A 126,232-nucleotide genomic window follows, 5' to 3' on the forward strand; every position below is an offset into this window, starting at 1 on the left:
AATTCAAAAATGGTGTTGCATGATAGGAATTTAGGTTTAGTTAGTTTTCCCTACGCATGGGTAGTCCGATTACCTGTCACTGCAAGAGCAATATAAAAGTCCTATAGTAAATGTATATACCTATTTAGAGTTATTTCCTCTCAGAACGATAGGTCATTCTTTTGAAGAAACAACCCGGACGATACCAAGTTTCAACAAAAAGTGCTTAAAGGCATAAAATAGATGACTTGTGTCATGATTCATTTTTATATACCTTGTGATATATATACAAGTCTAAATACTTTTTGACTCATTTGGTCTTTTGGAAAATGTTGTTTGTGCTGTATTTAGACCCCTCTACCAAGAAATTTGTTTTGCATGCACACGTATAAAAATTGCGGTTTTTATCCAACGCAATCATAGGTTTGAACGTTGTTTTCAATTTAGACTTGTTTATATATATATACATATTTATGAAGCGAACCCCTTTAAAAACTTAGCTAATATTGTCCATTGATAGATAAATGAATTAAATTCTTGGTGTACTTGGATATGGTGAATCTAACCGTGTATTTAGATTTTGGATATTGGACCCATAATAGGTAAACGTCCAATTTCAAAGTTTTCAGTTCTTTGACCACATTCATTCTGTGTCTGAAACATATGATGTGTCAAATATTTAATCACAATCCGAATTCAGAGCTGTATCAAACTGCGGCCAGCGGTGCATTTAATTGTATATTATGAGGAGACTTAAATGCATCTGATAATTATCACATATTTGTTACGAAAACATTGTATACAGATTGACAATAAGGGAGCTTCCATTTGATTTTTATGGGGGGGGGGGGGGGGGGGGGGGGGGGGGGGGCTAGGATGAAAAATTGTGTTTTGCATTTTTTTTAGTTGTAATCTCTGTCCTGTCCTGCCTTTTTATTTTTCCCTCTATTCGGTCCTGCCATTTTTTTTATTAGTTTATCCTGACTTTTTTTATATAAATTGTCATCCTGCCTTTTTTGTTGCCAAGTTGCTCATCCTGTCTTTTTTTTTACTCAAAACTCCTGTCCTGCCTTTTTTCTTTAATTTCATCCTAGCCCCCCACCCCCCTAAAAATCAAATGGTAGCTCCCTAAAAGATACATCGCCATATTCAAAAATCTTTTCAGTTGTAATAAACGGATCTTTTTTCTTATCAGCTGACAAATGAGAGTGTGGCTAACCATCGAATTAGAAATCTAGTTCGATTTAGAGTTAAAGTTCGAGCAAAAAATTTGAATTAGAGTTCAAGATATACTTCGAATTCAAATATTAGTTCGAGTAAGAGTTCGATTTAAAGTTTGAGTTACACTTCGAGTTAAACTTTTGAGTTAAGAGTACAATTCTAGTAAGAGTTAAAATTTCGAGATCCAATCAAATTTAGAGTAAGATTGCAGTTTCTATCAAGTTCCGCTCGTCTATTCGTTTTTTCATTTAATGATTATTCGTTCATCACATGTCTTTTTTTCCTCAGTATACTAGTATACATTTCATTTGCCAATGATGATCAATGGTTAGTAAACTACTAGAAGTAATTTGAAAAGATTGATTGATTGTGTATGTTGTATTCGAGTTTCAGCACTCTCTGCTATACCATAGTGGCCACTTTTTATTGATGAAGGAATTGAGTTATCTAGAGAACCTTTGTATTTGTAAAATGGTTATCCGTGTTAGTTAAGATCGGAATCCGACAACCTCCCAACGTCAGTGTTGACAGGCATGTGATCACACTGATTGATCGAAATATGTACCTACATCTAAACTATTTATTTTGTTTTCTCGTTGTTTTCTTAAACCCATCGATTGATTGGTTTCTGCCAAACTTTTAGTGGCAAAAATTACATGAATATCAGCACGAAAACATTTTTCTATGATTTGAATACTATTTCACAAGACGGTCTTCTAATGTTATGGTTACAGTTTAGCAGTACTCCGGAAGACATGTTATTCTACATAATACTTGTGTGTGTTTAATATTCGTCTTGTCGGAAACTTCTAAAGGTTGATATTCAGTATGGGATGTTCTCGTTGTTGAAGGCAGTACGGTCCCCTGTAGTAGCTGACATCAACGATAGTTGGTCTCTGGTGGATAGTTAACAATTGTACCACATCTTCTAATATTTTTAAAGATTTTTATCAAGTTTATTTTAAAAGATGGTAAATTTCCATCCCCATCTATTCTGATACGATCGTAAACCTCTTTTTCTCTTTTCTTGAAAACAGATTGTGATGTCCCATTTATACAAAAATAAGGATATGTGATATGATTGCCAATGAAACAACTATCCATCGAAGTTCAAATGAAGTGAATGTAAGCAATTATAGACAACAGTACGACCTTCAACAAAGAAACAACTATAATAATATATATTTGGCCATAAAAGGCCCGACATGAAAAATATGAAACAATTCAATTGAGAAACTAAGGCCTAATTTATAACAAAACAATTTACGAAAAATAAATATGACAGATATTAACCAACGAGAATCATAGAACTACAGGCTCCTGACTTGGGACAGGCTCATGTAGAATGTGGCGGGGTTAAACTAGTTTGCTGGCTCTAAACCCTCAACCTGGGAAAGTGGTGTAACATTACATAAAAACAAACTATAAAAATCAGTTGAAAAAGGCTTAACTCAACAGATCAATACGAAGCAGAAAACATCTAATGAAAACACAGACCGGACGTGGCAGCGTATCTATATATCCTACAACAACAAAAACACTAAGTAAAGATCTGAGAGTACTCGCAGTTACTGACAACTACATGTAGTTCAAAGCCAATAGCAACTAATACAAAAATCAATCAGTACACATCCAACATCCTATGGATTTAGTGTAAAGACGTCATTAACAGTCAGAGAAAAACATGACCTTGTGCAATGCCAAAATAAAGGTATCGACAGACTAAAAAGTTCATTTTTACTTCCAGTAATACCTTTTTGTACACACATTTATATTGAAAACTTGAAGAATGTGCTTTAAGGTCAAATCAATTTTAAAATATTGTTCATGTTCGCATTCAAAAAATCTATAAAATCTATATTAAATGTACAGAGAGTAATTAAGACCTGTATACTATTTGTTCAATGAAAAAATAAATAGCCTTTTCATTACATATATTTTTTGTCATCGGTATGCTTCGACATTGTTATCAATCAATTACATAATTATGTAACTGTAATTTGTACATCTTTTCTTTTGAGCGGGCCGCCATTTTAGAAATCGGCGACCTTTACGACGGACTCAATAGGCGCAACGTCATAATACGACACGATAGCGGCGCCTAGCCTGGCATCCGGCCCAATCTAGCTTCGTGTTGCACAGACAAGTTGAGCCATGTTATAGCGACGCCGAGAGCGATGCGTATAAACAATAGCGTGATTTCCTTTTAATAAAAGGGCTTACGATACAGTTTTGATCCAACGGTGAATTTTTGACAAAAATTTGCATACAAGCTATTGTTCATCCATACTATTCAAATATGTAATAAAAATTATACCTTCATGTGCTACTTTTAGAGATAAATGGGGTCGAAATTTTAGACATTTACTAAAATTGTTTCTTGGACAATTCTATCCTTTGGACAGACATACCCAACTCTTTTGTTTCAAAAGGTAAACACAAGCGGATTTTTGTAAAAACATTATGAATATCTTCTTTACATTAATATGTTCTAAATTTGCGTAACAATTCTTTTGATAAAATTAATTTTTATTAAATTTTCGTGATTTTAGAAAAAAAACGGCATTTTTTGCTGTATATTTATATAATTTAAAAAAATTCCACCGGTGATTTGTTCATAAAAATTGGTACAAATACTCTTCATACATAATCAAGTCAAATACCATTTTTAAAAAGAGTGATCCATGTACTCGTTTTCAAGCTAATGATTAAAATATGTCGAAAAATTCATCTTTATCCGATATGTGATAGTTTGACGTCGCGAAAAAATAACATTTTACGTTAGCAACTTCATTACCTCCCCTGTAACTGTATCATATGCCCTAAGCAACGTCAAACTCGCTTAACACTTGGATGGGTGACCGCCTAGGAATACCGAATGTTGTAGACATTTATTTCTTTTTTTTACTTATAAATTTTTCACACCATCAGATAAGTGAAAAGTCTAAAGATTTGATTACTTAAAAAATCTTATAGCAAGGTTCAAAACAGCAGCAAAGTGAGTCAAACTAAGTGTTCTCCCCTTGCTACTGTTCTGTAAAAGAGTGTCATAGCGACGGCTTCTGAAACTGAGGCTGTACAATGGATTTCGCCCGTCAGGACAGGTAAGTGATTTTATCCTTTACTTTCAAAACTGCTCTACCGGTTATGCCATTTTTGACACGTTTCTGTAATTAATGCGAAACAATTTTTCCCATGCAGAGTAGTTCTGTCTGCATTATTTACCCGTAAATTTCGTTTAACGCCAAATTTCGGCGGACCCAGCCCCGCTGTTCAGTTTGTTCATTTGTGCAGTTTTTTTTCTTTTGAAATATTTATGTTGTTTTTTTTTCTTTTTTGTACCTGTTCTGTTAATAAATGCTATTTCGTGTATATCAACAGCAAATATTTCCCTATTCAAGCAAATGGTCAATAAAATTATAATATATTGTTTACCATAATCCAGTAATTTCTGCATAATTCTACAACGGCTATAAAAACAATGAGAGGTGGTATAATTGCGAATGAGACAACTATTCGGCAAAGACCAAAGAAGGAAGATGTAAATAACTTATTCAGTGTTGAAATCATTTTAGAATGTGAACACAGTAAGAAATTAATCAGATGCCAAAAAAAATCATATACATAGCTTTTGCATTTCAGAAATCTTTTTAATTTGAAGTTTCCTTTAAATCAGATATACATATACCAGTACAAAAAGTCATACTTAAAATAAAACATTTTTTAAATCCAGTTGAATTCTTTTGAGATAATTTAGGCAATGAAATGTTGTACGCCAGACGCACGTTTCGTCTACAAAACATTCACCAGTGACGCTCGAATCAAAAAAGTTAAAAGGCCAAATAAAGTACGAAGTTGAATTGCTTCGTGGACCTAAAATTCCGAAAGGTTTTACCAAATAAAGCTAAGATAATCTATTCTTTCTATATGTTTTTCTATACCTATATCTATACTTACGTTTGGAGAAATATATATATGATTCAAAATTCCCTTTCATGAATTCTGAAAAACGAATCTTAGCTTTATATGGTACCAAATAAAGAAGGAAACCTTCCAAGGATTTTACAACAGTATATATATATATCTTAATATTACTATTCTATACGCTGAGTTTCAACTTTTATTTCAGAAATAAAATAACAGCAATCAACGTTCAATTAACAAACAATCACACTTCTCATAACCTGAGTAGAAATGACATCATTCATTGGATAAATAGTATCTTAAATACCGACTACCACAGGATCGAAGAGCTTTGTACAGGTATTAAAGTTTTTACAGTTGCTTCAAACAGTAGTTGTAAGTTCAGGGTTGTTTATCCTTGAAGTTTTATACGTATTTAGACATTTAAATAGATACCAACATATAGACAGTCGGGCAAAAACATAAATATAAGATGAAAAATAACACCATCATTGTAAAACAAGGACGAAGCCATACGAAACGGTCCATATGTATCCTTTTCTAGTTTTCTTTAACGACCTTATTTGACTGTGACATAGTAAAGACAGGAAAGGATTTAGTTGAACGACTAGTACATATGGACCTTTTCCTACGTCTTTGTCCTTTTTTGTGGTGATGGTGTACATGTTGTTTGCTCATCTTACTATAGATTTAAGTGTTTAACTGCCCGTTTGTGTCTAATTAAATGTCTAGTCACATCCAAAGAAGGTCTTACAAAAAGTGAAGTACTCAGTATACTCTGACAGTAATGTCAATCATAAGATCATTCTTAAAATTCAAATGAGTTTCTAGTTTTTATATAGATTAGACCGTTGGGTTTCCTGTTTGAATTGTTTTACACTAGTCATTTCGGGGTCCTTAATAGCTTGCTGTTCGGTGTGAGCCAAGGCTCCGTGTTGAAAGCCTTACTTTGACCTATAATTGTTAACTTTTTATACATTGTGACTTGGAAGGAGAGTTGTCTAATTGACACTCATACCACATCTTCTTTCTTATTTATATTATAGCTTTCCTTTTATTAGAGTTATCAAATTTTTGCAACAATATTAAAATTTATTTCTACGCCAAACACCATGCACTATAATTTCTTATTCTATAAATCAAGAAATCTTTTTTCCTTGCAATCAAATAGTTTTTGTTTTATAAGAATACCCATTAATAAATAAAACATCAAGCAAAACCTTAAAATCTAAAATTTTGGTTTTGTCAATATTTTAAAAAAAAAAACTTTTATCGATATCCCTGTGAACTTTATGATTTCTCGGAGACAAACCAATTCTAATTTAAAACTGAAAACTAACATCTATGAAAGATACGATGATTTTAATTTTCAACCGATTTTCAATTTGTAACAATACCATCTTCCACAGTCTATATCATCGATAGTTATTTTCCCACTAAGCACCAGGATGAATGACTAAAAATAACACTTCACAATCCAACCTGGTAATCTCACATTGTAACCAATTTTGGCTGGTTCCTGGCTTTGACACTACTGGGTCTGACTTAAATCACGTGACGGGGTAACGCAATGTTTTCCTTGTCAACGTTATACTCCGTTCCGATTCCGATTGTTTTTTTACATTCATGAGGGTGTGGATGGGTGTTTACAGAATAAAGAATAATGGGCATAAAATATAAAGAATAGAGAATAATGGGCAAAAAGTATAAAGAATAGAGAAAAATGGCCTAAAAAATTCATTTTGTCTAATTTAATAAAGGAATAATGAGATATAAACTATACCTTGTAAGATTAAAAAAGCCTTATAGTGGTAATACCATACATGTATTATAATATTGAAATGTAAATCGCCAACAAGTCTATTAAAATTGCTTTATTCAATATCGACTAGGAAAAATTTAATTCAAAAGAAATTGCTGAAAGAAATAAAAAGTAAAAATTAAAAAGTGACAAGGAGACGATAAAGATGTCGCAATCGAGTTGAGAAACGTAGATACTGTAACCTTGGTGATCAACCAACCAATCAATACATTGATGGCGACTGAGAAACTTATCCGCATAACCTTGGTGGCAGGCGTCTCATATCTCTAGGAATAAAACAGGTCAAATAAGAGTGAAATCAAACGAATATGGGTTAATGACAAGCAGATTTTTAGTATTGTTTTGTTAAACATTTGCAAGTGGAATCACACTTGCATTATAAATCCCACTGTTTGTGATAATATCAAGAAAAGTGTTGACTAGTTCATGGTGCAAAGCACTTTAAAAAAGAAATTGAGGTTATAAAATGTTGCTTTGATTGAAATCCAAGGTACACCAAAATGGAAATATCTAACTAACTTAAAGATGAAAGGAAATAATAAAAAAAAAAACAATTAGGTAGACAAAAAAAGGACAGGTAATTTGGGAGACTAAATTTAAATTTCTATTTCCCCAAGGAAAAGGTTGCAAGAAAAATTGAAAGTTTTACAATCGTGAACGTATTTTGCTACATATTTGTTTTCATCAAACTTAGTACAAATGAATGCAATACACATTTATAAGTGATCGATTCGTTACAGTTTTCTATTTCTTTACATAAAGAGAAATATAGGTACTCCGAGAGTTGAAATCTGAAATTCTTGCATTTATTTTTGTATATACTAAACTTGAAAGAACATCTTGTCATACAAAACGCACAAATTGTAAGTAATTATGAAATTTATATTATCTTCCAGGTGCTGCTTATTGTCAAGCTGTTGATAAACTGTTTCCTGGTACGTATACTGAAGAGTACTATACAAAACTCTTCGCATACTTGAAAAAAAACTATGGTTACAGCTAAAATATACATATTCGAGTTGATAAAACACAAAACACGATAGAGTCTCTCAGTCTTTACAAAATCAATTATTAAAAATTTAATCAAAGAATCAGGTGTCAAGCAAGGTTGGCAAAGTAAGGAAAGTGACTGAACGAAAGTTTTTGTTTAAGAAAACCAAACAAGATTTAGTAAATAAATCGAGGAATCAAATTGAAATCAGTGATAATCATTATTCTTTTAAGCTTTGTTTCTGTGAAAAAATAATTAAGTTGATTAAACCATGATACAACTGACAGTCATAAAAAATGTTTAATCTAATGTTTCTAGCTATTCATATTTGTTTGTACATTTGTGTATATAGGTAAAGTCCAACTTCGGAGAGTCAAAGTGCAGACCAAACTCGAGCATGAATTTATAAATAACTTCAAATTATTACAGGATGCCTTCAATAAGACTGAAACAGACAAGGTATTGAGCTTATAGTTTTTTAAGGTTGAATAGAAGTTTGAATGGCTTCGTAATATGGATTCTATAACTTTGAAGCATGGAAGCGTTTCACAATACGTTTTATGTAAATCCATATTTTAATTTTTAAAACTTTAAATGATTAGCTTAAGTTTAAAACTTTTTGTGATTTCATATAAACCCGTTGTCTATAATTATTTAAACATTTATACATATATTTGATCATAGAACCCTGGAAAATAAATTCACGCATTTAATGCTTTGCACTTTAGATAATTCCAGTCGAACGCTTGGTAAAGGGAAGGTTTCAAGATAATATCGAATTTGCTCAATGGTTCAAACTGTACTTTGATGCAAACGGTAGAGGAATGAAATTCAGCCAACCAAAAAATAGACCACAATCTGTCATTACTAGACGACCAAAGAGATCACGTAAGTATATTTAAGGGGTTACAGAACACTTAAGGAAGTTAACCTTTTAAAAATCAGCTTAACGTTTAAATCACATACTTTAAGTAAAAATCAAGCTTATCAATGATCAAAATTAGTGTTTGTCAAACTGCTATATAATATATATCCAATGTAATTTTTCATGTAAATTGTTTTGTATTTTTTTTTTATAATTTTGGCAACAGGTCTAAGTAAATATTTTGTCAAAATTTTATGAAAATTAAACGATCGAAATCTATTTTAGTCAAAGTGTTGGGTACACCCTTGAGAAAGTCGAATGCAAACAGAAAGACTACCTTTTTTCTTCTTCGTTGAATTCAGTTTTTGTCGTTGGTATATAAAAGATATAGTGTTGAATATAGTATTATTATAGGATTAAACACATTTTTTCTAGAGGTTATTGATGTGTAAACCGGGGCGATTAACTCACAAACTGAATAAAAGTCCGCAGGACTTTTATGTTAAGTTTGTGGGTAAGAGCCCCGGTTTACACATCAATAACCTCTAGAAAAAATGTGTTTAATCCTCATAATTCTTCAGTCAAACATTCGCTATTTTTAGTTAAGATTTTTTGTTTGATGGCTACTACCATCAAATGCACATGTCTTAACTAAGGAGTTAGCCGCCATATTGAATTTCTAAAATCCGTAAATGTTCGATAAATGCAACAGAATCTAAAATGAAATAGCACCTACCTCAAAAACTGCATTTTAATGAGATATTATCCGAATTTGAAGCGTACAAGTAACGAAATAATCTTTCGCTTGAAAGTTTTCATTTGTATGACGTCGTGTTTTGCCATGACGTAAATGCGCTAAATCATTCATGACATTTCGCGGAATTTTTCATGAATTTTAATTTTATGCATTTTCAAAGCTTTAATGCAATATTTTGTTTTGTTAACATTAAAATAGAAAAAAACTGTTATGTTTTTGTTTTTCAATCTCAATTTGCTGAAAATCCCGGACTCCCTGCATATGCATGTGTATCGCGCATGAATAGATGGTACGAAAGTAGTTTCGGAAACATGGTTTATCGAAGTGTAAACCAAGGTAAAAAATTCTAATTGACCAATCCGTTTCAAGTATTTATAGATATGCAAATCATATAAGAAATAATAAAACCCCGTTTACCCTAGCAAAACAGATCGATCTTTCCTGAGATCGTTCTTAAAAAGATCGATCTTTCCCGATATTGTTCTTAGAAATATCGATCTTTCCCGATATCGTTCTTACAAAGATCGATATTTTGTCTTATGTAAATGGGAAAGATCGATCTTCAATTGGATTTTAAAAGTCCACTCCCAGTGGTGGTTTTAAAAAGATCGATTTTTTATGAATAGATCCTTCAAGTCTAAACACTTAGATCGATCGCGATCGATTTTTCTAAAAGTGAAATTGCTATATTTAGATATGAAAATAAATCTGCGAATGGTCAATTTAGTATATCCGTATAAATCTCTGCCTCTCGGGGTTTCATCCAAATTTTCCAATAATTTTACAGAACGTCAAGATAAGACAAGTGAAGAAATATATTCCGACGTGCTTGCGTCATTCTTCTGAATAGATAAATCCTATTTATTTGCTGTAAATTCATCCTCTTCAAACTAAATGACCTTTCCCTTATAAGTGATAGCCTTCTCACATTTCTTTGTTAAATGACTTGTGACATGTAAATCATTAAGATAATAAATAACTGCATAAGTAATTCTAATGAACAAACTATTTCCTGAAATACAGCATATTTACGATTTTTACGAAATGTAAGGTAATTAGGTCACACAAATTCTTTTTATATTGCAGTGTAAACGCTCTAGGTTTAAAACATCGATCGCGATCGATTTTGTCGATTCAATTTCGAGCAAGTGTAATCGTTGTCTAAGAGTTAATTATTCTGAAATCGTACATGTATCATTTTACATCTATAAGATAAAAGTATAACTTAAATGGTATCTATGTGGTTTGTTATCATTAACTTTAAGCTATTAAACAGAACAGGCTTATTGGGTACATCTGAAGCTACATCAGAAGAAAAGTATTCAAGAACCATGTCAACACCCTTGGAAAAGAAAAGATTGTTTTTTATAGATTTATACTAAAGGACGAGTTTATGATTTATAATGACACATCATATGTCATCAAAGTTGACTTAAGATGAATTTTTGTATGTAGCTTTTGTTCATATAGCTCATATTATTTCTTCTTACTGATAAATCCCTGGCTTTCAAATATTTTGGTTTTAGCGTTTCAGGTGAAGGTAAACCAAGAATAGTTCTTCCGACACACGAACTTAAGTGTTAATGTCATGAATGGCATTTGTAGCAATTTTTTTCAACCTGTAAAATTATTTTGGAACCGGCCTGCTAGATAAAAACAAACAACATTATAGTGAATCATGTTGCTTTGTATATCTATAAAAAAAGAAAACAACACTTTATAAATTTTATGCGTTCGAAGTGCTTTTCTGGATTCACAAAGGCAAATATTTGAAAGTCAAGGATGTATAAGAATCGAAATAGAGGAAGAGCTATATGACCAATGCTAATATTTGAAAGCCAAGGAAGTATAAGAATAGAAAGAGAGTAAGAGCTATATGACAAAAAAGGTTTCAAAATAATAGCCAAATATGCAAATCTATCAAAGTTATGACAATTATATTGACACAATTGGATGTTGTATTTAGGCCAGTGTAATGCAGAAGTGTCATTTTTGATGTCACTGTGTCATCATAAGCATAATCGACAAATTTGACAAAAAAAACTTTCTAATTATATACTTCTGTGACATTGAATTTGAGCATAAACGTTGTACACAAACAACAATTTTACTCGCACGAACAGATCTGTTTTTGAAAATGTTTGCTTTTTCTAAAAAAAAAAAAAAATCGTCCTGAACATGCATGAAATATTTGCCACTGGACGCTATGCAAACATCATTCAATCAATCTTAAATGAGTTTTTACTTTTTAACATATTACATAATCATATATGACTAAAATGTTCTCAATTACTAGTATACAGTTTAATATAGACTTAGGAAACGGTTCTCACAAAATGTATAAACAGGACCATCTTAACCGAGCCTCCTCATGGGGTTTTTGATTATGTGATTACTTGGACACCCCCATGAGGGGCCTCTTAACCAAAACGAACATTCTACTGGAAGAAAAAATTCTGTATTGTGTTTAAGACGCTTAAGGGACGACAATTTGATATCTAGGGGAGGAGACCAGGCGATTTTTTGAAGATAGAATATTTATTTTCATTTTTCATGCATTTTGTGTTGCAGTATATTCATTTCCATCCTATCTTATGGAAGGTTACTTATTTTCAGATTTTATCAGGCCAGGATATTCATTTTCAGACTCATCCTGTCCCTACCCCCAACCCCAAGAAATCAAATGATAGTTATCTTATCATTGGATCTTGTATAAAGATGTCCTTTGATGCAAAATTTTGCCAAAAAAACAGTAACAATTTACAATATCATATAAAAAAAGTCTATTCAGCAGCAGTAAGTTACGGAAGCGTATTAGCGCCACACAATTATTTTTTTATAATTTTCTTCCTATCTTTGCGATATAACGCAAACCTTTGCGTTATAACGCAAACATCTTGATTTCAATTATTCATTAAGTTTTGTATATATGTCCGTCTGTCATTAAATTCCTGTTGTGATTTAGTTAGGAAAAGAACCATAAATACAAGGCAAAGTCATTATAATAAATATGCATAGGAATCAGAAAAGTATATAATTTAACAAGAAAATTGAAATGTTATAGGCATATTTCATTTGAAAGGCCAACATTTTTAAAATTTTGATTAAGTAGATAAGAGCAAAAATAATGTCATACAATTGTAAAACTGTCAAGTCAAATAGAAAAAATGATCTTTCTGCTGTAAAATGAATTATTAAGAAAGATTTTTTTTTTTTAATTTTGATGTAAGAAATCGTTTTTTAAAATCTCAGAATATGATAAAGATTCTTTGATAAAAAGTCATGAAATTTTCAATCTAGTGTGGTAACTTGGTACAATGTAGCAATTTAAATGGAGAGAACATAATTTTGTTAATAAAACATCTTCATTTTATTCATTTATTGCAAAAGGGTAGTTAACCAACCTTTCACAATCCTCAAACGAGAGCTTACTTTGGAAGTATATTTATATTCGGCTATAGCTATATTAGCAGGGTTGTTTTTTTTTTCTTCGGTATAACTTTAATTTACTCAATTTTCATTGTAATATATGTACCTGTATTATCATGTAAATGGGGGGGGGGGGCACTTTATAGTGTGATGTTCGGTGTGAGCCAATGCTCCGTGTTGAAGACCGTACTTTGACCTATAATGGTTTACTTTTACCAATTATGACTTAGATGGAGAGTTTTCTCATCGGCACTCATACCACATCTTCTTATATCTATTATCCTGCTCATTATTAGTTAAATAGTAAAGCATTTTACTTTGCAATGAGTACAAAGAAGATAAATTTTAATATATGCAGCCTCCTCCATTAATAACTCCTGCTTCCTTTGAATCTTAAATAAGAAATAAGATAAAACAAATGTTTGCGTTATATCGCAAAGGTTTGCGTTATAACGCAAATGTTTGCGTTATAACGCAAAAGGTTTGCGTTATAACGCAAAGGTTTGCGTTATTTCGCAAAGGTTTGCGTTATAACGCAAACATGGGAAGAAATATTAAAAAAAAAAAATTGTGTGGCGCTAATACGCTTCCGTAGTAAGTAACGCTTTTTTATATCTTTATTCTCAATAATCCATATACATAGGTATAGAGAAGACATTTATGTACAGTATTTACAATAAGACAGAACAAACAAGACAATTGATAAGACAATGTATGAAATAAATTTTAGCTAGGAGCACATATACCTGTGTTGATAATCTTTATAAATTTACAAAGTTTAATCAGTTTTGATTTGTGTTTTGAAGACATAATCTGCTTGTATTTTACAATATTTGCATTTTTAAAATAATAATGTGACATACAATGTTTCCTGTTTTCTTCAAAGTATTTACATTCTAATATGTAATGAAATTCATCACCAATGTCATTTTTATTACATAGAAGACACAGTCTATTATTTCTAACTATATTGTTCCATCTACCCTGTTCAATAGGGAGCTTGTGATTTGTGGTCCTAAATCTACACAAATCAATAGATAGTTTGTTCCCAAGAATTTCAAAATAATCTTCTTTTCCAAAAAAATCTTTAAAAAGTTTATAATTAAGTGCTTTTGGTGAGTTTTCAAGCAGAGAATGCCAGACTTGTACAAACTGATCTTTAAGTCTGAGCTTGATGAATGAAACTAACCATTTGCAATTTATAAATGATTGTGTTTCCCATACATTTGGGATACCACATTCATTTAAAATAGTCTTTACCCTGTTTAACCATGAAAAATTCACATTGTCATTAATAGACATGTGATAACACAATTTATATAAAGTATATGATAGTTTCGTCACTTTACCAGAATTTAATTTCCCCCAAAATGAGATCAATCTAGTTTTTATGTCCAAGTCTATAGGATATTTTCCAAGCTCCCCATAAATCATGTAAGAGGGTGTTGATGTTTTCAGACCTAATAATAATTTACAAAATTTCAGTTGTACCCTTTCAATTATGTCATTATTTCCAATACCCCATACTTCACAACCGTACAGTAATATTGGTTTCACCATTTTATCAAATAAGTCCAACTGACTACATATAGAAAGATTATGAAGACGACCTAGTCTTAACACTTCGTAAAGAGCCTTAGTGGCCTTTTCTACGTTAAATTGTTTTGTTTTATTAAAATTGCCTGAATAGCATTTTATCATATTGACAAATGCAAATGGATGAAAAATGTTCTACAAATATTATATATTATAATTCAAATTCTAGTACGTATGTTAAATCTACAGTGACTGTTAGACACTGCGAGTTAAACAAACGCTCAGGAAATTAACTCTTCGTCTTTATTTGCCCAATTAAAAGAAGTTTGCAGACGTATTTTTGTCATATTTCATACAAACTCCTACCAAAATACGCTTATAAATAGTTTTCTTATGGAATTATTTAAAATGTTGTAGCAAGAAATTCAACTAAGAGCTCAGCATCGTCCACATATGGATTGGAATCTGGAGGTCAGTATAGCAGTGAATTAGATGTAGAAATTGAAGAACTTAGGAAGAAGGTACGCATTGTTTAATTCATAGCAACAAATAACTGAAGTAAATTTACTTGTATAATTTTTGTTGTGGTAATCTACAGTTAGAACAGATAAGAACATTACAGGGATGAATCCTTTCCTAAGCTTGCTGTAGATGGTTTCGATGATTCGTTGTAAGCTTATTTGGCTAAAACATTTGCATCAATAAAACTTTTAGAACTGATCCATCGTGATTAGAAAACCCTTCAGAACATTTGCATCAATTAAAGTTTTAAAACTGATCCATCGTGATTTAGAAAGAATGATTTGATGAAAAAATATTGGTATGATTTCAGTACATACAACATTGTACGTGTTTCCGAAATAACATCTGTACTAAAATGTTTTAATATAGATATCATTAACAAGGGTCTGGATGGGGGTCCTTCATTTCTGTATTTTTAAGGCCATTTTTCTCTATTCTTTATACTTTTTGCCAAGTATTCTCTATTCTTTATATTTTAGCACCTCAGTATTCTCTATTCTTTATATTTTTTGCCCATTATTTTCTATTCTGTAAACCCCCATCCACACCCTCATTAACGGTACTAATTTTACTGCACCAGATACGGATTTCGACAATTAATGCATCTTCAGTGATGCTCGGGACATGGAATATTTGAAAATCAAAAACCTAATTCAAACAAAGAGATATTAAAACCAAATAGGACCAAAGGTATAACCAAACTCAGACAACGATTTACAGCTATACATGAGGGAGATACATTTTTTAATTTAAAATAATTTCCAAAATTTAATAACAGAAACTTTTATAAAGCCAAAATATCTGTATTTTCATGCCAGTATCCAAGAACTGGCTACTGAGCTGGTAAAACCCTCAAGTACTAGTACTGACCGTTCACCATCAGATGTTTCGTTGTAATAACATTAACGATACCAAGCATTTCGACAATTAATGTCTATCGATATCTATTCGGTAATGCTTGAGGCCAAAAGGTTTAAAAATCCAGAACCTAATGCAAGGTTAAAGAGCTGATCAAGCTTTTGAGAGCACCAAAACCAACCCAAAAAGAAGTCAAAACGCACTTAGACGACCAACTAACAACTTAAGTTTAAGCATAAATCGTGCCTTATATAATACATTACCTTGAGTTAGAGTGTTTCATTTAACCAGGTTATGCGTTTTAAAATGGATAAGGAATCATTAGAAAAAGAAAGAGACTTCTACTTCGGCAAGTTATGTCAAATTGAAGTATTGTGCCAATCTGAAGATTATGAAGATGAGCCGATGACAAAGCATGTAATAGACGTGTTATGTGCTTATGAGGTAAAATTATATGGAATTATTTTAAAATAATTTGATTTTGTGTGTAACACGTCTTCCGATTGGCCGAAAGTTGTTTGTCTATAACCTCATAGACATAATTTGGTCATGTGACCGTGACGTCATTAACGTTTTTTCATGATTTACTCCTTATAATGGAATGCTGATACGCGAGTTATTCAGTGTGCACCACATTTTTTATGTTATTTCGAATAGACAAAAACTATTACAGCCATTCCTAATGTATAAAATACTTTTGTGTTTTAATGACTATTCAGGAATATACAAAACAGACATGAGTGATTAGATAGGACTAGACTTTTAACAATTTGTGCATTCGGAATGCAATTTCTCGGATGTCTCTTATCCATCGTGTTTTGATAATTTTCTACATTATAAATAATGTAATTTAAATTGCAATTCTATTTTACAAAAGATTCAGCCAAAATATCTGAACTATGTTTTGTTCATTATTTCGTATATATCTTTCATTTCAATTTTCACCAAATTGATATTAGCATGGTTTTTGTAGAAGTACCGGCAAATAACCTTAAAACTGTTTGTTTTCGAATATCCATACTGTACTTATTGAATTATAAGTGTTTTCGATCAAACACTTTATATTTGTCTACATCACTTCTTTAAATTACAATGATATTCTTAAAAAAAAAAACCAGTTTACTAGTTTTTATAATGTTTGTCCGATTTTTTTGAATATGTGTAAACTTTTTGGCTGGACCAACCATGATAAAACGATTTGTTCGTATAACGTTGAAGATCCGACAATACTTGTATTACAGGAATAATAAATAATCGAAGTTCGAAAGGTTCAATGTATTACATAACATATCGTCTTAATCTACTTCTGTCATTTTGTTTCCTGTCTTTTGTTTCGTTTTTAAAGTAAAACGACGACGAAATGCGACGAAAACCGAGTTGAATCAGTATACATACCACTGTGAATAAAATATGCTCATTGCGCCAACCCAACACCAAAGCAAAACAAATGAAAGACCGAAAGAAGTTCTTTACTTTCTTCAATAATGGTGCCGAAGTGTCGAACGCATATGTATAGATCTAAATCGTTTCTAGCTTAGACTGACAAGGTTTGAATCGTTTCTAGCTCAGACTGACATGGTTTGAATCGTTTCTAGCTTAGACAAGGTTTGAATCGTTTCTAGCTTAGACTGACAAGGTTTGAATCGTTTCGAGCTTAGACTGACAAGGTTTCAGACTTTAAACAGACACATTGATACATGTATATAAGGTAGCATAATTAATATTTAGAAGTAGATAACCCTTTCTTATGTTGACCAGACTGAGAGATATGGAAAAAAACCCAATAGTTTAATGCAAATTAACTTTACTCAATATTATCAGTATCAGACATGATTGTCAAAACAGCTACAAGTAACAACTACATAAAATCATACCGTATCAAAGAATTATCTCAGTTTTAAAAAGCTAGCTCAAAGTTACTTATCTGCACGCGTACGCTTATACTGTCGTGTCCAATTAATCAAATAAATGAATTAACAATTAAAATGTATTTTGCTTCAGGATGGCTCCAAACCACCAGTGGAGGAAAATAAAAAACACTGACACGTGTCATTACACAAAGGAATCAGATAGTTATCCGAAGGACTTTTAATAAATTTCTTTGTAAAAACAATAGATGTCGTTTATTTTTATGTCTTTTTTCAATGTTTCATGGAAGTGGTTCATTTTCACTTAAAAACTAGTCACTGCGATTCCATATAGTATCGAGAGAAAAAAAAATGATAATACATAAAAAGGACAAGCAGGAATGAATACCACACAGTACAAAAGAACACATCTACCACAATACCCGACTCTTGAAAAAAGACATACCAATTCAAATATCCAGTTCTGATGTATCGGATGCGATTTAGACTAATATCTATGGTGAACATATTTCCGATACAAAGCAACGTCGAAAAACTGAAACAAAAGAAAAGACGACACGTGTTAGCCTAACATGTAAATACAGTTGGTTATGAACCGAACCTTGATTTCTAAATTAATACCTAAATTTCATTTATTTCAAATTTCCAATAAAAAAATAGAAGTATTTAATGCTATTCCTATGCCTTCTTCCCTGTCCATTGCTTTTTTTAAATAAAGAGGAAAATCTTTAACCCCCCCCCCCCCCCCAATGTTCGATTCATGACATGTCCAGTGCGTTGGATAATGTTGTTTTTCAACAATCAGCAAGCACATTCTAATGATACAAACTGCTGTAAACTCATTGTCTAATAGGAAGCGGTAAGCAGCAAACCAGGACTGAATGGCTAAATTTTTCCAGGAACCGATAAGAAGCCATCCAGATAACTTAATTTCAAAATCCATTGCAAAGGTGCTATCACGTCCATTCATTTCATATTCTTGTATAAAGAAAAATTCTCACAACAGATAATTCCAGTTTTCTTGACGTTTGTTGAACGTATTTATATACATCTTTGAAAAAGTTATACTTGCTTTGCACGATGGGAAATGTCAAAGAGGCAGGTTGAAAAGGAGATTGAATTTATATATATAATTTGGGTTATAATTTCTCATGATCAATAGACATGCTTAATCAACATTACCAACACACTTGTGTGCTAAAACATGATATGACATACATGTTTCTGGGCTAATCTTCATCAGGTTCACTCATGATCAAAAACATAAAAGCTTGGAAAGCAAAAAATAACTAACGATTGAGAGCACAAACACCAAAGGACGCATACACAAAATCCAAAACTGTCTCAAAAACGTTATGAATTGCACGATCACAAACAGGACGTAAAGGTAAAACCTTCTATCAAAACATTGGGTATTGCAAATAAATTAGCTTTTATATAATTCGCCGTTTCAGAATATAATGTATTCTGGGTAATATTTCCAAAAGCGTACACCAAAACCATGTGATTGGTTTACAACGTCCCATGCAGTTTTAATTCAACCAATGACGTGACGATGTTTTTATTTAAGTGTATTATTATCATAATTATTATTATTATTATTAATACACTCAGGCACCATTGTGTGCAACAAGAGCAACATAATATAGTATACAAAATAATGAATTGGTCAATAAATATTACAAATAAAAAATAACGCAACCCTTTTATCACTACGGGTGTAAGAACAATGAAATTACCCATGGTCTTTTAGATTCCAAAACAGCGATTTACATAACATTATAAACTGGAAATTCACCAACGAAATGCAACATTCTTAATCAGGCAAAATAATGAATCACTTGCTCCGGTTACCATCGGGGACTGATAGTCCTCCAGCAGCGGTAACCATGCTAGCAAAAGAGAGGCGAAAGATACCAAAGGGACATCCAAACTCATAAGTTGAAAATAAACTGCAAAATAACATACAAATTTTATAAACTTAAAATTGGCAGATAGCACTTTTCATTTGTTAAATCATGTCTATACCTAAGCACTGCCTCCTGGGCATGCGTACGTACATGGTGCCCTTGTGTACCCGATAGTCTTCTTGACAGTGGAACTGACCAATAAATTCTTAAGAAATTATATCGGTTTGGGTATTACACTTTGATAATAAATTTGAAATCTAAAAATTTCAAGTATTGTAACTCATTCATAATAAAGTTAAATTGTATTACATTTTCAAATTATATATGTCGTATGCTAAAATATTGGATAAAAGCAGGAAATGAAGATTATTTCCATAAACTGTATAAGATTTTTTTAATATATATAATCATGGTCTTTCTTAACTAATCAAATTTTATTAAAATTCAATTAAATAAAGAGTTACAATCATAAAGTGAAACTTCCTCAGTTTGTATAAACGTCATTTGGTTTCACAGTCTGTTCGATTGCTAACTGAGCACATGTCTTACCCGTAATCTATTGATGATTGTATGAACTGTATTAATATTTACGCACGATTCCATGTTCGTACCTTTTAAGAAGAAATGTATTAGTTTTGTTTATCAATCAGTGCCCATGTATGCTATTTAAAGCAGCTACCATCACCTACTTTCATGTTTTCTGGAGAATTTTTTCAAGTTGACAAAAAAAACCTGTAATCGCACTAGTAAATTTCTACAAATGAAAATTAAACCTAGATCAAAATGAAATATGATAGATTTACACGGACCATCTAATACATTATATTAAACTATCCTTTTTCTAGTGCCATACAGTTGCTGTAGTTTCCTTAGTATATGCGTTGATGCACTTTGACATGATTAAAAAAATTTGTTTAAAAGACTCAAGATAGTTCTCCGTGATCAGTTTACAGACAGCATGAATTAATAATAAGAAGGATGGCTGCTACAAGACTAAGACCACCAGAGGCTACATCTAATCCAAATGACCAGCTAAGTGTGGATGCAGCTGTGTAATAATCCATCCACTTTACTCCGTAAACAGTTGCTCCGGCAATAATTGCTCCAACTGAAATATTTAAAAGTAAGGCATCAAAGAAGTTTAGCATATGAACAGATATTGAAAGGTTTCGATATGACGTAATTTGAGTGTGAGTTATTTCCCTTGGTCGCCATTTTGGAGGTCTAATTAAATAGTTGATTTTCTTATTTTACTAACAAAATTGGAACAAGTCTGAAAAGATATCCTAACTAGATCGTAGTGATGAATCAAGCAAGGCTAAAAGAAATGAACATTGTTCAGGAAACTATCTTAATTTTTTAAAATTTAGAGGTCGGTATAACAAGTTGAATTTGGCTGATTTATGAAGGAATATGTATAAAAGAAGAAGATGTGGTATGATTTCCAATGAGACAACTCTCCACAAGAGACCAAATGACACAGAAATTAGTGTGTTTCATATACCTCAAAAATAGCAACACAAGGGAAGTAACTTTTGCTCAAATTGTGTCAACCTATACTTATCTATCGAGTAAAATCAATATGACAGAAAATAAAATACTTACAAAAACACCTAAAGGTCAACATGTGGACTTCAAGTACAGTACAGTCAAGCTTTAATCTCCCATAAGTTGTATATATGAAACTATTTATCGGAATATGCATGAAATATTTGCCACTTGGTGTTAAAGTTGTCAATAGTCAATAAACTATTCATGTAAACTATGTATGCATGCAGATATCAGAAACAAAGATGAATTTTCTTCGGATAAATTGGAAGTTTGAATTGGAATCGTCTTCTATAAAATTTAAGATATTAAATTCTCCGAATTTTCCAACTTTTATCATATTTATCCGTTAACATTGATGTCCGGAAAATAAAATAGTCCTAATGTAAATTGCAGAAGATGTTCAACTGCCGTTTGAAAATGATTCTATATTGGGTTTTTCTGATAATAAAATTACAGCATTCTAACCACAATTTCATAAGCATCAAATAATCTAATAAGGTCAAATAGTTTCGCTTTTGATTTATAATGTTCAAATGGGAAATGACAAACGAATCTAGAGACGACAAAAAATCGCATTTCTTCATATGTATTCATATCACATGAACCACATCGTAATGACGCATGCATAATTAACTTTGGTATATTGAAGTATAATGTTTGAAAGCTCTTCATCCGTATATTCTCAAATGTTCTATATACCATTCAAGAGATAATAAATGTAATTTAAATAATATATAATTTCAATTTAAATATAAAATTATTGTCAATTTAAATATAAAATTATTGTCAATGTAAATATAAAATTATTGTCAATTTATACTGTGTCCTTAAGTTTGAAGGGTGTCCGTCCTCTGGTACTGATTGTAAAAGAAATGCTCGCGTGCAAGTCCTTTGTGCAATTGTTGGCAGATGAGTACTGAGAGGAAATATAAAGTCATGTAGCAATTGAGAACCAATGTTGCATTTGTAGAATTGTTTTTGGGGGTTTACTGTGTGACTGATACATGTTGGTTCAGGCGTCATATCTACTTGAACGAATTAACTGCGTTATCTATCTTACCAGGACTTTGATTTGATATGATATTTTGCAGTCAATGGAAACAACTAAACAAGAATATGAACCTATTGTGTAACCTTTAAATAAAACTCACTCCAAGCTGGAGCACCCCATAAAATAACAAAAATAGGAAAGCTAAAGCAAACAATGGCCAACGATACTTAACATATAGATATTCAGAAGTACTTACATGCAAAAAGTAAAAAGCCAATTATGACATAAGCTAAATATTTGTTGGATAAACAGCAGCTGTATACCGAAAATAAAACTACGGCAACAATTAGGGCAACCAAGCCCGACATCTGTAGAGACAAGTTGATCAGGAAATCATCATAAAAATCTGAAACACAAAGAGGCTTTATTGAAGAATGCATTATGTAACAGTTAAAGCATAAGTCTGGAGATAAGAATAATAAAGTTAGAAAAAAAAACAATTTGCAAGCAACTTTACTCAATAGTTTATACGTCCTCTGGTTTTTTTTACCAATGCTTGAAAACTGTTTGTTCAGCAAACCCTATATACTTCTCAATACTTTTTAAAATGCAGTGGCTATACTAATAAACAAGCCAGCCGGAAATTATTTTTTTTAAATGATTCTCGGCGGTCCGAACTAGTTTATTCTTCCAGAAAATAACTTTCCTGTGATGTTATGCTATCATTCCGGCAATACATGAAATGAAACGAAAATATAAAATAGACTTCTTACAAGATATGTCCTAAGTACTGTTAATTCTTATTACGTTTTACTACCTTTAACATACATTCATACGAAAAATCAAAAGACTCCCAGTGTTTGCCGCTAAAAATTATATTTTGTTTCTGAAAAAGCTTGTACATCTCTTTTATGAAATTCAGTATCAATTAAACATGGAATGTGTTAATGAATTACAACATCGAACGTTCTTAAGATAACAAAATTGTGGAAGAAAGTGTCTACAAATGTCTGTTTAATTTACTGTACTGAAAACGTAAAATTTGGAAACAAGTTTTTTTAATTAATTTATATACTTTTAATTTCTATCTAATTCTTTTTGAAAAATAGTGGCAAAGAAGTCATTTTTACATTGCTAATGCGCAAGCACATATTTTTTTTCTTTTGATATATGTTTTGTTCTGACATATACATCAACATACTGTACAAGGAAAATGGGAGGAGTTTTAAACTGCTTTCTGTAAACAAATAAAACACTATAAATATAACCTAACATTTTAAAAATTCTTACTGCGTAAAAGTGACACTTGAATATTCTATTTACATATATTTTGAGTTGTTTTATAAACTTTAATTACAATGTAAATAATAAATGTAAACCAAAAAGTCTTGGTTAGATATACAATATAAGTTTACTAGAAGTTAATATTTTTTCAACTGTCGAACAGTTAAACCTTATCTACAAAGAAAATAAGGTGCGACATCTTAGATATAAGTAATTCCCATATCACGTGATCTTAACTTAACAGCAAATATATAGTGTAATCGGCAAGAACTGAAGACATGGCCGATAGTTGCTAATTTTGATTGAAAAACATTTCGTGACTTGTATTTGTTTCATAGTTTTAAGATTTATATTAAATAAATAATAATTATCTCCTTGTCTATATATACTGTATCAAGATTATCGTTTTAACAATTATTGACAAATGTGTACATATAATTTCACACGACTTTGTATGCCTTTCTCAATTTTACTTAATGGTAATGCCCTCAAATGTAACTCACCGTCTTCATAATACTTTTCATGACACCCTTTTCACATCTAAGTCATTACGTAAAATGACTTTCATTTTGACTTTTTAAAGTATTGTGATTCGTTTAAAATTTTTAACAGAGACGGAGTTTATCATTTATCAGTGATTTTGCCTCGCCTGCATGCATATTTTTGTCTCGCCTGCTGAACGAGAATCCAAAGCCATTACAGGTCTATTTAACTTGTGGGAGTCTGGATCCTAGTTTTAGTACACTGATATGATTTATATAAAGTTTAACATGAAATTTACAGACTTTATTGACAAATTAACATCAATATCTCATGAAATAAAAGCTACTATAATTATCTTGCTGTTGGTTACTGTTTGTGTTATTTCCCTTTCGATATCATATATTAAATATCCAGTTGTAAAATACATTTGAAAATGAAATAAAATTTATTTAGTCGTTTGATCTCATTTAAAAAGGCTTCATATATCAACTTTAATGTGACAAAGTTGACTAGATTTTGATATTAAAGTTATTCTGAAAGATATACATATGTATAGATGTGTATACATTCTTGGTTATGAAAAGAATAATTTTCATACAGTAACATTCTTTTGAATTTAAATATAATCCTTGACTTACATTTGAAAATGAACCTCATTCAAAACACAGAATTTTTTACTCGAGGACAAAACAAAAAAAATCTAACTTAAACGGACGAATGAATTCTTTCAAGGAACTCAAACGTATTAATGAGTGATTTATCGGTCATAGAATCACCACGTATCTCGTATTTTGTTTGTTTTGATTAGAGGCTAAATTATCATCGCATATCTAAATAGCTTTTAAATGGTAGTTGGCTAGTTTTACATGAATTCCAAAGTTATTTTTTTCTCTGTGCTTGATGGTAGGTTTTCTATGTTCTGAGATCACATACGAAAACACAAACAACAACATATAAATAACACATAGCTGAGAGGGTGATAGAGCAGATTGTTAAACCCGAGAAAACATTGTCAACTGAGGCGAAGCCAAGGTTGACAATGTTTTTCCGAGGGGTAACAATCTGCTCTATCACCCTCTCAGATATGTGTTATTTAATTTATTATACTGGATGTTCTGTTATTGCTGTCGATTAAATTTCAAATTCAAAGTAATAAACTATGACGTCTTGTACATAACAACCATCCGTATTTAATAAAGCGCACACTTGATCAAGCATCTCCGTGAAGGGTAATAGAGTATTTGCCATAGGATAGAGTCGTATTTAATAAAGCGCACACTTGATCAAGAGTCTCCGTGAAGGGTAATAGAGTATTTACCATGGAATAGAGTAAATTTCTCCCTCGTATTAACCAATCAAAATCTGGCATTTTGACATGAAGAATAATAAATTTAAAATATCATTTGAATATCAAAAAGTGTTGTTTAGTTTGTTTTTCTTCCTGGCTGGTAGGTTTGGAAATTTAACTTGTAGTCGAGGCAAAACATTTATATATAAAAAAAACAAAAAACAAAAACAAAAACAGGCTGTTAACTTCTATGTCATTTGGTCTCTGGTGGAGTGTTGTCTCATTGGCAATTATACCACATCTTCTCATTTGTATATTCATGGCTTAGGTGAAAAAATTATGACAACTTACCTGTTCCTTTATATGCATTGAGAACATTTGATATCGAGAAACAGTTACTTATATCGTCTTTACACTGTGAAAACAGTCCAGCAAAGTCTACATCAGGATTATTATCCTGCTCGTTCCAGTACGGAGTGAAAATGGCAACCAGACCACATATGAGAGCCACCCATGTAACAATATATGACACCCAGGATATAGGCGTTGAATCACAGCAACATCCGCCACATGCCATCTTCTGGTATTTTGGTTTATCTTAACACTGTAAATTACTTAACTCGAGCAATCCAATCCCTTATCGTCTCCGATTCTCTCCGCCTTAAGAGGTAACGGTTCTCAACACGTTTCTACGTTCAATAACTTGGCGATTTCTATCTTTTGACTGAAACTTTTTCCTTTCTAAACCTCAAGTCCCACTACAGTGACTTAATATAAGTGATATACCTCAAGTATTTATTACTTAAATAAATATTTTCAAAAGGAAAATATGACAGTTTAAATATATCGGATCTATACGTTTATTATTACTTCTCGTGAAATCCTAATTCACTTATATATATAACGTGGGGTTATAATTTAAATGGAATTCGTGACATTGATTTTAAGGTTATGAGCTACCTGTATATTAAAATAAGAAATATAAGTATTTTTGACGTAGATAACTAGTTTTGTTAGAAAATCACTAAGATATAAAGAAAACATACTAGCTCGCGCCATAGGATTGTCAAATCTAATTGGTAATATTTGAACAAAGTTAAAAAGGAACTAAAACGTGTATATCGTCATAATTTATAGATATAAAGAGTACGTTATTTATTGTTCGTGATTCATTAAAAAACCACACTCGTCATGAATAAAGTTCAATGTATTTTTATGATTTTCAAACATGTTCAAAACATCTTGTGTATTTGAAGGAATTGTTTCATTTAATTCTAATTTTTAGTGATTTATACATTTGTTTTTTTTCATATTTGACCGCATTTTGTTTTTCATATTCAATTTGATAAAAAGTCATTGGGGTGAAAACAAGATTTATATCATTTAAAACATAAAAATTTCATATATACATATATTTTTGCCGCCTGCCCTCCTCCTTCCCCCTCCCCAAACCCTCAACCTGTCGTACCAGGGACATTTTTTTTTCATATCTAACTGCATTTTGTCAAATATATTGATAAAAAGTTTTTGGGATGAAAAAAAGATTTTTATCATTTAGAACATCAAAACTTTCATATATACATGTAATTTGCCAGCCTCCATCCTCCAACCCTCACCCTGTCGTAACACATCGGGAACATAGAAATACAAAGAACTATAATCGTGCGTGCGTGCACCCATCTGTCAGTTCTTGTAAGGGGTCTTACACCTACATATCTTTTAAGATTGTTTTAAAATTTTTATCAAAAGTGTAAATTTGCAATGTCTCAGTCGAGTTCAAAAAGCAGTGCCGTTAGACTATTTTCACAAGTCTTATAACCTTGGAAAGTGAAAACAATATAGAAAAAGTGAGGCGAAAGATACCAGAGGGACATTCAAACTCATAAGTCGAAAACAAACCGACAACGCCATGGCTAAAAAAATAAAAAGACAAACAGACAAACAAATGCATTGTAAGCGCTCGCATTCCTTATTTCCTATCCGTTTTTTCTGAAATTTGTATCAAATGTTTATATCAAAAATGTCTCGATCAAGTTTGAAAGTCAGCATCGATCAACTATTTTTACGCGATGTATGCCCCTTCCATCTGTAAATTATATGAAAATTGCATTAGAAGTCCTCTCTATCACGCCTTCATTTCTTAATTAATTACTACATGTACAGGAATTAAGCCCCATGGAAATAAAACAATATGGAAATTTGCATTGTCAGCGCTTTCACTCTTCATTTCATGTCCAAGTTGTGTCAAATGTTTGTATAAGTAAATTGAATGGCTTGGACGGTTAGTTCAAAAATCAATGCCGATCAGCAATCTTTACACACATTTGCGAAAAAGGCAAATCATAAGCTTAAGCAATCGTGTGCTTTCTCTAAGTTTAGACTTAAAACATATCGCATACTTCCAACTATTGAAATTGACAATATTGTATCTTTAATATATTTACATTCAGCAGTTAAGCGATATTGATTTTTACAAGTAAGATGTCCGCTAAGACCATCAATATTTAATAATTCGTTTATGATAGAAATATTTTATGCATTTCGAATGAGTAACTCGTTTGAATGAGAAGGTTGATACTAGGTGGTCATTTATTAAGGAATTGTAAGGTAAAAATTGTAAGAAAAATTAATTACCCAAAAATTAAATAACTTAAGGATTGATTCTGGCGAGGTGACAATTTAGTTAGTCTAAGAGTACATTTCTTCCCTGAGTAGTGATTTTGCCGTTCTTGTCTGTACAAATGTAAGTAAATTATTTTATTTTTTTAAATTACCAAAGTTTAATGAATAAACACAAAGTAAGATATAAAAATCGATAAAAAAGAATTAGATTATGTTCATCAATAAAAAAAAAAAAAAACAATGAAATACATTGAACAATTTTTCACAATAAAAAGAATTATTATATAATGTATAGTACCTAGCAAGATTTTGTTAGGTGGACGAATCGGGCCTTAAAATGGTCAAATTGACTTTTTATGTACAAAAATAGGCAGAACGGTTATATTTTGACTTCATTAACTCACTGATTTCGTTTGGGTTAAATTGAAATGATAATAGCTTAATAAGCCTGAGAAATGCCATTTTCTGTTACATTTGTAAGATGCACAAGCTTAAAACTTTGCGTAGACATGGGTATGATTATGATATTGAAATATTGCAACGTTTCTTTTCAAAGTAATAATTAAAGAATGAAAACGCATGATCTTGAAGGTTCTCAAATTTCTGAAGAATGCGCTATTTTAATTGTTAAAATTCTTTGTGTTACGAAAATTTGGTGGAAAAGTACATGTAAGATCTGGCATCTTGTAGTAGTCATATAATATTCCACAAACATTTAAGAGTAATTTTATAGTTTCCTTAAAGAATATTTAACTTCAGATCTAGAATTTTTTTTAGAGATCTTTATAAACAATATTATTGTTACATAAGAACATTTCACATTCTGACATAATTCACGAAGGACAAATTTCAAGGTTAATAGGCAAAGGTGAAACAATAAATAATTCATCCAATAACTCAATAACAATGACCAGTCCATATCAAAATAAGTGTTAGGGGTCAATTGGGTAGGGAGAAAATAACGGAATTTGAAGACAAATTTTCTTGTAACTACTGAAACACGAGAATACCCCATTTTTTTTGCTAGTATTCCAAAAACTATATGTCTGTATTAGCATAGTTTAGATCACTCATAATCGTATTTATAGCATTAGAAAGTGTTGGGGTTATTTGGGTAGAGAGAAAATAACGGATTTTTAAGACAAGTTTTTCTTGTAACTACTGCAACACCAGAATCTCCCCAAATTTTTTATAGTACACATGTATTTCAAAAAACCTGTGTGTTTGAATTGGCATAGCTTTCGATCTCTCATAACCGTATTTATAGCATTAAAACGTGTTAGGGGTTAATTGGGTAGGGGAAAAATAACGGATTTTTAAGAAAAACATTTCTTGTATCTACTGCAACACCATAATCGCCCAAAATTTTTGATAGTATTTCAAAAACCTATATAATAATATGTTTTTATTGGCATAGCTTTCGACCTCTCTTTATCGTATTTTATCATTAGAAAGATTTGACTTCAAAAGCATTTCTGACTTTATACAGAAAATTCGCCTGATTAAAGCCTTAATTTATTAACTCTTTATTCACGGATGATTTATATTTCTTAAAATACTGCAAATAATCATGTTGATTAAAACAGTGGGATTGTCAAAAAGTGAGTTTAAGTGAACTCCGGTAAAGCAAACATCCAATTCCCTCATAAGATCCTATCACACACGTTTTATTTCAGAGGATAAATGTTAATGCAATATAAATAGCGGGCAATGTTCCAATGTATTTACTTAGTAATTGCCTTGGAATTGGAGAAACATCAGGTTAAACAATACCCCCTCCCCAACCCTTAATCAGGCGAAATAAAAAAGTCATTGGTATCTTGAAATTAAATGCTTCATAAGTATATTTCGTACCTTGAAATTGTCGTATATCTGTATTTTATGTCTTATTATTTTTATATCACTTATTGTAACTTGTTTGTTTGTTTATTTATTTTTGCTTAATCAAAAAAGTGTTTCTCTCCGAAGGTAATGTTCCATCGCGATTGCTTACAACATTGCTGACCCTATAGTACTAATTCTAGTTTCACAATGAGATACGGTTGAACCGATTTATTTGTCAACAATTGAAAGATCCAACATATACAAATAGCTGACGGCTGTACTTTGTACATGTATTATCACCTGAAAATAAAACATACAATGAAGTCTATACCATTGGAGAGTTAAATAGCATACATTTTAATTTTAAACGAAAACCACACGAATTAAAATTTGCTAGACCGTAAAACTTCTCTTTATTATCATTTGAATTGTATTGTTAAAGTTTTGTGTAAACATTCTTACATTTTATTAAATGTGTATTGCAATGAGCTTGTGTACATTATTTTGAAACTAGTGTAAAATAACTGCAAACGAAAACTCTGCGTCAGCTACATATAGGTTTTACTTAAAACGAACAAATGCCGAAATCTTCGAAGGTAAGTTATCGTTTAATATTTGTATGTGTATAATTTATGTAAATAATGTGTTTATATACAGACTCTAACCGTATTCGTCTTTACGTTTCCACGGAATACTGAATCACATATATATGTTTCGACTACCGGAAATCGTAGATAAACTAATCATAGCTATCAGGTTAAGTTCGATCGTCGTCTTACTCGATTAAGAGATCAAAGGTCAAATCCTGTACTTTGTTATTTCTTCATTAAGCACAAGACTTGTATACACGGAAGAGGCAATATATGTCGGCTCTTTATCAAAATTTAAGTTTATAGTTAAGACAAGATGTTTCCCTAGAGACTGCTTCCTTGCAAGCTGATGCTAACAAATCAAGAATTATAAGCAATCTGGTTTTTAAGACATCGAAACACATCTTAACGGGACAATTTAATTCCTAAATTCTCTAAATCCCCAAATTTTATTCAAGGAGCCTATCTAACGTGGCGATTTTGAGCAATTGAAATCAGAATATCATTTATGATGCTTCGATTGCACGTAAAGATGTTCTCATTTAGTAGATTATAAATGAAAAACTTTTATTACAAAAAACCGATTGGGGATATACGTCAGTGAGACAGCAACCCAGCGATACAAGTAAGACTTCAACTGGTCAACAAACAGTCAAACTATATAATTTGTCGAGCTCTGAATCGTCTCGAGTAAATAAAGTTATGACTTAAGTCATAAAAGATACTACCAAAGATCCACCATCAATGCCAAATTTTCTCAAAAACCAAACCAAAAACTGTTAAGGTATCACCACATTAGTCAACTGAGGACGAGGTTCCGCATGAACATGTTAAGAGGTAAAACTAGGTTTTGAGATCTTTTTTTACTAATTTTCGTTCGATCTCCGACCGGGACATATTCATTCTATTCTCTGCCTCGCCCGTAAGAGCGCGGTATTGAGCAGTAAGTGAATATACTGGTCGACTCAAAGACAGAATAATGTGTCCGCGTAGGATGACATCGCTTCCTGTGATTTTTACCATATAAATGTACCGGTCTAGTAAAACAGGGTTTGCATACATAAACATCAATACTTGTTTTCGCCCTGCTTGTAATATTTTCCACTGGACGTCAAACCATTCAACAATTGCTGTGAAACTTCAAATGAAGATCATTCGGTCTCTATTTTAAAAATTCAAAACAAAAGAACGGCAATTTATCACACCTTCGCTGTATGAGTACATATGGAAAATAAAAAGATGTGGAATGATGAAAAATGAGAAACCTCTCCACCAGAGACCAAATGACGTGGCAGTCAATTATAAGTCACCATACGACCTTCAACAATGAGAAAAATCCATACCGTATAGCAAGCTATAAAAGGCCCCGAACTTACAAATACAAAACGTTTTAGACCAGAAAACGAACGGCCTTATGTACATAACAATAAACGAAAAACAAAATGATATACAGCAACATACGAATATCACTGAATTACAGACTCCTAACTTTAGACAGGCACAAACAACATGTGGCAGGATTAAACAATTTTGTGAGCACCCAACCCTCCCCTAACCTGCATCAGTGGTGTCAGTACAACACGTACAACATAATAGCAAACTACAAAAATCAGTTGGAAAGAACTTAACTCTTATATTTTCATTTAAAATTGAATTGAATTTGTGCATGTAGTTATAAAAATTACCAAAGTAATATGTATCAATTTGAAAGTATCTTCGCAAAATCAAATTATAGAAAAAAACAAAAAACAAAAACAGATAAAAAAAATAAATAAAACAAAGCAAACTCAAGTAACCAACAAACACAAATTACCAAACAAACAAAATAAAACAACACCAAATACTTAAAATTAATAATAAGGATTTTATAGAGTTGCATTTCTTTGAGCAAACAAGAAAGGATGTGTGTCATAATTCATTTGCAAATATAAACTTACATTTTCAACATAAAACAAATAAAATATCAATACATTGTTGACATATAGAGTATTTCAAACAAAATGCTTTGAAGATATTTTTCAACCTTTCATACAAAACAATGATGAAACGAGGATGTTTATAATTCATTTTTATGATCGGTACATATTGAACTATACAGATGATGGTTGGACAACACTATAAAAATGAAAATACAAAGGCGAAAATAAAACAATAATGGGGTTAAGAAGAATAAACCGTTTGGCAACACCAGGGTTAAAGGAAAATACGAAGAAGAGAATAAAACAATCGTAGGTTTAAGAAAGATAAACAACACCAGGGCAAAAAGGATAAATACAAAGGAGAGATTAACACAATCATGGGTTTGAGGATTCATAACACAAGCAAAACTGATAGATACAAAGAAGTCAGAGAATAAAATAATCATGGGTTTTAGAAGGATACACAACATCAGGCAAAACTGATAGATGTAAAGAAGAAAATAAAACAATCATGGGTTTAAGAAGGAAAAACAACACCAGGGTATAAAAGGATAAAAACACAAAAGAGAATAAAACAATCATTGGTTTAAGAAGGATAAACAACACCAGGGCAAAAACAAAAAAAAAACACACAAAAGACCATCATAATCCACAAAGCATCACACAGCAAAGTACAGACCAAGCAACAAAAACCACAATAACATTAGTATAGAAATAAGCAGATGTGGTTTGATTGCCTGGAGACAAATATCCATAAAAAAAATAAGCGGTTTCACTTCACTATTTGTTACGGCCGTTTTTTACTAGACCAACAGTGAATGCCGAATTACATATTTCATTATATGCCAACTCACACCATAACATTCAGCCGTTTCAATTTTTCTGACTCGACCCCAACCTGATTGTGTTTTTATACTTTGATATACTGTTGAAGGGATTCTGTTGTTTGATTGTTACTAAATAGACGTTTGCTCCATGTATTTCTTTTTTTTACAGAATGAAATAAATTTCATAGCATGAATTATACATGCACCAAATACCGTTTTCAGGTTAACATATATCAATCTATAACCTGAGTATATTTAAAAAAAAAAGCTGATATCAGTTTTTTTCAATGAAAATAATAAGAGTCGTTTGTGCCAAATCAAAAGATGCATGAATGATTAGTTTATATTTTACGTTTATAAAACAAATATAATTTACATAAATAAAGTAACGAGGGTCTGGATGGGGATCTTCGTCTCTGTATTATTTAATTTTTAGCCATTTTTCTCTTTACTTTGTTTTTTTTTACAACTGTTCTCTATTTTTTATGTTTCAGCTCCAATTATTCTCTATTCTTTATTTTGGTAGCCAGTTTTCTTTATTCCTATTTGTTCACCCATTATTCTCTGCAAACCCAATACACACACTTCGTAATGAACTTCTAGCCAAAGTAAATACTTAATTTAAGTAATTAGAGTTATCTGAATAGTGACTGATACAGATTGGTTGCTGGTTTGTGATTTATTTGAATTACTGAATGTATTATAGGCAAGAGTGCACCTATTTCTTTTCTATGAAATTAACAAAAACAATATACTCTTTGTATATGAATAATGACTAATACTTCTTAAATTAAAATTGTAATGATGAATTTGGCAATACTTTAGGTCCTTTTTGGACGTATAGCTCTCCAACTGTTTAGGTTCTTATACATCCTTGGCTTTCAAATAATCGGCTTTAATTGAGCGTTTGTGATGAAGGCGAATCCAGAAGAGTGCTTCGGACGCATACATGTACAATTTATAAAGTGTTGTTTATTTTGTAAGTGTTCAAGTCATTTCATTATTATATATGTAAACAGCTTTGGACGACAGCTTATATAGAGAGTAATAATTTGAAACAAGGAACTCCTATATTTTATATCAAATTCTTGATAGCTATAAGAATATGAAGAACTATGTTTTATGACTTCGAATAATAAATAATGATAAATAAATAATAGATGCTGTTGTGTCTTCATTATATATTTGTAATACCAATAGAAGTTACTTGTAGCAATAAATAAATTAAACACAGTGTAAAAGAAATGTGTTGTGCATGAACTAACTTTGGAAAATTCATTATGCAAATTATGGCATTTATTTGATTCTTTGTGGATTATCGATATTTATTCTGCTTTTTGAAATGTTTAAAAGTTTATTAGATAGACAATTTTAATGTCACTAAGCTGATTCTACAATGTTACTTCGGAAAGTTGAATCTTCTCAACTGAAAAACTGTCTCACTGTTAGAGTAAATGTACTGAAATTGTGCGAAGCCTATATTGGCATTTCACATTTGGGATTGCTTTGATATGCCAAGATTACCATTATACAGTATTGTTTGCGAATCCTATATTGTTATTTCTATTTTATAATTGTTTTACTATGTCTAGATTACCATTGTACAGGATAGTGTGCGAAGCCTACATTGGTATTTCTATTTTATCATTGCTTTACTATGTCTAGATTACCATTGTACAGGATAGTGTGCGAAGCCTACATTGGTATTTCTATTTTATCATTGCTTTACTATGTCTAGATTACCATTGTACAGGATAGTGTGCGAAGCCTACATTGGTATTTCACATTTGGGATTGCTTTAAAATATGTCAAGATTACCATTGAAGTATTACGTAAATGAAGTTCCGAAAGTCTGAATCTTTGAAGATAATACACTATGATATATGATTCCTTAATGATAGTTGTTACTGCAGGTAACTAGTTTGCTACTCTGGTTCTCGCTGTTAGAGTCGTACAGATTAAAGGACAGCAGACAAGTATAACCAGTTTGCGTACTGGTTGAAAAAGGATATAAATTACAAAATTTGCATTCAATTTTGGTAACGGGAAAATTAACTCAAGTATTTTTCAATAAATCGAAATCAAAGAAAATTAATATGTTATGTACAATGTACATGTCGCAACTGAAAGGAACTTAGGAAAACTTGACTGAATTAAATGAATTAAGCAAAACGCATGGTATATTTTGTTTTAATTGTAAACCGACAATATTGTGCCATCAATGTCAGTGCGTGCCATGGAATTAAAGGAAGGACTTGTGTTCAACATAAAGCCATCTCAACGGCCGGTACCAGTCGTGTTCAATTATATCCTTATGCGACAAAAGTTATCACTATAGAAATTGCGCGTGCTGCAGTTACAACTTATGATTTGCAAAGATAAATGTTTGATATAGTGAAAGTCGTGAGATAAATATTTCACAAGTATATACAACTGAAATGAATCCTGAAGTATTTGTAAGTGTTAGTACTTTATGCGTTTTAAGCAAACTAAGGCACATTACTATTACATTACTTGAACGTTTGTGTCAACCATATTCAGTAAAATGTTATAAGCATCTTATATTTAGTAACACTGATTCTTTTTCACATGAATGTTTAAGAAGCATTTGACGAAACTGTGTTTTACAAACGCATTATTGATTTAAAGAATTATCTCACTAAACCAGGGTCTAACCCCGGCCCGAAAGTAAAGAAGGGAGATAAAGAGGCAATCAGAAATCTAAAGATACTTAAAGGATCATAAGCGCATTAGCCAAACAAATATAAAATAACCCCGAACAAGAAAAATTGTCCATAGGCAACCATACCCCGCTCACACTATATGTGTCACATTTCTATGGCCAGTGAACCACTAATTCTGGATCAAAACCCTAATTTGGCATATATTTTGAACCGTTTACATCAGAATGAGCATGTGTACTAAGATTCAAATTTATGTTACCAAAAAGTAAAAAAAAAATACCTTAAACCAAAAATGTAATCCTACAGGGGATGGACGGACGTATGGACAAACGGAAGGACGCGATGATCTGAAAACATAATGACCCATACTATTGAAGCGGGCTAAACATGTATGGTATAGACATTTTCCACCGTAAAGTTATAATTGATTATCGAGAGACCTAATCAAAATGGGCGTAAAATCACATGCTCAGGGAGAGCAAGTGTTTTAAGTACAAGCAAAACAGCTAATCACAATAGTTAAAAAAAAAAGGTATGGTATTTGAACAAAAGAACCTTCAATCGAAAAACAAACATATTTTTCATGTCGGGGCCTTTTATAACCGACTATACGGTATGGGTTTTTCTCACTGTTGAAGGCCTTTCGGTTGCCTATAATTGCTTACATCCACTTTATTTGAACTTTGGTTGATAGTTGTCTCGTTGTCAATCATACCACATCTCCTTATTTTTATATATTCAAACTTAGACGATAGTACAAGTAGAAATTTGAATTGCATGTATGTAGTAATAAGTTAAAAAAACTTCGACTCAGTTTGTAGGTTTAGTAAAACGAATGTGTGAACGTGCTGATTTTGCATGTAATATTTGCTACTAGACCCTAAGCAGCAACTAATACACCAATAAATTCATATTGGCCTCATTTTCTTTTCAAAAAAGCACATTGAATTCATGAATGCAAAAGAAAGAGATCTGAAAATAATGCAATTTCAAAATATTTGTATTGATCAAAACGATGCCGTGTTCAAGTAGAATAATTCTCCGCCACAAGTCGAGATCACTTGCCATAAACTAATATATTGGGTCGAATTATGTATTTATGCTGATCTAACATGTACATATTTTATATATCCGTTGTCATTAGAGATGTGTCACAGAAGACAATCATCGATTTTTACTACTTAACGAGAAAGAAAAAAATGACAGGATATGTACGAGAGGCTTTCAGCTATACATAAAAAGAAGAATGACATATCGCATTACCATTTTGTCAATGTCAGTGCTTTGTTTTGTACTGAATACAAGTTTGCATAATTCACCACAGTTTGAAGGAAACCAAGTGCAAATCAAGAACCCGCGAAAATGCGTTATGAAGCTTGGCTAAATATAAGTTTCTCCTCCATTTTGACGATTTTCACTTTGGTCGTACCATAATTTTAAGGGTTAAATTCGAGAAATATTATTTGTTTTGCGCTTATAAAATGTATAAGTTCATATTGATCATAATTTGATTAGAATTTCACATTCACGTACATGTAAATAAGTTATGTGATACTAAAAAAAAGTAAACACGTGTTCAGTTTATATAGTACGAAATGGTATACATGTAGCTTGCCCATAGGGTACGAAAAGTCTACGTATGGTAGGAATGATAAATTTATTGTACAAAATTGTAATTTGGGGTACGAAATGACAATGGGGCGAAATAGTTATAGTACGAAATTACTACATCTTCTGTGATTTCATCAGCATTTACCATAATTTATGAGGTTAAGCTTTCAGTGGACATATACTATTTCGAAGGGTCCCTGCTGTCGCTTTTAAGTTAAATTAAAACTGTAAATATTTTTCAAAACTGCAATTTCAAAGCTGATATACGCATTCATTTACATGTCAACTCGTATGAGTCCTGTAATATAGATTTTTATAATTTATTATGTTCCTTTCAAAAATCACCATGACTATCGTACACATGTCTATATTTGTATAAATTGTGGCTTTCGTAGACACAGTTACACATGCATATTCTCCTTGATTATAGTGTGACTCAAGACCTGTTAAAATTATGCAATGTAAATTGTACACCGGGTATTAGTAACGCCGTCCTCCATAAATACTCTACTACTAAATGTGGGAATACAAATGTGCGTCTACTGTTTTTTTCTGGTATGGTTTACCATAAACTTAGACTAGTAATTTCCGCATCCCAAATCTGGGCATATGAACGTATCCAACGGAGTTGTTTACAGAAACATGCGCTGGTGAAAGGTGTATTGATCCGGGTAAAACTATGATACCAATTTCGCTGCCTCTGGTGCGCATGTCAGGAGTTTATACATATTTGGTACCACCAGAAAATAAAGCCAAAGAGGGATTAATGCATGCAGATCTATGCAACCAGATTGAGAATTGGTTTTGACTGAATACCGGTCACCTTTTTCAAGGGAATCGCTAAAATGTACAAATTTAATCAGCTGAGAATTTATATATAAAAAACATATATGCAATCAAAGTTACGCTTTTAAATTTCGATTTTGTATCAGTGAATACAATTTTGGAACAAAATCACACACTTACATTAATTCTGCTTTTTTTCCAATTCTTAATTGTGTATTTATTTTTATTTTTTCTTTCAATGGCTTTTGGTACCAATTGTTTTCTTTATGTTTCTGTTGGTTTGTTTTGTTTGAATGTTTATTTTCTATTTCACTTCATATATCTCAGTCGATAGTTTTTTTACCATCTCAAATTTTGTCATATTTCATATATTTTTTTAACTACTGTGCTCAACCGGCATTAATCCAGCAAGATGTTTCACAAGTTAATTACTTAATTGCGTGTTTGTGATATTACCAGCAAATTGATCCGTGGAATTTCATACAACACTGAGCAATATTGCATCCTCTACAGGAATGCTGCTCGTCAAATCATTTGCTAAATTATTCAACACTTTTGCTATTTTAGGTAATGTTTTAACGATAAATTTTTAAAAACACCTATTAAATATGCCTTCTAATTGATTTTTCCCATCACCGTTGATGTTATTGTAGAAACACATAAATTTTTTTGAATTATAATTACAACAAAACTAAACAACCTACCTACAAATATAGATTTATTCTTATTCTTTTTTGTAAATAACTTAACTATAAATGCAGCATCTGTTACATTTACCTGAATGAAAAAGTTATTTACAGTGGTAAACTGTAACATTCAATATGACTGATTAAAAGTGTAACAATAACCGTGTTGTATTGTAAAGTTCACGATCCTCTCAGGAAAAGATATTATATGTTGTAAATACAATATAATAAATGTGTTGTAGGATCGGAAATCGGGAAGAACAGACAATGATGAAATAAAACCTGTCGATGATCTTACTTCCAAAAATGTGCAGGGGAAGCCGGAATCAAAATATGACGAAGAAAAAGACCCTACTATTTTAACATTGTGGAAGAAAGCAAAGATAAGGAATGCAGAGGTTCAAGCTAAGAGAAACGAAATGACAGATATAAATAGAAAACGGCAAAATGAAAAGGTGCATATGCACTCATCTGGATCTCGTGAGAAAATTCAGCAGCAGAAGCCACGCGCACAACGCGACAGTAGAGACAGACGATCGAAAAACGCTACTGATAATGCAAAACAAGCAGAACTGAAACATATCAATGGGTTGTCACAGATGTCGTCTGATAGATTCCCGCCACAACCTAACACTACGCAGCGCGTGGTATACTTTCAAAATCGATTTATCATTCTTGATGCAGCTGATCATCAAACAGGGCCATCTAATTCGACAATTAACGAACATAATAATGACAATGATACTAGTGGAATAAAATCAAACAAAATGGATTCTATGGAAACATCATTTTCAAAAATAAACAGCACGACAGACTCAAAAAATAAAACCAATCGGAAAGAAATTGAAATGGATGCTACATCGGTGACAATGGATGCTAGAGGAATTGATATAATTTTAACGGATCCTGATAATAGTTCTAAACAAATAAAAAATATGGATAGTTTTAATACTGACGAGGCGAAAGAACGAAATACAATTTGGAGAAAAATTAACCGTGTTCTTTTAGATGATAGAGTTAAAGCCAGCAATGGTCAAATAGTTCTAGGAAACAGACACCCAGAGGAATATAGGATTTTAAAGAAAGTCCTGAATATATTGTTTCTGACAATCGGAATAACCTTATTTGTTTCTGTGATCATTGTGGTGATATACGCTTTCATTGGTAAGTATGTTACTTGTATAAATATAAACAAACAAACAATATTCCTTTATAGCTATATATAGAGACATCAATACGTAATCTGTGTATCAGTTTTATAGCCATTATTGGATTAATTTGTAATTGCTTTTTTCCAACCCTGATCACTTATTTACATTAACTAAAGCATTATCAAGAACCTTTTATATAATAAGATGTATTAGCCCACTTGTTTGATCACCATTAAATAACAATGAATTGATAAATATCACAGAGACAGTGTGTGTTTTGCGTTAAATTAAGGTGATTCTTAATGGTACATCTTTGCTTAAAGCAAAGGCCAACATAGTTTACTGATGTTCAAAACTATAGCAAATGCATTTTGAATAAACAAATCTAGAGAAAACCAAAAGGAATTGCATAAAGTCACTACTGAATGAAACCCGGTGTGTCGACATGGAAAGCGGCTCTTGCTCTGCGTGAAGCCTCTATTCATAAAACACTTTATTAACTTAGTAATTATGCATCTCTTATTTGTTCGAAACAAGTTACTACGGCATTATTTATTTGTATTATGCCTGGTAACTAAAAATGTTGTCCTGTTTTTCTAAATTTTGCTTTTTATTTGTACCTCAGATCATACATTGATGTTAATATAATACTTCGACTATCAGATTAAAAACAATGGATCTGAAAAAAGCTACTACTTTTGCAGATATGCTTTGATGGAGACCAAGTAAAACTATGTTTTCGCACATAAGTGATAAAGCGTTGTTATGAAACATGTCATTATCTTTCTTAATTTATTATTGATAAGTAGATCCATAAACAATGTTTTATTTTTTGTCAACACAATCTATCGTTCAATTAAGTTTTATTAACATTGATTCCAAGGCAAGCAAGTCAGTGCTGTATGTTGGTAGACTTTCTTTGCGATACGTAAGTCAATGAATATAACTAATGTGTTTTAAATCAATGAAGTATATAAAGCCTTATAGAGATCATTTTGAATTTAAGCAAAATTCTGTCATTTATTTTAACTTGTAATTGGTTTATGCATAACCCTAAAATACGTTGGGTTGTCAAACTTCACAAAGGGTCGATATTCCATTCGGTATAATAATTTTTTCATCAAAATAGAGAAATTTATCGATAATTTTTTCAAATCTGTTACAAATGTAAGAGACACTGATTTCTGGTTGTTTAATCAAATAAATGTAGATTTGACTAGAAGACCCAAATTCACCCAAAGTTACCCCAAAACACACCGGTCCAAAACACCGAAAAACACCAAAAAGCACCTAAAACATACTAAATTTAGTAAAAATATAGTTAGGAAGATGTGGGACAGGCACATAGAATTTGAAAAAAAATGTGGCGGGGAAAACCATGTTTGAAGGCGCGATCCCTCCTCCTAACCTGGGACAGGGGTGTAACGACACAGCACCAGAACAAACCTTGCAAAGCAATAAGCGAAAAACAAATATACGTAACAGTAAAAGACGACAATCACTCAATTACAGGCTCCCGACTTGAGACAGGCACATATAGAATGTGGCGGGGTTATGTATGTACGAAGGCACTATCCCTCAGTGGTGTAACAGTACAACATAACAAAAAAATATATATATACAAACTATAAAAATCATTTCAAACTGTTTATGAGTTTGTCCGCGTTGTTTCTGAACAGTTTGATCATGAAGTGGTTGGAATTTTTATAAATTTGATATTTTGTTGTGTTTTTCTAAATGTTGGTTAAATTAAACTTTTGAAAATATAAGGTCTGCGGAAGTGGTATATATGTTCTTTTGTTCGTTTGATCAATTAACGCCCAGTTTGCCCTACATGGTTAATACCACATTTCGGTGTCTGGAATCTGGAACGGGTTCGTCATTTCTGGCATTGCACGGGAATATTTGTGGATATCCACATGCTTTTTTGTTGAACAACCTAGCTGCAGAGGCAATGCCTCCTTTAACACAATTGTGAAATGTTCTTAATTTTGCAGGTAAATTTCGATTAACGGCAGTTGTATTTATATTATGAATGCGTTTTTTTTTTTTAAATACGTGGACATTTTTTTTGTTGTAATTTTTCCGTTTCTTAATTTCAGTGATATTTTTTGTATGAAAATAAATAAATAAATGAGGCCAAAAGTCAATTGGGATCAAAATTACGGAATGAGTAAACAAAAGGTAGTGCGTGCTGTGGAAGAAATTCTAATAAAACTGTAGTTAACAGGCCCGAGAACATAGTTATTGCTTGATCGATACCTCTACTGGTGGACTTTTAGTACCCGAGAGTATCATCATTCAAGTAGCCAATACCGAAAATACGGATATTGTTTAATTAAAATTTGCTGGTATACATTTTTTGAAATTGTTCTAAATCAAGGAATATATCTCCCTGATGCAAAGCTATGATTCTTTGTCCGGATTTGGCCATTCTTTAGGTCATTTTTGGTTTGATCCGCTCTTCAACATTTGTATTAGATTTCGGATATTTAAATATTTTGGTCTCGAGCATCGCTGAAGAGACATTAATTGTCGAAATGCTCATCTGGTGCATTGAAATTGGTACCGTTTATGTTATTTTTCCTTAATGCTACGTTGATTTTAGAAATTTTCAATATGAGTTGATCTTGGATGGATCTAGCTATTCTTTTTAGATACCTTTCGTCATATAGCTTGATGTTTGCTACGAGCCATTGCTCCGTGTTGAAGGCTATACTTTGACCTATAATTTCTTTTTACACATTGTGACTTGGATGGAGAGTTGTCTCATTGACACTCATACCACATCTTCTTATTTCTATTTAAAGTATACAAAGTATATAGACCGTTGGTTTTCCCGTTTGAATGGTTTTACACTAGTAATTTTGGGGGCCCTTTATAGCTTACTGTTCGGTGTGAGCCAAGGCTCCGTGTTGAAGACCGTTCTGTGACCTATAATGGTTTACTTTTATAAATTTTGACTTGGATGGAGAGTTGTCTCATTGGCACTCATACCACATCTTCTTATATCTAAGTATTTATACATTGATAGCTTTCAAGATTTTAGGTTTGACCGTTCTGATAAAGGTACATTGAGCGCCTCGGACGACCCAAGTTAAGTTTATCAAGTTTTATTTCTTACTTTCTTTTTCATCCAAACCTCAACTATTGCCTTAAAAGGTGGTAAAAAAGGGGGGTGTGAATGGCAATGCTTTATTAGAAAAGACCCCTAAATCGTTCTCTTTCTCTTTTATTCACAAGTATATACTTATTAATCCATTACTGCAAGTTAAAAGTTTTTCAAGCTGAGGAATAAACCATAGCATGCACCAGCCTTATCTTGTTAAAACATTCATTCATTTATGAGTTTAAGGTTATAGAAAAGTTATAATTCCCATTTATTCATTTTTTTACTTTAAATATTTTATTATCAATTCGAAAGAAAGCTTTACTGATTATTTTTACTATGGGATAAATACTGTCTTATGTACATTTTCCATAATTATTCAGTAAACACAAAAACTTTTCATGCAGATAGAGCGAATACAAATAGAGTCAAGATCAAGCATCTCCAATGGCGCTAAGTTATCCAATGGACATCTCATCAAGCTTAAAATGACAGTTTCACATTTCTGAAGTTCGACATCTCAATTTAACTTCGCGTCAAAATTAAAATGTTAATTTTCGATGGCACTTTTTTTAGTAAGAATTATTCAGTTTATATCATGTCAAGATCATTATAGTTCCAAAGGGCGCTGGGTTGAACATTGTTTGTTTACATCGCGTTAAGATCAAAATGTCCATTTCAGTTGTGTTAAATTGGACACCTTAGGTGAACACCGCGTCAAGAACAGAATGTCTATTTCAAATGGCGTTTAAAAAGAATTATTCAGTTAAGAGCACGTCAAGAACACGTAATTCCAAAGGACACATCAAGTAAAGATCAAAATGTCATTTAGGCTGTGTGAAGTTAGACATTAAGGTTAATAAACATAAAAGGTACCAATGTAACTATACCATTTCCGCATGTCAACAATTACTGTCTCTTCAGTGATGCTCGAAGCCAAAATATTTAAAAAAAACAAACCCTTTTACAAATGGTCAAGAGCTAATAAAACCAAAAAGGACCAAAAAGAAAAGCCGAATCCGGTCAAGGAAGCATAGCTATGCATAAGAGAGATGATTCCTTAATTTAAACTTAAAAAAAACTTATACAAATGTTGACATCTAGTAACAATCGCGATCAGCTCGGTATAAATTGTATCTTAAAGATAGACGAAAGATACCAAAGGGATATTCAAACTCATAAGTCGAAAATAAACTGACAACGCCATGGCTAAAAAAGAAAGAAATAAGACCAACAGACAAACAATAGTACACAAAACACAACAAAGAAAACTAAAGACTGAGCATCACGAACCCAACCAAAACTGGTTGTGATCCCAGGTGCTCCGGAAGGGTAAGCAGATCCTGCTCCACATGCAGTGCAGATACATATATTATAATATTCGTCAGTAGCTACGCTAGTCTGTATATTTTGGAAGTGTTCACATAAAAATCGTATATGATCATTTTACATAATAGTATGAATAAACATGAAATCTCAACGACATACAATAAGCATAAAAGGCATTTGGAAGCAAACAAAAGTACATGTCACGTGATGTGTTTACAATTTACATACGATATGTCAATCTCTAAACATACTTATTCTAACAAAATATGTATATAAACTTAGGAGAGACTACAAATCAATCTATTTTACTCTTACAAAGCTGTGTCAACGATATACATATATATATTTATATTGAATATTTACATTTGTGTGTTAAACAGCTGTTACTTTATATCATAACAAGTCGATTAGAAGCACTTGCTCTTCATATGTAGCTCAATTTTACTATTTATCTATCTATTAAAAGTTTATTATTATCATTGTAATCATTACTTTGTTAACATAATTTTGGTTTCTGTATAATACTTGTACTCAAAAAGCTTAATTTGAGGTATTCAACCAGTTTAATATATTACGGTATAATATAATAAATGCATACATGTACAGTTGTATATAATCAGTTGATACGATTAAACTAAATAAGGATAGTTCAGATACTGTCGGGAATAGGTCAGAATTGGTCTCCTTTTTCTGTTCTTTTTACTTTTGGTTAGAATGTTTAACTGACAAATACAATTATAGCAAGATGTCTGGTTAATCTTCATTTTAAAAGTACAAGCAACTTTATAAATAATGAAAAAAATGAAACTGAAATACAAGCTTTATATTAGTTTTCTCGGGTTGCAGTTAATGATTTCAGTCTTATAAATTAGTGAAACAAATACATTCATAATGAATTCAATCTTGTAATAACGGATCAATTCGTTACGATTATCAGTAAAAACCACATTCCGGTTGACTTGTATAGCTATTCAAATAGCATTGTTCATATTTAATTCTATATAGTACTTGTTTTATTTTTAATAGCTTTTAAGCACCTCCATAAACCATATCCTGACTTGGAAGCGTTAAAACCGTTGTCATGGAGTGTGTCATCCTCCCTTAATTTATTATTGATAAGTAGAGCCGAAAAACATCACTTCATTTTCTGTCAACATCATATTCTACCGTTCAATTTAGATTTAATTACTATCTGATACCAAGGGTAACCTAGCAGTCTGTATACTGTTACACTTCTTTGCCATAGTTTCAGTCATGAAGGCCAAACACTATAATAGATATGTTGTACATATCGTTATGATAGATATATTTTATCAAAGAAGTATTTTTTATAGCATTTTAATTGAACCTCGAATAGGTTTACAAGTTTATATTTAACTGAAATGTTTATAGTGTGTCAACTCGAGTGTAAATGAAGATGTTCTAGCTAAAAATATAACCTGCATTTCTTTGACCATAAATGGATATAAAGTTGGAATTGTGCACTTTTTACTTAAATTACTGTTTTCCCCAATATAATTATATAATGTATCAATATGTCCTTTTAGTAACATGAGAGTATCGTATCAATAGTAGTAATTATGTTATAAATGTATTATATTATCACGTACACTCCTATGTTTCATTGATTGACTAATTATGGTAATATCATATAGTTATTATCTTTGGATCAATTGTAAAAACAATCATATTAACATTTAGTACATTTATGACAGTCAAAACAACACAATGTAAACATATTCAATGCATCTATCTGCAGAGCCGTGTTCAATTTCCCTATTGAATGTTAAATTTCAACTTGCTTTTGCTCTGGGGTTTCAGACGATATGAGGGTTTCGTCTCAACAAACTTATTTTTTGACCAGATACTAGAGGATAGGGCGTATTGGCATTTTCGTGTTCGCAAATTGTGAAACCTTAAACACAATTTAACAAATGAACATCATTTGTAAAAGCACGTTTTGCAAAGTATTAAATCATATCAATCCTATTGTATAGAATGGAAATATTGATTTGTACGCTTCTCATGGAAAAATAAATATTTGATACACGTTTGAATTAGACTAGATGATATGATGTTTCAAGCAAGTTAACAATTAATGGATGAATACTATTATGTTTAGCGAAGTGACTGATGAACGAACCTTGTACCATCTTCATTGCAAAAGTGATGAGAAGAAGTAAACATATATATCAAAAATGATTTCAGACTGAGGAGGCCATTTTGATTTAAACATCTCTGAAATCTGAAAACACTTAAATAAACAAGTTATCAGTCAAGAATTATACATTTCTACAATGCATTACTCGCTGTTCAGATACTTATTTGGCGTCATTTAGGTTAACAAAGATGTTTATTTTCAATCTATCAGATAGTATTGAACTCTTTGTTATTAAACTAACGATTAAGAACTTCCCACTATAGCTCTTTCATTCTGTCAAAATATCACATTTGATAACATTATTTCAAGAAAAACTGTGATCTATTGGATTCATTATTGTTTTGGGCCAATATTTTCGATGCTGCAAATTTTGTCTGTTTATTGTGGATCTACACTGTTGGTGATACATGCTTAGAAGGAGACGATTACACTGCCGACGGACCCGGTCTCGTACACTGCCGACGCACCCGGTCTCGTACACTGCCGACGCACCCGGTATCGTACACTGCCAACGGACCCGGTCTCGTACACTGCCGACGCACCCGGTCTCGTACACTGCCGACGCACCCGGTCTCGACTTTTTGAAGTTCAAGTAATATCTTCAGGTTTTTTCACCTTGATTTGTATCTCTAAAATGGATTTATGAGATTTTAACATCGGTGATCTACTATTCATTCGAATTCATATGGCTGAGTAAAACAAAACAAAACAGTTCACTGTCTGAAAATTGATTGATACTATCTTAATTAGTAATGTTAGAGCAAAGACAAGGTTGAGAATTACAATAAAAACTACAAATCATTATGTCATCATATGGTGCTTTCTATTTAAGCGAGATAGTTAAAACCCTTTATTATCTTTATTTAGAATTTCAGGACATCGTGCGGGGAGGACACCAGACACAAAAATCATATATTAAGAATTTTAAAGATTGATTTAGCTGAACACTAAGGACATTATCTTATGATTTTCCTTAAGGTCTAAGTCCTATAGCACATCTTATAGTAACTGTAAATCTGTAAGCGTAGAGTTAGCACCGAATTCTTTCCTCTGGTTATAAAAATACATCTTTTAATTGAAATTTAACTTTTCATTTGATTTTGGTTAACACCTACACAGCTGGGAATTATGTAGAATGGAAGCAAGACTATATTATCTTAAGCTGAACACTATCCCTCCGAATGTGGTTCACCACACTATGTACCTAGAGGGACTACAATATATATTAATATATAATACTTCCTACTATTGAGATTGTTGTTTTATGTTTACCCACTTGTTCCCCTTCCTTTCCAAACAATACTTGAAGCATGTGTAAATACAGAAAATCACATACTCAGTTCGTGGTAATTTTGTACAAATATGAATTCGTATAATTGCAAATTGAATCCTGTTATTAACACAAAAAAGTATGGTAAGCATAATCATGAACTTAGTATTTCTAAGTCAATTTAAATAAAACATTGCACATACGGACAAGATGAGGTTTTAATATTCATTTATATATGTTATTTTTCTTGCAGTCGGAGATGAAAAGAATGAACATAGTCTATTTATAACGACCACAACTGTTCCTCCTTGAAAGCGGTCGATCGGTAACGTTTGGTAAGTATTTTCATTTGTTTGTGTGGCGTGGGCGAGGGTAGCAGTGAACAATTCTGATTTTATGTGAATGCAATCAAACGAAAGATTGTGCTTCTCATCCGAATCACCTGCAATCAAATCCGGTTTCAATTAGAATTTTATGTTCTTCTGTTTTTGCTGGCCCATGGATTGTGCATATCCTTTTTCAATGTCTCGTTTGTATTTTGTTATTTTTCGATTTTCTGATTTTTCTTTTAAAAAAAATACTTCGTATTTACTATCATGCAATTGTATGTTTCATATAACATGTTTATAAAGGAAACGACATTTGTTGACTCTGATTGGTTACAACATTACATTTTTATAAAAGAAAGGCGAAAGGTACCAAAGGGACATTCAAAGTCGAAAACAAACTGACAATGCCATGGCAAAAAACGATAAACGATAAACAACAGTACGCAAAACACAACATAGAAAACCAAAGACTGAGCAACACAAACCCCATCAAAAACCGGGGGTGATCTCAGGTGCTCTGCAAGGATAGGCAGGTCTTACTTCTCATGTGGCACCCGTCGGTTTGCTCATGTAAGTACAAAATCGTCGATAAGTCTGCATAACCTGTGTTGTTTTCTATTTGAAGCATTGGATAATGTAAATTTTCTTTAAGGATGTTCGCTACTCTGTTTCAAAATAACAAGCTTTTTAAAAGACTGTTATAAAATGATAGTATATAAATAAAGGAACTAAAAAAGCAGAAAAAAATGAAGGGTCCGTGTGCTTATTTTCGAGATATAAGCCACTGAAAATTTGGCGGGAAATAATTCTCTCTAGACTTTTCATACATTTAACATTAGCACCTGTTTTCTTTCAAAAACGATGAAAAAAAAAACAAGGATTTTATAAGATTTTTAAAAATGACATTTTAAACTATATGTCATCATATTATGGAGAGAAAATTAGGGTTTAGTGGGCAAAATTTTTTAAAGGCACTACATGGATAAAATCAGAGGATTCCGAATATCTGGAAAAAATTCAAAACCAAGAGGAGCGAACATCCTTAATAGTAGTAAATCTTCAAAGTTAAATTAAATATATATTTGGCGTTACGAAGAATAATTCTGATGTTTCTATGGCAAGAGTAAGAGGTCGTCTTAAGGTCTAAATCAAAACTATCCAGTTCGTGAATGGTGATTTTACATTCATTTTTGTTGTTGTTGTTTTGTTGTAATTACTAGTATAAGTTACTCGGTCATCCTATGCATGAACTAAATTTACAACGTTGCCCTCTCTGGCTTGACTATCGAATGCATAATAATAAGAACTCGAAATTAGCATTGCAAAATGTCTCGCTCACGTTATGCTGGTGGAAGTTTCGGCAATCAAATCAATGTCAAACCAACTCACTGATAACTCTTTTTATTGTCTGACCGTTTTCATATAGTTGTCTCTCAGAATTTTTGTCTGTGCATATTAAGCATGAAAAAAAAAATGAAAACAACAGGTTATTAATGTCGTGCGTTTGAAGCGCTTTTCTTGATTTACCTTCATCAGGAACGCTCAAAGCCGAAAATATGAAAGCCACGGATGTAAAAGAACCGAAACAGTTGAAGAGCTATATAATCAAAAACGACATAAAATAATAGCCAAATCCTTCTAATGCCAACTTTGCCTGAGGGAGTTGAAACCTTAGTTTCTTAATAATTCTAAAATTTATAAACGGACAATTTTAGAAAGGTTTGTTATAAATCATGTCAGTACCGAAATACTGACTACTGAGCTGATGATACCCTCGGGGACTGATAGTCCACCAGCAGAGGTATCGACCCATTGCTGTAAAAAATGAAAACAACACGTTATAAATTTCATGCGTCCGAAGCGCTTTTCTGGATTTACCTTCATCAGGAAAACTCAAAGCCGAATATTTGAAAGTCAAGGATGTATAAGAACCGAAACAGTTGAAGAGCTATATAATCAAAAAGGATATAAAATAATAGCCAAATCCTTCGAAGGCCAATTTTGCATGAGGGAGTTGAAACCTTAGTTTCTTAATAATTTCAAAATTCATAAAGGACAATTTTAGAAAGGTTTGTTATAAATCATGTCAGTACCGAAATACTGACTACTGAGCTGATGATACCCTCGGGGACTGATAGTCCACCAGCAGAGGTATCGACCAAGTGCTGTAATAAAGGAAATGAAATCTTCTGTTCATGAGACGTTTCGAGTAATATTCACAGTTTCTTATACATGTTATAGTGTGCATTTACTGGAAATTAACAGTGGTGTGATTTTTTTTGATGCACTAATATGAGTAATCATTTGGTAAATTCTGAATGATAGTACATTTTTTTTACCAACCAAGGTTTTAATCTTTTCATATCTTTCTCGAATTAAAGGATTTTTGGAATTCGATTCCTTAGCAATAAATTCGTTTTGCTTTTGTTTCCATGAAGGAATTTCGTTGCTATTACAAATAATTTAAAATTATTGCTTTCAACGTTCTTGTTGAAGATACATACGGAAACGCATGTCATACGTATGTATACATCTACACCTCATGTGTTCATCGTGAATGTCCGTCTACCATGCTGCTTCAGATAATGAAAGTCCAATACGAGTGAGGTAGCATAAAGTTCATATTACTGGAATGTGAACAATATTTAGATTAAGATCGATCGATCATGTTAAAGTTTATTAAATAACAAATATTATACATAGCTAAGAGACAGTTTTACATACTAATACCAAAGAAGCCCAGTAGAGCATCCGAGGTTATTGATTTTTATCCGTGTCTTGTAATTAGTGTGACGCAAGATTGGCTAATGAATATTTTCCTTGCTAGGGCTTCGACGTTGTGTATAATTTACACATTATTTTCCATTAGATATTTTAAATTTAAATTACAATCAGGTTTTTGTTTTTTAAACAGACTACAATGTAATGGAAATATAAATAGAAATGGTCTCAATTATAAATGACTTGTGTGGTTATTCTAATATGTTCCTTCCACATAACGGAGAAATCATGAATACATGGCAAAGTATTTGAAGACATGATTGAGCAATTTGAAGACTCTTGGCTTAATTCAGGCACTTTGCATGGGAATATATTGTTTTGAGCTCAGTTTTCGACACGGGAACCTCTAACTTGCATGTAAAAAAAGAGGCAAAAGATACCAAAGGGATATTTATCCTCATAAGTAGAAAACAAACTGACGATGCCATGGTTAAAAACGAAAATCCACCAAAAGCCAAACAGTACACAAAACACAACAAAGAAAACTAAAGACTGAGCAACACGAACCCCACCAAAAACAGTGCTCTTTATTGTCAATCTAAATGACATGTATATGAGCCATCATGTGTGAAAAAATTAAAACCATATTTTGAGTTCTTGTACTTTAAAAAAACCTTCAATGACCATGTTTGGAAACTTACATTATCAGCCATGTTTAAATTTGATTTTTAATAAAAAAAAATAATCATCAGAACCTACACTTTGATATTCCAGAAATTCTATTTTCTTGAAGTACAATGTTCTGGCATAAATTAAATGTAAACATTCTGGTATAATATTGTACAATTTTTTTTCAAGGTATTTAGAATTCAAGAGGCAAAGTGGAAAGCAGTAAACTACCACCAAGATGTCCCAGTATGTAGGACTGAATGATAGATGCGCGATCACACTTATATGTTTGTGATAACTGTTACGGAATATGAATTCAGTTCGGAATATTTAGAATATTTGTATTTTTTACATATATTTTGCCATCATGTGTCTATTTTGAACTTATTGGTGAAGTATTACTTATTCTAACTTATATCGTTTAATACAAAATAGTTTGCGTAGATTTTGAGATTTGCATCTTCTCAACGTAGTTTCTACTTTTTTCATAACCGCCAGCTAGGATATAAAAATATTTTTACTGCAAAAACAAAGAGGACAGTTATATAACTGTTGTTAAATAACATTAGTACATCATATTTTCAAATACTCAGGAGATGGTCATCTTTTTCATCAATAATGTTTATCTAGGGCAGCTATCCTTTACCCACTCCCGATGGGAAATTGTTGCATTAATTTCTAATCCAAAATAAGTTTTGTGTAAACAAAATGCTATATATATATTATCATAAGGAATTTTAATAACATGAAAATAAACTATAACCTTATATGATTACAATTCGTCAAACCCGTTTCAGTAATTATAACTTTATGTTGGTTTGCATTAATATGAGGGATGCATACATTATTAACTATCTAATTCCATCTGTATCTACAACAATCGAAATCTTAACACATCCTGTGCAGTAAACGGTGAAAATATACCAAACGCTAGATTAAAACACCAACATATTTCAATATGCAACCACAGTTAAATTCCATGCGCCATCTACTTAAAACCAAAACTGAACTTTTTATGCATTCGTTCGTTACGTAAATAAATCCAATTAAAAGTAGCATATGTAGCATGTCGTCATTACATAATTATTTTAAGACACATCTTTAATTATGTACACATAGATTATCATGTTACATGCAAATAACGATTATTAAGTTAAGCTTTCAATAGAATTCATTACTGGTACACGCGATAAACTGAAAATTACTATTTAATTATGTAATGCTCGTTTAATTAAATAAGATTGCAATTACTTATCTAATCAATAATCTTCTTTAAAAGAAAGCATGACATTCCAATTATGTCAAACCGATTTTAAAAATGCCACTTGAAAAATATTTTCTAATTACATTTAAGCTCGTGTATTTGTTTTGTAGCCACCTATATTCCCAAGGTAAAGTATACTGAAACTAGTTTCGTTTGTCCGAAATTAATTAAAAGATGTTCTGTGTCGGGTCACTGTCAATAATCCCTTTTGGTATTATACCTTCAGTAATATTTAGACATCTTTAGCTTTCAATTTTGTTGCTTGTGAGCGAACCTGGCGAAGGTAAAAAGCACTTAAGAGGCGCCTTTTTTATAAGGGATTTACTGTACTTTCACGTTGAACAGTCGTTAAGGATAAATTAGCCTTTTAAAATCTAAAGAACTATGCATCTTTCATTCTCAGAAGTGACAAAATGTCACGTCATTAGTTTGGTTTCCATTAATTGGGACGTTTGAATCAAATCGCAACGGTGAACTCTTCACAATTATATTCCATTATATACAAAATTCTGATAGGCAAAATACGGACAATAGAAAACTCGTTGAATCTTACCATCAACTCGAGTTCCCAAGACAGATGGGTATATGTTAATCTTAAGCTAATCAATAAATCTTCGGTGGTCTATTTAAACTGCTTGTAAAAAGTCTACGACAACTTTAAGTTGGAACCAAGTATGAGGGCCTCACCTTCGATGTAACAGTTTAAAGCTTTAAGTAACATCGGATATATGTGCATATTTTTCGCACTATGATATTTCGATGTTAAAAAAATATGCACCTTCTTTAAGGTTTGGTTTGTGTATGTTAAGTTTGACCATATCTCAAACCTTATTCTAATGCAATTGATCGTCGGGATTTACAGTAATATCGATATACCAGTTTCCATGCAGTGTTGTTTTCCGCATCAGTTTTAAGAAAACGTCGTAGTTCTTTTCTGAAATACAGATTATGATCGTATCTACTCGGAGCAAATATAATTCACTCGAATGACTAAGAAAAGTTTCGATTTTTAATTACATGTAACACATTACTGTCACAAAATAAGTGTTAAAATAAAGGAATAAGCAACTCTGAAATCTGTTTGAAAGCCAATTACATTACGGGTTCTATCTTCATTACAGACTTTAAATGCTGGTAGTACATATTATTGATATATGTTATTAAAATACAGTTGTATCTTAGTCATTGGAAACTTATTTAACTTTATTTAACAATTTCGCATAAACTGTTGTTGCCGAAATGGCCATGCATTCGACGGACATTCCATTTGCTGAGAGATAAATTCATTGCCACTTACTTGTGTTAGTGAAACTTAAAAAATAATTTGTATTTGGAACTTTATTTAAAGAGGTCGACCTAAGGTAAGGGAAATAACTCTTCAAGCTGGCTTATACGTTTGTGTCAATTATTTTCATAGATTTATTCTAAGCTTCTAGTTAGCATAGATTATTTTACTTCCGTTTCACTTCAGTACATAAAACGCATTGATGAAACGTCTAAACACATTACTCATCTTAAGAATTATTTCCCTTATCCCAGGTCTTTCCCTCTAGGCGATTAATAAGATATCTTTGTCGATTATTTCATTTTGAAGCATTTGTATCTGAAGTTTTAAATATTTTCTTATTTGTTTAAAAGCGGACGTATACCTAGAGGGCAATTAAAATCAAATGGTCGAAGAAAACAATACGCCAAAATGAAAAGTAAATCGACCTAAAAAAAAAACAAAAACAAATACTATAAAGGGAACAATAATTATTTTTTTTGATACAATGTTGTCTTACAATATTCATAATTAGTTTTTTGTTATTTTCCCCTTGCTATCTTCCTATGCTGTTTTTATTATGAATAAGAAAAAGACCGGTTGAAAGGGTTTCAGAGAATTAATATATCAGCTTTATTAGCTTAGGCACGTTTCATAGTATTACAGTCTTACACTGTTAACCCTATTTCTTGAACAGAATTCAAATTTAGTAAATACAACGATTTATAGAGTTAGACCTATGTAAAGAGTTTTACTCCTAAAATAACTGTCACATTGCTTCAACCATTATCATACACATAATACAAGTAAAACAGATTATTTTGTTTCATATGAATGCTTTTCAAAAGCAATGATAAAACTGCCTATTTAAACGCATAAGTGAATTGAAGAGTTATTTCCCTTAACTTATTTCAACCCCATTTTATAATGTCAGATCATTTGAAGGAACAAAGTATGTGAAGAATCATAATTTCGTCTCCATAATTACAAATATAAAATCAAAATCAAAAATATGATTATTAAAAAATCAAAATTATGATTATGATTATTTAATTGCCCTAATTTGACTGAGACACAGTTGGTCATAGATTGATTTATGTTTATGTGTTATTGGTCATATAGCTTGTCATGTGTTTTTATACTTATAAATCATTGGCTTTCATTTTCTTGCTTTGAGTGTTCCTGATGAAGGTAAATCCAGACAAGCGCTTTGAACGCATAAACTTAATATAGTGTTATTGTCATGCTGTAGAAAAATTAATAGGAAAGTACATAAATCTATTAAGTGTAGAAGTGTTTCTACATATCTAACTTAGTTTAGCAGTCTTCTGGATGGATATGAGCAACAGCTTACAGAAAAAAATTTGTAAATCGTGCAGTAAGGCATCTTAAATCATAAATGTGTTTTGGTTAGACTGTTGCTCATATGTTAATATCAATGGCCACGATTGCACGACCTCGAAACCGACTATTTTTGAAAGCTTTTTTTCGCCAGATACAGGAAATTTTAATGTAAGCAGATATGTGTGAACAAACATCTGATGAGCTAATGTCTTTCGTGAATATGTAAATGAAGTTGTTGATATTTCAAAGTCAAGGGAACAAACAAATTATCTTATTGTTACCTTCTCTCTTAAAAAGAAATAATGCTTGTCTATCAGTTTCATTACTTAAGGATGTTCGCTACTCTGTTTCAAAATAACAAGCTTTTTAAAAGACTGTTATAAATTGATAGTATATAAATAAAGGAACCAAAAAAGCAGAAAAAATGAAGGGTGCGTGTGATTGTTTTCGAGATATAAGCCATTGAAAATTTGGCGGGAAATAATTCTCTCTAGATCTTTTATATATTTAACATTGGCACCCTTTTTCTTTACAAAAATATGAAAAAATAACAAGGATTTTATAGCATTTTCAAATATGGCTTTTTAAACTATATGTAAATTATGAAAAGAAAAGTAGGGGTTAGCGGGGAAATATTTTTAATGGCAGTACATGGATAAAAACAGAGGACTCCGAATATCTGGCAAAAATTCAATAACAAGAGGAGCGAACATCCTTAATATTGAATTATGTTGCTGCCTTATTGTAAGTTAACATTTGTTATAGCAATATACTATACTTAATTTTTATTTTAATAATAAAAAACATTAAAGCAATGCTGACATTTTTATTTGCATTACATATTGCTCAATACCTTCTTAGCAGCCCTCATGCTTACCTGTCATTCGTCAATGTTTTCAATCTCCACGAAGAAGGTTTTAAAGTACAATGAAAATGTTATGCCATCAATAAGTTTTGCGGAAGCACTGACAACTGAGCTGTTGATACCATCCGGAATTAGCAGTCCAACAGCAGAGTTATTGACCCAGTGAAAGAAAAATGATAATCACATTTTATAGGTGTGGTGTAGCTGTGGAGCTTGTATGGATTTATCTTCATCGGCAACGCTTAAACCTAAAACATTGAAAGCGAAAATTCAATTCAACAATGAAAAAAAAACACATACCAGATAATCGGCTATAAAAGGTTCCGACATGACAACATGTAAAACAATTCAAACAAACGAACAAACAAACAAACTGCCTAATTCATGACAAAACAATAAACAAAAACAGATATAACAAAGGCTTCTGACTTGGGACAGATAAATACATATTGTGGAGGGGTTAAACATATTTGTAACGCTCAACCCTCCCCAAACCTGGAACAAAAGTGTAACAGCACAACATAAGAACAAACTGTAAAAATCATTTGAAAATGGCTTAACTCGTTCGATCGACACGAAACACAACAACAAATCTTACATAAAGACAAATCACATAAAAGACCAATCAAGGAGTACTCGCGGTAGCTGCACGCTAGTTTAAAGTCAAATAATGCTTATAAATTAATCATGCTCTTCCTGACTAAAGTATCAATCAGTACACATCCAACGGATTGAATGTAAATCAGACTGCGAAAAGCATCACCTTGTGCAATATTTAGTTGTTTAACAACTATTTTCTTTTCAGTGCTAGAGATTGTTCTGATTTTTATCTAAATCAAATCGTCAATTGCAAAATTGTTTATTCTTTCTCAATATACTATTGTTGCATTTTCTGTTGGTGGTAAAGTGAACGACTTTTGAAAGTCGAATGTTTGGTTACTATGCTGAACGCATATACTATTAACTTCAAATAAAGGATATCACAGATAAAGTTAGTCTGCCTCATATCGTGACATACATTCGGAAATTGACAATGAGGGTCGGTTGAGAAAAAACTTTACGACAAAAGGGATGATTTCAGCTTTCCAATTGTGAATTTTTCGTTTTTATGTAGCAACATTTTAGCAGCGCTTACACATCGAGTATGTGTTTCCGAGTTGATACGATATCCCAGAGCTTGCGTTACCTATGATAAATAGTTAATTCTTATAAGGAAGCAAATAAGACAAAGGGTTCTAAGTGATAAAGTTGAAGTCATCCCTTCGAAACTTTTACGGACGTCATCATGAGTTGGTTGACCGTTATGGAATAGCTGAGTCACAAATGACAACGGATATGTTCCAATTGTCGAAACCACAATCCTGTTCTCTTTCTTATCATCAGATTTTTCCTTACATTAACTGCATCTATTCTTAACCAGGATTCTGAACAGACAAGCATCCAATGACAAATAGAAATAAAACAATATAAAGATTAGTACTGACAATTTTATAGACCGGCAAAACTAACAGTTCCCTCTCTGTCAGATTTAACGCATTTGAACTGAATTGTTTAATCTCTCCGTTACTATGACGAAAATGTGTAACTGAATTTACGAGCTACAATCTATCGTCATGCCAATATATTCCTAAATCTTTCAGATATTCTTCGATTAACAAGGAAAGAATCTTGATAAAGCGTCTATAAGGCGTCGTTAGATTTATGAGAAAATTGCCAATATCAATAGACTATTAGATACATGCATCGTTGATTGACATTGCTCACGATTTTCTTCTTTCATACTTAAGAGTTAGCATTATTTCAACCGTTTTAAATAAGCTATTAAGAAATCCGATTGAATTATTATCAGGAGAAAGTTCTTTGTGACAGGAACAATTTTTTTTATTGTATATAGCGATCGTTACAGGAGGGTCTGGATGGGGGTCCTTCATTTGTGTATTCCTTTATTTTTATACCATTTTTCTCTATTCTTTATGAATTTTGCCTGTTATTCTCTATTCTTTATATTTTAGCATCCCGTTATTATATATTCTTTATTTTTTTACATATTTTTCTCCAATCTTTATTCCCCCCCCCCCCTTTAGTCTGCACATTTTGGCCATTCTTCTCTATTCTGTAAACCCCATCCACACCCTCTTACTGGAAAATCTGCACAATCGATGTGTATCAGTGAAAACGAATTCAGTGAGCAAATCGATGAAATATTAGAATGTTTGATACAGTCCAGTATTCCATTATTTAAGATTATTATCTTATTAATTCCACATCAAAGAATTCTAGAATGAAGAGGTCACTTCACTGCCAGAGGAAAGGTCGAATTGACGTAACTAACAAACAGAAAATAACAAACGGTGTAAAAGTTTCAAAGCCGTTACATTGATATCCATGCATTCAGGGTCGGATTCAGGATTTTTTAAAGGGTGCGTAATTCAATAAAATGACAGAATTATCGCCGATTAAAACGAGGCGAAGCAAACTTTGGATGATTTGATGCCAAAAATGATACATTTTCAAATCAAACGGGTGCGTACGTCCTAATCGCCCCATCACCAACACCCTTTAATCCACCACTGCTATGTATCATGAGAAGGTATTTTTCAGTCGCACTTGATTCATGCATAATGGTTTTACACTAGTCATTTTTGGGCCCTTTATAGCTTACTGTTCGGTGTGGGCCAAGGCTCCGTGTTGAAGGCCGTACTTTGACCTATGATGGTTTACTTTTGCAAATTGTGACTTGGATGGAGAGTTGTCTCATTTGCACTCATACCACATCTTCTTATATCTATATCATAAATGATTCTTATTAAAAGTCAATGAATTCTATATTTATAAATTATAATTGATTGATTGATGGCTGTTGAACGCCAAATGTTACATGTTAACATATGTATGAGATCAGATATAATCTGACGACTTCTTGCCCAAAATATTAAGGTGATTTTTTTAATAACTTATTTGCGGTTCCAGGGGGGATTCGGACTCTTTTCGATTTTGTTTTCATTACGTGAACGTTAACTTCCATTTTGTTCCGGGGGTTGGAACCCCTCTTTTTCAAAATGGCTGGATCCACGCCTGCTACTCAGCCACATTGTTCAGAGTCCGAGTCGACCAGCTGACTTCTACTAATCATATGTTTGGCGGAGAAGCAATAATATTGTATAGTCTATGGGAGCAATCATTTAACTTCAAAAGGGGAGGGGGTATGATTTTTTGTCTGAGTCAGAAAATTTTGCGCAACACTATAAGGTATGGGGAAAATCTGGATTCAGAATATTTTTTTTTGTCATCTGCTTGACCACAATATTTGTTTTTTATCAAATTGGGGATCAGAATATTTATTAGGAAAAACCATAACCCCCCACCCCCTTTTTGAAGTTAAATGGTTGTTCCCTAAACCAACCGATGATGAAAAGCACAAGCTCCGGCAATCATACCACATCTAGATTCTTATTGTTTTTATACAAAGAATTATAATGTATTGTATGAATGTTTAAATTAACCAATTGAGAAATAGGACGACCCCAAGGAGTCAATAACTATGAGACCAAGCAAGACAGACATTCCAATGCCAAAAGAAAAAATGCGGAAAGAGTAGCCCATGTCCGCAAAACACCCGGAAAACAAAAGAGGAAATACATAAATCTACGATTTAAAGAATTTGTAGTCATAACTAACCAACATCATTTTTAAAAATATATAATTGTAAACGGTTACTAGTACTTTTTACTAGGTATGTATACGTGTGTGTCTTGTGGATGACACGTACTTAAACGCAGCGAAGCACGTGTAAAGATTCCTTCATAGAACTATACAAGAAAATATGTTCTGACGTGTGCATAGAGATTTTTCAGTTTCAAACTCCCGGTTTAGAAATTCCTAAGGAAATAAGTCAGCGACACAAACTGCCTCGTGCATACGGACTTCTAACCAAATAGCAGGGGTTAACTAAAGTTCACCGGAAAGATAAAACGCCCCGGCGGAATTAGGAAACTATATAACACGTTATGTGAAATACTATGAATCCTAACCAATGTATTACCAAGATTTATTGCAGCTATTAACTATACGCCATACCCTAAATCAAAGTATTAAATAATTCTCTTCAGTTAAGGGTGACAATTTCCCTTGCAGGCAGTCACTACTTATTTCTTTAGAGATTAGGAAATGTTTGTTTCTAATACATTATTAGTAACGTCGCTTCCTGATATCATTTACTGTATCATAAATTGGTATTGATTTGTAGCAGCTGAACTATTTAGTCTGGTGAATATCTCTTTGATGTTTTCGATAAAAACGATATATGCTAAATACCTTTGATTTAATCATTTACAACTGGAAACATCCTTGGAAAGCAATGGATGGTTTGGTTAAAGGTTAAAGAGAACTGCGTTTAAAATTTTGTGACAAAAGAAAGATTTTTTAAATATTTATACCGGGTATGTTATATCATAGATGTATAAACCCAGGGTTTAAACATCTATGGTTATATGAAAAAGGGGCGGTATAGGAGGTGGTGTCATCCCGAATTGCTGAAAAAATGAAACATCCTTTCTCGGATTCCGAAAAATTAATTATTAATTCCCGAGTCCCGATAGGTGTAAATCCCGAATTCCCGTGAAAATAAAGGTCCAATCACGAATTCCCGTCAAAATCAAGGCCTAATCCCGACGTCCCGTAAAAGGTCCTCCCTCCCCTCATTTAGAAAACTCATCAAAAATCAGTTTTATAATTTAGAACTCCAGACGCGCGATTCTTCTACAAAAGACTCGTCAGTGACGCTCGAATCAAAAAGGTTAAAAGGCCAAATAAAGTGTGAAGTTGAAGAGCATTAAGGACTTAAAATTCCGAAACTTTTGCCAAATTGATCATTTCAAATGTTTTAATCAAAGCACACATCCTGTTACCAGCTATAGGGCCGGCCGATATACCAGGATTTGTTTTCCCGATTTCTATTAAAACAAATGTTTTGACTATCGTGTACAGCACGTAAAGTATATCTATTTAATGTCAACGAAAAAAATCCATCTGAACACATTGACTTAGACTCAAATTATACTATTGTATTTCAAATAAGAAACATTAAGCCTTAAATACTACTTCCTTTATATTCTATCTGGGCAAGAAAACAAATACTGGTACCACCTTTATTTTGTTTCCCACCATATAAACATAATATATTATGTCAATTTTTTTAAACTAGTCGATAGTACAGTTAGCAATCTTCATTTATTTTTTATTTTGCGTTCGTAAATGTTGAGGCATCAGCAGATATAATACTACCCTACGATATATGCATGTGTAAAATGTGTATGATGAAGTTATGAACTAAATTTTATCTGATAATGATAGTAATAGATAAATAAAACAAGCGTAAACAAACAAAAAATACAGTATATTATCTTAAATATTCCTTATCAAATTGTAATTAATTGGTTATTGCTTGCTTAACGTCCAGTTGCTAATATTTCATGCATATTCACGACAAATCAACAAAATATCCAAAAGGTATATTTTTGTTAGGTCTGAAAAGTAAGAATGAAGAAGACTGCCACTGGCGAAACTGTCTGCTGTATATAGATAAAGGAGTTAATCCTTGCAACAGGCCACATACAGATCCCTCATATAGGTGTTACAAGGGTTCCTTAATGTGCTAAGAGTGTAAAACTCTCTACATTTTTACTCCAATATCGTGACTATCAGATTAATAAATGTTAATGTGTTCACCTGTTTATATGGTGAATAGCAAACTAGTAGAAAATTGTCAATGTAGTGATTTCATAAGGTCGTTTGCAGGTTACACATTATGATACAAACAGCTAGAGTGTTGTGACAATTTATTACCAATTAGTATTTACAGAAAATCGATGACCGCCTCTGATATCCTAACCATGGATCATTCAGCGGAAATAAGACTTATTGTTGTACTGTAACATTTTCTACTTCCTTTCTGTAATGATTTCTCAGCGCAGGATCTTAGAAGTATAGAGTTGTCATAATTGGAATCATACGTTTGATTTAAGTTTTGCGAGATTTCAGAGTGAAAACACTAAGCATTTTTGTTTCCAGATAAGAATTTAGTTGGTTTCATTGCTTCAAATATTGATTTAGATTAAAAAGCACTGCCGTTTTATCTTGGTTTGTTAGCAATTTGATGTAGTCCAACCCTTTAATACCAGTACAGATATACATGTACCTAATTATATAAGCCACCATATTGAAAGTGAATAAAAACTTCCTAGTAGACAAACAACGAGACGAACCAACAACGCGACGGACAAACGGACCGAGAAACAAAGAAATGCGCGAACGAACAACAGTTAACCTATACTGATTGACGCTCATAATGGAATAATAGCAAGGGTCCACTATGTATAGCTAACAACAATTAAGACAAGAAAGGGGTTATATATGTTTGGATACAACAATATTGCTATCGCACTTTTGAAATGTTCTATGAACACAGATAAAAAACAAAATTGTTTCTGAAAGTATCTGAACAGTCATGATTCATGTACAGGTTATTGTCGTCAAGTATCTTCCACATAGCTATAATACCTTCTAAATACTACAACTTTACAATATTTCGCCAGTTATCACAAAAAAATATATATTCATTTGACCTCAATACTTTTCAAAATTTATAAGGACTATTTGCCCATGAAATAAAGCAAAAAATCACTATATCCGAAAAAATGTTGAGGCTTTTCCGAAAAAAAAAATAGGAACCTCGTCTTTATTGGCGTCCTACTGGTTCTCTTTCCTTGGTTTCTCCAAGCACTATTCGCTGTTGTTTATTGCGATCTTGTTTTGATTTCTTGTTTTTATTTGAACGCAGACAGTAGGGTGTCTTATAAATCATTATGTTTTGTTAAATTGTCGAAATAATTGATATTTTGTTTGATTTCCCTGTTTATTTAAATGTATATTTGCAATGATATTTTTGTACTGAGGAACGGTCAAACTCTCGAGTCATTAATCATAGTCTAAACGTTTGAATATTTCAAATGAAACTGAACGAAATGATAGCCAGTCTCAATTAGTCTGCATTATCTGGAAAATAGAACGACAAGAGTATATATACAAAATATCAAAGATTAATAAAATATATCTGTTTTCCTTGTATGGTATTTTATAATCTGCGATCAAACAATTTTGCAACAGGCTGTTACTATTTAGATACACATTTGTCATGTCAAAACACATTATTATTAGGAAATCTATTTCCCCGACGCAAGGATATAAATGTCAAAAGTAAAGAGAATAACATTGTTTGATATAACTTCTTTCTCTGTTTTTCCCCTGTAATATACGAAAGGAAGTTACGAAATTCAGTAGCGCATCTAATATTTCACTTTATATCCAACTAATTATTTCCATAGAGATACTATTTTTGTTATTCAATTTACTTGCAAAACCGGTAGAGGATCAACCGGCAATTGTAAATCTTCCGTCTTTGCAGCAGCTAGGACGTGGGTCATTTTCGGATTAATGGAAAGAATTACGTCTATCACATGACAATTTTCAAGATTTTCAAATTCTTATTATTTCCCCGGGGGAGGGGGCACTTCAATACTTAATTGATAGGGGTGCCACTGGGGTTCTGTTACCCCACCCTATTCATATAATTTAATCTTTAAAATGTATGCCCTTTTTTATATTGCGTAGGTAAAAATGTCCCCTTTTCCCATTTTGGTTGGGTTTCATGTAGTGTGTTGAAAAGTGGAATATTAGAGGCTAAGATTCCTTATGTAATGTTACTTACGGCAAGGCTTTCGGATGTGAAAAAAAAATGACAGGGCTGTTCATATCACAAGTAATGGAAACTTTATTGACATCATATATTTTTGATAGTTTTCCTCAACTATTCCAACGGCACGTCCTATCACCTTGTATATAGGAAGAGCACCCCCCCCCCCCCGAGATTATTTCGATATTTTGACATAGATTTTTAAATTGTTATACAGGCGTGTTTTTTTTTATATTCCAGGTTATGAATTTGATTGATTAGAGAATTAAATGCTGTTTGCCTAAAGACCAGTGGCACATATTTCATAAATTTAGAGCAAGAAAAATTAAAGAATAAATACAATAAAACTAAGTGTAACTATGTTTGATAGGGCCCAAAATTTTGACTTGCATTTGGCTTCCTACAAATCTCTAAAATAGCTGTCACAAGGGTTTTTAAAAACGTGTAGCGTGTAGAACTTTTCCCACGTCGAATTTAACGTACCTTTTTAACTGGGACCAATTTGTATTCCTTGGTGTAACAGCAGGGGATATGGACTGAAATTTGATTCAAATATTATCTCCATTATTTAAATGTATATGCTATATTTGATAGTATTTAAAACATCCCCAACCATTTTGATGGATGGGTGCTTAGCGTTCAGCAGCAAATATTACTGATGAGATGTGGGTATACATTTTACGTATGTGAATCAGAAGTCCAACAACGCAAACATCCAAACAACATCTACAGACCAACACGAGGTCTTTTACATGCAAAATCAAAACGATAGCGAGTTACTGAGATATGAATTTTCCCTGATTTGAACTCAAAAAAAGAATTTTGAGTCGGATCTTTAATGTTCAAGCTCACAAGGTAACAACCCACAAGAAAACGGACACATTTTTCTGACTCACGGTGAGCTAGACCGAGTGTTGCTTACTCTAAATTGTCGCATGCTGATCGGAAAAGAAGCATATATTAATATGACACTTTAATAAATGTTTAAAACAAAACAAAATCATATTATATCTCGTTGTCTTAATCGTAGTTAATAATCCCTTTTTAAGAACTCGACATCCTCATTCATGACTTATGGCTGTAAGTAGAAACGAATATTTCCTTTCGATATAAACGTAAAATCTAAAAAGTTTTTTTTTTTTTTTTTTTTTAGATTTTATAATTTTTTAGATTGTCTTCTTTTGCATATAAATTTAGATTCAATATCTCTGATATGTCTGCCTCAGTTTTAAATTCAATTCATTCAACTGTTCAACCGTTTTATATAACTCACTGATGCATGCGTACAAAATGTATTATGTCTTTCTCGATCCTGACTTTATTATAGAAAACCTCTGGACTGCAAGCACTGTGGGATTGAAACTACATCTAATCATTTCACGAAAGATCGAGTTAATGCATTGCTTTTACATTGATCAGCTGTGTGTATGTACTTTCTTATATAGCAGTAGATTTGTAAGAAATCACAGTGCAAATATAACATCAATCTATCATTCAACATCAGCTTGTAACCACGGTCTGAAGTACGACGTCATATCGGAATTAAATATCAAATAGATCAATTGACAAACATATTGAAATCTTTACTTCAGAGATATATAGCTACTGTTGTCATCTTGCCATATTTATACTACTAAAATAACGAGGTCGGATTTGTTAGCCGGCATGACGTAAAAACAACGAATGAAAGAATTCAACTTTATCTATAACTAATAAAGGACAATGGTGTTGATTAAAAATTACACCATTCCAGGCCCTTTTGTTTTCCACATATTTAATATTACCAATAATTATGAACAAGTTCCGGGTCGAATCCGATACCGATACCAATAGTATATGTCACATGTAGTTGCCGGTTGTAAGAAAACTACGACGGGTTCAAACAGAAAGATTTTGAAAGCAGAGAAAACTATGCACCTAAGTCCTTTTTATCAGTATGGCTTTATCAGATGACAATACGAATACTAAAAATCCAGACTAAAATCAAGGCGTAGTTACTTTCGTATTTGTTAGCCGGCATGACGTAAAAAACAACGAATCAAAGAATTCAACTTTATCTATAACTAATAAAGGACAATAGTGTTGATTAAAATTACACCATTCCAGGCCCCTTTGTTTTCCACATAATTAGTATTACCAATAATTAAAAAGTTCCGGGTCGACGGGTTCAAACAAAGATTTTGAAAGCAGAGAAAACTGCACCTTATGATCGGCATGACTTTAGTCACATGACAATACAGATGACAAAACAAATACTAATCAAAGTACTGAAGTACTGAACATCGGATGACCACAAGTTCTTGAGGATGGTCAAAAGCAGAAAAAAACAACATATCTCATTACCTGAAACTGAGGTTAATGTACAGAGATATATTTTTCTCTGAGACAAGTTCGTGCGTGGATGATGAATAAATGACAGGAAATTCAACTTCACCGTAATAACTATTAGATTGTAGTGATACAAATCAGTATACACTGATTTGTTGTTATATATTATATTAAAATAACAGTTAAATATATATATGATTTGCATCCATTTGTATATCATTCTATTCTACTATTCTAATAATAGTGCAATGCAAGTGCATGGTGGACACTTTTCCGTAAAAATTCGATTTTTCTAAGATTGGATACGAGTAGGCATTCATATTTTCCCGCAAAAACATTTACAGAGTTACCGGTCCTTTCCGCATGCTTTAACACAATTTTCGGTACGTGTGCATTGATATTATCAATGATTTTGTACTTATATATATATATCTAACTACAAAACATTTTCATATTATTAATTTATGTTGTAAACAAAAATATTTTTATCAGTATTCATTGAAGAGATGTATTTATATCAAACGATAAGGAATGTTATTTTGCACTCGTTTATGTGCGCATATTTATCATGTTTATAGATCGGTTACAAACCCAAAACTAATTTACATAATGGAAATCTAGGCGATAGCATTACATCGGGATGACCTCAAGGTCATCGCGATGTAAAAATCCAGGCTGAAAAAAAGGCGTAGGTACTTTAATTCAGTCACGGAACCACGATGTTGCGGGTGTTCTAGTATATAATAATAAATTTGAACAAGTCGTAGCTATTAATCAACGACTTTTTGTTTAGAATTCCAGATATGATTTAATACTTCGTTTAAAACAAAGCAGAACGAACAACATGTTTAAGCTTACTCTCTTACTTTCTTGTAAAAGTCTTTATAAATTTGGTATTACCTTAAGTTTATGATAAAATTCTCACTTCATCGGTCAGTCATTACCATCTGAATTATTGTGTAAGATCAAACCATTTGTCTTATTTTCTCGGATCAGTGCGACGTTTAACTTCTTAGGAAGAAAGATAAGAAGTTAGCAATATCCTTTAACTTTACGTTCCGCTATATAGATGATGTTCTCTCACTAAATAATACAAAATTTGGTGACTATGTTGAACGAATCTATCCCATCGAACTAGAGATAAAGGATACTACAGATACAGTTATGTCTGCCTCATATCTTGACTTACATCTAGAAATTGACAATGAGGGTCGGTTGAAAACAAAACTTTACGACAAAAGAGATGATTTCAGCTTCCCAATTGTGAACTTTCCATTTCTATGTAGCAACATTCCAGCAGCGCCTGCATACGGAGTATATATCTCCTAATTGATACGATATTCCCGGGCTTGTATTTCCTATCATGATTTCCTTGATAGAGGATTGCTGCTCACAAGGAAGCTATTAAACCAAGAGTTCCAAATGGAAAAGTTGAAATCATCCCTTCGTAAATTTTACGGACGCAATCACGAGTTGGTTGACCGTTATGGAATAACCATTTCACAGATGATATCGGATATGTTCCTTATGTCGTAACTACAATACCCTTCCATTTTTACGAATGTGACCTACCGAACTAGACTATTTACCGGATTTGTAATAACATAAGCAACACGACGGGTGCCACATGTGGAACAGGATCTGCTTACACTTCCGGAGCACCTGAGATCACCCCCAGTTTTTGGTGGGGTTCGTGTTGCTTAGTCTTTAGTTTTCTGTACTATTATTTGTCTGTTTGTCTTTTTATTTTTGGCCATGGCGTTGTCAGTTTGTTTTCGATATATGAGTTTGACTGTCCCTCTGGTATCTTTCGTCCCTCTTTTATAATATCAATATACTATTATGCGTCTATATTCCAAACACGTCTAGAGGTGTTGTGTTGTAAAAATTACATTTTTGTCAGACAGGAAAAATTTACTCTATGGCGCATGAATGTCTTGAGTGAACACAACAGAAAGCGTGCACTTTTCTGATAATTAGGACTAAAATATATAATAAGGTGAGGCACCATGCAGTTTCATAATTATAATACTACATTGTCAACAAATAGTTTTACCTCCTGCCTATATCAAATCAAATCGAGGCTAAGATCGGTACCAGGAACAAAATTAAATTGAACATTGTGTTTCGCCTTTATTCTTGTGTGGTGTTTACCCTTAATACAGTTTTTCTACGTTAACAGAAAACAGTTGAAGATATATACTATGATATATACTATGATATATACTATGGTATAAATCCATACTTGAAAATACCACGAACAGGCTAAAGTTTTAATCTTCTTTGTTTATGGTCTCCTTTTGGTACGCTTTAATTACCTGGCCTAAACTCAGTACTCGTGAGTACGCAATTTGTGATAGAAACACAAGTCTCGGTCTGAGTAACTTTTGATGGCAACGTCGGAGGTCATAACTACATAAATAAACACAAAAATATCAAAGGAAATTATTCAAAATTTGTCTCAAATAAAAACACGTTAGACCGATGTATAGTTTACTAGATAGAATTATTGAACGAAACCGATTTAAAACATGGACTTTATATCTTATAATGGATTGGGTTAAATTTTTGCTCGTTTTAATTAAATTTGTTCTAGTTTAGAAAATTTGACTTTCAAAAGAAATGTAGCCGTCGAATCCTAAAACTTGACATGTGTTATTGACACTTGCACATTACGTATGACAATACTTACGTTGACCTCTATAGATGTATAATAAACTATCTCTTTGGGGTTGCTGTCCCATTGGGGTATACACAATACTATTTATTCATTCCGAGAACACGTTAGTTGACCCGTTACGGAATATCTATTTCACAGATGACTACGGAAATATTCCAATTGTCGTAACCACAATCCCATCCTCTTTTCCTCTGAATTGTGGCACCAAAGAATTAAATTTATTACACAGAGTTTGTACATGACGGTTGTCAAATGTGGAGCATGATCTGCTTACCTTTCCAGGAAAACCTAAGATTACCACCCGGTTTTCGGTGGGGTTCGTGTTGCTCCGTCACTATTTTTCTATGTTGTGTTTTGTATACTGTTGTTTGTCTTTTGATCGTTTTCCGTTTGTTGCCATGGCGCTGTCAGTTTGTCATCGACATAACTGAAATTGTTTGAATATCCCTTTAGTATCTTCCGCCTCTCTTTTAATCATTGAGTACGGATTGGAAGTTAGTTTTCCTCATGACCAGCTTTAAACAACCAAAAGTCTTTTCGACCGAAATATTTCACTTTAAATAATTAATCTTTTCCTCATTTACCGGCGTTCTATCTTTCTAGCTAGCTCTTTGTTCTGGCGCCTTGTCATCCGCTATATATATACTTCCTTGCTTCTTTACCAGACTAAACATCAGACCGCCGTTAAAACTTATAGTCTTCCTTATTAATATAATAGCAAATTATCATTCATTAGAATAAATATATATGTGATCTTATTTTATAATATTGATATTTTTTACCTATTTTGCTTTTAGTTTTATTCATATTATTATAGTTTATGTCATGTGACGTTATCTTTGAGAGGGTTGTGTGATCACCTTGATGTAAATGTACCAATAATGTCATGAACTATACGTGCTACAACCATTGCATATTTGACTGTCTAGCAGCCGTAGCTTGAAGCACATACAGCTAGGACCATTGCGACACTAAAATAAATAATACAATTGGTGTTGCGCAATGGTTATGAGAATAAAATACAAAAATAATGACTGGTAAACAGCACAACTTTTAATTTCCAATTATCAGTTCAAAAAGGCGAGAAAAAAAATCTTGAAAATAATGTTACAATGCAAGATGCGCAACTCCATTTGTTTTGGCTAAAGACGATTCAGTTTCTGACTTTATAGTAGACAATAATATAAGATATATAGATTCCACCACTGCAACAAGTGTGTTACGATATTTCTCCACTCCAGACAGTTTAATTTTCAAATTTAAAACGCGAGGCTTGCCGAGATTTTTAAATCATATGGCAAAATTTGGGGTAATTTGCTAATTTGCATAGCGGCCATTTTGCCTTATCATGACGGCAGCCATTACAATAGGATTATATAAGCCCTTTTAATAAAAATGCCAATATGCAAATACTTATGTCGAATTTTTGGTGAATTGTACATGTTTTTAGGCTTCTGTCCGTGTACAAATGGACATTGTCTACTCTGAAATCTTTCGGCCTTTTTAGTTTAAAAATCGGAAGCGTAACCATTGTGTAATTGCTATATAAGATCAAATAAAATGACGTAAAATCGTAAAATAGCAAGATTCAAAACAGAAATACACATGCAAGAAGATATTGTTCATGATTTGTTCGCATATAGGGAAACACCTTGTAGGTTGAATTTTAAAGTTAAATAACTTTTAACTTACCTGCTTTCTTAAGTTTTCGGCCAAATTCTTTTAAAAACATGATGATTTCAACCTTCCCATTTCGTAAAAAGTCAAATTTTAAGCATTTTCCCTTAGAATTACACAGCATTTTTGTAAATATCCGCCAAAGGAAGTTTTTAAAGATACATTAGTTTTAGATACATGACGGAAAAGGACTGGATTATCCGCAAATCTATAATAAATTATATTTTCAATCTTAAGCTAAGGGAAGTAATTTGATCAAAAGGGACAAAGTCACGTGGTGCAAATGATTTAAATAAAGTACCTTTGATTTTGCCATATGTATTTTAAATTTAACTGTTGAAAGTGGAGAAACACGTAATACACGAGATATAGTGGTGGAATCTGTTTTTCTAGCGATTTTTAGACAATATCCAAACAAAGTTTATCCTTCCTTTTCAAAGATTTGCAGAAAGTTGTGTTCTCTATATCTGACGTCATCAGGCATGGTCGCCATTTTTCATGACGTCACAATAGGAACTCAGTTTAGAAGAAATCAAGAAAATTTGACGTCATAATTAAATTTCGACCAATCATTTGTCGAGAACAAAGTTTTTTCTAGAGATGAGAAATATTTTTCTCACACCGATCGAGAAATGTGAAAATAGCATGAAAATTAGAGAAACAAATTTCTCTCTTAAATATTTTGCTGAATTACAGACAGACACAGTAATTCCTATAGACGTCGATTTTAGGGATAGTAAAAAATCGCTCGTTCGACTATATAACAGTCGTTAGTTGCGTTCGAATCAAAACGATTGGAAGGACAAACCAATAACTACTACTAGGGGGTGTTTAACTACCGTGACTACCCATGATGGTCTCGCACGGTCGGTTATAGGGATAGAAAACTGTATACCTAGTTTTTCGAATAATTCTACTGAACATTTTATGAACAGTGAATTTACAGAAGCTTACTTCACTAATATAATGTAAGCAAAATCTTTAACTACTGGGCTTGCGATACCCTCGGAGATGAAATGTCATCCAGCATTGACTTCAACCATGTAGTTTTAAAAACTTATCAAAGACACCAGACTAAGTTTATAAATTAAGCGCTCCAAGCTTTCGTTTTTACTTCATATATGAAACTTATCAGTGGCGCTGGAATACATAAAGATCAAGTCAATAACAAAGTTGAAGCACATTTATATACAAAAATACATAAACTCGTTAGAAAGCATTTGCCTGGGGATAGAAAACTTTATAAAATTGCACATCTCAGCATTTTATGCGATCATTAAGCTGTAATTATTCATTATTGCATTACAACCGTTCTATAGAATATCTATATATATATTCTATCATTCATACATGTAAATGGATAAAATTACGTCTTTATTATCTAGACAATACAAAAATATTTTATCAGTTGAGAACCGTGTTGAAATCAACAGCACGCACAAATGACGCTATTGTTCTTAAGATTTAGCATTCATAAAGATTTTAAATCTTTTCATCGGACTCTATTCATTCCATTGACATGGATGTTTATAAAATAACTGATACACTCAGCAATGTTATAGTTGTATCGAGACAAAGTTTAACTAAATGCATGGAAGTTTTACCAGTAGTTAAATTTCGTATTCTGAGACCTTCTACATGTGCATATGTATATAAAAAAAACGGACTATAAATTTTGTTATGTTGTGTACGATGAGGAACTTTACTAAGCTTGATCAATATATATAATATAATTCATTTCTGCATATCCGTTTTAAGAAATTGTTCAGGTGAATACTCTATTTGGCCTCATAAAACCGTCGTCAAATCATTACCGATGCCAGCACAACTTAATGAGCGGAGTTTTAGCGCAAGACTTAATTCTGATTTGTCTTATTGCAGAATTACCGGGATTGAGGTTTTGGATGATGGGAGAGTACTGATCTGTGACAACCATAACAACAAAGTAAAATTGTTCCGATATGACGGAACTTTTTTGTCGAGTTTCTTCGTGGAAGGTTTCCCTCTTGATTTGCGAATGATAGGTCCGCATTCATTTGTTGTAACAAATGACATTGGCAATAAACTAGTTGTGTTAAATATAGTCGGAGATGTCATTATGCATGGAAGGAATATTCTAATCAAACCAAATGCGGTTGGAGTTTGTTTTATGGACGGATACATCTACCTGACATATCCTTGGGGTAATCCGCCGGAAGTGGTCAAAATGGATACAGACGGTGAAATCATTCAAACAATTAAGCAAAATGCTAAAAGAAAACCTATATTTTCCGAACGTCCTGTCAGTATTTGTGCATTTAGTGGACTGATCTATGTAAGCTGTATGTCAATTGATGGCAAAAAAGACAAAATATATAAATTTTCAAAAGAAGGCAATATTCTTGCAATTCACGAACATCCTCAGCTTCAAGAAGCCAGATATTTAAGCAAAGACATGTTTGGAAATATCTATGTTTGCGGAATGATTAATTCCAATATAATTCGTTTTGACAGATCCGGACAGAAAAGTCGCGTAGTTATGTCCCAGGGTGACGGCCTAAGGGATCCATGTTCAATCGGTATTTTAGATCAAACTCTATTCATCGCGCAGGATGGGCTGGATATTATTAAAGTTTTAACAATGGAAAGTTTTAGTGAAACTAATGATGTTGGAAAGCTAGATAGAAAACGTGTATCTTTTTCTTAACAATAAAAAAAATAAGAAATCTTGTTAATATGTAGTTCGTACTCTATCACTGCCATTGTATCGTGTCACTATGATAACGTGCTCTATCACTGACATTGTATCGTGTCACTGTGATAACGTGCTCTATCACTGACATTATATCGTGTCACTGTTATAACGTGCTCTATCACTGACATTGTATCGTGTCACAGTGACAAACCGATCTCACTCTTTTGGAGTCCATGTGATTCCCAGGTTTTTCTTATTTTTTATCTTGATTTGTATATTTTTAATGGATTATGAGATTTAAACAACGGATTCCTACTGATATTTCTTATATATCCAGGGGAATCGGGGAAACCCCCTCGGATAAAGTATATAACCTAAATTTATTAACGGCTATTTTAGAAAGGTTTGTTATAAATCATGTCAGTACCGAAATACTGACTACTGGAAGATTCTATTAACTTTTTGTCACCACTAAGGCACTAGTGGTTTAAGGAGACCACTCTTTAAACCTGTCATGTTCACCAATGCGTGTTAAGCATTAGTAATAAATAGAATTAAAATAATCTGTGTTAATTGGAAGTTTAGAATTTATTGACGACAATTGGTGGACACAAACGTATTTGTGATTTTTAAGAATTAAGTCCCTTTTACTGCTCCAGTGATCTTCTCAGTTGAGTTTGTTTTCCTCTCCTTTTTTCAAAGGGTGTTTGTTTTGTTTTGTTGTCCTGTGTTGTTGCACTGTATTGATGCTATGTTTTCTATGTTGCTTATATATTTTGTTTTTTCATTGATGACGTGGTATAATGTCAACATTGAAACCAAATTTAGATCTGTATTATGTAAATCAATCTTTTTTCAAGATTTCCCGTCTTTGCAATATTTCTTTCTTAATATCCATTATTTTAAGCTATTATATATTATTTTAATCAACATTATGTCAAAATACATGTTTATTTTAAAAATATATATACGATTTCACGTGTCTCTTTTGATTCTAAGCGTTCGCATTTAATGCAAGATTATCAAGTTCTTTCTCCACCTGTTCAACATAAGCAGGGAAACTTGGATCAGACAAACATAGCTTCAGTAAGACACCAATGTCAGTTGTGTCTGTAGGCATACTGTTATACACAGCTGGTAACTGGTTCTTACTGGTTCTGGTGACAACCTTATCAATGAAAACAAAAATATAAAGGTTATGTGGATACTAAATACTGTAGAAACATTAATTTTCGTGGGGTTAAAATTTCGTGGTTTTGTCTCTATATAAAATTTTATGGGGATTTAATTTCGTGGTTTCCATTAAATGGAAGTGATATTATATGTAGGTTAAATTTTCGTGGGGGTTTTAATTTCGTGGATATATTCTTTCCACGAAATAAACGAAATTAAATCCTCCATGAAAATTTCTGCTTTTACAGTATTCAAATGATAAAATGTGCTTAAATGAAGGGTAAAATGCATTATTTCGCAGGACTATATAAATTATGTAATTACATGCATGATTTACATTTATATATAAATGTATACGACATATGACTGTTGTACTGCCTGATGGTTTTCTCGATTGAATCGTTATACATTTTGTTATGTTGGGGCCTTTTTTAGCTTGACTCGTATGCGGTATGAGTTTTGCTTATTTTTGAAGGCCGTGTAGTGACCTATATATATAGTTGCTGACATCTACATTTGTACAGTACTTGGTTTCTGGTGGATATTTATCTCTTTTGCAATCATACGCCACAACTCCTAATTTTATATAAACAATAATAAACAATAATTTGTTTTAGCTTACACTTCAGTGGTTGTTATACAAAAACACACTGTGTGTCACTCAGCTGTTAAAAGATATCAAAATATAATCTTTTTTTTTCTTTCTTTTTTACCTTCATGGATAGACTAATGTTTAATGAACAGTGGCAAATATTACATGTGTATTGTGAAAATCAGAATATGATATATAGAGCGATTGAATAAGAATCCAACTTTGCAATTTATACCACACAAAGCCAAATGTTGAACGTGCCAGTTCACAAGGTACATATGACAGTCCGCCTGAAAAGATGTCGGGTCAACAAATGGATCGAACCCACGATCTGTTGTGCTTGAAAAGAGCACGCTATATATCATAAATAAAAGGAAATGTGGGGTATTCCTCAATGAGACAGATACCCAACGAGATAACAACAAAACGACATCAAGACAAAACAACAGTCTTCAACAACAAAGAGGTGTCCATACAATTTGCAAGCGCAAAAGTTTTTAACGTATTAAACAAATTTCTTCAGAACAGAAACAATGATTTGTCTCCCTTTAAACTCCAATTCTCTGCATGGGGTTTGGCTCTTTCAATATTTTTCAGGAGATCTCAGTATATATTATACTTACATTTGCTAAATCTGAAAGCGTTACCTCTCCGTGTAGTATGGTTTTATCTGATGCATTTTCATGGTTCACAGTCTGAAATAGAAATTTAAAAAATGAGATTCAACATAAGGGTGTCAACATGACAGCAACCATTGCAGGGTGTATTACATTTATAAACGTAATTGATAAACCCATCAAAGGCCATTAACCCTGAACGGCAGAGGTAAAAAACGTCCAAGCCAATGTTGACCTCCTTTTTGTCACCAGTAACATTATATTAGAACCTGAAAAGGATTTAATCCAGCTTTCTTACTGTTATCGCACGGAATAGACTTAAATTTTTGCCATTTTCCAATCAATCAAGGGCCATTATTCAAAAATAGCAAAAGTTAACTTAAGTCAATATTGAATGTGACTTCAATTTTGTTATCAGAAACATAATTTTAAAATTTGGAAAAAAGTAAAATAACAAAAATACCGAACTCCAAGGATTTCAAAACGGAAAGACCCTAAATGGCCTAATCAAATGGCAAAATCAAAAGATCAAACACATCAAACGAATGGAAAACAACTGTCATATTCCTGACTTGGGTACAGGCATTTCCTTGTGTAGAAAATGGTGGATTAAACCTGGTTTTATAGAATGTTTTATAACCATTATATATATGAAAATTTTAAACATTGTATGAATGGTTTTCAAGTAAAATAAATATTGCCGCAGGCGGTTGAGTGTCTACATGATTTCGATAATATTTTTGTTCATTGTTTGCACTAAATATTCAATTTACTATTTTTTCAATTTGCTTGTCTTACCATTGTTTTTGGATGAATTTATCCATTCTGATAAAATCTCTTATTTAACTATCTATACTTAACTAAAGAGTTGTTTGTATAAACTTTTCGAATAATGACTGATTAACACCCAGTGGCAAATATAACAGACATATTCAGCACAATTACGTGTTAATCCCATATGATAATATCCTGTTTTGTAGAAGACCGAATTGCTTCGACAACCTTTTTTACTTGACCTTTCCATGACTTGAACTCATGGCATGCACAATGCCGCTATATCAACGAGGCGGTTATAAATTTTGAAAGTTTTACTCCCTTTTGTTAAGTAAAACCTGTGGCTGTGGAAAATGTCAGAAATGTTTATAAATGTCATATTCTGTGCTAAAACGGCGGTTGTCAAGTTCAATTCATTGAATAATGTAAAACTTTAATACCTCCCAAAACACTTTAAAAGAACTTACTTTAAAAGTCAAAGAGAAATAACTCTTTATTATTTCTGTGTATTATCATGGATAAATAAAGTTCTCTAACAACAACGTTATTGAAAAAAAACCATCTTAGTGTAAAGAAAACAAATTTTACATGTTCACAAATTATGACTCAATCATTAAAACAATGGGATGATCTAAAACTTAGAACTTGTCGCTTTTTATAGACAGTGTTCTTAGCCTTTTTTCAACATGAACTGAACTATAATTGTCCGCATCGTGTAAATTTTATATCCGTGTGTCTCTTTTTTTCACTTCCCATCTTAATTTAACTAATGATTTAAGAATGGACAGAAAAAAAAAAGCAACACAAATAAGTGTTTACGATCTTACCTCCGTCGTTACTATAGCTTTGACAGGAAAATAGTTAGCCATTTTCTCTGCACATTCCCTGCATACATCATGGCTGGTCTTTATTTCTGAAACTGCAAACTTTATCCGAAATCTATGGCTCACATCCTAATTATTCATTTTCATATATAAAATCAATTTAAAGTAAAATTATTAAAATAACAAGAATACAGAAAACAGATCACATTTTAGGTTTGAAGAACACACAATTTATTTGTTCTTTTCCAAGTTGTGTAAAAATTATTTTATTTAAAACTTTATTGTTGTTTTTGGTATAAAACCCTTTTGTTTGGGTGTGATGAAGGTATGTTGCCTAATGAATATGCATGTAATGGTATAAAATATTACTTTAAATTTTGCATTTTTATATTTCCAAAATTAATATCAAATTTCTAAATGTCACAAAAAATAGTTTTGCGACCAGCAAATAAAATACGAAGCGTACTCGCATTAATTAGTGTGAAAAAACAATGCAGATTCAAATGCGTTTTTCAAATAATGCAAGCACAATTTTTTTCTTGCACCCTAAGACAATGCCATTGACTTGACACAATAACAAATAAATAATTTGTCGTTATATAAACTTACTAAAAGGTAACAACAATAATGTGGAACTGAGCAGCCATGTAGTGGGCAACGTAAGTTTGTTTTAAAACAAAATGTCCGTTTTCGAATTGTGCTGTATTTTAAAACCGTTAGCACTAATAAGCAATTGAAATTGCCTATAATCCTCAATAACTGAATCGTATTCAGAGGTAACACGAATCATAATGGAATCTAACCAAATCAACCGTGCAAGTGTACCACGGAAGAAAAATTTACTAGAGTCCCATTTTCGTTTGTAAAATAGGAAATTTCATTTTTTTCAGATGTGTCTGCACTTACTTGTTATACGTATTCATAAAATTCAAATCATAATAAACAATATGGCAATACGTCTTGTCATAGGGGTTATTACCTGCATATGATAAAATATAATCATACTGTCGCCTTTACTTTGTCCTCTCAGGTATTTCTGTGACATTGTCAGATTGTAAGACTCCTGCAAATTAATGTATTAAAACGATCAAAGTTAATGACATCCTTCATAATTTTAATTCGTATATTTAAATCAGGTGTTTGTGCCTGGTTAATTTGTATGGTTAATAAACAATTCTTTGTCTTATGTCATGCTTTTGAAAGTCGTATCATTAATCATTGTAAATTAAACAACTAAAGACATTATGATGCCGTATTCCTATATATACAATGTAACACCTTCATTTACTAGGATTTTGTTCTTTTTTAAAGGTCATAGTGCTTCAAAGTTTGACCATCTAGAATTTCATATACGTATGTCCATTTCAGTTCTTTTTTTCTTATTGGAATACCATGAATACGTTAAAAGCTCTTTTACTTTAGATTTTAATTGCCTGGCATGCTTAGCTAGCTATAGCTGAGTATTCGTCGACCAAAACCAGAGAGCACCTGCCTGTTAACACACTTTTTTTACTATTAAAGGTCTACAGATTTCCTAAAATATTTGACACATATTACATATAGATTAATTTTGCTTAAACATATATCTGAAACATTTCAAAAAGCAGCATTAAACTCCCTTCTCTTCTAACCTCTTACAAGTAAACTTACCATAATAGTTGAACCATGACTTACAAGAAGATGACCTCTGTCTGCCAGTGTCAGTTCTAGTGGAAACGTGGTATTATCAAAATACTAAAATGTAAACATTAAAATATGAATCAAAGGATGTGTGGGGTAAACGAAAACTAGACGACAACCAAACAACTTATTCCATCACATATACATATAATGTATTCATCTTACGGTCATCTAGACTAAGGGTTTGAATGTTTTCAAAGTTAGTTTTGGTTTCCTTTATTCCGAGCTATAACGTATAGCCTATCTACTTGGTGTTAAATATCTGAAACTATGACCTCTATCTATTAATTTTTTTCATAGCTCATATGTTTCACATATAATTATGTATTTTTATTTTTCTTTCTGGCATACATAATTGTACGTTTTGAGTTTCACTGGAAAGGTTTATCATGAAAAAGCTCTTCGCACTCTTGCTTCTATTCGTATCTATGATTATAAAATTATATTCTTATGTATGTATTATTGTCAAAATTATTGTGTGTCTCTAAATTAGAAAAACAATCTGTAATAAATTACCTTGCTTTTCATGGCGGCCATTAAATTTGAATAAAAAATATCTTATCTTATTTTGTAAAAGACAAGCGAAAGCAATCAAAAGGATATTCAAACTCATAAGTTGACAGCAAACTGACAATGCCATGGAAAAAAACGACCGAAAAGAAACAAACAACAGTACACTGAATTTTCCTTGGAGTTCGGTATTTTTGTTGTTTTACTTTTTACACAAAACACAACATGGAAAACTAAAGACTGAAGAACACGAACCCCATTAAAAACCGGTTTAAGAAGTGTTATGTCTTATCTTATTTGAAGTTTAATGATACTAATATATAAAATCTATCCTTGTACAAAAGTTATCATTCTATCATAACTAATCATAACTACAGGTGTTGCGTTAAACCGTAGTTAAACAAAGTCACCTTGGTGTTAAACTGCTGGCAATCAACCAGTGCGGCATTAAACCATCGTCAATTAATCAAAAATAACTCTGTTTTCCCGTTCATTAATTCATAAAAAAACATTGTATCGCCATGTAAGCACAAACTTCCTTTTTTTCTTGAAAATGAAAAAAAAATCGATAATGAACTGTTTGCTAACGCTTATTTTAGTGGCTTCTACCAGAGGCCCTAGAAAGAACCCTTATAGATAGGGTAATGTCGAATTAACAGAATCTATAAATGTGTCATTATAGCAAAAGATTCAAGGTCTGTATGTTATGTTCTTCTCGTATATTTTATGATTGTATGATACTAAACCCATAACGGGAAGGATTGTGCTTGATTTTCATATGATGATGACATAATCTTTCAATCAGTTTATATGAGGTCTGGAGCTGGCATGTCAGTAACTACTAGTAGTCATTTGTTCATTTCTGTTGATCAATGTTATTTTGCTTAGTTACTTCTGTTACCTATTCTAACATCAGACTCGGACTTCTTTTAAACTGAATTTTACTGTGGGTATTGCTGTGTGTTTGTTTATTCTGCATTGGCTAGAGGTATACAGGAATGTGGGATCTCACAAAACATGTTTAACCCAGCCGCATTTTTGAGCCTGTCCCAAGTAAGGAACCTCTGGCCTTTGTTAGTCTTGTAAGGTTTTTCTAAATTTTGGTTCATTTATACATTGTTTCGGAGTTTAGTGTGACATCCATTGTCTCTGATAAACCAGTATACATTTTTGTTTAGGGGCCAGCTAAAGCCCGCCTCCGGGGCGGGATTTTCTTGCTGTGTTGAAGACCCATTGGTGGCCTTGGGCTGTTTTCTGCTCTTTGGTCGAGTTGTTGTCTCTTTGACAATGATTCCCCGTTTCCATTCTCAATTTTATACATATATATATATAAGTCTAAACAAGTGACAACTCTATGACAGATCCATCCATTGGATCACCAGTGAAGGTGATACACGGCTTAAAACACATATTATATTTATGTATATATATTAAAATAGAAAAGATGACTTTCATTAACCATTTGTTTTAAAATAACAAACATTCAATTAACTGAACTTGCAATGAGGCAACATATTTAGAACATGCACATAATAGAAAATACAGCAATATGCATGGTTGTGCTCCAGTTGTGACGTCATGTAAACCCAAAACGAAATCCATGTAGAACTTTTTAAAACATTTGTACACCATATCCGGATTTCGACAATAAATGTCTCTTCAGTGATGTTAGGAATCGAAACGGTAATTGGAAGGCCATATAATTTACCTCAATTTGGGATTGACTCTTGAATTTTGAAGAGTCAAAATAGGATGAACGGATCATATAAACCCGAAGGCAAATATAATACAAGCCCAAACAAAAAAATATAAACAAGTCTAAATTGAAAACAACGTTCAAACCTATGATTGCGTTGGATAAAAACCGCAATTTTTATACGTGTGCATGCAAAACAAATTTCTTGGTAGAGTGGTCTAAATACAGCACAAACAACATTTTCCAAAAGACCAAAAAAGTGAAAAAGTATATTTTAACAAAACGCATTTGACTAGCAGGCCGAACAACGGATGTTCTTAAACCCTGCTGACTGCCATGGCGATTGCCAAATAAAAAGATCACCAGATGTAAAAATGGATCTTAATTTATTAATAATATACCAAACAGAAAACAATAAACATGCGGAAAAGATGGTATACCGCAGATATAAGGTGCAAAAATGTGTACACCATATCCGGATTTCGACAATAAATGTCTCTTCAGTGATGTTAGGAATCGAAACGGTATTTGGAAGGCCATATAATTTACCTCAATTTGGGATTGACTCTTGAATTTTGAAGAGTCAAAATATGATGAACGGATCATATAAACCCGAAGGCAAATATAATACAAGCCCAAACAAAATATATATATATATATATACACAGGACATGCTGAGCTGTTGTTTAATCTTTAATTATGAATTTGACGGTCATTTGTACAGAATTGCAAAAACTTTAATTTCAAAATTTAATGAAAATACTACAATTTCTTGTTTGCCAGAATGTTCATGCCACATTTTTTATATTGATATCTTGCATTGTTGACAAATAAACCTAACATCATCTGTGTCAATACTTGCCGAAAAATTCTATTTTTGGAGATATAACAATTTTGCCACAATCACTACATCAATTGCAGTTGTTTCAATATTAAACAGTTTTGCGATGAACACATTCAATACAGTGCCTTCTCTATTACGCGGTTAGTATTTACTTTAATTACTAGTATTATAATAGTAAGAACAGTGTTCACTGTGTTAAAATTCATTTTATTTAATTTTTTCAAACAAATATAAAAACATGTTCAGATTGCAAGAATTCAAGGTAAGAATATTTTCTGAGAGGTTTGGGTGGTGGAAAATGAATATTATGACCTGGAAATGAATATTCTGCAACTAAAAATGTAACCACTTTTAGGAAATAACTATGCTAACAGTTGAAATGAACATATTCCGTACATGCTATCTACGAACACAAATACTTTATTAAATCAATCATATAGTGATTATAAACGAGCGGCTGGATGTGGTTTACAGAATAGAGAATTATGGCCAAATAGAAAAATGAATAGAGCAAAATAAGCAAAAGAAAAAATAAAGAATATGATAGCGAAAAGGTGCCAAAGTATAAAGAATAATTGTGGAAAATAAAATAATTAGATAATAAAATACTGATTACAGAAATGATCTTATTACAGAAATTGTATTTGTAAAATAATTTTCTTGAGAAATTCAAGAATAAGCATTACATAATTAAAGATTTAGAAAAATGCCTTAAAAATTTAAAGAATATAGAAATTAAAGACCTTATCCTTACCCTCATAAATACATAAGTAAAGAAACTTTCAGATTTCTTGTCAATGCTATCTGAGTCTACTATAACACAGTAGTCTCAGATGCTATTAATAGTATAAAGTTAACTATAGCAGTAGTTTTCTTGTTGTAATTAAGTAATAAAACAAGTCAAAGCCACAGTCACGTGATCACAGAGTTGCTTATAGCCTCATGTTCACATGAAAGAAGTCAAATATATCTTTTTTTGTTTGTATCCCAGTATGGATCATCTATGATTGGTCCAAGATCACTATAGTGTCTCCATGTTTTATTATAATTTGGAGTATTCAATGTTAATTCTTTTTTTGTCTCCGGTCAAGTTTTTTTTCAATATTTTATGAAGCTTTTGTATACAGTACTTAGCTATACAATTATACGATCAGGTCCTTTAATTGACCCCAGACCATGCTGCTATTCAGACGATGTGAGATATATATATGCCAATGACAACAACCCATCAACAAATACAAACAAAAAAAAACACAAAGAAGGACATCTAGAGGGCATTATAAGGTCTTAAAGGATGTATCGAAACCTAACATTACTGATGAAGTGCCTTTACTGGCCACTTGTTGCAAACTGAGGTCGGGCGGCACATATTGCCACATGTGGAGCAGGATATGCTTACCATTCCAGAGCATCCGATATCACCCCGGTTTTACACGGGGGGGGGTCTCTTCCTATATGAAGGTATATACATATGTGCCGCTGGAATGGGTCCCTTTTTTGATACATCAGATATATCAATGGGGTGCAATTTTACCGAGGAAATATATCAATAGATAGTAATTGACCAATTGTGATATATTTAGGTACTATTTGAGCTGATAAATATATGAATGGGTTATGATTTCGCTGTGAAATATATGTATAGGTAGGGATTTCACAATTATTCAATATATGAATGGGGGTGTTTTTTTAAATCCCAGCTGCTCAACTGTACCCAAAATCCAATGTTGAGACTCAGACCCCCCCCCCCCCCCCCCCCCCCGTGGGTTTTAGTGCATGCTGCTCGGTTTTCAGTTTTCTGTGATGTGTTTTGTATACTGTCTTTTGGTCGTGTTTCGTTTATTGCCATGCGTTTGTCAGTTTGTTTCAAGTTCGATTTATATGGGTTTGCCTCTCCCACGGGGGGGGGGGGGTCTCTTCCTATATGAAGGTATATACATATGTGCCGCTGGAATGGGTCCCTTTTTTGATACGTCAGATATATCAATGGGGGTGCAATTTTACCGAGGAAATATATCAATAGGTAGTAACTGACCAATTGTGATATATTTAGGTACTATTTGAGCTGATAAAATATATGAATGGGTTATGATTTCGCTGTGAAATATATGTATAGGTAGGGATTTCACAATTATTCAATATATGAATGGGGGGTGTTTTTTAAATCCCAGCTGCACAACTGTACCCAAAATCCAATGCTGAAACCCCCCGTGGCCTCTCCTCCATCTGAGACTACTGTAATGAAAATAAGTTCGCTATAAAAAATAAATTTCCAGCTAGTTTGGTGAAGAGGAACCCTGCAAATCAACCGTTTAAGTAAGTATCTCTATATATGTATTACCCAGGTAGTATCAGTGTCAACGTATATATTTGTTCCGCCTAACAGAAGTTTCCCTGGAAACTTTGTTATAAACAATGGCATAATATCTGTTCCTGTTGGAACAAGTATTGATCAATATTCTATACCCTTTATAGTTTCCATGTTAATCAGCAAACTTAGGTAACGAAAAGCATACCTCCCATTCAGCTTTCTCGTCCTTGGCAACTATGTGAGATGAATCCGACTGTACAAATCGTGCATATTTGTTTAACTTCCACATGTTTTTCACCTGTACTTTGAAAGTTCCCGCCTGGTGAAGTTTTAAAAGTCCGTAATTTAGTTTTCCGGTGTTGTTTCTTAAATTATAATCAAAATGGAAGGACGACGATCAAGAAATCGAAAATAAGAATAATATCATTATTTTAAACAGATTTATACAGATTATTAACACAATGACAGACATGGAGGTAAAACAGAAATGTGTTCGTAAAAGAAAAATATATTTGTATATTATTTATTCCTTTCATTATCAAATACGTTTTTGTTTCATTTTTGGAATCCCGGAGACCCTCCTTTACTTATACTAGTTTACCATGTTAATGGAATGAAGGCTAGGGGAAGACAATGTAATTGGAGAATCTTGGTCACCAAGTTAACTTTATCATTATGGTACTAGCTAAGTATACAATATTGTAAACTACTGTTTTATTCATACTATAAACATGATAAACAATCAGGTGCTGCCTGACGAAATCATTTCCTGTCAATCCTGATGTTGACACATATGACCTATGACATTTCTTTTGTACAATTGTACATGCACAAGTAGATATAATGTGTAATTAAACTTTATTCTGACAACTGGTAACCTGGGAACTTTGGTCGTTGCAAACAAAATCTCTTTTAATTTTTCTGCCATGTCGAAGTTGAAAACTCTGTACTGCTATTATTCCTTATGTCTACATGAATATACAAATACATATGTACTCTGTTAGGTTTCATGTTATCTGGTCCAAGTCGTTCCGTCTACAGTTGTACCTAGACAAGTTGATCCGGCCCATATTTAAAGTTGATTACGCTCCTTTATCAGTCAAGGGTATAACCATTATAACTCTATAGGGTTATTAGAGAAAAATAGCATACATTTGTTTTTGTGAACTAAAAAATCCAAAAACTGTGATAGCATATGCTCATGATGCTGTGTTAGCAGTAGTAAAAAAATGTCAATAGCCAAAGTGGCTAATAAAGTTCTATTTTTTTGCTTAGCCACATTTTCATGTGATTAGCCACAACTTGTGTGTCACCGGTGAGGATCACGAAGTGATCCGAACCTGCTAGGGGGGTTTGGGGGCATACCTCCCATTGAAAATTTTGGAAAATTAGATGTGAAATCCTGCATTCTGAGGTTACATTTTTGTAACTGGAAGTGTATATAAAATGTTGTTTTTTTTCTCCAGGTCAGATGTCCGTTTTACTTTTCTTTGTTGAGTCTGTCAGATTTTTAAAGAACGATGACAATGTCCCTTGAAGTTTTCGTTTTCTTGTTTCGTTCTTGCCAAGGACCTTTACAAGGTGTGGTTTGTCGGCCATGTTAAAAACATTAAAAAGTAAAAGAAAACCCGATATCTGAAACGGATTTTCCCGTCCGGAACCGTTAAGTGTGGAAGTTTTTTTTTTCCGGATATGACTAAAAAGACCCGTTTTTGTGTTTGTTTTTGCAAATTACTTTTGTTAACATCAGCTAAATGTTTGTTCGAATCAACCCTACTGGCTTGAAATTTGACAAAGATTTTTTTCCGTTCATATAAATTTTCGTTCGCCAAAGTGGCGATTGCAACTGAATTTTTATTAGCCACATAATAAAATCATTCGCCCATGGCGAGTGTGGCGACCTTTACCGCTAACACAGATATGTCAGACCTGCCAATTATCCCAAATTTGGCAGTATCATCCAGATTTTCATGCCTCAACAGAATCCCGATATCTGAATCGTAAAACAAGTCAAAATCCTGATTTTCACAAAATCTGTCTGAAAAAATTATTGGTTACCGATTCTGAAGTTTTTATGATCAATTTCTATAAATCTATAATTTTACCTGGCGACTTATTCATGAAAAGTTTACGACCCCAAGCTAATCAACAATCATAACAGGTGTCATAATTTGTTATTACAGGTAATCTGTCTATCTGATTGGTCATAACAATCCTCAAAATTAATTAATTTGTAAATAGAATTGGTCAGTCGGCAGTTCAATTTTAATCAATTTATCATACGATCACAATTTGCAACGTTAACCGTAGTTTCATGATATAATCGTAATTAACTGAAAGACGAAAACTATAATGAATTCATTAGAAAACATCGTTTATCTTGAAATCCGTTAAATTTTTAAAATCAGACATATTTCTGTCCAGTTCTGACTTAAAATAGACCTCATATTGTATTCACTTCTACTGTGTATAAGTCTCCGCCGATAGGAGCACCTCTGAGCACAAAGAAAGATAACTCAAATTTTATCTATTTTCTCATAAATACTGATAGACTATATATATACATGTATATAGCTAACTCAAGATCTGTTTTCATCCTTTTAACTTTACGACATTACTCTTTTGAGTCGTGGTGCAAAAGAAGAAGGTCTTTGGAGGGGGAAAAAAGACGGGGGTCTTCTCTTTGTATCTTTTATTTTTTTAGGCCATTTTTCTCCATTAAGTTATTTTGACAATTAATAAATACAAGAATCATGCAAATAAAAGAAATCAAGACTTATTAGGATTGACTGTCCCTCTGGTATCTTTCATCCCTCTTTTATTAGCTCATCATCAGTATACCAAAAGAAAAAAGAAAAGATATTAGACTATTTTAGAGTAAAAAACAGTGCACACAGAAACAAGCATGTTAGAAGCATCTCCATGCTATTAATCAAACTTGTTATGGAAACAGACCCAGAACGACTGATGAACTAATTTAGATTAAGATAATAATAATAATAATTCAATGGAAAAAATCAAAATAAATCAAAAATGAAAAATATTTAATATACATGTATTTACATAACAAATTAAAAACACAATAAATAAAATACAAATATAAAAATTGGTGTTACGGGCAACATGCTTATAACTGATATGTATTTAAAAAAATAAATAAAATACATATCTCAATAAACAGTCAGGGGTGCTACTTAAACAAGTGATTTCATCATCACTTATTTCAGTGATTTGATAAATTCAGTTATCACCTATTTAAGTGATTTTAGTGTTTTCTTTGATCTTCAAATGCTAATTTCATTGATTTTCCATATTTTCACAATCTTTTCTATAATTTTCCTACATAAATCAATTATCCCGAAGGGCCCCATGTGAGCTTATGCCATCACTTGGCGTCCTTCGTCTGTCGTCGTAAACTATTTCAAAAATCTTCTCCTCTGAAACTACTGGGCCAAATACCTTCAAACTTTAACTAAATGTTCCTTAGGGTATCTACATTTGTAGTTTATAAATTGTATCCGAAGTTTTGATCCATCGACAAACATGGCCGCCATGGCTAAAAATAGAACATAGGGGTCAAATGCAGTTTTTGGCTTATATCTCAAAAACTAAAGCTTTAAGAGCAAATGTGACCTGGGGTAAAATTGTTCAATTGGTCAAGATCTATCAGCTCTGAAATTTTCAGAAGAATCGAACAACCCATTGTTGGGTTGCTGCCACTGAATAGGTAGTTTTAACAAAATTTTGCAGTTTTTTGTTATTATTTTGAATATTATTATAGATATATATAAACTGTAAGCAGCAATAATGTTCAGCAAAGTAAGATCTACAAAAAAGTTAATATGACCATAATTGTCAATTGACCCCTTAAGGAGTTATTGCCCTTTAAAGACAATTTTACACAATTTGTTCATCAAGTTTGCTAACATTTAAAAATCTTCTCCTCTGAAACTAATGGGCCAATTACCTTCAAACTTCAACTAAATGTTCCTTAGGGTATCTTGTTTATAAATTGTATCCCAAGTTTGTATCCATCGACAAACATGGCCGCCATGGCTAAAAATAGAACATAAGGGTCAAATGCAGTTTTTGGCTTATATCCCAAAAACTAAATCTTTTAGAGAAAATGTGACATGGGGTAAAATTGTTTAATTGGTCAAGATCTATCCTTAAGGAGTTATTGCCCTTTAAAGACAATTTTACACAATTTGTTCATCAAGTTTGCCAACATTTAAAAATCTTCTCCTCTGAAATACAGGTCAGCGATTCAGGCTCTTGAGAGCCTCTTGTCTTTGTATATTAATTTCACCAGTGGGCTTGGGCAGTAAGTTAGTGCGCTAAAGCTTTTAAAAGTACCCTTGGGAATTTTTCTGTAATCAAAAATTCATTAACTACTCTTACTACATGTACTTTCAGACAAAGATCAACAATATTAGGTAACCTGATTGGTGTTTTTTCAAGAGTTAGAATGATCTACTTCAAGGTTATGACCTGATCTACAAACTATTCCAGTTTTTGCATATTTTAAAAAAACTGTAAAAGTGTCAGGCTTATCAAGCAAAAGACAATTTCTGCATATACATAGTTGTTTTTTCAATGGAATTGTTGTCTTTTTACCAATAAAAAAATCAAGCTTGTGGGAAAAATATCAAGAAAATGTTATAAACACTTATTAAAGTGATTACATTTTAACTTCTAAAATTACTTGTTTCAGTGATTTTAAAAAGTCTGTGTGAAAATTTTTAATATTTCACAGCCTCACTCGAGGGAGTGATTCTGAAATCACTTGTTTAAGTAGTACCCCTGACTGATAAAGAAATTAAATTCACATTATTCGAGCATCTATCTCTTCAACTGCAATAGAGGATAGAGTGTAGATGTATTACTGTGACTTCAAATAACTTAGACCATAAGGAGAAAGTTATGAGCCGCTTGAGTATACATCTAACAGAAACATAACTCATAGAGTATTATATGAAACCTCAAACAATGTGAACTTAATAGCAAAGAGAACCTTTAATAGAGAGTATTGACAAGAGCTCGAAGCATAATTCGAGGAACACATGTTACTTCGAAATATTATACCTCTCTACGCGTGACATGTTGAGCGCTGGCCCATCCCATGTCAAACATGGGTAACTCAAGTATATTTTATACCTACTCTAAAATTATATACCCACATGTTGAGCGCTGGCCCAGCCCATGCTTAGAGGGTATGGGCTCACTTTGCAACCTGAGACGGATAACCTCTAGTGAAAAAAAACATTTGCACACTAAAACATGTATCCAAAAGAACTGTCAAATGGACAAACAAATGATTCATTCACCCGACGAGAGGGCTGCCTAGTTACCCGTTTTATTCAGGGCTGCCTGAGAACTCAGGTAATAATTTTGTGACAAGTAAAGAATGGGTAACATCCATTATTACATTGCCCTCATAGCATGTTGCCAAAGCACAAACCACAATCTTGGAGGTGTTAGGGTGGATGGCGGGTCAATAAATACAGAATAGAATTATTACAAAAATAAATTTGTATATCTAGACTATTTCCTTTACAAAATTTCAACTGCTACTTAAAACAAACTTTCTGATAACTATAGACGATGTTGGGGAGGAGTGACCTCAAGGTTGACACGCCTGATTTATCAGATAAAGTAGACTATCAAAACATTGCTTTAAACAATTTGCAGACATCAGTAAATAAGTCAAGATTAAGAGATAAAGTAACAAATGGCAGCTGCAAGGAAATAAACACTTACATAAACTTTAATTAATGATATGAACATTAATCATGTTAATACACATTTTTTGAAAAAATGCTATAATGAAGTCTTTACATAATGAACTGATACTTTCTTAACAGATTTTTCACAGCTGTGGGAGTAATTTTCCTGTAAAGTTCAAGTTTTCATAGATGATCTTGCAGATTATGCAATAAAATTTTACTGTTTGCAATAAAAATTTCACTGTTTCGTGGGTGTTGAAATTAGTGGGAGTATTTAAAATGATAATACTTGAAGAAGTGATTTTTTGGAAGAAAATGGAGGTATGATACTTAAACAAGTGATTTTTATACGCCCGTTTACAGGACCTATTATGGTATACCGTTGACCGTCCGTCTGTCCGTCCGTCCGTCGTCAACATGTCAGACATGAACTTAAAAACACTTTTACCAATATGCATGAAACTTTATTTAAATTGTTAATATCTATTGACGTGAGCTCCCTTTCGTTTTTTTATAAATTTCAGATTTACCGTTTTGAGTTTTGGAGTTTTATTCATTAAAAAAAGGGGGGATTTTCCAGTTTCCGACAATAACCCAAGAATGCTTTCACCAACTTGCAAGAAATTTTGGTGAATTGTTTATATCTATTGACATGAGCTCCCTTTCGATTTTTATGAATTTTAGATTTTAAGTTTCCGAGTTACAGGGTTTTATTCATAAAAAAGGGGGATTTTCCAGTTTTCTGACAATAACTAAAAAATGCTTTCAGCAGTTCTCATGAAACTTTGGTGAATTGTTTATATCTGTTGATTTAAGCTCCCTTTAGAATTTTATAAATTTTAGATTTTACATTTGTGAGTTATAGGGTTTTATTCATTAAAAAAGGGGGGATTTTCCAGTTTTTCGACAATAACTCAAAAATGCTTTCATCAGTTCTCATGAAACTTTGGTGCATTATTTATAGCTATTGATGTAATCTCCCTATTAATTTTCATAAATTTCAAATATGACTTTGAGAAGAAATTGAACTTTATTTGTTTATAGTCTGACAACAGATTTACTTAGTATTGCGCAACAGCACAGTGTATTGCACAACAGCAAGAAATCTTTAATTGAATATAAATTCAATTCATATAACCAATTTCAAGTTCTTTGACTACATTTATTCAGAAACCTTTAATATGTCAAATATTTAATTACAATCCTAATTCAGACCTGTATCAAGCTTGAATATTGTGTCCATTTTTGCCCCAACTGTTCAGGGTTGGACCTCTGTGGGCGTATCCAGCTGCGCTTAGCGAACCAGTTTATTATGTCATTATCCCCGATCCAGTACAAGGTCATCACCTGACATGAAGGGTCATCCTATCAACACAGACAAATGACAGATGTTGGTTTTGATAATTTTAGCAACATAATTAGTCCCTGGATCATTAGTATTGTATATTTAAAGCTTCAATAAAATTAAATCACTTAGTCTAGTGATCTATTTGTACTACTTAAATAGGTGATTATTATACCCCACGCAACGAAGTTGCGGTGGTTATAATGTTTTTCACACGTCCGTCTGTCTGTCCGTCCGTCCGTCAGTCAGTCCTGTTCTTGTCATCGCAACTCCTGAAACCGCACAACAGAAATTCATGAAACTTTGTAGATAATAAGGACATACTATGTAGATGTGCCTATCGACAGGAAATTACGATTCCATTTTTTTTCTAGGAATTATGCCCTTTTAACATATTTAACTTAGAATTTTGGCCAGTCCTATTCTTGTCATCGCAACTTCTCTGAAACCGCACAACAGAATTTCATGAAACTTTGTAGATAATATGGACATACTATGTAGATGTGCATATCGACAGGAAATTACAATACAATTTTTTTTCTAGGAGTTATGCCCCTTTAACTTAGAATTTTGGCCAGACCTGTTCTTGTCATCGCAACTCCTCTGAAACCACACAACAGAATTTCATGAAACTTTGTAGATAATAAGGACATACTATGTAGATGTGCCTATCGACAGGAAAATACGATGTAATTTTTTTTCTAGGAGTTATATATATATGCCCCTTTTAACTTAGAATTTTGGCCCAATTATACTACTGCAACAGTTTTTCATCACAACTTCTCTGAAACCACACAACAGAATTTCATGAAACTTTGTATATAATAAGGACGTACTTTGTAGATGTGCATATCGACAGGAAATTACTATTGAATTTTTTTTCTAGGAGTTATCCCCCTTTGAACTTCAGTTTTGGCCTAAATATACTACTGCAACAGTTTGTAATCGTAACTTCTCTGAAACCACACAACAGAATTTCATGAAAGTTTGTAGTTAATGAGGACATAATATGTAAATGTGCATATCCACAAGAAAATTTTTATCATTTGACTTTTTTAGAGTAATGAGTCTTTGAACTTAGGAATCTGGTGAGATTTTGTTTGTCCAGTGACAATGTGGGGGCGTGGGGTATGGAGCATGCTCACAAAGGTTCTTTAATTAAAGAAAGACAGCTCTTACTTCCAACAATTGTGGACAAAATGTTACTTGAATCAGTGATTTAAAAATCACTCATTCATGTCATTTAAGTGCATTGTTTTGTAAGTCCCCTGACTGTTAAAAATCTTGTCACGCACAAAATCCCCCATGGGGATTTTCAAAAGTTGGCAGGTCTATATCTGATATGTATGTTACATGTTTCAAAGGGGCAATAAACATCCTTTGTTTTGTTGAAATGTACATGTATACAAGTTCTATTGATACTATTATTGTCTTTATGTATACTAAACTATACTATAGAAAGATATACATGATATAACAGTTCATAGTTTGCTAATCATGCATAGTACACCTATGTTATTACAGAAAAAATATGCCTGTAATAACCAAAAGGTGTTCTCTACATCACTTCAAAGCCTTTGCTCAGACATACATGACATATACCCGAAATAATGATCAGAGCATGTAATGAGGTTCTGCACAAGCTTCCAAGTAATTCCCAGGTGTCTCACATAATAAGTTACATGCCTATAATAACTAAGCCTTGTTATTACAGCTAAGTTTATTCCTTAAAAGCCTTGTCTTGTTGATTTACATGTACCATGGTTGATAAAAATGTATTAAATTAATTGGAAAATTAGTTATCAAGGCTATGTATTAAGTTAACGTTACTGCGCAAGGTTTCAACTTCAAGAATTCCCAAGTGCCCACTAAAAATTAAAATATTGATGATTTATTTAACAAATAACAAACATACATGTATGTTACTACAGATTAAGAAAATTTAAGGAATAAAGAGTAGACAACTCATGAAAGTATCTTTTATATAACACATGTATGATATTTTCTCTAATAACCCTATAGAGTTATACCCTTGACTGTATATCATGTAAAGTGATGGTACCCAAAATTGCACCTATTTTAACAGTTTTATTCACCTAGGTTTACTTTAGATCCAGACAAAAGTTTCATTTCTGTGTTTATTTTATTTTTAGATTTATATCTATCCTTAATTATTATATAGTTTCACAATTTGACAAAGTTAATTTTGAATCCACACTGAATCATAGAAAAATGGGTTTGAGCCGACCTCCAACATGTCCAAACGACCCTAGATTCTGTAATGCGGCATGGTTCTAATTAAGGATTTATGAAGGTGAGTCCAGGGACTCCTCATTTCTGGCCATGGCGAGTATATATATCATTATTATTTCAGTCCCCATGACAAAATAGGGCAAGGAAATTACATCAAGTTTAGATTATTTTTAATCTTTTGTCATTGAATGATGATTTGTGTGCTCAGTTCAAACAACATTTTATAATCTTGATGCATCTTAGCACTCACCAGTTTTGAAAATGATGAGTCCAGACAGATTATTATGAGTCCAGGATTCATGGACTCTTACTTTTAGCATGTTTAGTGAGAACCCTGATGAGGAGTACCTAAATTGCGTCCATTATGCTTAAATTTACATCAGACAAATTTGAATAACTGATGTTCTGCTTTGACATTAGTCCATGCTTGATTGGTGTTCATATTGTAAGAAATGGATGTCTCAGACATATTTTAAGGTTCATCATAACCTTTAAGCAAATATGGCAAAATTTACATCTCAAATTTTATTCTGAGTACAGACAAACCTGTGCACCTGGTTAAGTTTTAAGGCATGTCTGGATTTCAGAAAATAATAAACGTTTACCGGTATGGATTTTGAGATTCCTTTTTTTTCGTTCCTACAGAAGGTGCCAAAATAAACTAAGTTTGGAAAATGTTTGAGATGTTCCCCTTTGTAATAATATAAGCTAAGTGAGTTGTTAAAATTGACACAGACAATAGATGGGCCATAGATACCTGCACAACAATAGGTCATTTAAACAGTGTAATTGAGTGGACTGTATCAAATAAAACTCAGGAGTTTGTTTATTTTGTCACTCCTGTCATGCCTGTGGAAACGAAAAATAAAGGAATCTCAAAATTAAAGTAAGCCTAAAGTTATACATTTTCTGAAACATAAAATGCATTTGAATTGTAATTATCTAGTTCCTGCCATGCCTTAAAACTTTACCAGATGCACAGGTTTGTCTGTACTCAGAGTAAATTTTGTGGTGTAAAGACGGCCATATTTTTAAATTCCTTCTGGCATGGCATGCAACGTTTCCCTAAAAAAGTTTCTCAGAATCCTTCATCTGTTGATATATTGTGACTGTTTTGTGCATATTTAAATATATATTTAGCATGTTTAGCATGTTTAGCTATGTTGAAAGACGTGCATAATGGCAAATTATAAAAATACAAATTGTTTAATCTTTAAGAATGTAAACTTCAACTTGAAAAATGGTGAACCAACACCTGAAGTGGTTATCGTGCGGTTGGGTAATAGCGGGTGGATACCACGCGGTATTCACAGTTGTCTTTCACTATAAAAGCAAATAAACGACATTAAAGACAACAACACCCATCAATTACCGCATGGTGATTAATTTATTGTGGTCGACATGTTTCGCCAACAAGCGTGGCGTCTTCAGGACAATATTATACATGAAATCAAACAGTGAAGTTATGATCGCCGCAATTTTGGGAATTGTAAATCTTGGTAGATGTGTTCATAAAAATTAACTTTGCTAATAAAATGTCCGTGGATGAAGCTTTTCTTTTGGGTTGTGGTTTATGTGGTTCATCTTGGTTCTGGTTCCTTCCTTTTTTCTCTAAGTAAAATGCCTGGTATTCCGAATTACTTTGACTTTGTGTACTCATGTATGGTATGTAAATCTTCAGTGATGGACTGCTTCTTCTTTATATGTTTCTGTGGTTGCTTCTGTTTCCAAATCTCTCCTTATTTTTTCCTCGTATCTGGTAATTTTCGGGAGCGGATCGAGAAATTTTTAAATGGTCCGGTATTTCGTTCATGCTGTGTGGTTGTTAGGTACAACGCTAGTTTGGCAAAGGTGGATCCTCTCGGATGCAGGGGTTCACAGTAAAAAAGTAAACTTCAACTTGAAAAATGGTGAACCAACACCTGAAGTGGTTATCGTGCGGTTGGGTAATAGCCACTTCAGGTGTTGGTTCACCATTTTTCAAGCAGTACCTCCCTCGGAGCGAAGCCAGTTGAATTGGTACAGGATGGCCAATGGGGTGTTGTCCAATTTGGAAATGAACTGACATTTTATGAGCTACTTCCATCATTTCTACAATATTACCACTAGAAACTTCTATGAGGACCACTACACAGACGTGCAAGAATAGCCGATAACCACATCGTTAATAACTTTATTGGCTAACTTTCTCTTTTAACTATACTAGATTCTTATTTTACTTTCACTTTCACTTTCTATATATATCCATAACGTCGTCATAACAACCTCTATTGTTCGGCGAACCACACAACCGCAAAATTTGTACTTCACTGTTTGATTTCATGTATAATATTGTCCTGAAGACGCCACGCTTGTTGGCGAAACATGTCGACCACAATAAATTAATCACCATGCGGTAATTGATGGGTGTTGTTGTCTTTAATGTCGTTTATTTAAGAATGTAAGAAAACTTGTAAGACTTGCGCTGCTTTTTTTGCAAAATAGGTGCAATTTGGGTACTGTGATATTGTATAAAAAATACTTACAGATGTAATACCACCAAATCATGGTAAGTTACATCCACTTTCATATGATAAAGGGTAGAAAAAATATTCCCTTTAATTTGACAGTTGTAGGAAATTAACCATACATTTCATTGCAGAAAAAAATTCTGAGTCATAAACATATACCTTCCAACATGTCCAAGGGTGATTCAAATTTAAAGAACCATTGCTTTTTTTTATTTGGTGTTTCTTTGAAATATTTTGGAAACTTGAGTTGACATAGTTACTGAAGCTTAATTGTAAACAGGAAAAAAGGGTTGAAAATTTGATTGGTTAACTTCCAGTGACGGTTATTATCTTATCTGCTTATAATTATATGCAATGAAATTTTGACTGTAGCACTGGAGAGAATAAAACTCATGCCAAGTATTTTTATGCCCCCGCCGTAGCAGAGGGGGCATTAAGTTTTACCCTTGTCCGTCTACGTTTGTATGTCCCGAAATTGGTTTGCATTCTCTAACTTTAGTTTGCCTCAACCAAATGTTATGAAATTTATACACAATGCTTATTACCACAAAACACAAGTTTGAATTTTGGTGGGCCCCGTGGCATCACTTTTATCTTTCTAGAGTTATGCCCCTTTACAAATGGTTTTTCGTTTCCATTCTCTAACTTAATTTTGCCTCAACCAAACGTTATGAATCTTATACACAATGCTTATTACTACAAAACTCAGATCAAGTACACATTTGGGTAGGGTCACTTTTACGGTTCTTGAATTATGTCCCTTTATAACATTATACATGTTATATGCAAGCAGGGGCATCATCTGTGTCCCATTGACACATTCCCCATTAATTTTATTTGAAACAAAAATGAATTCTGTGCAATATAATTTTTAAAAATGAGCATGCCAATTTATTCAAAGACTTGTAGGAAAAAAAATGGTGGTTACTGGTATTACTCCTACAAGGGATAAATAATGATAAAAGTGATAAACATGACGTATATCTGACGCAGTTAAGAAGGATAATGAATTTTATGAATACATGTAATAGCATATGTGGAGGAAAGATAATGCAGTTTATATACATTGTAGATGATTGATTTATGTCGATTATGATATTATTATTAGAAGTAGTCAATACTTCTAAACCTTTAAACATCATGAACAAGGATGAATACATATATATGAAATGAATATTTCTAAAAAAATAAAAGAAATAATAAACATATATGGCAAGCCAACCAAAGAGGCTAGGATAGTCATAAAAAGTGTTTAATTTCTGAATTTTTCTTCTTGTATAATTCTAGTTTATATACTTATTCTGCATTTTAATTTCAGAGTGGGTCTTCATCTCATTTGAACAGCCTACCATCAGATTTTTCTGATGTTCAACCCAAGACATATGACCCAAATTTCATCTCCCAAATTAGCAGTAGAATGCAGATTCCAGACAGGCTAAATGCTGTTGAGGGAGCTCCTGATTCAAGGCAGTATAATTATCCCACTCAGATGGCTGCTGTCAGTATGCAGGTTCCTGACACTATTAGTTTACATGGTAGGAAGTTTGATAAAGTTCACAGAAATTACATGTGTCTACAAATATTAAGGCACCACTCTAGTCTTTTAATATGCATGCGCAGTAGCACTAGAAATACTTATGGCTTTAAATACTTATAAAATAACTAATTGAAGAATTCAAATATAGAAAAATGTTCAATGATTGACCGAACAATGCATTAAATTAGTTTTGTTCGGTCACAAGTTGAATATTTTTTGATATTTGAATTCTTTAATGAGTTATACTTTTTATTACATTGACAGTGGGCTTTTTAATGAAAATAAAGTAGAAATTACAAGGAACTATATATATTTTCTTTGCTAACTCATTTCATATTTTGTTGTATGATGTCAGCGGAGTAAAATTTTCAGATTTATTTTCGTTTGAATATTATGTAGCTGGGAAATCACGACATTTCATATTCATGTCAATATACATGACATATATATATATATATATAAATCATGTAGATCTATGAAAACTGTTATAAGAAATCAAAATTTATGTACATGTATACTGTAAAAAATGATTTAATTATAACTCATCATTTTTCCTTATGTTTATTTGAATGTGATTTTGTGTGTATAATGTTTAATGGACCATATTACATATATGTTTGTTATAATACCAGTATAAAGGAGAAAGTAAACACCTCAGCTTTTTAACTCACCCTGGTTCTACAGATAATTTCTTGGAAACTAAGATAGATTATATAGAACATAGAAAAAAAATTATCAGCTAGATAAGAGATCTACAAATAAGCAACAAAATTGAGAATGGAAACGGGGAAAGTGTCAAAGAGACAACAACCTGACCAAAGAGCAGAAAACAGCCCAAGGCCACGAATGGGTCTTCAACACAGCGAGAAAATCCCGCACCCAGAGGCAAACACATATCAGTATATAACTAATTGCAACAAATGAGAAAATAGATATCAAAACGCAGGCTAAAAAATGTCAAACCCCTAATCTGTATGATGTCATGTCATAGATATCAGTCACAGTTGCAAAGACTTTATCAAACCCCTAATCTATATTCATTTCATGTGAAAAACATCCACTTGAATTATAAGATAAAGTGTATATGAACATGATGAAATGCCTTTATCAATATAACACACTATATCAACCTGAGACACCAATATATTCCCAAGAGCTCTGCTCTGCTTACAAGCTAAGTATACTATAAGATATACATATATGCCTGATATATATACATTGGTTGTTTTTTATCAAGAATTCAGCTTGAAGTTTACATTACTTTGAAATTAAATTTGTCTTTCAGGAAATACTCCAGGTCGTGACAAGTTAGAAAGATTTGATTTTGGAGGAAGAGGAGATATGAATTATGTAGGACTACTAACGCCACCTAGGACACTCACAATGGAAGAAGCTTTTCCAGAAAATTCAATGACAGACAATGCTGAGGAAACTGTTCAAAGACCTACACATACTTCTTTACCCAATGGGTAGGTATAAAATTTATCTGGCTTTAACTGATATGTTTCAGGTATTCACATTTATGAACCATCTTCATTTTCTATTACTTTTTTGTTTTCGATGGTCTAATTGTTGCATGCTTGTTTCAAGAGAGGTCGGGGTTCTTTGCCAGCTAGGTCAAGTATAAGACTATAGATTTTTTGGATTTTTTATATGCCCGTCAAAATTTTGACGGGACGTACTATGGTATACAAATGTCGTCTGTCCGTCTATACGTCTGTCTGTCCGGCGTAAACATGTCGCACCGTAACTTGAGAATGACTTATCCAAATTTCATGAAACTTAAGATAGTTGTTTCTTATGATGGTCAGACGATCTGTATACTTTTTGGTGAAAATAAGATTAAAACTTTTTGAGTTACGGGACTTAGTAACTAAAACAGGTGTGTGTTTTTTTTCATATGTCACGCCGTATCTCAGAAACAATTTATGGTTATTGCTTAAAACTTTACACACTTCTTAGTTATATTAATATTAAGATCTGTATACTTTTTGATGATGATTCAAAATTTTATTTTTGAGTTTGAGTTTTATGTTAAAAAAGGGGAGGGGTTTTTCACATGTCACGCCTTATCTCAAAAACAGTTTATGATTATTGCTTAAAGCGTTACACACTTCTTAGTTATATTAATCTAAAGATCTTCATACTTTTTGGTTTTGATTCAAAATTTTATTTTTGAGATATTGATTTTTTTTTTTTAAAAAGGGGGGTTTTCACATGTCGCGCCGTATCTCAAAAACGATTTTATGATTATTGCTTAAAATTTTACACACTTCTTAGTTATATGAATCTAAAGATCTGTATACTTTTTGGTTTTGATTCAAAATTTTATTTTAGAGATATTGAGTTTTTGGTAAAAAAAAAAGGGGGTTTTCGCATGTCAGGCCGTATGTCAGAAACTATTTATGATTATTGCATAAAAATTCACACATAAGACGACACACGTATCATGCGCTCATGGCACAGCTGTTTATTTCTTTCTACACAGCAGTTTGGAGTAAGAGAAAAGACACAGAGCTTTCTAAAAGAGGTGGAAGGCTGCTTCTTTTCGCCTTCTTCTTTTTACCTCAGCCACAGGGACCAAATTTACTTAAGCAAGCAAAACAAGAGAACAGCTGCCTACTTTTAATTTTGAAGTTCCTTACTTCATAAACTTTGAAAGCTGTAGAGACTGTTTGTTTCTAAGTCAGATTCTAACTTGATGTTCTTCAAACGCTTTGAGTACACACCCGTGGTAAAATATGAATATATTGTTTGGGCTGTTCCGATCGTACTCCCGCGTCATATACTTTTTTATGAATGAGCTACCCGACATCATAGAACGATGACGTAAGAATATAAGCATTTTACGGGAAAATACACGCTTGTGAAACCGAAAATCATCACAACAAGGAAACGTAAACAAACAATGCTAAAATGTGTTATAATCCAATTTTTTTATACATATTAGATATATGGGTAAAGCCATAAAGGTGGTCTGGAAAGTGTGACATTAGGATATAAAATTGAAGTTTTTGATATCTCTATCAATTCACATTATTTTGTTAGCAACCATCTGTATCTTACTACCTCTTTTTATTTGAAATCCATGGTCTTGCTATGTTTTTGTAAAATTGACCTTCCTTGTATATTTTGTGTAAGTTATATTGACAATAGTGCAATCTTTTGTTTTAAATAGTTTCTTATGGGATTAATGAAATGTATCAATACTTAGCTGCACATAATATCTTTCAACATCACTATATCATAGACCAATTCACAGAGATATCCCTGATGTTCTGAAATGTCAGTGCTCTGAGCAAGATCAGTATGTTATAGATGTCCAAAATAAAGTTTTCTTCTGGTAACTTGTGTAAAACGTTTTTTGAACAGTAATTATATTTATAAACATAATTATTATATTTCAAATGAAATATTTTATGTAGTTGTTGTAAACCCAGATCTTCGTTGACATAATTAAATCCAAATTCAATGTAATACTATGTTATTTTGACAATAACCCTTTTTGATAGTTTTTCTGCCTTAATTTTAAAACAGGCCACTCAAAAAACAGGGGGGCAACACTAGCTGATTTTTTAAGTAGGGGAAAACTTATCCAATACAGCTTAATCTTCTAAATGAAGAAGATGACTATAAATCTTGTATACCATATCTTACATGTAGGTTATATTGACGAATAGTGTTTAAATTTAACCTTTTTCAAAATCATTTGTATTAAAGATTTTTTTTCTACTATTGTCTAGGTAACTGATGGTTATTTTTCATTTTACCAAATTATGATTGAATGCTTATATTGCTCACAACACTACCGTCTTTTGGTTGTTATATTGACACAATGTCAAGTAACTTACTGAAATAAAACAGGAAATCTGGTGTAACATCTGAACACAAAGAGTTTGATCCATTATGTTTATTTTGATATAAACTTAATTCTTGAATGCATGCAGGGGTTCATGTTCATTATTGTTCAGCTAATAATGAAGTCACAAGCTCATAACCAAAACTATCTGCAGAGATCTATCAGATCAAAGTGACAACTATAGAATGCAAGAAAAATAAAGGTGCACTAATTCACAAATCCAAAAGGGAGAGGAGAAATCAAGATAAATAACAAGAAAAGAACAAACCTTAAATAACAACTCAAACCCAATAAATAAGCTTTATTTTAGAGTCGGCAAGGTATACAAACAGAGACAACATAAGCTCTAATGAGCTTTTAACCGACATACTTTTAACCCAATAAAACTATCCGGTGCACTGCAAGAGTTAGCTTAGCCTGATGGTAAACAGACACTTAATGAGTTACTCACAGTATTGTGGGGAACATATTGTTTACTGTTGGTATTTAGGAGTATTGTTAATTAGGCTCACTCAGTCAGAGCTCTGACATAAACAAGTCAGAATAAAATGACTTCTTCAAGTCAGAAAGTGTTTTGAAATTCTGACCTGTACGCGTCAATTTTTGTTTTGCGTAGTTTTCACTCGAGTCCGTCAAACCAGAAGTTATTTTGAATTTGCCGCCGATCTACGACACATACGATCACGTGGTTTTTTGCAAGAGATCACGTGTTTGAGAGTCGTTGTTTTGGAAGTGTCTCGAACGAGAAGTCATTGAATATTATATTGATTATTTACGATTTTTAGTGAAAATCTAGGTCATTGTGGGCATTTTTAGAAAGGTAATTCATATTACCTCCGTATTTTCATGGGCATTTTTATATTTTTTGCCTATAAAGAAGTTCCTTGCAAGTGATTTTTTTGCTGTTTCATGAAGGCGCGCGTCCTGTAAATACGGACGCGTGGTCTTTTAGATGACCTGGTGTTTGACAATTCTGACTTGTTCAGGTCAGAAAATGTTGTTATGATAATGAATTGTTATTTTCGGGAGATAACTCGTGTTGTCTTAAACAATATTAACATTATTAACCAGTCAGTGCAATTTAAAAAGTAAAATTATTGCTTCGAGCTGAACATCGTCACGTGATTTTTCTATTTTTAAACTCAATCACGAACTGATTTTTTAACCTTTCTGATTCGTTTCTCCCTATGAGAAAAACGATCATTGTGAATATTGATATGATGATAATGAAACGAAAATGGGAAAAATTTTAATAAAAGAAAAACGAAGGGAGGGGTTTAACTAAAGAACCCAAGGGTTTTTTTTTTTATTTTTAAAGTTAATAACTTGAGAACAATAAGTGATGCACACACCTGGTCTTCATTTATGATCATGGGACATGATAAAACAAATCAAATGAAATGTAGGGCAAGTCTCCAGGGATCACCCCTATCCTTGTCATTTCTCTATTCCTCTTTATAATGTCAAATTGATTTGAATGAAATATACCGGGCTAGTCTCCAGGTTTACCCCCACCCCCTGTCATTTGTAAATGTTCTTATATTTTGTTAACGGTAGAGATCCCCACCCCTAAACCATATATATTCTTGTATGGGACAATTTAACAAATCAAATGATATGTTGGGGAGGTCCCTGGGGGTCACTCCTACCCCTCCTGTTTGAAAACTTGTAAACGGTCGAGATCCCCACCCCTAAACCATATATTTTCTTGAATAGGACAATAAAACAAATCAAATGAAGTATAGGGGAAGTCCCTTGGGGTCACCCCCACCCCCTCCTGTGTGAAAACTTGTAAACAGTCGGGATCCCCACCCCTTAACCATATATATTCTTCTAAGGGTCAATAAGACAAATCAAATGAAATAAAGGTGGAGTCCCTGAGGGTCACCCCACCCCCTCATGTTTGAAAACTTGTAAACGGTCGAGATCCCCACCCCTACACCATATACCTTCTTGCACAGGACAATAAAACAAATCAAATGAAATATAGGGGAAGTCCATTGGGGTCATCCCCATCCCCCTTTTTGAAATGTTCTGGATCACCACCCCTAAAGGTAAACCATATGATATTCCTGTTCTTCATTTCAAGAAGATTTGAATGACATGCAGGGTCAAACCCTAGGCGTCACTTATGCATATCACTTTACTAGACAAAACCAATTTGTACTGGAACTTGCCCAATGTCAGGCAACCATGGGAATGACGAATTATGGGAGCTTAAATTTGTTTGGGAGACTTCGTAACAGCATCCTGTTACAATTATTTCTTGTTTATTTTAATCTGCTGAGAGACCACCTTTACATATTATATTTATCAGTGTTTGTGCAAACAGAATTGTCTATTCAGTATTATTTTCCTCTCACATGCATCACATCTTATTAATTACATGGATATAGGAAGATGTGGTATGAGTGCCAATGAGACAACTCTCCATCCAAGTTACAATTTATAAAAGTAAACCATTATAGGTCAAGGTACGGCCTTCAACATGGAGCATTGGCTCACACCGAACAGCAAGCTATAAAGGACCTCAAAAAATTACTAGTATAAAACCATTCAAACGGAAAAACCAACGGTCTAATCTATATGAAAAAAAAATTAAATTTTGGCATATTTGTTTTCCTCTGAAATTTCACATCTATAATTCTTACCCCAGATGCTTAGCCACATGAAGCATTTACCTCTTATTTGAGACATAGATAGTCTTTGTTTCTACAGAAGTGAGAAGAACATTGGAAGTCAGAATGTTCTGACTTATAAAAGTCTGAATGTTCTGACTTATAAAAGTCTGAATGTTCTGACTTATAAAAGTCTGAATGTTCTGACTTAATAAGGTCAGAAAGACTCAGAATGATCTGAAAATACTGACTTTTTTTAATGTTTAGAGTATTTTAGAATATGAATGCACTTGTCATGCTAGTACCATAAGAAACCCTGACAAGATTTTGTTCCCAAACAACAATTTTTAAAGATATTAAGAATAACAAGTGTACAATGGAACATAAATTACAAAGTTATAAGTGATGTGAAAAAAGCTATTTAAAAAAAAAACAATAGATAGTTATCTTTCAACTTTTACATGTATTTAAAAAACAGTGAAAATATTATGGATTATATGTACGGCTTCTTGAAGGACAACAAAGTCACCATATTTGGTCTGAATTTGTATGTTTTTTCTCAAATTTTTTTTAACATTATTAATGTCAGCTTTTTTCTTAACTAATTTTAAACATTCTTAATTATAATTAAATTTCCCCAACATTTTGCTTACAAACTCTTTAATTTCTAAAGTCAAATTGAAAGTTGTCTTCACAGATTCAATGTGTCTGAAAATGTTATATTGAAAAAACAATACTTTTATATCCTCAAATAAAATGGGTATACCATGAGTTTAATGGTCATGCAGATATGCAATCCAGGATGTTAACAATCAGAGTTTAGATTACAGTCATATAGTAATAGGCAGAGTTTTTTTGTAATAAACAAAGCTAATTAATACACTTGCAATAACATACATGTAGTTAAATTAGTAAATACAGAATATTCATAAAAAATTCAGACAGAAATACTGTAATAGGTCAAGTCATTAGGGACGACATCAAAAGTTCAATATAGGATGAAAAACTTAATTCACATCACATAGTTTTTTCACTGACCCACCCACCCCCCCCCCCCCCCCCCCCCCCTCTTAACTTAATTTGGGAAAGATTGATTGACCAATATGGATTTATGTAAAATCGATTTTGGATAAACAAAACTTGCAGCAACTTTAACCCCACCCCCACCCCCAAACTATTTGATTTAAGTTTTTTTATCCTACATTGGTATTTTGATGGCGTCCCTTAGAATGTGCTGACCTTGTACATGTTGTAGTGATAGTTATGGCACCCATACAACATATAGGAATCAGTCAAAAGGAGAGAAAAATTCCCGTAATTTGTCACATAGTGACATTTGTGAGTCGGAATAACAAAATATAGACTCATTAATCTCTCCATCTTTTCAAAAATTATGAACCAGATTTTATGCATATCCATTTAGTTTTTGACGGACTATTTTAAGTCAGAACATGATTTGACCTGTTTGAGTCAATTTGCAGAACAAAATTTCCAATCAAAGCTATGTGTTCTTCCTCTTAGCCCCCTTCTGAATCTGCCACTGTTGAGGTTATTAATTGATTTTTCCATACATTATCATTAATATCAAATGGCAATGCCTGACCTAATAATTTCAATAAATTTAGTTTTTGACTGATTTTTTAAAGTCAGAACATGACTTGACCTGTTTAAGTCAATTTGCAGAACAAAATTTCCAATCAAAGCTAGGTGTACTTCCTTTTAGCCCTGCAATGCCCGGCTTTAATATTTCAATAAATTTATTTTAGTTTTGGACTGACTCTTTTAAGTCAGAACATGATTTGACCTGTTTAAAACAAAATACATTTAATATTGAATATACCAAATAAACTTTTTTATTGTCCTCATTATTGTGACTTATGGGGACTTTATTCTCTCTGTCTTTTATCTGGCTCACCCATACATTTTTAAATCAATATGACAATACTATACTTAAAAGTTGTAATAAGTTTAGTTTTGTTTGACTCTTTGAAGTCAGAACATGATTTGACCTGTTAAAGTCAGTTTACAGAACAAAATTTCCAATCAAAACTAGGTGTACTTCCTTTAAGCCCTGCTTCTGAATCTGTCATTTTCGAGTTTATTATTTGATAAGTTTTTAGAAACAATTAAGTCAAATGGTTATTTATTTTAGGGGATCTTACATATATTTCCCGTGTCTTTTATCTGACGTTCCCATACATTCATTAAATAACATATGGCAATGCCCAGCTTATATATTTCAATAAATTTATTTTAGTTTTGGACTGACTCTTTTAAGTCAGAACATGATTTGACCTGTTTAAAACAAAATACATTTAATATTGAATATACCAAGTAAACTTTTTTATAGTCCTCATTATTGTGACTTATGGCTACCTTATTTCCTCTGTCTTTTATCTGGCTCACCTATATATTTTTAAATCAATATGACAATACTAGACTTAAAAGTTGTAATAAGTTAAGTTTTGTTTGACTCTTTGAAGTCAGAACATGATTTGACCTGTTAAAGTCAGTTTACAGAACAAAATTTCCAATCAAAACTGGTCTTTTCCTCTAAGCCCCCCCCCCCCCCCCCCCACCAATCATAATCTGCTACTGTTGAGTTAATTAATTGATAAGTTTGTTTAGAAACAAATCAGTCAAGTGGTTTTAAAATAATATTTTTTATAACCAAAAGTTCCATATGTTAACTTAACAGAAAAAAAAGTCATAAAAATGCAGAAATAGAATAAAATTTTAAGATAATTTGATGAAATTTGTAAACAAAATACATTTGAATATTAAATATACCAAATAAACTTTTTAATAGTCCTCATTATTGTGACTTTATTATTGGGTGTCTTTTATCTGATTTTCCCATACATTCTTAAATGCATATGACAATTCCAGACTTAAAAGTTGCAATAATTAGTAAAAGTATAGTTTTTGACTGACTCTTTGAAGTCAGAACATAATGTGACTTGTTCAAGTCAGTTTGCACAACAGGATTTACCTCAATGAAATATTAAGATATCAAATACATACCAAATTAACTTTTATATAGTTCTAAAAATTGTGACTTAATATTTGTGATCTTTTTTCCTACTTGTATCCATACATTCTAACAATCACATCACAATCATGACAATGCCCGACTGTTACAGTTGCAATCCATTTAGTGTTTGACAGACTCTTATAAGTCAGAACATGATTTGACCTGCTTGAGTCAGTTTACAGAACACAATTTCCAATCAAAGCTATGTGTTCTTCCTCTTAGTCCCCTTCTGAATCTGCCACTGTTGAGTTTATTAATTGATAAGTTTTAAGAAACAATTAAGTCAAATGGTTATTTATCTTAAAGGATCTTGCATGTATTTCGTGTGTATTTTATCTGACTTTTCCATACATATCATTAATTTCATATGGCAATGCCTGACTTAAAAATTTCAATAAATTTAGTTTTTGACTGATATTTTTAAGTCAGAACATGATTTGACCTGTTTAAGTCAATTTGTCAGAACATAATTTGACCTGTTCAAGTCAGTTTGCAGAACAAAATTTCCAATTAAAGCTAGGTGTACTTCCTTTAAGCCCTGCTCCTGAATCTGCCATTTTTGAGTTTATTATTTGATAAATTTTTAGAAACAATTAAGTCAAATGGTTATTTATTTTAGGGGATCTTACATATATTTCCTATGTCTTTTATCTGACGTTCTCATACATTCATTAATATCATATGGAAGTGTCCAACTTTAAAATTTCAATAAACTTAGTTTTGGACTGACTGTTTTAAGTCAGAACATGATTTGACCTGTTTAAAACAAAATACATTTAATATTGAATATACCAAATAAACTTTTTTATAGTCCTCATTATTGTGACTTTAGGGGACCTTATTTCCTGTGTCTTTTATCTGGCTTTCCCATACATTTTTAAATCAATACGACAATACTAGACTTAAAAGTTGTATTAATAAGTTTAGTTTTGACTGACTCTTTGAAAGCAGAACATGATTTGACCTGTTAAAGTCAGTTTACAGAACAAAATCTCCAATCAAAGCTAGGTGTTCTTCCTCTAAGCCCCCCCCCCCCCCTTAATATGAATCTGCTACTGTTGAGTTAATTAATTGATAAGTTTTTTTAGAAACAATTCAGCCAAATGGTTATTAAAATTTTATTTTTTTTGGCAACCACAAGTTCTATGTGTAAACTTAATAGAAAAGAAAAGTCATGAAAATACAGAAATAAAATAAAATTTTAAGATAATTTGATGAAAATCTTTAAAAACAAAATGCATTTGATATTGAATATACCAAATAAACTTTTTTATAGTCCTCATTATTGTGACGTAAGGGGACCTTATTTCATCTGGCTTTTATCTGGCTTTCCCATACATTTTAAAATCAATATGAAAATCCTAGACTTAAAAGTTGAAATAAGTTTAGTTTTGTTTGACTCTTTGAAGTCAGAACATGATTTGACCTGTTAAAGTCAGTTTACAGAACAAAATTTCCAATCAAAACTAGGTCTTCTTCCTCTAAGCCCCCCTTTTTTTCCCTTTATCTGAATCTGCTACTGTTGAGTTAATTAATCATGTTAATTGATAAGTTTTTTTAGAAACAATTCAGTCAAATGGTCTTTAAAATAATATTTTTTACAACCAAAAGTTCCATGTGTTAACTTAACAGAAAAGAAAAAGTCATGAAAATACAGAAATAGAATAAAATTTTAAGATAATTTGATGAAACTTGTAAACAAAATACATTTGAATATTACATATACCAAACAAACTTTTTTATAGTCCTCATTATTGTGACTTTATTATTGGGTGTCTTTTATCTGTTTTTCCCATACATTCTTAAATGCATATGACAATGCCAGACTTAGAAGTTGCAATAATTAGTAAAAGTATAGTTTTTGACTGACTCTTTGAAGTCAGAACATAATTTGACCTGTTTAAAACAAAATACATTTAAATATTGAATATACCAAATAAACTTTTTTATATAATCCTTATTATTGTGACTTTAGGGGACCTTATTTCCTCTGTTTTTTATCTGGCTATCCCATACATTTTTAAATCAATATGACAATACTAGACTTAAAAGTTGTAATAAGTTTTGTTTTGACTGACTCTTTGAGGTCAGAACATGATTTGACCTGTTAAAGTCAGTTTACAGAACAAAATTTCCAATCAAAGCTAGGTGTACTTCCTTTAATCCAAGAAAGTCCTTGCTTTCAGACTGCTTTTGAATCTGCCATTTTCGAGTTCCTTATTTGATAAATTTTTTAGAAACAATTAAGTCAAATGGTTATTTATTTTAGGGGATCTTAACATATATTTCCTGTGTCTTTTATTTGACGTTCCCATACATTCATTTAATATCATATGGCAATGACCGGCTTAAATATTTCAATAAATTTATTTTAGTTTTGGACTGACTCTTTTAAGTCAGAACATGATTTGACCTGTTTAAAACAAAATACATTTAATATTGAATATACCAAATAAACTTTTTTATAGTCCTCATTATTGTGACTTATGTTGACCTAATTTCCTCAGTCTTTTATCTGGCTTACCTATACATTTTTAAATCAATATGACAATACTAGACTTAAAAGTTGTAATACATTTAGTAAGTCAGAACATAATGTGACTTGTTTGAGTCAGTTTGCACTACAGTATTTACCTCAATGAAATATTAAAATAATAAATGTTTTGCTCTTAATACATTTAGCTTAAAGTGGATGAGAATATATCTTTTATTAACATAGTCTTATCATGAATAAGTGTCTTGTTTTTCCTTGGAAGATTTGTAGTATTGTCATGGTACTAGTAAATGTATCCAATATTGTATTTTGTAAATCTTTTGATATTCAGAAAATTGTATGATCCATTTTTTCTCACCTGGTTTTTCTTTGTATTTTGAAATAATTGAAAGTGATGAGATAAATATATTATGTTTAGATTCTAGAAAGGAGAAGGTATGATGTCAGATGAGCCCCACATTTTAAAACTCGTACTAGTAATCACCATATTTTTATGGAGATTGATAACAAAGTGGTAGTAATGACTGCTTCAAATCAGAACAAAAATGACCTCTCCAAGTCAAAATGCATTAAAAAGGGGCATAAATCTTATTAGAATATGAAGATATTAAGTCACAATATTCTGTGCAAAAGCTGACCTGTGGAAGTCATTTTATGATAAATTAAAGTTTGACATAAACTGACCTGTACAAGTCATATTCTGTTGAGTGCAAGAAGGGAGACAACACTTACATCAAATTATATCTGACCTATGGAAGTCATTTTATTCTGACTTGTTTATGTCAGAGCTCTGACTGCTTGAACTGACTTTGTACTTTGGTCAAAGGTTGCTCATTTAAGATGTACAGTTATGATACTCTTGGCTATGTCAGATGGTGACTTTATTGATCAACTGTTTTTAACAATTTTTTTTCAAGAGCTTATTAAATCAACACTTTTGAAAGTAAAGTATAAAACACATTAACATGATTAATGTATGACAATACTAATAATTAAACCACTATTCAAGAATCAAACCATAAATCATTTATTTAAACAAATTAAAAACATTTTAAAGTTCATTCTGCTGTCTATTCCACTGTTCATACTCAGTTGATTTATCTCAAAGATCTGAAAAGCAAATAAATAAAGTTAAAATAGTTTTATACATGATTTTAAATTGAAATGAATGAAAATGTGAGTCAAGGCTCCATGTTGAAGGCCATAACGTGACCTTATAGGCTATTATTGTTTTTTTTACTTCTTTAGGTCTTAGTTGGAGAGTTGTTTCTTTGGCAATAATACCACATCTTCTTATGTTTATGATGTTGTATGTTATCCATGTTGAAAACAGCATTGGAAATAAGTACCACTTCACATTGATTTGCATTGTGTCTACATTCATGTTTTTATTGTCAAATTCAAGGGTATGGGGAGGTTGAGTGCTTAAAAACAAACTTGTTGCACCGTCTCAAGACAGAAACTTGCATGTTATAGTCTTGTGACAATTTTCTGTTTTCTTGTTTATTGTTGATGTTCTTTTGATAAAAGGCTGTATTTAAATCTATAAAATTAATGTGTCAACTAACTCTCTTTTGGACCATGGTTATATTGACTTGAATCCTTTAGTTGTCAACTTATGCTCTATTTCAAAGAAGCAGGAAATATGCTTACAATTTCATTAAAAGGCTTAATTTTTTTATTGTACAAGAGATTTGTAGGCTAAAAGCCAAAGTCAACATATTTCAGTAGTAATAGTAGCTTTAGGACTACTGAGGGAGTAAGAGTTATATTGACCCTTACATTAAGGTGTCAACTAACTCTCTTAATGACCCTGGTTATATTGACTATGCATATAATTGTCAACTAACACCCTGTGAAAAAGCACTGAAAATTTATACTTCACCCTTTTTAAATGTATATTAACTTTCCCCCTTTATTATCTGTAAGTTGAAATAGAAGTTAAATGAAAAGAATGGTGCAGTATATCTCTACAAAGATCATCTACATCCTAGGTGTTATATTGACTGGGTTGACAAAATTGGTCAAGTAACGGTCATATCGATGTTACCGTAAAAAGTGAACAAATGGTTTGACTTGGGTGCTTGAATGCGTTATATTCGTTAGTTCTTATCATTCTAAGCATATTATTTTGGCAAAAATTATATAAAACAGTGTCAATTTGACAGAATGGTTTGGTCGTTATACTTTGTTTGACGCCCTGGTCGTTATTAGTTTGACATTTTGCTAAAAACTTACCATCGAGTTCTTCTTCCATTTTCATCCATGAATGATAGTGATGCTAACATTTAGTTTCGTATATATAGCAATTTTGAAATGAAACAAAGTATTTTTTTTCTCCCTGGATAAACTCTTTCCGTTAATAATAAGGAATAAACATTTACGTACGTTATACGTTATTTTGACATTACAAACTTGCCATTCTATGCTTCTCATAAAACGGAATACGAAACCAAAATTAGAACTATTTGAAACAGCCGAGATACGACGGCGCATGAATATGACAGGAACCAATCAAATGTTCCGCAGATGATGATATCGCGGAAAACCCCGTGCGTTATTTTTACCATAGTAGTCTATTGTCAATATAACATTACTAACCCTGTCGAAATAATCGTTTCTTTGATTCATTTTACTGCATTTCACGCAAAACTTTGACGGATTTATAGTGCAACAACACTTTTCTGACGATTTAACTTACTTTCCGTTTTTTTTTTGCCCATAAAAACAACCAGGTATATTTTTTGTTAGAAGGGGGTTTCCATGTCACGCTTGGGACACAGGAACGTACAGATCTACGTTTGACAAACTTCAATAACAAGACACATTGAATTAGCGGATATTTGATATTTATCAAATCTTCTACTTCATCATGTCACTGATGCTCAATAACAAGTTGTAATCAAATAACATATATTAAATATTTTAAAATTGGGATTTAAGCTTCTGATGGTTATTTGACCAATTTGGAGCACCTTTTTGGCTTTACCCATATAAATAAAATTCTTATTTAAATTCATCAAAACCTATTTAAATACATTATTGTAAATAGTTTAAGCATGTCACTAATTCAGTTTGCTCCGTTCTTTTACATCAGTTGAATAGTGCGTTTGTTTATGGGAACGGCAAATATTTGCCTTCATCTAGAGCGCTTCGATCCAAAAGAATTGCCGTATTTGTCCTATTAGAATTGCTCAGGGTAAAATATTTGTCATAAAGGGCCAACCCGTGGTAAAATCAGGATATATTCAAGTCCCATGAATTATTTCTTAAATAATGTATCCGGGTAGGGTGACATGTCTTTCTGTGGTATGTCACCTTGTGAACTAACATGTTACAAAAACATCTCAGTGTGTCAGTCTAGTCATGCTAGTACAAAACAGGGTCCATATTAATATCACATTACATGCTTTCATCCTGAATTTGCATGTAATAATTGCTACAGGCCATGGACATTAAAGAGCCATATAATCCATCCATATATCCAGTACTTTATTCATAATAGATAACCTGCTTGATTTTGCAATAATTGGTTATGTAGTAATGTATTGTGGTCATTAAAAAACGATTGTAAATCTGTCCGGAAAGTTTTTCATTGACCAATGTATTGCTGATGAACTCGTGTTAGCTCACATTACATTTTTGTCGATCCTGCGACTTTAGTTGCAGAAAGCTCGACATAGGGATAGTGATCCAGCAGCGACGTTAACTAAGTTCTTAAAAGCTTTATATTTTAGAAGGTGGAAGACCTGGATGCTTCATACTTTGTATATAGATGCCTTATGTTACGAAGTTTCCGTCTGTCACATGTCCATTGTCCTTGACCTCATTTTCATGGTTCAGTAACTACTTGAAAAAAAAGTTAAGATTTTTGTAATGTTAATTTCTTTCTTATTATGAGTAACAGGATAATTTGTAATGTGCGTACCTTGAAAGATCCTCATGCCCGTCAGACAGTTTTCACTTGACCTCGACCTCATTTCATTGATCAGTGAACAAGGATAAGATTTGGTGGTCAAGTCCATATCTCAGATACTATAAGCAATAGGTCTAGTATATTTGGTGTATGGAAGGATTGTAAGGTGTACATGTCCAACTGGCAGGTGTCATTTGACCTTGACCTCATTTTCATGGTTCAGTGGTTATAGTTAAGTTTTTGTGTTTTGGTCTGTTTTTCTTATACTGTATGCAATAGGTCTACAATATTTGGTGTATGGAATGATTGTAAGGTGTACATGTCCAACTGGCAGGTGTCATCTGACCTTGACCTCATTTTCATTGTTCAGTGGTCAAAGTTAAGTTTTTGAGTTTTGGTCTTTTTTTTCTAATACTATATGCAATAGGTCGACTATATTTGGTGTATGGAAATATTTTATGATGTACATGTCAGTCTCGCAGGTTTTATTTGACCTTGACATCATTTTCACGGTTTATTGCTCAGTGTTAAGTTTTTGTGTTTTGGTCTGTTTTTCTTAAACTATAAGCAATAGGTCAACTATATTTGTTGTATGGAAGGATTGTAAGCTGTACATGTCTGCCTGACATGGTTCATCTGACCTTGACCTCATTTTCATGGTTCATTGGTCAATGTTTAGTTTTCTTGGTTAAGTCTGTTTCTTAGAAACTATAAGCAATAGGTCAACTATATTTAGTGTATTGAATGATTGTAAGGTGTACATGTATTTCTCGGTTGGTTTATATGACCTTGACCTCATTTTCTTGGATCAAGTTAAGTTTATGTGATAGTTATAGTAAAGCTTTATATTTAGGACTATCAACATAATATCAATGGTTAGTAAAGAAGGCGAGACATTTGTTTTTTTTACATTTTCATGAGTATTTCTTTGTTATCTATATTTACTTGTAATCCATTTGATTTTACGAAATCTGGAAAGCCAGTTTACTTTGTGATGCAGTTTCAATAAAAAGTTTTAGCTGTAAATATACCTGCCAAGACTTTTCATATATGTATATTGTATATGGAACTTTTTCATGGCAAATTATATGTATATTTGAATGGGTCTCATTCCCAATAAAATATGCAACAGAAAGAAATAGCTGACTGCAAAAACTACAAAAACAGGGTCTTGTTTATTGGATGCTTTCCAGAATTTCTGCTAGAATACTTGATCACCAGTTTCCATTATTTGTAAGTGTGAAAATAAAGAGATGTGGTTTGATTGCCAATGAAACATGCATTATCCGATAACCACAGGACGTGGATGTAAGCAACTATAAATCATTGTATGGCCTTCAAGAATGAGCAGAACTCATACCATATAGTAAGCTTGGCATGCCAAAATTGAAAACAATTCAAATGAGAAAATATATTGCTTGATTGATGCTAAAGCAATGAATGAAAAACAAAAGGCTTAACATCTCTGAGATACTACTCTGTATATATATTCAATAGATATTATTTGACAGAGTTATAAGCCGTAGTGTTACTACTCATAATCACCAGGGATTTCCCTGTGTTCCGTAGATTCATTTTACAGACCTTGTATGTATGCTGCATTGTTCAGTGGGGTTGTTTGAAATTTTTTCATTATTTGTGACATTTTTTCATCAAAGCAATACTTTTCAATTAATATTTTGTAGAGATACCCGTGGCCCAGTAATGTTTACACCAGGAGCTTCACTTAGTGACTCACTGTTAATCACTGAAGAGGATGACGCAACCCAGATACGTACACAGGTGGCCAAACTGTCCAGACGTCTGGCCAGTCTAGAACAGGAAAACCAGAGACGGAGTACCAGAGAAGTGATTCTACACCTACCAGTCATTATATACTTGTGTGCAAAAATATATTCTTGGCTATTCAGATCGAAATGAAGCAGTGTTGAGAAAAAATTCAAATATGCCTGGTCACAGAAAGGATATTTATAACATTACATTTACATTTTTAAGAGAATTAAATGAATAAGGCCTTTTAATATTCTGTATATTATAAGATGAAATTTAAATTAAGCCCAGTCACTTAAAGGTTATTTATTACATTACATTTGCATTTTTTAGAGCATTAAATTAATAATCCTTTTTTAACTTGTATATATTAATAAGTAAAATATACAAAATGGTTTGCCTGGTCATATGAGGGCTATTTCATTTGAATCTAATGGACCAAGCCTTTGTGTTATCTATATATGTATTTTAAATACTGTTAATTCTGAAAGTATTGCATGCATTTTTTAATGCGATTTCGACATGACAGAACAAAATGAGACAATAATTATCGTGATTACAGGAAAAACTGCATACAAATATATGTGTCAGATATCAGAATGCTAGTTCTTATTATTGCGATAATCACCCAGTCACAATTTTTTCGCTAAAATAAAAATCTCACAATAATTTCTGAATTTACAGTATATGTTATTTCATAATTTTTACTGCTAAAACAATTCTTACAACTTAAAAATTTATCAGACTTTAAAATCAAAATGAAATAATCCTAGAATTTATCACTGTACAGTTGACCTATTTAATCATATTTTTAGATTTATATTGACTATTTCAGTTCTTTGTAGCTCAGCAATCCAGGGATGACATTCAAGTCCTTGATAAAGCTTTTTTTTTATAATTAAGAAATTTCTTTTGTAAATCATGTGTTAATTGAAGTGGAATTGTACACTAGTGCTTGACCAGAATTCCTCATTGTAGTTACTAGTAACTAGTACTTATCATGCATTGTATAAATTGCTTTTGCATGCAAATCACTCAATCAGTAAAATATAAACAGATTCATACTATTTGAAATAACACACACATTATTGTTTTTATTTAGGTCATGTAGGTGTGAATATGTAAGGAAGGCCGTTCTTTTGAAAAGATGCTGTCTGGTTTAGCTTTGTTAAAAAAAATAAATTTATTCAAATCTTAAGATTGACATATTCATATATGCAGTCAGTAGTAACAAAATCTTTTTTTCACTTTTCTTTTTTAAAGTACTAGTATGTTTATGCCAGCGTTTCTTATTCAGGACCTTTTAATTTTAAAAACTATCAAGTTTAGATTTGAAAAATAGAGGTACTGAGAAACATCAAAAAAAGCTGAGGCTAATTGACAAATAAAAAAATCAAAAAAATGTAAATACATACATTGCTGAAAGTAACTGGTATTGCATGCTTTGACCTGTCAATACACCTTATCGCTATTTACTCCAATCCGGATAAGTTCTGTAATTACACAACTTTTACATCCAGTTGATCTATCTAGGGCCCTGTTTAAACTGTGTATTGTGCATAAAACTTTTCAAAGAGAAATGTTTAAACCATCGTAAACACATGAAACACTTCAAACAAAGAATTTTTATGATTTTAATTTGTGTTTTAAAAAAGTGGATCAATATCTATCATAGTTTCAAAATGTCTGCTTTCTAAACATTTTCCTTCCTGAGCTTGTTACTGATGGCCTTTGTAGTTGCAATTCTTGAACCAAACAGGAAGTTGTCTAAATGACTGCTTTTTCAGGATTCGACCAAATAGCGATAAGGAGTATAGTATTGTACATGTTCTATGTATAACATACGACAACTATCCAGGATTTGAGTATTTTTTGCATGTTTGATATTTTTCGCTTTTCGTATGTTCTTGCAAACTCATCATATAATCAGGACCCTTTATACATCACACAATTTTACTTCAGTACATTTTTTTAATGTCGTAGTTTTCATTTGGTTCAACAAAATGCACATTTTGTTTTGATTTATCTTAAAAAATTAATCAACTGTCGGACAGTTAAAATTGAATGCCTTCCATATCAATTTCAAAAAGCATGCTTTTGTAAATAAATGAAATCGGCCTGTCTATCTATGTATTTTTGTTTTGATACAATATTGATTCCTGACATTATGTCATACATTGCAATACATTAGTATGAGGTATAATCAGTGTTATTTCTTTGCTCAGTTGTTGTTTTTTAACGAAAAAAAATTAATAAAAAATGTATAATAAGGTGTTTTTATTTGTTCACAGTCAAGCAGAAGTCATAATGTATATTTAAATTTAACCAATAGCAAGCAAATTAATCACTGACGAAAATTATCATTGATCATTATCTTTTCATAGATAAAACTTGATTTCAGAATATATATACACATAAGGTGGTTCAGTATAAAAGCTGTCTTGGTGGTGATTTTTCACAGTGAATGCTTGTGACTGATGGTAGTTCAATCTAAAATACCCTTCTGCATATTTAATAAAAATAAGTATTTTGCATGGTCATTAATCAGAGTGTTGTTACCTCAAATCATCAACAATCACCCTGATTCACAGTAAATAACTCACACCAGGAAAGTGATTTTGACTAAATCTTATTGTGTGAACTTCTAGTATACAAAATGTTTGGGAATAAAAATGTCAGTACATAGAGGTTTTGAACAATCTGTGTTATTTTAAAGCATCATTATTAGTGAGGAAAAATAACAATTAACAAGACTTCTGTTGTATTGTGTCAACAAATATTGCATGTTTCTTCAGAGTTACTCCTCTTTGGTCTTATAAATTGAATCACTGGTCAATGTAACTACTATAGAATCAAACCCTATTTAAATATTTCTAGTTTATGCTATGAATAACAATTGATGTGAGTAACAACATCAATTAGGCAGCTACCACACAAAAAACAAAACACCCTCAAAAGAGATTTTTCGCTCACATGGCCTTATGGGAGCTACTGACACTGAATAACCATTTTTACCCATTTTATGCATTTTGTGTAGAAACTATTATAGAGCAACAATATATAACAAAAAAGTTCAGCAATAAGTCAATATTCTTGAAATCCTCAATAGACCCCTTAGAGGAGTTATTACCTGAAAAAAATTATTTTTGTCTGGCCTTGACGGAGTCAAAAAGCAAGACTCGGGTAAGCTGTTATAGCAGCATCAACAATGTATGAATATGGGAAACCACTAGTGGTAGGTCAATGATATTTGGTAAGCAGTTGTATTAGCATTTGCACATCTCATTTCTATGGAGATAATTTGGTCCCACCTACTCAGTCTTGGTCTATTGACTTTGGAACTCTGTTTAGTTAACATATACTAGTTTGTGATTAGGTCAGTTTATGGGGAACCACTTGTGGTCGGTTAAAGATATTTGATATGCAGTTGTATTAGCATTTGTACATCTCATTTCCATGGAGATAATTTGATTCCGCCCCCTCAGTCATGGTCTATTGACTTTGGAACTCTTGCTTAGTTAACATGTACTAGTTTGTGATTAGGTCAGTTTATGGAGAACCACTAGTGGTAGGTCAATGATATTTGGTATGCAGTTGTATTAGCATTGGTACATCTCATTTCAATGGAGATAATTTGATCCTGCCCTCAGTCATGGTCTATTGACATATTGAACTTTTTATACGCCTGTTTATGGGACGTATTATGGTATACCGTTGTCCGTCCGTCTGTCCGTCTGTCCGTCCGTCCATCGTCAACATGTCGGACATTAACTAAAAAACGCTTTAGCCAATTTGCATAAAACTTTGAATTGTTTATATCTATTGACGTGAGCTCCCTTTCGTTTTTTATAAATTTTAGATTTTACGTTTCCAAGTTATGGGGTTTTATTCATTAAAAAAAGGGGGATTTTCCAGTTTTCGGACAATAACTCAAGAATGCTTTCACCAACTTGCAAGAAATTGTGGTGAATTGTTTATATCTATTGACATGAGCTCCCTTTTGATTTTTATAAATTTTAGATTTTACGTTTTTGAGTTACAGGGTTTTATTCATAAAAAAAGGGGGGATTTTCCAGTTTTTGGACAAAAACTCATAAATGTTGTCAGCAGTTCTTATGAAACTTTGGTGAATTGTTTATATCTATTGATGTAAGCTCCCTTTAGAATTTTATAAATTTTACATTTTACATTTCTGAGTTATGGGTTTTTTTTCGTTTAAATAGGGGGGATTTTCCAGTTTTCGGACAATATCTCAAAAATGCTGTCAGCAATTCTCATGAAACTTTGGTAAATTGTTTATATCTATTTATGTAAGCTCCCTTTTGATTTTCATAAATTTCTAATATGACATTGAGAATAAATTGAACTTTATTTGTTTATAGTCTGAAAACAGATTTACTAAGTATTGTGCAACAGCACAGTGTATTACACAACAGCAAGAAATCTTTAATTGAATATAAATTCAATTCATATAACCAATTTCAAGTTCTTTGACTAGATTTATTCAGAAACCTATAATATGTCAAATATTTAATTACAATCCAAATTCAGACCTGTATCAAGCTTGAATATTGTGTCCATTTTTGCCCCAACTGTTCAGGGTTGGACCTCTGCGGGCGTATCCAGCTGCGCTTAGCGAAGCAGTTTATTCTTAGTTAACATGTACTAGTTTGTGTTTAGGTCAGTGTTTAGATAACCACTTATGATAAGTCAATGGTATTTGGTATGCAGTGTTATAAACATTGGCATTTCCATGCAGGTTATTTGGTCCTACACATTAAGTCATGGTTCATTGACTTTGAATGTTTTGCATAGTTTACATGTTTAAAAGAGAGGCGAACGATACCAAAGGAACATTCAAACTCATAAGTCGAAAATAAACTGACAACACCATGGCAAATAAGATAAAGATTAACAGACAAACAACAGTACATAAAAAACAACTCAGAAAACTAAAGACTGAGCAAACGAACACAACCAAAATCTTGGGTTGATCTCAGGTGCTTAGATATTGCCATTTGGATTCAATATTTGCATTATGCTATCAAACTTACAAAAACAATATACAGACAGATCTCTGTGTCAACAGTTTATTGCATTTATCTTGGCAGAAACTAGAATAGAAATAAAGGGAAAAAATACTCCGCACAATAAGATCTACAATTAAAACAGCATGGCTGAAATTGTCAACCGTCTACTTAAAGGATTTATTTCCCCTGCATGATGATGTTTTACCCATTTTTTGGTATTTTGTTAAAAAAAAAACTATAGTAGATAGACAGAAACTTTAAAAAGCAAATTAAGAAAACTGGCAAAATTATCAAATTCGTAACAAGATTTTTTGCCCTTAAATACATTTGAATAATTTTATAATTTTGCAGTTTATCTTTAAAACTTTAATAGATAAATATAAGCTGAACTCGTTCGTTTTGCCCGTGTGTGTAGTGATGTCATAGATTTTAACGAACGTATGCATCACTGGTAAATTATTAAATCAAGGATTTCGTTACCATAAATTACGTAAAACTTTTGCTAAGTTCTTTCATAGATACAAAGATATGATTAGTAAATTTGTCTGTACTTGTAGAAAACTGATTAAAAACGGTATTTCACATCCTAAATTTTACGGTAATATTGTACATGTACTTAAAGCGCGGAACTCACTATGTGATCCGTGTAAACTCATCGAACCTTCAAACAGGCTTATTAGTAAAGGTTATCTTACCAATGTTGTAATTAGATCTTTGAATATAGTTTACATTGGCACTAATATCGATTTTGTCATCAGCAAATTAAAACATAACTAAATTTGTATTTTTTTCAAGTGGGATGTATAAAGACACACCCACGTTCGTTTAGATCTATAAAGAGGTTAAACTCCTAACTATCCTACTGTCTGTCGATACATTTATTTTTGGCATTGCACTAGTCATGTCTTCTTTGACTGTCCATGACGTTAAAATACTAAATCCCTGGGATGTGTTTTAGTTGATTTTAGTCTCTGATGCATGATTTTTTATTATTAATTGTTTTGGCTTTTAACTAGCTGTCAGTAACTGCGAGTACTCTCAAATCGTACTTTCTTGTTTATTTGACCTGTTGATACTAATTGTATTGCTTTTTTGTTATTTAATGTTATTCAGGGTTATATCTGGTCTATGTACCAGCTTTGATAAGTGTTTGGTATAACTATATATTTTCACTTCGTACTATGAACATCAAAATTATTTATTTTGTAATAATATTTCCTTTCTCTATTGGTACTGTACACGTATACCTATCAACAAAATTATTTTCATTTACCTGTGTTTAAAGTTATTGCAAATGGATGGTATTTTTGTTCGAGCATATTGTTTTTCTTTAATTGTTTAACATTTCTTACCGATATAACATGTTACTTTTATTATTCTTCCCTTAGTTTATTTATTTTGTATTCAAAATTATTTATTTTGTAAAAATATTTCCTTTCTCTATTGGTACTGTACAAGTATACCTAACAACAAAATTATTTTCATTTACCTGTGTTTAAAGTTATTGCAAATGGATGGTATTTTTGTTCGAGCATATTGTTTTTCTTTAATTGTTTAACATTTCTTACCGATATAACATGTTACTTTTATTATTCTTCCCTAAGTTTATTTATTTTGTATTTACATTGTGTCATAGGTCAAATTTATTTGTTCAGTGTATGTTCAATGGTGTTAATATGTCCTTTGATTGAGTTAAGCTATTTCAGTTGATATTTTATAGTGTGTCTTTCTATGTTGTGATGTTACACTATTGTTTCAGAAAAAGGGTGAAGGTTTGGTACCATTAAAACGTTTAAACCCGCTGCATTTGTTTGCACCTGTCCTAAGTCAGGAATCTGATGTTCAGTAGTTGTCGTTTGTTGATGTGGTTCATAAGTGTTTCTCGTTTCTCGTTTTTTATATAGATTAGACCGTTGGTTTTCCCGTTTGAATGGTTTAACACTAGTATTTTTTTGGGGCCCTTTATAGCTTACTGTTCGGTGTGAGCCAAGGCTCCGTGTTGAAGACCGTACTGTGACCTATAATGGTTTATTTTTATAAATTTTGACTTGGATGGAGAGTTGTCTCATTGGCACTCATACCACATCTTCGTATATCTATGTAACAGGAAAAATGTACAAGATCTTCAAAAATATCACTAAATAAGATTTACAAATAAGCATACATAACTGATTGCAGTACAGATAAAATATATCAAAAATGGCATATTTTTACCAGGTGAGCAATTCAGGTTCTTAGGAGCCTCTTGTTTTTAATATGCATTTCATTGATTTTAAAGCAAAGTATAAACACTGGCAAGCAAAAACTATTCAGGACTATCAGATTGTAATAGAAGTTGATATATCCCACTGTGTGTTACACATAGTAGGCAGGGACAGTTACATTACGGGAATGGTTTTAGTGAGAAAAGTGTCTTTGAAACATAGGACATATCAATTCTGGTTCCGATGTTGGGTCAGTATTGTACGGAACTTTTGGAATTCGAGTTCACTGTTCTTAGGAACATATACAAAAAAAAAAAATAATCTCTGCTTTTGATTTGTGTAGTTTATGTATTGTCATCTGGATCTTGATTTGTGATTCCACTTGATCATAGAATGTAGCTTTTAAATATTCCTTTGCTACAAAATGTTCAATATTTGATTTTGTAAAGTCATGACACAGTTAAAACATTTCCTGGATTGATAATGACATTGAATTTTGTTGTGTGGTTTCTGTCTCAACAACATTACATCACCTATTCATATCATACACGTTTTCTCATATTCACCTTACCTCCTATACATTTCTAGGAATATGATTGGTTAAAAGCAACCGAAAGGGGTTACTATGCGTGGTTTATTTCAATACACGGTTAGTAGTGGTGTTACGTGCCTTTGTAAAAACAACACAGTGTGTAGGACAAATCTGAAGGTTTCAATAGACAAAGAAATTGATGATGAACGATTGAAATAAATTCATAAAACACATTAAAAGCTTGCGAGTTGTTATTGTTGTCATTTGTTTTTGTATAGACCAATGTAAGTAGGTTCTTAATTTTGAAGACTTGATCACTTTGATAGGCCACCAGTCTAAATACCACATTCGAGCTTCGCTCTAACCCCATATGGAATTTACTGATCTCATATATGTCGTATTAGGTCACTAGCAAACTATGTAACTAATAATACACAGAGTTCACCAGCACACAAAATACACCAAAGTTTCCAACACTCATGATCAGTGACACTCATACACAAAAGCTCCTCTGTATTTATATTTCAGGATACACATAATCTTCCTTGCACTAATGTTGCCTCGTACATTGTTCATACAAACACTCAAGTTCACTCATACATGCATGTCCACATATCCTTAACTGCACTCATAAACTCATACACAAAAGCTCATCTGCATTCACGAAAGATACAAAAACGATCACCTGCACTCGTGTTCGTTTAAACTCTAAAGCTTAAAAGAAATCGGGTTTACTTATACAAAAAAGTATAAACGAATTTACGTTCACTAATAATCAAAAGCACTAAATTTTTTTTTTTTTTGAAAAACATTAAATACATGATACAAACGAAGCTGTGTTACTCTGTTACAGACATTCAATAATCCCAATTTATCAAATTCATTTACAATGATACGTTTTCTTTGAGAAAGATATAGTATAAACCTAATAACTTTAATTATGAATACATGTAATCAGTAGCTTGTCTTTGAACTTCTTGGATAAATCTTCATACCAACAAGCCAATCACATGCATAATCAATATAACATTGAATTATTGCAAATGAAAATATCACTTTATTAATTTATACTTTCGAAGCGCTTTTTTTAATTAACCTTCAGCGGAAACACTCAATCTCAAACATTTGGAGCTAAAGATGTATAAGAGCTAAACACGTGGAGAGCTATATGACCAAACGTTTAAAATTCCCATGGCCATCAGCCTGACGATGAAGGCGGTATGACCTGACTGCTTTTTCGACATTTTATTCTTTAAGTTCGTAAATTTAAAGCCCTTTACAGCAAAATGCATTGAGTGTGTAGGTAAATGTAATATCTTTGGTTAGCTTGCTTGCTAGCTGGACCGTGGAGTCATTATTAGGTTAGGTATACTACCCTCCTTTAAAAGTAGACTAGTCCGACAGATAACCAATCTATCTGTCTGCCGAAAGGATGGTAGTATAGTTAACCTAATAATGACTTTACGGTTCAACTAACAATCAAGCTAGCCAAGATATTACCTTTACCTACACACTCAAAACTCATGTCTATAATTACGTTATAGATTTCAATTAACGTAATATGTTTGTCACTGGTATCACTTGTTTCAACAAACAATCGGTATTCCCATGGGAACAAACTGTGCCCCTCTTCTTGCCGACTTCCTTTATTCATATGAGGCTGACTTCATACAGAAACTTCTTAGGAAGAAAGAAAAGAAGTTAGCATTATCCTTTTACTTTACTTTCCGCTATATAGATGATGTTCTCTCACTAAATAATTCAAAATTTGGTGACTATGTTGAACGCATCTATCCCATCGAACTTGAGATAAAGGATACGACAGATACAATTAAGTCTGCCTCATATCTTGACTTACATCTAGAAATTGACAATAATGGTCGATTGAAAACAAAACTTTATGACAAAAGAGATGATTTCGGCTTCCAAATTGTGAAATTTTCATTTCTATGTAGCAACATTCCAGCAGCGCCTGCATACGGAGTATTATAATATATCTCCCAGTTGATACGATATTCCAGGGCTTTTATTTTCTATCATGATTTCCTTGATAGAGGGTTGCTGCTCACAAGGAAGCTATTAAACCAAGAGTTCCAAGTGGTGAAGTTAAAATCACCTCTTCGTAAGTTTTACGGACGCAAGCAAGAGTTGGTTGATCGTTATGGAATATCCGTTTCACAGATGATAGCGGATATGTTCATAATGTCCTAACAACAATCCCGTCCCCTTTTCCTGAATGTGACCTACCGAATTAGACTTATTACCGGGTTTGTACTAACATGAGCAACACGACTGGTGCCACATGTGGAGCAGGATCTGCTTACCCTTCCGGAGTACCTGAGATCATCCCCAGTTTTTGGTGGGGTTAGTTTTGCTCAGTCTTTAGTTTTCTATGTTGTATTTTGTGTACTATTGTTTGTCTGTTGGTCATTTTCTTTTTTTAGCCATTGTGCTGTCAGTTTATTTTCGACTTATGAGTTTGAATATCTCTCTGGTATCTTTCGCCTCTCTTTTGGTAAATAATTATTAAGTCAAGGATTTCGTTATCATAAATTACTTGGAACCTTTACTATATTCTATTACAGATACAACGATTCAGTTTGAAATTTTGTTTGTACCTGTAGAAAACTTATTACTAACGGGATATCACATTCTTATTATACGGTGATGTTGTTGAGCTTGTAAATGTAGATACGATCCATGTAAGCTTATCGATCCATTGCATTAAACTATTTTCATAGGTCATCAATTTAACAATGCAATACGATCTTTTAATATTGTTTTCGGCGGTACTTACAATGATTTTCCTATCAATCCGGCTTCCCTCACCAAAAACAATGGACCACCACCATATAGAAAAATAGTGAGAAAGTGGCGTTAAACATCAATTAATCAATCAATCTTATCAATAAATCAGAACATAACTAACATTATTTATAACATATCTTTTTTAATTCATCCTTGATGAAA

The 126,232-nt window shown here is 32.3% G+C and overlaps 5 protein-coding genes and 1 long non-coding RNA gene across 7 annotated transcripts; 3 read left to right on the top strand and 3 right to left on the bottom strand.

Moving 5' to 3' along the window:
- Positions 1-4,177: 4,177 nt before the first annotated feature.
- Positions 4,178-17,737, top strand: LOC127723887 (microtubule-associated protein RP/EB family member 2-like). Its single transcript, XM_052230603.1, has 8 exons — positions 4,178-4,304; positions 5,330-5,463; positions 7,843-7,881; positions 8,290-8,396; positions 8,666-8,825; positions 14,942-15,045; positions 16,196-16,348; positions 17,726-17,737. Exons 1-8 carry the CDS (start codon positions 4,282-4,284, stop codon positions 17,735-17,737), a joined length of 732 nt encoding a protein of 243 aa, XP_052086563.1. The 5' UTR covers positions 4,178-4,281.
- A 2,322-nt stretch (positions 17,738-20,059) lies between these two features.
- On the bottom strand, positions 20,060-26,168 carry LOC127723300 (uncharacterized). Its single transcript, XM_052229850.1, has 3 exons — positions 25,631-26,168; positions 22,481-22,630; positions 20,060-20,790 (listed from the first exon to the last, which is right to left on the bottom strand). The coding sequence occupies exons 1-3, from the start codon at positions 25,854-25,856 to the stop codon at positions 20,630-20,632; spliced, it is 537 nt and encodes a 178-aa protein (XP_052085810.1). The 5' UTR covers positions 25,857-26,168; the 3' UTR covers positions 20,060-20,629.
- Positions 26,169-30,153: 3,985 nt separating this feature from the next.
- LOC127723301 (uncharacterized) lies at positions 30,154-56,254 on the top strand. 2 transcript variants are annotated; one of them, XM_052229851.1, is made up of 4 exons: positions 30,154-30,321; positions 39,071-39,992; positions 48,102-48,183; positions 51,757-56,254. In XM_052229851.1, exons 1-3 carry the CDS (start codon positions 30,304-30,306, stop codon positions 48,158-48,160), a joined length of 999 nt encoding a protein of 332 aa, XP_052085811.1. In that variant the 5' UTR covers positions 30,154-30,303; the 3' UTR covers positions 48,161-48,183; positions 51,757-56,254. The 2 variants fall into 2 exon arrangements, with proteins under 2 accessions (XP_052085811.1, XP_052085812.1); XM_052229852.1 differs by lacking the exon at positions 30,154-30,321 and adding an exon at positions 35,265-35,517.
- A 16,086-nt stretch (positions 56,255-72,340) lies between these two features.
- Positions 72,341-78,452, bottom strand: LOC127723302 (meiotic recombination protein REC114-like). Its single transcript, XM_052229854.1, has 4 exons — positions 78,373-78,452; positions 77,397-77,522; positions 75,802-75,873; positions 72,341-74,581 (listed from the first exon to the last, which is right to left on the bottom strand). The coding sequence occupies exons 1-4, from the start codon at positions 78,436-78,438 to the stop codon at positions 74,408-74,410; spliced, it is 438 nt and encodes a 145-aa protein (XP_052085814.1). The 5' UTR covers positions 78,439-78,452; the 3' UTR covers positions 72,341-74,407.
- A 6,353-nt stretch (positions 78,453-84,805) lies between these two features.
- Positions 84,806-117,766, top strand: LOC127723303 (mitochondrial fission factor-like). Its single transcript, XM_052229855.1, has 4 exons — positions 84,806-84,910; positions 97,587-97,803; positions 99,091-99,274; positions 115,412-117,766. Exons 1-4 carry the CDS (start codon positions 84,896-84,898, stop codon positions 115,644-115,646), a joined length of 651 nt encoding a protein of 216 aa, XP_052085815.1. The 5' UTR covers positions 84,806-84,895; the 3' UTR covers positions 115,647-117,766.
- Positions 110,814-112,749, bottom strand: LOC127723304 (uncharacterized). The gene is made up of 2 exons (XR_007991991.1): positions 112,049-112,749; positions 110,814-110,920 (listed from the first exon to the last, which is right to left on the bottom strand). It is a non-coding gene; the product is annotated as an uncharacterized LOC127723304 (long non-coding RNA).
- Positions 117,767-126,232: the final 8,466 nt, after the last annotated feature.

This window comes from Mytilus californianus, unplaced genomic scaffold (genome assembly GCF_021869535.1).
Source record: "Mytilus californianus isolate M0D057914Y unplaced genomic scaffold, xbMytCali1.0.p SCAF_13, whole genome shotgun sequence".
Taxonomy (NCBI): Eukaryota; Metazoa; Mollusca; class Bivalvia; order Mytilida; family Mytilidae; genus Mytilus; species Mytilus californianus.

Excerpts from the sequence above, each read along its gene's own strand:
- LOC127723887 (XM_052230603.1), top strand. The coding sequence starts at position 4,282 with ATGGATTTCGCCCGTCAGGACAG. Across the intron at positions 5,464-7,842 it reads GATCGAAGAGCTTTGTACAG|GTGCTGCTTATTGTCAAGCT; the intron begins GTATTAAAGTTT and ends ATTATCTTCCAG. Across the intron at positions 15,046-16,195 it reads TTGAAGAACTTAGGAAGAAG|GTTATGCGTTTTAAAATGGA; the intron begins GTACGCATTGTT and ends TCATTTAACCAG.
- LOC127723300 (XM_052229850.1), bottom strand. The coding sequence starts at position 25,856 with ATGGCATGTGGCGGATGTTGCTGTGATTCAACGCCTATATCCTGGGTG. Across the intron at positions 22,631-25,630 it reads CAATGCATATAAAGGAACAG|ATTTTTATGATGATTTCCTG; the intron begins GTAAGTTGTCAT and ends TTTGTGTTTCAG. Across the intron at positions 20,791-22,480 it reads TGGCTTTTTACTTTTTGCAT|TTGGAGCAATTATTGCCGGA; the intron begins GTAAGTACTTCT and ends TAAATATTTCAG.
- LOC127723301 (XM_052229851.1), top strand. Across the intron at positions 39,993-48,101 it reads GGTGATATACGCTTTCATTG|TCGGAGATGAAAAGAATGAA; the intron begins GTAAGTATGTTA and ends TTTTTCTTGCAG.
- LOC127723302 (XM_052229854.1), bottom strand. The coding sequence starts at position 78,438 with ATGTCACAGAAATACCTGAGAGGACAAAGTAAAGGCGACAGTATGATT. Across the intron at positions 77,523-78,372 it reads TTATATTTTATCATATGCAG|GATGTGAGCCATAGATTTCG; the intron begins GTAATAACCCCT and ends ATGAATAATTAG. Across the intron at positions 74,582-75,801 it reads CGCTTTCAGATTTAGCAAAT|GTTGTCACCAGAACCAGTAA; the intron begins GTAAGTATAATA and ends TTCATTGATAAG.
- LOC127723303 (XM_052229855.1), top strand. Across the intron at positions 97,804-99,090 it reads TGACACTATTAGTTTACATG|GAAATACTCCAGGTCGTGAC; the intron begins GTAGGAAGTTTG and ends TTTGTCTTTCAG. Across the intron at positions 99,275-115,411 it reads CATACTTCTTTACCCAATGG|AGATACCCGTGGCCCAGTAA; the intron begins GTAGGTATAAAA and ends AATATTTTGTAG.